The 127319-nt window shown below is 46.5% G+C and overlaps 6 protein-coding genes across 21 annotated transcripts in view; 2 read left to right on the forward strand and 4 right to left on the reverse strand.

Moving 5' to 3' along the window:
• Window positions 1–3430, reverse strand: part of LOC139367943 (uncharacterized) — an 8437-nt gene extending 5007 nt beyond the window's left edge. The window contains exons 1-3 of the mRNA XM_071106346.1: window positions 3370–3430; window positions 1675–1737; window positions 539–1236 (exon numbers count right to left, since the gene is read on the reverse strand). Of these exons, the coding sequence (XP_070962447.1) occupies window positions 539–1236; window positions 1675–1737; window positions 3370–3382 (774 nt within the window). The 5' untranslated portion in view covers window positions 3383–3430. The remainder of the gene's footprint in view (window positions 1–538; window positions 1237–1674; window positions 1738–3369) is intronic.
• A 3129-nt stretch (window positions 3431–6559) lies between these two features.
• LOC139367446 (uncharacterized) lies at window positions 6560–11273 on the reverse strand. Of its 3 annotated transcripts, none has more exons than XM_071105655.1 (6): window positions 10261–11273; window positions 9828–9925; window positions 8541–9072; window positions 8069–8269; window positions 7767–7896; window positions 6560–7667 (listed from the first exon to the last, which is right to left on the reverse strand). In XM_071105655.1, the coding sequence occupies exons 3-6, from the start codon at window positions 8920–8922 to the stop codon at window positions 7175–7177; spliced, it is 1206 nt and encodes a 401-aa protein (XP_070961756.1). In that variant the 5' UTR covers window positions 8923–9072; window positions 9828–9925; window positions 10261–11273; the 3' UTR covers window positions 6560–7174. The 3 variants fall into 3 exon arrangements, with proteins under 3 accessions (XP_070961756.1, XP_070961755.1, XP_070961757.1); XM_071105654.1 differs by having other exon boundaries at window positions 9824–9925; window positions 10261–10386; XM_071105656.1 differs by lacking the exon at window positions 9828–9925 and having other exon boundaries at window positions 10261–10375.
• Window positions 11274–19502: 8229 nt separating this feature from the next.
• Window positions 19503–54481, forward strand: LOC139367945 (neurotrypsin-like). Its single transcript, XM_071106348.1, has 14 exons — window positions 19503–19687; window positions 22071–22113; window positions 44914–45156; window positions 45380–45518; window positions 45725–45903; window positions 45992–46139; window positions 46308–46486; window positions 46573–46714; window positions 50314–50537; window positions 50613–50754; window positions 50913–51194; window positions 51322–51444; window positions 51601–51872; window positions 51985–54481. The coding sequence occupies exons 1-14, from the start codon at window positions 19616–19618 to the stop codon at window positions 52320–52322; spliced, it is 2526 nt and encodes an 841-aa protein (XP_070962449.1). The 5' UTR covers window positions 19503–19615; the 3' UTR covers window positions 52323–54481.
• LOC139367946 (E3 ubiquitin-protein ligase TRIM21-like) lies at window positions 25087–29294 on the reverse strand. The gene is made up of 2 exons (XM_071106349.1): window positions 29152–29294; window positions 25087–28975 (listed from the first exon to the last, which is right to left on the reverse strand). The coding sequence occupies exon 2, from the start codon at window positions 28971–28973 to the stop codon at window positions 27297–27299; it is 1677 nt and encodes a 558-aa protein (XP_070962450.1). The 5' UTR covers window positions 28974–28975; window positions 29152–29294; the 3' UTR covers window positions 25087–27296.
• Window positions 54482–56347: 1866 nt separating the features above from the next.
• LOC139367948 (calcium/calmodulin-dependent protein kinase type II subunit gamma-like) lies at window positions 56348–98415 on the reverse strand. Of its 14 annotated transcripts, none has more exons than XM_071106351.1 (23): window positions 97890–98149; window positions 95520–95614; window positions 80592–80651; window positions 79843–79897; window positions 79628–79693; window positions 77840–77912; window positions 74124–74226; window positions 70847–70930; window positions 70473–70567; window positions 70015–70137; window positions 67160–67243; window positions 65564–65606; window positions 64653–64712; window positions 62320–62360; window positions 62047–62130; window positions 61469–61507; window positions 61327–61372; window positions 61085–61165; window positions 59800–59949; window positions 59537–59612; window positions 59356–59450; window positions 59036–59272; window positions 56348–58568 (listed from the first exon to the last, which is right to left on the reverse strand). In XM_071106351.1, the coding sequence occupies exons 1-22, from the start codon at window positions 97955–97957 to the stop codon at window positions 59040–59042; spliced, it is 1854 nt and encodes a 617-aa protein (XP_070962452.1). In that variant the 5' UTR covers window positions 97958–98149; the 3' UTR covers window positions 56348–58568; window positions 59036–59039. The 14 variants fall into 14 exon arrangements, with proteins under 14 accessions (XP_070962452.1, XP_070962451.1, XP_070962458.1 ...); XM_071106350.1 differs by having other exon boundaries at window positions 61085–61168; window positions 97890–98148; XM_071106357.1 differs by lacking the exon at window positions 59800–59949 and having other exon boundaries at window positions 61085–61168; window positions 97890–98303.
• Window positions 98416–114988: 16573 nt separating this feature from the next.
• Window positions 114989–120871, forward strand: LOC139367447 (endothelial PAS domain-containing protein 1-like). The gene is made up of 9 exons (XM_071105657.1): window positions 114989–115191; window positions 115666–115832; window positions 116049–116347; window positions 116472–116556; window positions 118605–118705; window positions 119026–119189; window positions 119396–119502; window positions 119601–119772; window positions 120625–120871. The coding sequence occupies exons 1-9, from the start codon at window positions 115166–115168 to the stop codon at window positions 120671–120673; spliced, it is 1170 nt and encodes a 389-aa protein (XP_070961758.1). The 5' UTR covers window positions 114989–115165; the 3' UTR covers window positions 120674–120871.
• Window positions 120872–127319: the final 6448 nt, after the last annotated feature.

A 127319-nucleotide genomic window follows, 5' to 3' on the forward strand; every position in this document is an offset into this window, starting at 1 on the left:
AATTTATTTCAATGGACTGATTTCCTTACATGAACTGTAAATTTATAAAAACTTTTTTTGCCCTTTTTCTCCCCAATTTCGTAATATCCAATTGGTAGTTGCAGTCTTGTCCCATCGCTGCAACTCTCATATGGACTTGGAAGAGGTCGAAGGTCCAGAGTCATGTTACCTCTGAAACACGACCCTGCCAAGCCACACTGCTTCTTGACACAATACTCGCTTAACCCGGAAGCCAGGGAACACCGTACAACTGCCGACTGTGTCAGCGTGCATGCGCCTGGTCCGCCACAGGAGTCGCTAGAGCGCAGGCCAGACCCTCCCCTAACCCGGACAACGCTGGGCCAATTGTGTGCCAACTTATGGGTCCCCCGGTGGCGGCCGGCTGCAACACAGCCCGGGATCGAACCCGGTCTGTAGTGACGCCTCAAGCACGGCGCTGCAGTACCTTAGACCACTGCACCATTTGGGAGGCCTAAGTCGTTGAAATTGTTGCATGTTGCGTTTATATTTTTGTTCAGTACATGATATTTACTATTACCTCTTCTTTGTGAACCAGGTATGGCTGCGGTGCAGGTCTCACATCTCCGTGTTGCAGCATAGAGACCACCTCTGCCACGACAGTAGGGGTCTGAGTCTGGGCATCAGCCTTGGTTGGGGCTGCATCCCTGGCTGTCAGAGGCTTGGGTTGGAAGTGAACCATCTTCCTAGTCTGCCTTGGAGCATTAGGAGGGTCTATTCTCCCTACTGCAGGCTGGACTTGGGCTTTGACACTGGCTACAATCTGGGATTGAACTGTGGCCCCAGTTGGAGTCTTGATCTGGGACTGTCCTGGCACTTTAAGTGGGCCTATTTTCCCAGCTATAGTTTGGGGTGGAATTGTGATCCTGGCTGTAGTTTGGGGTTGAGTTGTGATCCTGGCTGTAGTTTGGGGTTGGGTCCTGACCCCAGCAGCATTTTTGGGCTGAGCTAGTACATAGATGTGTTTCCTAGTGCCTGGTACCTGGGTTTGCGTCGAGCCCCCGGCAGAGAAAGGTTGGGATACAATAAAGATGCGTTTTGTGGATGGGACTGGGGTCCGGGTTTGGGTTGCATCTGCAGTGGGAGTCCGAATCTGGATTTGTGGCTCTTTAGGAGCCCGCCGGGGCATGGGTACTACGTAGATGCGCTTCTTGGGGACACCGACTGATGTTTGAGATTGGGTCACGACCACAACTGGAGTCGAGGCCTGGGAAGTCCCTGGCAGTTTGGAGGGAAGTAAAAGCATTTAAATCCACAGTAACTGTGTTGTTTTCTGACATGTACTTTGCAATTTGTTTCAAATTGCAGTATTCATACGTTTGTTAACCAGCACCTCCAAGTTCATGCTAAATGATCTGCCTTTTCTCTAGTCACAAAAATACAAGCCGAGAGAACCATATACCTACCGGCTCTCTAAAAAAGTTGGGTTAACAATTATTCCCTGTGGACATTTGTATCATATTTCGAGTGGTTGAAGGACTAACCGCTCAGACAACTGGTAGAGTAAGTTCAAATGTAATTGTATTCAACATTTTGGCTTCTAAGGAAAACTTTGACAATTTTGCAGGGATAAGTTTCAGACTTTACATCAAGCATTGGTATAAAAGTCTGATTAATATGGCAACCTTAAATTCATGCTTCAGACAATGTACATACCTGCATATTTCTCTGCCTTCTTGGCCAGATGGATCATATCCTTCCCCTCAGGGGTTCTGTTCCCTGCAATTCAATTAGAGAAATCCTTAGTCACCAGCAAAGCAGGGTTTCTTATCAATCCTGGTCTTGGAGATGTGTACACATTTCATTATTGTCCAGTACTAAACACATTAAATCAGCCAATCAAGGACTGGATAATTAGTTGATACTAGTTTGTCAGGTCAGGTGTGTTATTGGCAGTGCACAGCTAAAATGTAAATGTGCAACCCTTGTGGGTTCCTAGAACGATGGAAGCGTTGCAAGTCAATGCACACACCTAATCACCCACCTTCCCTCCCACACACTCCCCTGCCGCATTCAAAACAACTGGGAACTCTGAAATCCCAGACTTACGAGCGTTCAAAACAACTGGGAACTGGGGGGGGGGGGGGATGAGCTCTGACTGGTGAAATTGTTTTTGAAGTCTCCCAAGTCAGAAACTCTGGCATCTTTCTAGAACTGACTTTCCGACCTGAAGATGACTGATGTCATGGTTTGGCCTCATTTTTTCCCAAATTCACGTGCAGCGTTCAAAACAACTCCATGTCAAACTATGAAGTCTGATCTTCAGGTCAGAAAGTCAGCTCTCCAGAAAAAGACCAGAGCTCCCGAGTTTGAATTCTGAGTAGGATGACCGTTCAAATCAATTTTTCCCAGTCAAAGCCCGTTTTTTTTTTGTTCCCAGTTGTTTTGAAAGCACTGAAGTCTGAGATTTCCCAGTTCCCAGTTGTTTTGAACGCGGCAACAGTTGTCTTGAAAGCGCCATCCTTTTATTTCTCCTCCTGCTGTCTGTGACAGTCCAGACATATCAAAGATTTTTATAACTAACCCAATATAGACCACAGCCTGTCGTTTCCAATGAGAGCAAATTAATCATAGTAGGTAGAAGAAGCAAGGGGGTGGGCAGACCCAAGCACTAGCCAGTGAGATCTTATTGGCGCATTCTATAATTATTTGCATATTTTCGTTATGGAACGCCTACCCTGTGACGTGCGCAATAACTCAATTCGCCCTTGCACTCCTAAACAACGCACTTTTTTTTTTAGAAACTTTGGTAAAGTCGACAAAACTTTGTCAACTCTGTTCGTAACAGATTTTAGTTTTGGGAACAGAAAACTGTAATAATATCTAATGTTTAATTGATGAGAAAATTATCTGAATGTCAGCCAAAATCCATCTCACTCCATCTCCTCCCACTGCCGGCCACTGGGCTTCCTTTCATCACCATGTGGAAACGCCAACCGGATGCTTAAGATTTCTACATCCGGTGAAACATCTGGATCATTGTTCAAGCTGTGATATCATCATCATCATCATACCCAACCAGCTAGCTAATTAGCTACAACATCATACTGATAGGCAATAACTAGCGTACAGCTAACACATAAATGCATGCATTTGAAATGCAAACAGTCACAAACTCGTTAATTTTCAGACTGGGTAGAGAAAGCAAACATCACAAACTAGCTATCGCTTGTTAGCTAGCTAGTTAGCTACTTTGCTAGTACAACAGTTAGCTAACATTACAGTCTGTGTTTACTAGTTAACAAACACCTTGTGAAATGTAAACAGTTACGTTAATATCTACTAAATAATATCCATGCACTCCCAATCACTAGTATGTTTATGCGAGGGTGAAATAATTTAGCAAGCTACCTGAGGGCTCCATGTTGATGATGCGCTATAAGATAACGTTGATGTGCGGCCAAAAATATCTGCCGTCTGATTGGTTTGACGCTGAAAATAATAGTGCACAGTGATTGGCTTGAATCTACAACGACCCAATCATATCTCTTCAAAGTGAATATAAATGTCGCGTTCAAAACAACTTCCAACTCCGAAACTCGGAAATCTCTGACTTTGAAAAAACTTCGGAAATGTACATATTACCTCGACTAACCGGTGCCCCCCGCACATTGACTCTGTACCGGTAACCTCTGTAGATAGCCTCGCTGTAGTTATTTTACCGCTGCTCTTATATTATTTGTTACTTTTATTTATATATTTTTTTTACGTTTATTTTTTTAAAACTGTATTGTTGGCTTGTATAAGCATTTCAGTGTAAGGGTTGTTTGTATTCAGCGCATGTGACAAATAAAATTGGATATTTGGGCATTTTTGTGCTTTCAAGACAACTGTGATATACACGTCAGAAAGAAGCCCGAGTACCCAGAGTTGTTTTAAGCGCTGCTTCTTAAAAATGTTTTATTTTTTAAAGATGTCACCTTTATTTAACCAGGTAGGCTAGTTGAGAACACCTTTATTTAACCAGGTAGGCTAGTTGAGAACACCTTTATTTAACCAGGTAGGCTAGTTGAGAACACCTTTATTTAACCAGGTAGGCTAGTTGAGAACACCTTTATTTAACCAGGTAGGCTAGTTGAGAACACCTTTATTTAACCAGGTAGGCTAGTTGAGAACACCTTTATTTAACCAGGTAGGCTAGTTGAGAACACCTTTATTTAACCAGGTAGGCTAGTTGAGAACACCTTTATTTAACCAGGTAGGCTAGTTGAGAACACCTTTATTTAACCAGGTAGGCTAGTTGAGAACACCTTTATTTAACCAGGTAGGCTAGTTGAGAACACCTTTATTTAACCAGGTAGGCTAGTTGAGAACACCTTTATTTAACCAGGTAGGCCAGTTGAGAACACCTTTATTTAACCAGGTAGGCTAGTTGAGAACACCTTTATTTAACCAGGTAGGCTAGTTGAGAACACCTTTATTTAACCAGGTAGGCTAGTTGAGAACACCTTTATTTAACCAGGTAGGCTAGTTGAGAACACCTTTATTTAACCAGGTAGGCCAGTTGAGAACACCTTTATTTAACCAGGTAGGCTAGTTGAGAACACCTTTATTTAACCAGGTAGGCTAGTTGAGAACACCTTTATTTAACCAGGTAGGCTAGTTGAGAACACCTTTATTTAACCAGGTAGGCTAGTTGAGAACACCTTTATTTAACCAGGTAGGCTAGTTGAGAACACCTTTATTTAACCAGGTAGGCTAGTTGAGAACACCTTTATTTAACCAGGTAGGCTAGTTGAGAACACCTTTATTTAACCAGGTAGGCTAGTTGAGAACACCTTTATTTAACCAGGTAGGCTAGTTGAGAACACCTTTATTTAACCAGGTAGGCTAGTTGAGAACACCTTTATTTAACCAGGTAGGCTAGTTGAGAACACCTTTATTTAACCAGGTAGGCTAGTTGAGAACACCTTTATTTAACCAGGTAGGCTAGTTGAGAACACCTTTATTTAACCAGGTAGGCTAGTTGAGAACACCTTTATTTAACCAGGTAGGCTAGTTGAGAACACCTTTATTTAACCAGGTAGGCTAGTTGAGAACACCTTTATTTAACCAGGTAGGCTAGTTGAGAACACCTTTATTTAACCAGGTAGGCTAGTTGAGAACACCTTTATTTAACCAGGTAGGCTAGTTGAGAACACCTTTATTTAACCAGGTAGGCTAGTTGAGAACACCTTTATTTAACCAGGTAGGCTAGTTGAGAACACCTTTATTTAACCAGGTAGGCTAGTTGAGAACACCTTTATTTAACCAGGTAGGCCAGTTGAGAACACCTTTATTTAACCAGGTAGGCTAGTTGAGAACACCTTTATTTAACCAGGTAGGCTAGTTGAGAACACCTTTATTTAACCAGGTAGGCTAGTTGAGAACACCTTTATTTAACCAGGTAGGCTAGTTGAGAACACCTTTATTTAACCAGGTAGGCTAGTTGAGAACACCTTTATTTAACCAGGTAGGCTAGTTGAGAACACCTTTATTTAACCAGGTAGGCTAGTTGAGAACACCTTTATTTAACCAGGTAGGCTAGTTGAGAACAATTTCTCATTTGCAACTGCGACCTGACCAAGATAAAGCATAGCAGTTCGACACATACAACACAATTACACATGGAATAAACAAACAAAACATTTCTAACAAACTTTCTAGAGCTCCGACTTTGTGACCTTAAGATCACTGACGTCATGATTTGACCTTATCCCAGTTGTCTTCAAGAGATCTCTACTGTCTTTGCTGTAACATTATCCAGTGTCCCTGTTTTATTGTTTCAGTGCTACATTTTGAGGACATTTGACTAAATAGGTGTTCATATAAGTTGAGAAACACTGGTCGGGTGTTCGGAGTCTCCACCGGCTGAAAAGTGATTGCATTTGTTTTGAAACTGATGGCTTGTGGTTTGTTGACAACTGTAGCATTTTAGCTAAACCTAATCCAGTTATGGTTGGAATGGCATGATAAACATATGGAAACCACATGTTTGACTCCATTCCATTTATTCAATTCCAGCCATTAATGAGCCCGTCCTTCTATAGCTCCTCCCACCAGGCTCCACTGACTTACATTGCAGGTTAGGAGAATGAGATTAAGGTTAGGAAAAAGGTTAGAGTTAGCTAAAATGCTACAGTTGTTAATAACTGTTATCCCAGACAACTAGATGGAGCAGTACTAGTAGCCACAACCGTACAATCCACCAGTATCATAACACCGGCTGGCCCGTATGTCAAGCACGTGCAGTTATGACTTAAGGTTCCAAGGTATCACGTGAAAAACATTTTTGTTCTCGTGATAAAACACATGATGTACTTTATCTGCCTTCTCAAAGAAAATGAATTTGAAAAGATGCACCATGTTTCTGAATGGTGCTGCCTTGTTGACAATATGACCGGGCGGCACAGATTACTATTCAATTTGAGAAGGGCGCTCCTTCCTTATCGCTTTTTCCCAGTCACGGCACAGGCCACCCCGGTTCAGCTTAGTCAAACTCCCTCAGTGAAATAGATCAGATGCTGTGCCATTGATTCTGTCAGAAATAAAGAACATCATGGAGGTTCATTCATAAAATGAAAGCTTTAATACAAGTATTTCAGCAATCCAGGTTTCAATATAAACATACAATCATTGACAAAGTACTGGCATGATGTGTTCCCTATGTTACAATCATGGAGATTGAGAGAGGGCTATAACTAGTCCACTCATGATATAAATAAATGGGGCTATCAAATACCAGATGAGTAGGTGGAATGAATGGATTGCCTTAACCCAAAGACCAGAATTAAGACTCATTTCTACATTGTAGGTTTTTCAATATAATCAGTTATCTTTGGATTGACTTGAATTCCACTTGAACAAAGCTGCGTTCTTCACCTCTGTGCTAACTGACAAAAAAATAAAAAATTCAATTGATTGAATTTATCAGTAGGCAAGAGCTGCAACATTCAAAAACAAAACTCTAAACCAGAATGCTGTGAGGTCACTGAATGCCTCCCTCTCAGTGTTTGGGGTTCTGTGGGCCAGAGCAGAGTTGCGTCTAAACATCACAACGTTCCACAATGTTCCACAACGTTACTAAGACAGTTCCGCTCCCAGCTTCCCCATGGGAAAATGTTAAGCAAAGTCCGATTCCCGTGTTAAGCATTGTTTGTTCAACCGTTAAACATCTTCAGATCTGTCCTGTGGCATTGAGGCCGCTGGAGATGGTCTCGTAACCAACAGAGACGAGTGTGAGAACACTGCTCTCCACATCCTCCGGCTGACAATGCTCTTGATCCTGCTGCTGGGTTGTATCCATGGCAACACCAACCGGAGCTCCAGACTCTTGCAGCCGCATCTTCTTCCTGCCTCTGCCCCTCCCTTTGCCCTTCCCTGGCCCTTTCTCTTGACCTTTAACCCCGCCCAGCGACCCGTGCAATTTGTCGTTGCCGTTGTCTCGGGGCTTGCGGTGGCGGCGGCGGATGCGTCTCATTGGAGGGCCGGTGTCGACGGGATCGGTTGCCGCAGCGCCAGACAGGATGCGAATTTGTTTGTCGATCACCATGGTAATCATGTCAAGGGCGGCGTCGAGCATCCCGAGGCCCAAGCCGTGAGTCACGTTGTCGAACGACGCACTGTTGACCGGGTCACGAAAACACTTCCTCATCGCCTCCAGGTGGCTCCTATCGCAGAATAAAAGTGTGTTAGGGTCGGTCTCACTGTACAGAAAACATATAGATCATAGTTAACTCGTGATTACACCGTGCTGTAACCACACTAACCTGGTTTCTATGACCTTGGACCAGTGTTGGACAGTGTTGGTCTCTGGAATAAGCTGCTTGGCCATGTTGCCAAAGTCTATGTAGTCATGGGCAAAGTCCTTCATGTCGTTACACAGGGCTTTGGTGTCACCTGGAAAACACAACAATCTATAAAGCACAAGAGATGCTCACACACACACACACACACACACACACACACACACACACACACACACACACACACACACACACACACACACACACACACACACACACACACACACACACACACACACACACACACACACACACACATCGCTTACCCTCTGTGAGCTTGGAAAAGGAAGAAGACACAGAAGTAGTAGTACCAGGAGTAAGACCCAGTATATTTAGAGACTCCTGCAGGGTTTTCTTGCTGGCCGGGCCACGGCTGACCCTGGTGTAGGCTGCTAGTGAACGCAGAGACATCTTCTCTGGAGCCTCCAGACGACGCTTGATCTCGTCATAGGGTATCAGGTACTTGCCTAGGACCAGAGGAACAGACAAATTGTGTTGAGTTTTCTACTTATTCCATACTACAGCAGGTGAGGCCAACCTTCCACCTGGAGAGCTACTGGGTGTGCAGGGTTTTGCACCAGCACGGGTCTAACAACTGATTCAGTTAATTATGGTCCTGAGAATGCCTTAGACCGCTGTGCCACTCGGGAGCCCAAGAACATCCTGCAGAAAGAGAGGTCTCCAGTAGGAGGGGCCACACCTGGTCTGATTCCCTCCGTCTCTAGCTGTGGTACTTACGGGCCTTGGAACTCTTCATGTTGGGGTCCAAGAGAGACGACACCTCTGCAAACGGAACATGGGGTACGTGGTTGTGGTTCGGAGCGGCAACCTGGGTCTGGGACATGTCCTCTGCTGGGATCTGAATCTGGGCTTGCATCTGGTTCACGTCCCCCATTCGCTGCTGGCCCTGACCCTGTCCATCCCCCAGCACCATGGAGGGGAGATTGGATAACCCTTGTAACCCCGTCAGCCCCCCAACCATCATCTGCTGCGACCCCCCCTGTCCGACAGAGTTGGTCTGTTCTGAGGAGACTTGGAAGATGCCCATGACAGGTTTAACCACTCTGAACACCATGTTGCCCTGGGAGTCCACCCCCGCCAGGCTCTGATTTGATTCCATCTGCTCTGATGTCACTTCCTCTTCAATTCCTGGGTGACTGTTTTGGAGTGCGGAAGAGTTTCTCCTGAACCTTTCTATATTTGTTTGAAACGTCCGGGGTAGGATGAGAATGAGCTTACACACTGCTCTAAGGTCAGTTATGGGTAAAGTCTGTAGGACAGAAAAAAAAGACATCAAACTTTAGTCTACAGAGTAATAGTCATCATTAATAAGCCATTACAATAATAAAAATGTCCTAATTAGATTCCCCAAGTACCTCACATCCAGACTAGGGTTGTTGTTTTTATGAATCTCTTATCTCATTGAGTCGCTATGCAGTCGATGCTTCAAAAATGTGAATTCTTAAACCCTTACGTTAGCCCGCCATTTTTTGTTTGCTGAAATCCGTACATTTTAATAAAACGTTAATAAAATACAACGACCGACTGTTTCCTTGTTGATTTTCAATTGGCGAGTTGCCCTCTTAGAGGAACAGCAATGAGAAAACAGTCGGTGGTTGTTTTTGAATAACGTTTTATTAAAAAGTATGGACTTCAGCAAACAAAGGCACGCAGATGAGAAACATAGGTACATAACAAGGGTTTGAGAATGTTCACTTTCGAAGTATCGACTGCATCGCGAGTCGGAGGTTCGTTTCTAAAACTCTAGTCTGTGCCCAACTCGTGAATCATCATGGAGTTGAGGTACTCGACTACCAATTAAATAAATAATTCCCACCAGTCGCAGATATTTATCCTCTTTCCCACCCTCTCCAATTCAGCAATGTATATTACTTATATTTAAGATTCTATTCTGGTAAATAATGAATGTCTATAACATGTGTATGACATATTGTGGGCTCGTAATAAGAACGCTTTGTCGTCATGCAAAAAACAACATTAGGAGTTTTGACGTCACATACTAACTCGCCCTCTGTTGGTCACCCACGCGCACACCGGAGGCGCTCCGGGCCGGACGTCGCTAGCAAGCTAGGTATCTTCTATTTGGCAAGGACACCTGCTTCCTATGTAAATCCAACACAGTGCATTCATTAAAAGCATGTAGCTAGCTACTCAGATGATAGATTGGGACCAATAAAGTGTGTTATAAGTACACAGTAACTGCTACCGTTGCAAGTTACCCGAACCACAGTCGCAATTCTGTTTAGTGAAAAGTAAACCGTTAATATTCGCTATTTTCGTCTAAACCTAAACATGGCTGGCTAGGCCTCAAAGGGGAAAGGTAGCGCCTTTGATAAGGCCCAATCGAAATTATGATACAACACATTCAGAACAGGTTGCACAACATTTTCGCGCTAACCTTCACTGCAGTGCAACTAGTGAGGGTTTTCCGACTCACCACTTTGCTGTTTGCGTTTTCCTAACGGCCAGCTGATCCTAGAACGGTGCGTGTGGAGACAGGAGACATTTTCCTTCTTCTCCAGATCTGCTTCGGCGGGTTGCAAATCAGCTCTAGATCTTATTCTTCTTCTTTGATGAAGTTTAACGGAGGTTGGCATCCAATAAATGTTGCATTACCGCCACCTACTAGACTGGAGAATAACTCGTACGTTGCTTGAAAAATACATGAATATGCAAATACCCTACCATCCAACAAACACTCACAAAATATATATATATATATACAGTACCAGTCAAAAGTTTGGACACACCTACTCATTCAAGGGATTTTCTTTATTTTTACTATGTTCTACATTGCAGAATAATAGTGAAGACATCAAAACTAAGAAATAACACATATGGCTCCATTACTGTCATCAAGGCAAAGGGTGGCTACTTTGACGAATCTCAAATATAAAATCTATTTTTATTTGATTAACAACGTTTTGGTTACTACATGATTCCACATGTGTTATTTCATTGTGTTGATGTCTTCACTATTATTCAACAATGTAGAAAATATTAAAAATAAAGAAAAACCCTTGAATGAGATGTGTGTCCAAACTTTTGACTGGTACTGTATATTTTTGGGATTTTCATTTTCAACTTTAATCCATAGTCCTTCGAAAGAAGTATTGTTCACATATTTTTTTTAAACGTTTGTATCTAAAAGCATAATAGATATAATTCATATTTTGGCATATATATGACATTTTGGCAATACCCAGGCCTCCACAGTATTTCATCTGTAGGTGCTAAAAAGCAGATATTGGTCTAATAAATATATCTGTAATATGAGTAGCATTTTTATTTCAATAACAATTTTCTTACATTAATTAATGATATATGTCAACAACCCTTCCTCCAAATTACCATTCTATGAATTAGATTTCCTGAAAATCCCCCAAATCATGGTATTTTTGTTGTTGTTGTCCTGGTTTCGTGTGGACTCACCCCATTTCCTGTTGTGACGACCTGGGCTCATAGTACAGGGGTAGTGTGTTGCCCCATAATGGTACAGAACTTCCGGTTCAGTCAGAGGTTATGTATGACATTGACCTTAAAATGGGTGTGGCCACACTTTAATCTCCACTCACTCAAGCTTACACACACACACACACACACACACACACACACACACACTTCTTCTCATCACTGACTCCATATGGAGGGGGCGGAGATGCCGGTGGAAGAGAGAGTTCCTGTAAACATCTCCTGACAGACACACGCACACACTCTGCGGTGGATGATATCGCTGAACACCATCCGTGCTGGCGGCAGGAGATGATAAACGATCTGTCGCTACACAGTGCTGCTGAAGACAAACACGCTCTCTGTTTTCCTGTCTGTCTGTCTGTCTGTCTGTCTGTCTGTCTGTCTGTGTCTGTCTGTCTGTCCCTGTACCGCATAACTCTCTGTTCATCTCTGTACCTGTCTGTTTTCCTGTCTGACTCTCTATCTGTCTGTCTATCTGTCCCTGTACCCCCTCGCTCTCTTTCTCCCTCTCTCTAGCAGTACAGCATATTCACACATCCTTACAACCCACACAGGGAGGGTTAGTACTGTGTCTGTCTGGTTGCCTCAGAGGGAAGGATGTTGAAAAGGAGAGACTCTGAGTTTTACTGATCCGTTACCATACCAACTGTCTTAGCTGTGGGAGCTGGCTCTTTTTAATGGGACGGTTTGGGGATGAGGAGCGGGGGGAGGGGGGGGGGGTAATGGGATTGGAACCTAAGCCTCTGGGTAGGATTGTGGAACACACACACTCTACAACGACATCATGAAACCTCATGAAAGCTTCAGATGTGCGTGTGCTGTCATCACTCAGCCTGTGTTAAGTGAAGTTAAATCTTCAAAGCTCCACCTATTATGACCCAGTGAAGATATCCATCAGAATAGGACAGAAGCCTACTCATGGCCTGATTCCACATGTCTAACTCTAATGCTGCAGTCTAATTCCTAATTCTAATTCTAATGTATTCTATACGTGATTATCCCTGGTCACATCCTCCCCTGTCGAACAGTATGAGTGCTATTGTAGCTTCTCAAATTAGCAATAGGAACTGGAGAGAGCTCTGTCAACCACTCAGACATGTAGTAACCCTTGTGTTGCCATGACAACTGCAGTTTGTAAAATCAGCACTGTACCATGTGACTCTTGTGTAGTAGGCGAGGTACAATATGGGTATGGAACAACAGCAACAAAGAAACAGGGACAGGTTGTGTGTGTGAGTGTGCCCTGTTTTGCTGAGTAGCAACAAGGTTAAAGGTAGGTGTGATTCAGCTCGATTCCAATCCCCTCACTAGCCTCCATCATAAGGAGAGTCAACAAGAGCCAAAGGAAGGGTGCAAATTATCTGATTTGAACCATGCTTCTTCTTTGGCTGGAGGAGGTGAAGGAAATGAGACAAAGAGAGTTGGATGAGAGAGAGAGATAAGATAATCATCTTCACATTGACAGGCTGGAGGAGGTGACGGAAAGGAGCCTAGGAGAGTAGGATGAGAGAGAGAGATAATATAATCATCTTCACATTGACAGGCTGGAGGAGGTGAGGGAAATGAGACAAGGAGAGTTGGATGAGAGATAAGATAATCATCTACACATTGCATTGGCTTCCAGCTCAGCACAGAGCTAACCAGAGAATCAGCAGTCGCCTGCTCAATACACACACACACTCACACAGGCAGAGCAGAGATTTGGGTTAGAGATAACAAACCTTTACCAATGAACACCAAACTTCAAAGACTTGTGAAGACAAAAACACATTTAGCTTTTAACTTCATGAGGGATCTTATGCCCTGAAGTCGGTAGATAAAACAAAGTCTGTAAAAAAAGACGAGTAGTTTTTCTAATTTCTCTACAATTCAAGAAAAATACGTTCCATAAAGAATCGAAAAGGGTTCTATCGCTTGCTTCATACACCTTAAAGTTCTAGAACCCTTTTGTAGCGTTCTTTCATCAGAACCCTAGGGATTCTTCTTCACGGAACCAAAGGTAGCCCCATTTATAACCCTGTATGGTGCAATTTATTAATTAAGGCTACTACTAATGAATAGTGATATTTATAGCAAAGAATATATTAAAATTGGGACTGTCAAATGATTCAAATGTATTTGAGTTAATCACAGGATTTGCTACGATTAATCGCAAATTCTGAAATTAAGATTTTGTTTATATAAAAACGTTACACTAATATTGACATATTGATTTGGTCTAAAGTGACGGTTAGCAAAATCAGGTCAATTGAAAAAGCACACTTTCTTTAACCTCAATGTCAATTTGTTTTTACATGGTGTTGTTTTCAGTGCGTTTTCAGTGTGTTTTCAGTGTGTTTTGAACACTTTCAGACAATGTGATTAATCACCATTAAACAAAAATAGTGCACTAAAATTGCAAACATACAATAAATAATTAAAGAATGGACAAAAGACTACCCACATAGTTTTTAGATTGTATTGTCATCACAGTCACATTCAAACACAGATCAGGTGATGCTAACGCAATTTGGAAATATGCACTGGTGGCCAGGGAGGCATCTCTTTGTTTGAATGATGGCCCATGCCAGTCTTGGTACAAACGCTGGCTGACTTCTTTATGGAACAGTAGGCCTGCAGTATGGGTTGTTGCCTGGCCTGAGAAGAAAAACGGAGCAAAAACACGAGTTAATCTACAGAAATAAACATGAGTTAATCGGCCAAAATTAAGACAAAATGCCATGCAGATACAGTTGAAGTCGGAAGTTTACATACACCATAGCCAAATACATTTAAACTAAATTTTTCACAATTCCTGACATTTAATCCTATTAAAAATTCTATGTCTTGGGTCAGTTAGAATCACCACTTTATATCAAGAATGTGAAATGTCAGAATAATAGTAGAAAAAATGATTTATTTCAGCTTAAATTTTTTACAAGTTTACATACACTCAATTAGTATTTGGTAGCATTGTCTTTAAATTGTTTAACTTAGGTCAAACATTTCAGGTAGCCCACAAGCTTCCCACAATAAGTTAGCCCATTCCTCCGGACAGAGCTGGTGTAACTGAGTCAGGTTTTTAGGCCTCCTTGCTTGCACAGACTTTTTCAGTTCTGCCCACACATTTTCTATAGGATTGAGGTCAGGGCTTTGTGGCCACTCCAATACCTTGACTTTGTTGTCCTTAAGCCATTTTGCCACAACTTTGGAAGTATGCTTGGGGTCATTGTCCATTTGGAAGACCCATTTGCGACCAAGCTTTAACTTCCTGACTGATGTCTTGAGATGTTGCTTCAATATATCCACATAATTTTCCTCCTCATGATGCCATCTATTTTGTGAAGTGCACCAGTCCCCCCTGCAGCAAAGCACCCCCACAACATGATGCTGCCACCCCTGTGCTTCACGGTTGGGATGGTGTTCTTCGGCTTGCAAGCCTCCCCCTTTTTCTTAAAAAAATAACTATGGTCATTATGGCCAAACAGTTCTATTTTTGTCAATGTAAATTGTCTAGTGGCGATTGTTATGAATTGTTCAGCAGTCTAATGGCTTGAGGGTAGAAGCTGTTGATCCTAGACTTGGTGCTCCAGTTCCGATTGCCGTGTGGTAGCAAACAAAACAGTCTATAGGTGGGTGACTGGAGTCTCTGACAATTTTATGGGCTTTCCTCTGACACCACCTATTGTATAGGTCCTGGATGGCAGGAAGCTTGGCCCCAGTATAGTACTGGGCCGTTCGCACTACCCTCTGTAGCGCCTTACGGTCAGATGCCGAGCAGTTGCCACACCAGGCGGTGATGCAACCGGCCAGGATGCTCTCGATGGTGCAGCTGTAGAACCTTTTGAGGATCTTGGGGCCCATGCCAAATATTTTCAGTCTCTCCCAAGCCCGTTGGGAGTTGCAGCAATAAGACAAGATCGTAAATACCAATTGATATCACCAAATTGGGGGTAAAATTTCATTTTTTTTAAATAGCTAAAATATGAATGCATCATTAAAGTTACACTATCAGTATTACATTTTTCTTTAAGAAAATATTAAAGTTTAGATTGAATAAACTTCCCCGTTCTTGAAAGGAAATTTGCCTTGAAAATATTAGAACCATAAATAAATTATCAAGTTGAGATGAATAGGAACAGACAAAACATTATGTTAAAAGCAAAAGCAATAAAATGTTCTGTAAAACAGTTGAAAAACAACATTGAATGTAGTGACATCTGCCTAATTAAAATGTAGGTTCATATCGAATTAGAATTTGGCAAACATATGTGTGCAGGTTTCTGACTTTGGTTTCGAAATGATTTCCGTGTTCTCAACAGACAGGTCATAAACGTTTCTAATAGTATGTAGTCAAGTGGGGCAGGGGTCTAAGGCGCTGCATCTCAGTTCTAGAGGTATCACTACAGTACTTGGTTTGAATCCAGGCTGCATCACATCTGGCTGTGATTGGGAGTCCCATAGGGTGGTGCACAATTGGCCCAGCATCGTCCAGGTTTGGCTGGTGTAGGCCTTCATTGTAAATAAGAATTTGTTCTTCACTGACTTGCCTGGTTAAATATAACATTCTAAACCAGCAAGGGTCATGCAACTGAAATGTGTTCAAATCTAGTAACAGGAAATAGAGACATTGCTGTTCAAATCTAGTAACAGGAAATAGAGACATTGCTGTTCAAATCTAGTAACAGGAAATAGAGACATTGCTGTTCAAATCTAGTAACAGGAAATAGAGACATTGCTGTTCAAATCTAGTAACAGGAAATAAAGACGTTGCTGTTCAAATCTAGTAACAGGAAATAGAGACATTGCTGTTCAAATCTAGTAACAGGAAATAGAGTTGAGTGAGTTTGTGTAACCAGGTCACTGTTGTGTTTCTGAAAACAGAGCTGTGGAATGCAACAAACATGACAAAATCACATTCAAAGATATGCAATAAAATTTGGCAGTGAGATCCAAACCTCACTGACTGCTTTTGTAAATCAGATATCAATATGAATTCAATAACTTGTAAGTCCAATGTGCCAGGCTCAAGGTAAAAGCAATTCATGACAGATATTCATATTTGCATTTTAGCAGACACTCTTATCAAGTACAAATTTAGGGGTGAAGCAATTAGGGTTAAGTGTCTTGCTCAAGGGCACATAGACATAATTGTTTTTGTCTGTTTGGGATTTGAACCAGCGACCTTTCAGTTACTGGCCCAATGCTCTTAACCACTAGGCTACCTAAAGAAGTTAGAAAGTGACATCACAGGTGGGCGTGGTCAACAGGCCGATTTAACCATTTGCACCGTTGCAACACAAAGCGATCCTTTGCACATTCACATATTTGTCCAGCATTGTGTGTGACATCAAAGGGAGAAGACTATGATTTCATGTGGACACCGCGCATGGATTTGATGTTGTTGTTGGCATAACCTAAAGCAAAACTTGTTAGCTTCTTGTTGAGAAAACGTCAGGGTTGTTCTACAAGACAGGACACATTAATCAAGTAAGACATAAGACAACAAGAAACATATAACATGGACAAACATAGGCCTATATGGGACATAGAGGAGGAGTTGTCTGGTCAAGGTCTTCTGTAAAAGTCACTTCAAAATGGGGGAGAATCATAACCTCCCATTCACAATACTAAAATCCACTGGTTTCATTTCAGAGCCGAGTATGCTATAGAAAACCAGCCAGGCTGACATGTTCCCCTACTAATGTGCACATAAACAGGAGCATCGAGCTGATGCCAAGAAATCCATCCAAAGATTCAGCTTTCTGTAGAGCCAGTGATGAGGCATAATGTCAGAAAGAAAACCGACAGTAGAAGGTTGTCACAGAGTTGAAATCGGAAATCATCAGAACAGTTCATCTTCGCTGTGTAAAGGAGTCAATCGTCATTAGAACAACAAGCATGCAAATGTTAATTTCGCCAATGACATTAGACTATCCTGTGTAGGCTATCAATAAACAGCCACCCAGGCAGCTACTGGCTATCATAGGGGGTGAGATAGAGACATGCAGCATTGTCATAAGAGAGCAAGCTACAAACCAGAGATCATGTAGCCTATAAAACAATGGCAAGTATGGGCGTTCTAAAGCTAAGATGACGATAATAGGAGTTTATCATCAGAATCCTAAGGGCTGTACAGTGCCGAGATCAGAACTGGGGTCAATTCCAATGGTTCCAATTCTAACTCTGCAGCAGTTTAAAGGACAGTTCTCAACCGAAAGTGGCGCTCGTCTCCTCAAGGTGCAGTGGGGCTGTTTTATTTGATTAGGATCTCTTTCCGTCCTGTTTTGGACTAATCTTCCAAGAGTCCTTGTGTTTCTGTTCAGTGGAATGGATGTGAGAGAGGTTTAGGTTTAACCCAGAGGCCCTGGCTCCAATCCCAGTACCACCCCCCACACTCCCGATTCCCAAACCGTCTCATCGAAACGAGCCAATCCCCACGCTAAAACCGTTGGTATGGAAACGGACCAGTAAAGCTCCAAATCTCTCCTTTTTAACATCCCTTACTGGCCCACAGGCGCGCACACACACAAAAGAACCAAACAATTCTATATACAACACTATATATACAAAGGTATGTGGACACCCCGCCTCTTTCTGTTTACCTGTCACTGTTCTGTATATCTTATTTTGTATTATAATTTTTTTAAAACCTATAACTCTTTCTGTCTGTCTGCTCTTTTATGTTTATATAAGAATTGTATGCTTGTCTTTTCTACACCTTTCTTGTGAGTGTTCAATTAAACATATTTGATCAAGGCTACTGATCACATACTGTATGTTTGGTTCAGCTCTGTGAAGTCTTCAGCATCAAGCGTTCTCGTGGACCTGTAGCTAGGTCCAAGCTGGTAGGCCCGAATCCACTAATTTAAAGGGGTGTCAACATAATTTTGACCTTGCTCCCAAGTGACGCAGCGGTCTAAGACACTGCATCTCAGTGCAAGAGGTATCACTGCAGTTCTTGGTTCGAATCCAGGCTGCATCACATCTGGCTGTGTTTGGGAGTCCCACAGGGCAGTCCACAATAGGCCCACCGTCGTCCGGGTTTGGCCGGAGTAGGCCGTCATAGTAAAGAATAATTTGTTCTTAACTGACTTGCCTAGTTAAATAAATAAAAACATGTGTATGACCTCTGATGTAACATGAAAGACCAAATAAAATGTATTTATTTTAGTTCAGTGATTTAAATAAACAAGAATATCAAAGTTATTTGTGACAGGACACTAGCGATATTCATAAAAACATTGAAATAATAAAAAAATCCACTTTAAAAATAAAATAATGTGCAGATCCCCTGCAGAACCTCTGTAGACACCTAGGTGCCCGCGGACATTGGTTTTCTTAAAGGATTATTTACACAATTAACAAATGGTCAAAATATGCTTTTGTAATTGGACATCCTATTAATTAATTGATTAATTCTACGAATATATATGCTCTATGGCATATCTATTGATATTCATTTCCGGAGGGGGCTCTGTGGCTTCATCATAGGCAACTTTAGCCGAAACTCCCACCAAAAAAACATTTTTTTTTACGCCAGAATTGCAAAAGTGATGTGCACCGCAGTGTTCATCTGGTCAATACTCGGGTCAAAAGGCTGTCCTGATGGTAGTCTAGTCTTCCTTTGAACTGACAGCAGTACCAGTAGTAATGGACCTCACAGCAGTAGGGGTGAGATGTGTTGAGACACTCGAACGCTTTTTCATATTGTCCGCTGACGTTATGCAGTAACCAAGCCACGTATGGTGTCCGTAGCCCAGGTACGTCTCGTGGTCCTCGGTCGAGTGTTGTCCTGCCGGGAAGCGGTGGGAATCGCTTCTTGTGCTTCACCTTCTTGCCTCCGGTGGCGGGGCAGAGAACGCCCAGGGGGTCCAGGTATATGAGAAGCAGCAATAGGCGCCGTATCCCCATGGTGTGGTTAACTTGTCAGTTTGAGAGTTGCCACATGTGGTGTGGCAATTAGATCAGGATCAGCTCACGGAACAATTAGATCTCAACCGAAAGTGGTGCTAGTCGCCTCCTCCACTCAAGGCGTGGAGGTGGTGTGGGTGTGTGTTTCTGTTCACTCGAAGGGGTGTGTGTTTTATTCCGACACCTCACATCATCAGAGAGAGAGAAGACAAAAGGAGAGGTTTTTGGTTGAAACGGGAGATGTTTCTGTCGTATCATTCATAAAACCAGTTTACCAGGCCTACACCTTCGCGCGCTCTATTGGCATCCTCTTTCGAGTCCGTGCGCGGTGGTGAATAGCGATCCACCTCGCGGTCAGTTTGTGACAGAGATGGGAGAGGTGTGCCATTTCTTTACCAGGCTGTGACACTGACACAGCGGCCAGGATGGATCCAAACACCCGGAAAATGATGCTTCTGATCGGCCTCAACTGCCTCTGGCTCCAAGTGCTTTCAGAGGTAAGCTACTACGATCAGTAGCCAATTTAGTGGCCCCTATGTGCTATAATTGCGTTCCTTTTCAAGGTGAGACCTTTTGTTCTCACACTTTCATATCCCGTACGTAGACTATGTTTACTCTTGCGAATATCTTGGAAAAAGTCTATCTTGCAAAACAGATTTGATCTAAATTAAATTAACCTTGAGAAATACGGTCAAATAAAACAACAGTGTCCCTTTCCTTTTTGAAGGTGCGCCCCACATTTTGTCCACCGACATAACGGTCATTAGGCTAGGTGCTATAGGCTACGTTTTTATAATGGTTGGAGTCACATACTTCATTATAATGGAACATTATTTACGTTTTGTTGCGTTTTTCATTATCATTTCATTCAACAATACTTGGTTTTAGCCTATAGGTACCACAAGGAGACAGAGAGAGACTAATTGTTCTGGACGAAGCCGTTTGAATGTAGGTGCACGCATTAGATCACCTTTATTATCAGTCAGGCATTAATAATATACATTATTGTTCCGCGTCAGTGTTTGCACACAAGAGTCTGTTTTATGTCTTTGTCTAATTGAGCGGATAAAGCGAGGTTGCGCGCGCGCACACACACACGCACGCACGCACGCACGCACACACACACACACACACACACACACACACACACACACACACTCAGGCACGGTTCCCTCATGGCGGGGTGTCATAGGAACCAGCCCGTGCCTGTTTTCCCCTGGTGGCGCGTAGATGTACAGTTGCACCACGCGCTGTTTCCCGTTGTCGCAGCAATTCAATCACCCAGCCCTCCAGCAGAACATCAGCACCATCTGTAACTGCAATATGCATTATGTTGTATTGAGACACAATGTAGCCCTATTGCCTATAGGTTTACGAGTGAATCATTTCTCAATAGGCCCACAACTGTTGCTCCGTATTCGAAGTTATCCTTTCAAGCAGATAATCCCGAGTTGGTACTATATTACTGTCTCATGGATCCCTCAACAAGCATCTTTTAGTTAAGGAGATTGGAGGGGCGAGGTGAGGTGGGCTGTGGCTAGCTGGTTTACAGCTATGGATTGAAGTGACTTTTCATAGTAGGTTAGTAGAGTATTTTAGCTAAACCTAATCATTTTCCTAACCTTGACCTAATTCTCCTAGCCTGCTGCTTAAGTTCTCCTAACCTGCTACAAATAGTAACTTCTGTCTGTTGAGGTGTGTGTAGGCTAAGACTGGTTGTGGGAGGGTCAGGGGTCAGGGGGGGAAGCCAGTGTGGTGTTAATGACACAGAACTGGTTTGGTGAATAATGTGAAGAGAAACCTTGCCTGAGTCCTGAAGACTTGTGTTAGCTCCCAGAGCTATTGCTTAGGCTTTAGCTTAGCGGGCTCTGCTGACTGTCTTGTGGTGGATATCTGTGTGTGTCTGTACCTGTTCTGTAACCCTGTCCCTGTGTGCGGCTATGCAGACACCTGTGGTGTACAGATTTGAGGCTATCGGTTCCAATACCAACACAATTTTACCATTTAGAATGCAGGCCCAGTACACTGATTCATTCTAAGTGGTATGTTAGTGTGAATATTGGAACAGATCGAGCCTCTCTCTGTCCAGATGTGTTGGTTTGGTCTCAGCTGTGGTAACATCTGATACGCTGCTGTAACAGTATGATAACTGTGAGATTGATATGAGTGGAGATATCATCAGCATGTTAGGTTTTCATCAGAAACCCCTGTTCACTGTGTAATATGATTAGCCAGGGCAATATCACAGGGAGGTGACGCTCGTGTGTGTGTGTGTGTGTGTGTGTGTGTGTGTGTGTGTGCGTCCCTGTGTGTGTGTGTGTGTGTGTGCCTGCCTGTGCTTGCATTCTAACTCCCTTGAGTGGAAATGAACTGTCGAAGTCAAGGTGAAGAGGATGAAATGTTCATAGATGTTATCTGAGTCCTCTTTTCTCCAGTTTCCTCTCCTCTTCTTGTCTCTCCTCTCTCTCTGACCTGGTTTGTGTGACTATGAGAGGCTGTACTACACAGCATTCTGTCAGATACTGTCTGAAACGGTCTCATACTTGCTTCTTCATGACCCAGGTCTCTGTATTCTGCATGCCTGTGTGTCTGAAGTGTTTGTACTTGTGACAGGAAGGGATTTAACCTGCATCGTCTGCACATCACAAGACAAGCCCACTGAGCTAAAGCCTCTTAGACAAGGTCATTCATCATGCGAGCGGGGTTCAACAAACTTTTTTGACGTTTGTCTTTTATTGGTGGTAAACCCAATTTTCCCTCTTGAGGGTCAATATAGTATTTATTTGTTCTGTAACAGATATGATGTGAAATGTTGACAGTAGGTTGTGTTATCTGACGTTGTGTGATTCTGAAACTATGTCTGTGTTCCTCTCCTCTCAGGTGATAGCTGATGACAGTTATTTAAACGAGGTGCAAAACGCAGGTAGGCTAACAATCCCTTCTTTTCTCTTCTTCCTATTCTCCCCTTTTCCTCTCCCTTCCACATTTCCCTCTCCTATTCCCCTCCCCCTTTCCCCCTCCTATTCCCCCCCTCCTATTCCCCTCCCCCTTTCCCCCTCCTATTCCCCCCTCCTATTCCCCTCCCCCTTTCCCTCTCCTATTCCCCTCCCCCTTTCCCCCTCCTATTCCCCCCTCCTATTCCCCTCCCCCTTTCCCTCTCCTATTCCCCTCCCCCTTTCCTCTCCTATTCCCCTTTCCCTCTTCTATTCCCCTCCCCCTCCCCTCTCCTATTCCCCTCTCCCTTTCCCTCTCTTAATTCCCCCCTTTCCCTCTCTTATTTCCCCCCTTTCCCTCTCTTATTTCCCCCCTTTCCCTCTCCTATTCCCTCCCCCTTTCCTCGCCTATTCCCCTCTCCCTTTCCCTCTCTTATTTCCCCCCTTTCCCTCTCTTATTTCCCCCTTTCCCTCTCTTATTTCGCCCTTTCCCTCTCTTATTTCCCCCCTTTCCCTCTCTTATTTCCCCCCTTTCCCTCTCCTATTCCCCTCCCCCTCCCCTCTCCTATTCCCCTCTCCCTTTCCCTCTCTTAATTCCCCCCTTTCCCTCTCTTATTTCCCCCCTTTCCCTCTCTTATTTCCCCCCTTTCCCTCTCCTATTCCCTCCCCCTTTCCTCTCCTATTCCCCTCTCCCTTTCCCTCTCTTATTTCCCCCCTTTCCCTCTCTTATTTCCCCCTTTCCCTCTCTTATTTCGCCCTTTCCCTCTCTTATTTCCCCCCTTTCCCTCTCTTATTTCCCCCCTTTCCCTCTCCTATTCCCTCCCCCTTTCCTCTCCTATTCCCCACTCCCTTTCCCTCTCTTATTTCCCCCCTTTCCCTCTCTTATTTCCCCCCTTTCCCTCTCTTATTTCCCCCCTTTCCCTCTCCTATTCCCTCCCCCTTTCCATCTCCCCATTTCTTTGTGCTCCATAAAATGTCCCACCCCTTCTTCCCCTACTCATATAGTCTCCCTTCCTACTCACTCATGTCCTTCTAGACTCTTTTTCCCCTCCTCTCATTTCCTCCATCCATCTCTATTCCTTCTTTCTCTCTGTGGCTAGTGGTTGTGATAGGGGTGGGGTTCTCTCGCTTACTGCAAAGGCCAGCTGATTCATAATTTCTGGTCTCACTCCAAGTGTCAAAATCCACAAAGCACACATACTGTATGCACACACACAAGCATCCAAATCCCTGCAGTGCTAATGATTCATTGAGACCTTTTGATGTTACCGCGTCAAGGAAAATAAACCCCTCCCACTGTCGTCTGGCCAATCAAACAGAAGAGTCTTTAATTTTTTTAATGTATTTACAACACACAACAAATCACACTCAACCAACATCAAAACACACCTCATGTAGACACACGACAACATTTTCCTCCCTCATCCTGGTCTAAATCATAAAGGCATATTTCTCTATATATATAAAGACAGCAGAGTCTCTAACTGGCCAAGGGATGGTTCTGATTGGGTGAAATATGCGTGAGGATTTGTCTGGGATATGATGATGCAAAAGGCCCTCCTTAGTTTGATTAGCGTACAGTGCATCAGTATGCTTTACTATGGTGTGTGTAGCTGATGGTGTAAACATGAGTATCTCATGTGTGTGTGTGTGTGTGCACCGCATGCATGTATGTTAGAGCACAGATACACACCAACCCCCCCCCCCCCCCATATGGTCTCAACTCTCTGTGTGTTAGAGCACAGACAACCCCCCCCCCCCCCCCATATGGTCTCAACTCTCTGTGTGTTAGAGCACAGACAACCCCCCCCCCCCCCCCCCCCATATGGTCTCAACTCTCTGTGTGTTAGAGCACAGACAACCCCCCCCCCCCCCCCCCCCCCCATATGGTCTCAACTCTCTGTGTGGTAGAGCACGGACAACCCCCCCCCCCCCCCCATATGGTCTCAACTCTCTGTGTGTTAGAGCACAGACAACCCCCCCCCCCCCCCATATGGTCTCAACATATGGTCTCAACTCTCTGTGTGTTAGAGCACAGACAACCCCCCCCCCCCCCCCCCCATACGGTCTCAACTCTTTGTGTGTTAGTGCACAGACAACCCCCCCCCCCCCCCCCCATATAGTCTCAACTCTCTGTGTGTTAGAGCACAGATACACACCAACCCCCCATATGGTCTCAACTCTTTGTGTGTTAGAGCACAGACAACCCCCCCCCCCCCCCCCCCCCCCCCCATACGGTCTCAACTCTTTGTGTGTTAGTGCACAGACTACCCCCCCCCCCCCCCCCCCCATATAGTCTCAACTCTCTGTGTGTTAGAGCACAGATACACACCAACCCCCCATATGGTCTCAACTCTCTGTGTGTTAGAGCACAGACAACCCCCCCCCCCCCCCATATGGTCTCAACTCTTTGTGTGGTAGAGCACAGACAACCCCCCCCCCCCCCCCCCCCCATATGGTCTCAACTCTCTGTGTGTTAGAGCACAGACAACCCCCCCCTCCCCATATGGTCTCAACTCTTTGTGTGTTAGAGCACAGACAACCCCCCCCATATGGTCTCAACTCTTTGTGTGTTAGTGCACAGACAACCCCCCCCCCATATAGTCTTAACTCTCTGTGTGTTAGAGCACAGATACACACCAACCCCCCATATGGTCTCAGCTCTCTGTTTGTTAGAGCACAGATACACACCAACCCCCCATATGGTCTCAACTCTCTGTGTGTGTATGTGAACCGTGTCAAATGCTCATTGAGAATGTGAAATGGATTATGGGAGCTGAGAGAATGATGATGGTTCCCATAGCGATGGAGGAGAGTGTGGTTGTCGTAGCAACGCAGTATTGTCGTCCTAGTGATCGGTGTTGGTATGTGTGTCTGCATGCGGTGATTGGCGCTTGGCGTTTACAAACGGATTCATGATGCAATGATCAGTTATTATTCCAATTAAATTCAAATAGGCATTATGGAATCTTGACAAAATCTAAACATTTATTAGGCCTACAGAATATAATGCAATTCTCTTATCAGTGCTGCAGGGAGAGAAGGAGATGGAGGGATACAGGAAAGAAGAGGAGTCAGTTCCAAGCAGAGGGACTGGGGGATAAGAGATGGTGTGTATAGCAGGCTAGAGAGTCAAAGTTTTTAGTCATTTAGCAGACGCTCTTATCCAGAGCAACTAAGGTTAATAAGTGCCTTGCTCAAGGGCACGTCGATGATTTTTCATCTAGTCGGATCAACGTTTTGAACCACAGATCCTTCCAATGGTGCTATCATTGTACCGTCGTAATTATCACAGGGATTGAAGTACGGATAAGGTCTCTCAGTGAAGGTGTAGCCAGTAAAATAATAGATATAAGACCTGGCCTCCACATTTATAGTTATATAGTAATATTTCAACCCAGTACATACACATTTACCTATAGACTATATACAGTTGAAGTCGGAAGTTTACATACACTTAGGTTGGAGTCATTAAAACTTGTTTTTCAGCCACTCCATACATTTCTTGTTAACAAACTATAGTTTTGGTGAGTCGGTTAGGACATCTGCTGTGTACATGACACAAGTAATTTTTCCAACAATTGTTTACAGACAGATTATTTAACTTTATAATTCACTGTATCACAATTCCAGTGGGTCAGAAGTTTACATACACCAAGTGTACTGTGCCTTTAAACTGCTTGGAAAATTACAGAAAATTATGTCATGGCTTTAGAAGCTTCTGATAGGCTAATTTACATAATTTGAGTCAATTGGAGGTGTACCTGTGGATGTATTTCAAGGCCTACCTTCAAACTTTGTGCCTCTTTGCTTGACATCATGGGAAAATCAAAAGAAATCAGCCAAGACCTCAGAAGAAAATTGTAGACCTCCACAAGTCTGGTTCATCCTTGGGAGCAATTTCCAAACGCCTGAAGGTACCACATTCATCTGTACAAACAATAGTACGCAAGTATAAACACCATGGGACCACGCAGCCGTCATACCGCTCAGGGAGGAGACGTGTTCTGTCTCCTAGAGATTAACGTACTTTGGTGTGAAAAGTGCAAATCAATCCCAGAACAACAGCAAAGGACCTTGTGAAGATGCTGGAGGAAACAGGTACAAAAGTGTCTATATCCACAGTAAAACGAGACATATATCGACATAACCTGAAAGGCCGCTCAGCAAGGAAGAAGCCACTGCTCCCAAACCGCCATGAAAAAGCCAGACTACGGTTTGCAACTGCATATGGGGACAAAGATTGTACTTTTTGGAGAAATGTCCTCTGGTCTGATGAAACAAAAATAGAACTGTTTGGCCATAATGACCATCGTTATGTTTGGAGGAAAAAGGGGGAGGCTTGCAAGCCGAAGAACACCATCCCAACCGTGAAGAATGGGGGTGGCAGTATCATGTTGTGGGGGTGCTTTGCTGCAGGAGGGACGGGTGGCACTTCACAATAGATGGCTTCATTAGGAAGGAAAATGATGTGGAGATATTGAAGCTACATCTCAAGACATCAGTCAGGAAGTTAAAGCTTGGTCACAAATGGGTCTTCCAAATTGACAATGACCCCAAGCATACTTCCAAAGTTGTGGCAAAATGGCTTAAGGACAACAAAGTCAAGGTATTGGAGTGGCCTTCACAAAGCCCTGACCTCAATCCTATAGAACATTTGTGGGCAGAACTGAAAAAGCGTGTGCGAGCAAGGAGGCCTACAAACCTGACTCAGTTACACCAGCTCTGTCCGGATGAATGGGCCAAAGTTCACCAAACGTATTGTGGAAAGTTTGTGGAAGGCTACCCGAAACGTTTGACCCAAGTTCAACAATTTAAAGGCTACTAAATACTAATTGAGTGTATGTAAACTTCTGACCCACTGGGAATGTAATGAAATAAATAAAAGCTGAAATAAATCATTCTCTCTACTATTAATCTGACATTTCACATTGTTAAAATAAAGTGGTGATCCTACCTGACCTAAGACAGGGAATTTTTACTAGGATTATATGTCAGGAATTGTGAAAAACTGAGTTTAAATGTATTTGGCTAAGGTGTATGTAAACTTCCGACTTCAACTGTACATAACACCATATTACTTCAGATATTATTTATTCTCGTCATTGCGGCATAGGATTACATGTCCATACTAATTTCAGATAATATCATGTGCTAAAGTACAACATTGCATTCAGTCTGTGTGATTGACAGGACAGATGACGAATGGGGCTAAGTTTGGACCAAGTTCATTATCACAGGTGTTGAAGTATGGATAGAGTTTCTCAGTGAAGGTGCAGCCAATGAAAGAGTAGATATGAGCCCTGGCCTTCACATTGTAGAAGGAGACCAAACCCCCCTCATAGTCCACAAACACCCCTACTTTCTGGGGCTTCTCTCTCAGGGAGAGAGGGACAGGGGGAGAGGTGTAGGCCTCATAGATATCCTCACCCCTCATATACACAGTCCAGAGGCCATCGAAAGGGCTCATATTTATGTCATGCTTCCTGTTGATGGACTCCCTGGCCACTCCTAACAGCCACTCAGCTTTTCCCTTCACCTGCACCTCATAGTAGAATCTCCCCGAGGAGAAACTCTCTTTTCCCAGGACAGAGAGGTGATTCAAAAACCTCTCTGGATTATATAATTTCTTTGCGTTGTCAGGGAGTTTCTGCCTTGTGCCTCCATATCTCACTTGTTTCCGGTCCCTAGACAAGATGAGGAATGGATGTGCTGTATCAGGGTCCAGGGTCACATGCGCTGACCACTGCTGAATTGTCTTCAGCTCAACATCACACAACCTCTTCACCGCTCTCTCTAGTTCTTCCTGAAGTGTCTGCTCCAGCTCAGACACAGCTCTCCTCAGTCCCCCCAAACACATATCACTGTGAACACTGACCTCAGACCAGTCCTTTGTGTGTTTCGGGGTACACAGGGATGGGAAGGTCTGGAGGAGGAGGAGGTGGTCCTCAGTGTGTGAGTGCTGCTCCAGCTCAGTGCTTCTCCTCTGTAGCTCAGTCATTTCCTGCTCCAGCTGTTTAATGAGCCCATCAGCACGATTCTCTGCTGCTTTCTGCTTCTCCTCAACCACCTCAATGAACTCAGCCTGGCTTTTCTGAATGGAATCCATCAGATCACTGAAGACCTGCAGGCTGTCTGCTATTTCTCTCTCTGCGTCTCTCTTGTTGAGCTCTACTGAGTGTTTGACCTCCTGAACCTTCTCTAGTCGCTCCTGGATCATCTGCCGTATCTGTCGCTCCATCTTCTCCAGCTGAACCTTCCTCTCTCCACACTCTTCCTCTAGTGGGACGGCGTGGTGAGTCTTGTGGTCTGTCTCAATGCAGAACTGACACACACACGTCTGGTCGGTCCTACAGAACAGCTCCAGCAGTCTGTCATGCTTCTTACACATCCTGTCTTCCAGGTTCTCAACGGGGTCTATTAGCTTGTGCCTTTTCAGGCCGGTGACTCTCTGATGAGGCTGCAGGTGAGTCTCACAGAAAGAGGTCAGACACTCCAGGCAGGACTTCAGGGCCTTGAGCCTTGTCCCAGTGCAGACGTCACAGGACACTTCTCCAGCCTCGGCAGGGGACTCGTCTGTGTCTCTGATTTCGTCTGTGTCTCTGATTCTGATCATCTTAAAATGATCTACAACATCTCTGAATGCTGTGTTGGTTTTTAGCTCTGGTCTTGTGTAGAATGTCCTCTTACACATTGGACACTGGCACAGGTCAGTTGTATCCCAGTATCCGCTGATACAGACCTTGCAGAAGTTGTGTCCACATGGAGTGGAGACAGGCTCAGTGAACACATCCAGACAGATAGAGCACTGGAACTGCTCTTCAGACAGGAGACGGCTAGAGGACGCCATTTCTGGAACACAATAAAACAACTATTAAAATACTTCCTGGAATGAGTCAGCATTTAGACCGTAAACTGGTGGGTTTTTTTTCTCTCACTCTCACAGTGACCTCGGTATCCTGAATGGTAGTTGTGATCCTGCTGTCAAGGTTTTTCCATCTCCCTCTGTCTCTATTTCTCTTACTCACCTAAAAATCTTGTGTTTTCCTTTCATTTCTCGACAAACGTAGATTCTTAAGCTGCAATGTTATCTTTCTGAGGAACAGGATAATGGTTGTTTCTGTGTGCAGCTTCCTCGTCTATATTTAACTTTCACTTCTGCAAAGTGACATCACTCAACTCCTTATCTGCTCTTTGCATAGCTTTGCTCTTAAAGGGACAGCGTTGATATTTTATATGCCTGTCTGAAGTCTCTGCTGAGGGTTCAGGTTCTAGCATTCTGGGGGCCCTGCGTGACATTTGGTTGGGGGCGGGGCAAACTCCTGGCAAATTTTACAGTGGAAAGAAACATTTCCAGTTTAAGTTGATTTCCTGCAATTCTACACATTTTTCCATGGGGCGAAGAGAAAACTGCAATTGCAACACAATATAACACATTTCATAAAATTCTAGTCATTTTGCCATAGTAAGTTGAGAACCCGACTGAGTCTTCTAGACAGTCTACTCAAACGGAGCTGACGGGGGTCCGTTGGCATCGCGTTCCAAAAATTCAGCCGCACAAACCTACATAGAACTACGTAGAGAGTGATGCAAACGGATCTCCGCCGGCTCCGTTTGTATAGATTGTCTAGACCCCTTAAGCAACCGCTTATGTCGCTTATGCCTGCAACCGGCTCTGTCAGATTCTCAGTAACCAAGGTTAACCTGTCAATTACTTTAATAAGCCATTGACGTTTTGTGGAATACAGTCCGAAAAATAAAACAGAATCTGTTACTGACAAGATTATGGTTTAGCTTCTAACATATAATAGGCCGTTTTCCTGGATACAGATTAAGCCTAGTCTTGGACTAAGAATCACTTTCAATGGAGAGTCCACGTCTGTCTATTCCAGGGCTGTTTATTCCAGGGCTGTTTATTCCAGGGCTGTTTATTCAATGGCTTTTTATTCCATTTTTTTTTATTCCAGGACTCTTTAGTCCGGGGCTCTTTAGTCCAGGACTCTTTAGTCCGGGGCTCTTTATTACGGGACTCTTTAGTCCGGGGCTCTTTAGTCCGGGGCTCTTTAGTCCGGGACTCTTTAGTCCGGGACTCTTTAGTCCGGGGCTCTTTATTCCGGGATTCTTTAGTCCAGGGCTCTTTATTCCGGGACTCTTTAGTCCGGGGCTCTTTAGTCCAGGACTCTTTAGTCCGGGGCTCTTTAGTCCAGGACTCTTTAGTCCGGGACTCTTTAGTCCGGGGCTCTTTATTCCGGGACTCTTTAGTCCGGGGCTCTTTATTCCAGGACTCTTTATTCCGGGGCTCTTTATTCCAGGACTCTTTAGTCCGGGGCTCTTTATTCCAGGACTCTTTAGTCCGGAGCTCTTTAGTCCGGGGCTCTTTAGTCCGGGGCTCTTTAGTCCAGGACTCTTTAGTCCGGGACTCTTTAGTCCGGGGCTCTTTATTCCGGGACTCTTTAGTCCAGGGCTCTTTATTCCGGGACTCTTTAGTCCGGGGCTCTTTATTCCAGGACTCTTGATTCCGGGGCTCTTTATTCCAGGACTCTTTAGTCCGGGGCTCTTTATTCCAGGACTCTTTAGTCCGGAGCTCTTTAGTCCGGGGCTCTTTAGTCCGGGGCTCTTTAGTCCGGAGCTCTTTAGTCCGGGGCTCTTTATTCCAGGACTCTTTAGTCCGGGGCTCTTTAGTCCGGGGCTCTTTAGTCCGGGGCTCTTTAGTCCGGAGCTCTTTAGTCCGGGGCTCTTTATTCCAGGACTCTTTAGTCCGGGGCTCTTTAGTCCGGGGCTCTTTAGTCCGGGGCTCTTTATTCCAGGACTCTTTAGTCCGGGGCTCTTTAGTCCGGGGCTCTTTAGTCCAGGACTCTTTAGTCCGGAGCTCTTTAGTCCGGGGCTCTTTAGTCCGGGGCTCTTTAGTCCGGAGCTCTTTAGTCCGGGGCTCTTTAGTCCGGAGCTCTTTAGTCCGGGGCTCTTTAGTCCGGGGCTCTTTAGTCCGGAGCTCTTTAGTCCGGGGCTCTTTATTCCAGGACTCTTTAGTCCGGAGCTCTTTAGTCCGAGGCTCTTTAGTCCGGGGCTCTTTATTACGGGACTCTTTAGTCCGGGGCTCTTTAGTCCGGGGCTCTTTAGTCCGGGACTCTTTAGTCCGGGGCTCTTTAGTCCGGGGCTCTTTATTCCAGGACTCTTTAGTCCGGGGCTCTTTAGTCCGGGGCTCTTTAGTCCAGGGCTCTTTATTCCGGGACTCTTTAGTCCGGGGCTCTTTATTCCAGGACTCTTTATTCCGGGGCTCTTTATTCCAGGACTCTTTAGTCCGGGGCTCTTTATTCCAGGACTCTTTAGTCCGGAGCTCTTTAGTCCGGGGCTCTTTAGTCCGGGGCTCTTTAGTCCGGAGCTCTTTAGTCCGGGGCTCTTTATTCCAGGACTCTTTAGTCCAGGACTCTTTAGGGGCTCTTTCGTCCGGGGCTCTTTAGTCCGGAGCTCTTTAGTCCGGAGCTCTTTAGTCCGGGGCTCTTTAGTCCGGGGCTCTTTAGACCGGAGCTCTTTAGTCCGGGGCTCTTTATTCCAGGACTCTTTAGTCCGGGGCTCTTTAGTCCGGGGCTCTTTAGTCCGGGGCTCTTTAGTCCGGAGCTCTTTAGTCCGGAGCTCTTTAGTCCGGGGCTCTTTAGTCCGGGGCTCTTTAGTCCGGAGCTCTTTAGTCCGGGGCTCTTTATTCCAGGACTCTTTAGTCCGGGGCTCTTTAGTCCGGGGCTCTTTAGTCCGGGGCTCTTTAGTCCGGAGCTCTTTAGTCCGGGGCTCTTTATTCCAGGACTCTTTAGTCCGAGGCTCTTTATTCCAGGACTCTTTAGTCCGTGGCTCTTTAGTCCGGGGCTCTTTAGTCCGGGGCTCTTTAGTCCGGGCCTCTTTAGTCCGGAGCTCTTTAGTCCGGGGCTCTTTAGTCCGGAGCTCTTTAGTCCGGGGCTCTTTAGTCCGGGGCTCTTTAGTCCGGAGCTCTTTAGTCCGGGGCTCTTTATTCCAGGACTCTTTAGTCCGGGGCTCTTTAGTCCAGGACTCTTTAGTCCGGGGCTCTTTATTACGTGACTCTTTAGTCCGGGGCTCTTTAGTCCAGGACTCTTTAGTCCGGGGCTCTTTATTACGGGACTCTTTAGTCCGGGGCTCTTTAGTCCGGGGCTCTTTAGTCCGGGGCTCTTTAGTCCGGGACTCTTTAGTCCGGGGCTCTTTAGTCCGGGGCTCTTTAGTCCAGGACTCTTTAGTCCGGGGCTCTTTAGTCCAGGACTCTTTAGTCCGGGGCTCTTTAGTCCAGGACTCTTTAGTCCGGGACTCTTTAGTCCGGGGCTCTTTATTCCGGGACTCTTTAGTCCAGGGCTCTTTATTCCGGGACTCTTTAGTCCGGGGCTCTTTATTCCAGGACTCTTTATTCCGGGGCTCTTTATTCCAGGACTCTTTAGTCCGGGGCTCTTTATTCCAGGACTCTTTAGTCCGGAGCTCTTTAGTCCGGGGCTCTTTAGTCCAGGGCTCTTTAGTCCAAGGCTCTTTAGTCCAGGACTCTTTAGTCCGGGACTCTTTAGTCCGGGGCTCTTTATTCCGGGACTCTTTAGTCCAGGGCTCTTTATTCCGGGACTCTTTAGTCCGGGGCTCTTTATTCCAGGACTCTTGATTCCGGGGCTCTTTATTCCAGGACTCTTTAGTCCGGGGCTCTTTATTCCAGGACTCTTTAGTCCGGGGCTCTTTAGTCCGGGGCTATTTAGTCCGGGGCTCTTTAGTCCGGAGCTCTTTAGTCCGGGGCTCTTTATTCCAAGACTCTTTAGTCCGGGGCTCTTTAGTCCGGGGCTCTTTAGTCCGGAGCTCTTTAGTCCGGAGCTCTTTAGTCCAGGGCTCTTTAGTCCGGGGCTCTTTAGTCCGGAGCTCTTTAGTCCGGGGCTCTTTATTCCAGGACTCTTTAGTCCGGGGCTCTTTAGTCCGGGGCTCTTTAGTCCGGGGCTCTTTAGTCCGGAGCTCTTTAGTCCGGGGCTCTTTATTCCAGGACTCTTTAGTCCGGGGCTCTTTAGTCCGGGGCTCTTTAGTCCGGGGCTCTTTATTCCAGGACTCTTTAGTCCGGGGCTCTTTAGTCCGGGGCTCTTTAGTCCAGGACTCTTTAGTCCGGAGCTCTTTAGTCCGGGGCTCTTTAGTCCGGGGCTCTTTAGTCCGGAGCTCTTTAGTCCGGGCCTCTTTATTCCAGGACTCTTTTGTCCGGAGCTCTTTAGTCCGAGGCTCTTTAGTCCGGGGCTCTTTATTTCAGGACTCTTTAGTCCGGGGCTCTTTATTACGGGACTCTTTAGTCCGGGGCTCTTTAGTCCGGGGCTCTTTAGTCCGGGACTCTTTAGTCCGGGGCTCTTTAGTCCGGGGCTCTTTAGTCCGGGGCTCTTTATTCCAGGACTCTTTAGTCCGGGGCTCTTTAGTCCGGGGCTCTTTAGTCCAGGACTCTTTAGTCCAGGACTCTTTAGTCCGGAGCTCTTTAGTCCGGGGCTCTTTAGTCCGGGGCTCTTTAGTCCGGAGCTCTTTAGTCCGGGGCTCTTTATTCCAGGACTCTTTTGTCCGGAGCTCTTTAGTCCGAGGCTCTTTAGTCCGGGGCTCTTTATTCCGGGACTCTTTAGTCCAGGGCTCTTTATTCCGGGACTCTTTAGTCCGGGGCTCTTTATTCCAGGACTCTTTATTCCGGGGCTCTTTATTCCAGGACTCTTTAGTCCGGGGCTCTTTATTCCAGGACTCTTTAGTCCGGAGCTCTTTAGTCCGGGGCTCTTTAGTCCAGGGCTCTTTAGTCCAAGGCTCTTTAGTCCAGGACTCTTTAGTCCGGGACTCTTTAGTCCGGGGCTCTTTATTCCGGGACTCTTTAGTCCAGGGCTCTTTATTCCGGGACTCTTTAGTCCGGGGCTCTTTATTCCAGGACTCTTGATTCCGGGGCTCTTTATTCCAGGACTCTTTAGTCCGGGGCTCTTTATTCCAGGACTCTTTAGTCCGGGGCTCTTTAGTCCGGGGCTCTTTAGTCCGGGGCTCTTTAGTCCGGAGCTCTTTAGTCCGGGGCTCTTTATTCCAGGACTCTTTAGTCCGGGGCTCTTTAGTCCGGGGCTCTTTAGTCCGGAGCTCTTTAGTCCGGAGCTCTTTAGTCCAGGGCTCTTTAGTCCGGGGCTCTTTAGTCCGGAGCTCTTTAGTCCGGGGCTCTTTATTCCAGGACTCTTTAGTCCGGGGCTCTTTAGTCCGGGGCTCTTTAGTCCGGGGCTCTTTAGTCCGGAGCTCTTTAGTCCGGGGCTCTTTATTCCAGGACTCTTTAGTCCGGGGCTCTTTAGTCCGGGGCTCTTTAGTCCGGGGCTCTTTATTCCAGGACTCTTTAGTCCGGGGCTCTTTAGTCCGGGGCTCTTTAGTCCAGGACTCTTTAGTCCGGAGCTCTTTAGTCCGGGGCTCTTTAGTCCGGGGCTCTTTAGTCCGGAGCTCTTTAGTCCGGGGCTCTTTAGTCCGGGGCTCTTTAGTCCGGGGCTCTTTATTCCAGGACTCTTTATTCCGGGGCTCTTTATTCCAGGACTCTTTAGTCCGGGGCTCTTTAGTCCGGGGGGACTCTTTAGTCCGGAGCTCTTTAGTCCGGGGCTCTTTAGTCCGGGGCTCTTTAGTCCGGAGCTCTTTAGTCCGGGGCTCTTTATTCCAGGACTCTTTAGTCCGGGGCTCTTTTGTCCGGGGCTCTTTATTCCGGAGCTCTTTAGTCCGGAGCTCTTTAGTCCGGGGCTCTTTAGTCCGGGGCTCTTTAGACCGGAGCTCTTTAGTCCGGGGCTCTTTAGTCCGGGGCTCTTTATTCCAGGACTCTTTAGTCTGGGTCTCTTTATTCCAGGACTCTTTAGTCCGGAGCTCTTTAGTCCGGGGCTCTTTAGTCCGGGGCTCTTTATTCCAGGACTCTTTAGTCCGGGGCTCTTTATTCCAGGACTCTTTAGTCCGGGGCTCTTTAGTCCGGGGCTCTTTAGTCCGGGGCTCTTTAGTCCGGGGCTCTTTATTCCAGGACTCTTTAGTCCGGGGCTCTTTATTCCAGGACTCTTTAGTCCGGGGCTCTTTAGTCCGGGGCTCTTTAGTCCGGGGCTCTTTATTCCAGGACTCTTTAGTCCGGGGCTCTTTTAGCTCCGGGGCTCTTTAGTCCGGGGCTCTTTAGGACTCTTTAGTCCGGGGAGTCCGGGGCTCTTTAGTCCGGGGCTCTTTAGTCCGGGGCTCTTTAGTCCGGAGCTCTTTAGTCCGGAGGCTCTTTAGTCCGGGGCTCTTTAGTCCGGGGCTCTTTAGTCCAGGGCTCTTTAGTCCGGGGCTCTTTATTCCAGGACTCTTTAGTCCGGGGCTCTTTATTCCAGGACTCTTTAGTCCGGGGCTCTTTAGTCCGGAGCTCTTTAGTCCGGGAGCTCTTTAGTCCGGGGCTCTTTAGTCCGGGGCTCTTTAGTCCGGGGCTCTTTAGTCCGGGGCTCTTTATTCCCGGACTCTTTAGTCCGGGGCTCTTTAGTCCGGGGCTCTTTAGTCCGGAGCTCTTTAGTCCGGGGCTCTTTATTCCAGGACTCTTTAGTCCGAGGCTCTTTATTCCAGGACTCTTTAGTCCGTGGCTCTTTAGTCCGGGGCTCTTTAGTCCGGGGCTCTTTATTCCAGGACTCTTTAGTCCGGGGCTCTTTAGTCCGGGGCTCTTTATTCCAGGACTCTTTAGTCCGGGGCTCTTTAGTCCGGGGCTCTTTAGTCCGGAGCTCTTTAGTCCGGAGCTCTTTAGTCCGGGGCTCTTTAGTCCGGGGCTCTTTAGTCCAGAGCTCTTTAGTCCGGGGCTCTTTAGTCCGGAGCTCTTTAGTCCGGGGCTCTTTAGTCCGGGGCTCTTTATTCCAGGACTCTTTAGTCCGGAGCTCTTTAGTCCGGGGCTCTTTAGTCCGGGGCTCTTTATTCCAGGACTCTTTAGTCCGGAGCTCTTTAGTCCAGGGCTCTTTAGTCCGGGGCTCTTTATTCCGGGACTCTTTAGTCCGGGACTCTTTATTCCGGGACTCTTTAGTCCGGGGCTCTTTAGTCCGGGGCTCTTTAGTCCGGGGCTCTTTAGTCCGGGACTCTTTAGTCCGGGGCTCTTTAGTCCAGGACTCTTTAGTCCGGGGCTCTTTAGTCCAGGACTCTTTAGTCCGGGACTCTTTAGTCCGGGGCTCTTTATTCCGGGACTCTTTACTCCAGGGCTCTTTATTCCGGGACTCTTTAGTCCGGGGCTCTTTAGTCCAGAGCTCTTTAGTCCGGGGCTCTTTATTCCAGGACTCTTTAGTCCGGGTCTCTTTAGTCCGGGGCTCTTTAGTCCGGAGCTCTTTAGTCCGGAGCTCTTTAGTCCGGGGCTCTTTAGTCCGGGGCTCTTTAGTCCGGAGCTCTTTAGTCCGGGGCTCTTTATTCCAGGACTCTTTAGTCCGGGGTTCTTTAGTCCGGGGCTCTTTAGTCCGGGGCTCTTTATTCCGGGACTCTTTATTCCAAGACTCTTTAGTCCGGGGCTCTTTATTCCAGGACTCTTTAGTCCGGGGCTCTTTATTCCAGGACTCTTTAGTCCGGGGCTCTTTAGTCCGGACTCTTTAGTCCGGGGCTCTTTAGTCCGGGGCTCTTTATTCCAGGACTCTTTAGTCCGGGGCTCTTTTTCCAGGACTCTTTAGTCCGGGGCTCTTTAGTCCGGGGCTCTTTAGTCCGGGGCTCTTTATTCCAGGACTCTTTAGTCCGGGGCTCTTTAGTCCGGGGCTCTTTAGTCCGGGGCTCTTTAGTCCGGGGCTCTTTAGTCTCTTTAGGGGCTCTCTTTAGTCCGGGGCTCTTTTCCAGGAGCTCTTTAGTCCGGAGCTCTTTAGTCCGGGACTCTTTAGTCCGGGGTCCGGGGCTCTTTAGTCCGGGGCTCTTTAGTCCGGGGCTCTTTAGTCCGGGGCTCTTTAGTCCGGGGCTCGGGGCTCTTTATTCTCTTTAGTCCGGGACTCTTTTTCCGGGGCTCTTTAGTTCGGGGCTCTTTAGTCCGGGGCTCTTTAGTCCGGGGCTCGGACTCTTTAGTCCGGGGGTCCAGGCTCTTTAGTCCGGGGCTCTTTAGTCCAGGACTCTTTAGTCCGGGGCTCTTTAGTCCGGAGCTCTTTAGTCCGGGGCTCTTTAGTCCGGGGCTCTTTAGTCCAGGGCTCTTTAGTCCGGGGCTCTTTATTCCAGGACTCTTTAGTCCGGGGCTCTTTAGTCCGGGGCTCTTTAGTCCGGGGCTCTTTAGTCCGGGGCTCTTTAGTCCGGGGCTCTTTAGTCCGGAGGCTCTTTAGTCCGGAGCTCTTTAGTCCGGGGCTCTTTAGTCCGGGACTCTTTAGTCCGGGGCTCTTTAGTCCGGGGCTCTTTAGTCCGGGGCTCTTTATTCCGGGACTCTTTAGTCCGGGGCTCTTTATTCCAGGACTCTTTAGTCCGGGGCTCTTTAGTCCGGGGCTCTTTAGTCCGGGGCTCTTTAGTCCAGGGCTCTTTAGTCCGGAGGCTCTTTAGTCCGGGGCTCTTTAGTCCGGGGCTCTTTAGTCCGGAGCTCTTTAGTCCGGGGCTCTTTATTCCAGGACTCTTTAGTCCGGGGCTCTTTAGTCCGGGGCTCTTTCCGGGGCTCTTTAGTCCGGAGCTCTTTAGTCCGGGGCTCTTTAGTCCGGGGCTCTTTAGTCCGGAGCTCTTTAGTCCGGGGCTCTTTATTCCAGGACTCTTTAGTCCGGGGCTCTTTAGTCCGGGGCTCTTTAGTCCGGGGCTCTTTAGTCCGGAGCTCTTTAGTCCGGAGCTCTTTAGTCCGGGGCTCTTTAGTCCGGGGCTCTTTAGTCCGGCTCTTTAGTCCGGCTCTTTAGTCCGGGGCTCTTTATTCCAGGACTCTTTAGTCCGGGGCTCTTTAGTCCGGGGCTCTTTAGTCCGGAGCTCTTTAGTCCGGGGCTCTTTATTCCAGGACTCTTTAGTCCGGGGCTCTTTATTCCAGGACTCTTTAGTCTCGTCCGGGGCTCTTTAGTCCGGGGCTCTTTAGTCCGGGGCTCTTTATTCCAGGACTCTTTAGTCCGGGGCTCTTTAGTCCGGGGCTCTTTATTCCAGGACTCTTTAGTCCGGGGCTCTTTAGTCCGGGGCTCTTTAGTCCGGAGCTCTTTAGTCCGGGGCTCTTTAGTCCAGGACTCTTTAGTCCGGAGCTCTTTAGTCCGGGGCTCTTTTTAGTCCGGGGCTCTTTAGTCCGGAGCTCTTTAGTCCGGGGCTCTTTAGTCCGGGGCTCTTTAGTCCAGGGCTCTTTAGTCCGGGGCTCTTTATTCCAGGACTCTTTAGTCCGGGGCTCTTTAGTCCGGGGCTCTTTAGTCCGGGGCTCTTTAGTCCGGAGCTCTTTAGTCCGGAGCTCTTTAGTCCGGGGCTCTTTAGTCCGGGGCTCTTTAGTCCGGAGCTCTTTAGTCCGGGGCTCTTTATTCCAGGGGCTCTTTAGTCCGGGGCTCTTTAGTCCGGGGCTCTTTAGTCTCTTTAGTCCGGGGCTCTTTATTCCAGGACTCTTTAGTCCGGGGCTCTTTATTCCAGGACTCTTTAGTCCGGGGCTCTTTAGTCCGGGGCTCTTTAGTCCGGGGCTCTTTATTCCAGGACTCTTTACTCTTTAGTCCGGGGCTCTTTATTCCAGGACTCTTTAGTCCGGAGCTCTTTAGTCCGGGGCTCTTTAGTCCGGGGCTCTTTAGTCCGGAGCTCTTTAGTCCGGGGCTCTTTATTCCAGGACTCTTTAGTCCGGGGCTCTTTTGTCCGGGGCTCTTTATTCCGGAGCTCTTTAGTCCGGGGCTCTTTAGTCCGGGGCTCTTTAGACCGGAGCTCTTTAGTCCGGGGCTCTTTATTCCAGGACTCTTTAGTCCGGGGCTCTTTAGTCCGGGGCTCTTTAGTCCGGGGCTCTTTAGTCCGGAGCTCTTTAGTCCGGAGCTCTTTAGTCCGGGGCTCTTTAGTCCGGGGCTCTTTAGTCCGGAGCTCTTTAGTCCGGGGCTCTTTATTCCAGGACTCTTTAGTCCGGGGCTCTTTAGTCCGGGGCTCTTTAGTCCGGAGCTCTTTAGTCCGGGGCTCTTTATTCCAGGACTCTTTAGTCCGAGGCTCTTTATTCCAGGACTCTTTAGTCCGTGGCTCTTTAGTCCGGGGCTCTTTAGTCCGGGGCTCTTTATTCCAGGACTCTTTAGTCCGGGGCTCTTTAGTCCGGGGCTCTTTATTCCAGGACTCTTTAGTCCGGGGCTCTTTAGTCCGGGGCTCTTTAGTCCGGAGCTCTTTAGTCCGGAGCTCTTTAGTCCGGGGCTCTTTAGTCCGGGGCTCTTTAGTCCAGAGCTCTTTAGTCCGGGGCTCTTTAGTCCGGAGCTCTTTAGTCCGGGGCTCTTTAGTCCGGGGCTCTTTAGTCCGGAGCTCTTTAGTCCGGGGCTCTTTATTCCAGGACTCTTTAGTCCGGAGCTCTTTAGTCCGGGGCTCTTTAGTCCGGGGCTCTTTATTCCAGGACTCTTTAGTCCGGAGCTCTTTAGTCCGGGGCTCTTTAGTCCGGGGCTCTTTATTCCGGGACTCTTTAGTCCGGGACTCTTTATTACGGGACTCTTTAGTCCGGGGCTCTTTAGTCCGGGGCTCTTTAGTCCGGGGCTCTTTAGTCCGGGACTCTTTAGTCCGGGGCTCTTTAGTCCAGGACTCTTTAGTCCGGGGCTCTTTAGTCCAGGACTCTTTAGTCCGGGACTCTTTAGTCCGGGGCTCTTTATTCCGGGACTCTTTAGTCCAGGGCTCTTTATTCCGGGACTCTTTAGTCCGGGGCTCTTTAGTCCAGAGCTCTTTAGTCCGGGGATCTTTATTCCAGGACTCTTTAGTCCGGGTCTCTTTAGTCCGGGGCTCTTTAGTCCGGAGCTCTTTAGTCCGGAGCTCTTTAGTCCGGGGCTCTTTAGTCCGGGGCTCTTTAGTCCGGAGCTCTTTAGTCCGGGGCTCTTTATTCCAGGACTCTTTAGTCCGGGGTTCTTTAGTCCGGGGCTCTTTAGTCCAGGGCTCTTTATTCCGGGACTCTTTATTCCAAGACTCTTTAGTCCGGGTCTCTTTATTCCAGGACTCTTTAGTCCGGAGCTCTTTAGTCCGGGGCTCTTTAGTCCGGGGCTCTTTAGTCTAGGACTCTTTAGTCCGGGGCTCTTTATTCCAGGACTCTTTAGTCCGGGGCTCTTTAGTCCGGGGCTCTTTAGTCCGGGGCTCTTTATTCCAGGACTCTTTAGTCCGGGGCTCTTTATTCCAGGACTCTTTAGTCCGGGGCTCTTTAGTCCGGGGCTCTTTAGTCCGGGGCTCTTTATTCCAGGACTCTTTAGTCCGGGGCTCTTTAGTCCGGGGCTCTTTAGTCCAGGACTCTTTAGTCCGGAGCTCTTTAGTCCGGGGCTCTTTAGTCCGGGGCTCTTTAGTCCGGAGCTCTTTAGTCCGGGGCTCTTTAGTCCGGGGCTCTTTAGTCCAGGGCTCTTTAGTCCGGGGCTCTTTATTCCAGGACTCTTTAGTCCGAGGCTCTTTTGTCCGGAGCTCTTTAGTCCGGGGCTCTTTATTCCAGGACTCTTTAGTCCGGGGCTCTTTAGTCCGGGGCTCTTTAGTCCGGGGCTCTTCAGTCCGGAGCTCTTTAGTCCGGGGCTCTTTATTCCAGGATTCTTTAGTCCGGGGCTCTTTATTCCAGGACTCTTTAGTCCGGGGCTCTTTAGTCCGGGGCTCTTTAGTCCGGGGCTCTTTATTCCAGGACTCTTTAGTCCGGGGCTCTTTAGTCCGGGGCTCTTTAGTCCAGGACTCTTTAGTCCGGAGCTCTTTAGTCCGGGGCTCTTTAGTCCGGGGCTCTTTAGTCCGGAGCTCTTTAGTCCGGGGCTCTTTAGTCCGGAGCTCTTTAGTCCGGGGCTCTTTAGTCCGGAGCTCTTTAGTCCGGGGCTCTTTATTCCAGGACTCTTTAGTCCGGGGTTCTTTAGTCCGGGGCTCTTTAGTCCGGGGCTCTTTATTCCGGGACTCTTTATTCCAGGACTCTTTAGTCCGGGTCTCTTTATTCCAGGACTCTTTAGTCCGGAGCTCTTTAGTCCGGGGCTCTTTAGTCCGGGGCTCTTTAGTCCAGGACTCTTTAGTCCGGGGCTCTTTATTCCAGGACTCTTTAGTCCGGGGCTCTTTAGTCCGGGGCTCTTTAGTCCGGGGCTCTTTAGTCCGGGGCTCTTTATTCCAGGACTCTTTAGTCCGGGGCTCTTTAGTCCGGGGCTCTTTATTCCAGGACTCTTTAGTCCGGGGCTCTTTAGTCCGGGGCTAGGCTGCTTTTCCTTTGACTCCCCTCTCTCTTTCTCTCTTCCTCTTTCACTCTCTTCCTCTTTCCGCCTCTTTCTCTCACTTCCTCTCCCTCTTTTGCTCTCTTCATCTTCCTCTATCTTCCTCTTCCAGATTGGAATGAGGTATGAGAGGTACAGCCTCTGGGAAAGACTGTGTGTGTGTTTGGCATAGTTAGATGATGTTCAAGGAAAGCCAAGCTGTGTTTTTGTGAGAGATAACTATTGCAGCTCCTCTCTCTGTCCTGGCCATTAATCACAGGGTGTGTGTGTGCGTGTGCACGTGTAAGTGTGTCAGCCTGCATGTGTGTGTCTGGCAGAGTGTGTGCTGCATGAACTCTGTAGTCAGATTCAGCTTAGTGACAATAGAGTCTGATCCTGCTACTCTATGGAACGTGTGCTACATCTCTCTCTCTCTCTCTCTCTCTCTCTCTCTCTCTCTCTCTCTCTCTCGCTCTCTACCCCCTCTCTCTGCCTCTCTCTCTCTGCCTCTCTCTCTCTCTCGCTCCCTACCCCCCCTCTCTCTCTGCCTCTCTCTCTCATTCTCTACCCCCATCTCTCTCTGCCTCTCTCTCACTCTCTACCCCCCCGCTCTGCCTCTCTCTTCTTCTCTCTGCCTCTCTCTGCCTCGCTCTCTACTCCCCTCTCTCTCTGCCTCTCTCTCGCTCTCTACCCCCCTCTCTCTCTCTACCTCTCTCTGCCTCTCTCTCTCTCTCTCTCGCTCTCTACCCCCCCTCTCTCTCTCTCTAACTGCCTCTCTCTCTCTCGCTCTCTACCCCCCCTCTTTCTCTCTCTCTCAATTCAAGGGCGTTATTTACATGGGAAACATGTGTTAACGTTGCCAAAGCAAGTGAAATAGATCATAAACAATAGTGAAATAAACAGTAAAAATGAACAGTAAACATTACACTCACATAAGTTCCAAAAGAATAAAGACATGTCAAATGTCATATTGTGTCTATAAATAGTGTTGTAACGATGTACAAATGGTTAAAGTACAAAAGGGACAATAAATAAACATCAATATGGGTTGTATTTACAATGGTGTTTGTTCTTCACTGGTTGCCCTTTTCTTGTGGCAACAGGTCACACATTTTGCTGCTGTGATGGCATTTTGCTGCTGTGATACATTTGACAGGAGGTTAGGAAGTGCAGCTCAGTTTCCACCTCATTTTGTGGGCAGTGTGAACATAGCTGTCTTCTCTTGAGAGCCAGGTCTGCCTACGACGACCTTTCTCAATAGCAAGGCTATGCTCACTGAGTTTGTACATAGTCAAAGCTTTCCTTAAGTTTGGGTCAGTCACAGTGGTCAGGTATTCTGCCACTGTGTACTCTCTGTTTAGGGCCAAATATCATTCTAGTTTGCTCTGTTTTTTTGTTAATTCTTTCCAATATGTCAAGTAATTATCTTTGACTTTTCTCATGATTTGGTTGGGTTTAATTATGTTGCTGTCCTGGGGCTCTATGGGGTGTGTTTGTGTTTGTGAACAGAGCCCCAGGACCAGCTTGATTAGGGGACTCCTCTCCAGGTTCATCTCTCTGTAGGTGATGGCTTTGTTATGGAAGGTTTGGGAATCACTTCCTTTATTGAGGTGGTTGTAGAATTGAACACTTATTTTCTAGATTTTGTACATGGTGAATTCTGCATACAGAGTCTCAATTTGGTGTTTGTCCCATTTTATGAATTCTTGGTTGGTGAGCGGAACCCAGACCTCACAACCATAAAAGGCAATGGGCTCTATTACTGATTCAAGTATTTTTAGCCAGATCTTAATTGGTATGTCAAATGTTCCTTTTGATGGCATAGAATGCCCTTTTTGCCTTGTCTCTCAGATCGTTCACAGCTTTGTGGAAGTGACCTGTGGCGCTGATGTTTAGGTCGATGTATGTATAGTTTTCTGTGTGCTCTAGGGCAATGGTGTCTAGATGGAATTTGTATTTGGGGTCCTGGTGACTGTACATTTTTGGAACACCATTATTTTTGTCTTACTGAGATTTACCTCTGCCTCTCTCTCTCTCTCTCTCTCTGACTCTCTCTCTCTCTCCCTGCCTCTCTCTGACTCTCTCTCTCGGCCTCTCTCTCTCTCTCGGCCCCTCTCTCTCTCTCTCTCTGACTCTCTCTCTCGGCCTCTCTCTCTCTCTCGGCCCCTCTCTCTCTCTCTCGGCCTATCCTCTCTCTCTTTCGAGCCTCTCTCTCTCTCGGGCCTCCCTCTTGGGCCTCTCGCTCTCTCGGGCCACTCTCTTGGACCTCTCTCGGCCTCGCTCTCTCTCGGCCTCTGCCTCTATCTCGGTCTCTGTCTGACTCGCTCTCGCTCTCTGCCTTGCTCTCTCTCTCTCTCAGCCTCTCTCTCTCTCTCGGCCTCTGTCTGACTCGCTCTCGCTCTCTGCCTTGCTCTCCCTCTCTCTTTGCCCCTCTCTCTCTGCCCCTCTCTCTCTTTCTCTCTGCCTCTCTCTCTCTCTCTCTCTCTCTCCCTTTCTCTCTCTCAGCCTCTCTCTCTTGGGCCTCTATCTCTGTCTCTCTTTCTCCGCCTCTCTGTCTCTCTATATCTCAGCCTCTCTTCTCAGCCTCTCTTTCTCTCTCTGCTCTCTCTTGGCCCCCCTGTCTCTCTTTCTCTGCCTCTCTCTCTTTCTCTGCCCCTCTCTCTCTCTTTCTCGGGCCTCTCTCTTTCTCGGCCTCTCTCAGCCTATCCCTCACTCTCAATCACTCGCTTTCTCTCTTGGCCTCTCTCCCTCGCTCTGCCCCTCTCACAGGCCTCTTTCTCTCTCTCTCCGGCCTCCCTCTCTCTCTCTCGGCCTTGCTCTCGCACTCTCTCTCTGTCTCTCTCTCTCTCTTTGCTTCTCTCTCTCTCTGCCTCACTTTCTCTGCCTCTCTCTCTTTGCCTCTCTCTCTCGGCCTCTCTCTGCCTCGCTCTCTCTCTCTCTGCCCCCCTCTCTCTCTTTCTCTGCCTCGTTCTCTCTCAGGCCTCTCTCTGCCTCTCTCTAGCTCTCTCTCTCTCTCTGCCTCGCTCTCTCTCTGCCTCGCTCTCTCTCTCTTCCCCTCTTGCTGCCTTGCTGTGTGTGTGTGTGTGTGTGTGTGTGTGTGTGTGTGTGTGTGTGTGTGTGTGTGTGTGTCTGTGTGTGTGTGTGTGTGTTTGGTTCAGCATTATGTTTTTGTCAGCAGCAGTTTAATTTAGCCTTTGTTTGTTGTTTATGCCTCCTCCACTAATTCCACCTCTAAAGTACAGAGTGTACACTCCTAAAGGATTCTCAGACTACAGAGTGTACACTCCTAAGGGTTTCTCAGACTACAGAGTGTACACTCCTAAGGGTTTCTCAGACTACAGAGTGTACACCTTATCTCCTCTCCATATCTCTTCTCCTTATCTCCTCTCCTTATCTCCTCTCCATATCTCCTCTCCATATCTCCTCTCCATCTCCTCTCTTGCTATAAACATCCCATCCCAACTGTCTCTCTTGTTCAGAGGGAGTCATAATTATGACAGTATCCTCTCTCTCTCTTGTCCCATCTCTCTGTCTCTCTCTCTCTCTGGTCAGCCCCTCTCTCCTGTTCGGAGGGTTTTACAGAGCTGGGTTTCTATAATGGCTCTGTGTCTCAGACGGACTCTGGCGCCCCCTGCCTGCGGTGGGCAGAGTTTCCAGACTACGTGCTGCAGTACCCTGGCCGAGGCCTTGGGGAGCACAGCTACTGCCGTAACCCTGACAGAGAGTCCAACCCCTGGTGCTTCTTCAGACAGACCTCTGGGGCCATCGGCTGGGCCTACTGCGACTGCCACCAGGGTAAGTTTATAGCAAGCATACTTTATAGAGACAATATACTAAGAAAATCCAGTATTATATGCCGGGCCTACTGCGACTGCCAGGGTAGCCGTGTAGTGATTCCACTGAGCCCGTCCTCCTATAGCTCCTCCCATCAGCCTCCTTTGCTGTACAGAGTATCTACTCTGTATTTTTTCTAGACTATTGATTGGCTGATGTACCTGTCCTTCTCACCCTCTCTTAGGTGCAGCTCGGCTGGTGGGCGGGACATCGTCAAGAAGTGGACGTGTGGAGGTGTACCTGAATGGCCAGTGGGGGGCGGTGTGTGACTCTCATTGGACAGACAGAGATGCCAGTGTGATCTGCAGACAGCTGGGGTTGGGGTAAGAGAGTTATAGGAGTGTGTATGTTTGTGTTTGTGTGCCTCCTCATTGAGATCGGCATTGTAGCATCGCAGCATTTTCGTTTCAACTGTAAGACTGTGTATGTGTGTGTGTGTGTGTGTGTGTGTGTGTGTGTGTGTGTGTGTGTGTGTGTGTGTGTGTGTGTGTGTGTGTGTGTGTGTGTGTGTGTGTGTGTGTGTCCTCAGTGAGATCGGCACTGCTTTGCAGCAGTCCAGGTTCGGCTCGGGCTCCGGCCTCTTCCATTACGAGCGGCTGAGTTGCCGTGGAGATGAGAGCTCCGTCAGCCAATGCCAGAGCAGGACATTTGTTACCGGGGACTGTAGCCATGGAAACGAGGCGGGAGTTGTGTGTGCTCCACCAGAAGGTCAGTAGGAAGCTAGAGAGAAGGAAACACAGTGCGTACCTCGTGCCCCCACTCAGCATCCATATTGTGCTGTTGTGTCCTCCCCCAGGCAGTGGTCTTCCTCTACGATTGGTTGGAGGAGAAGAATACTTTGAGGGGCGTGTGGAGGTGTTCCACAGTGGTAGGTGGGGCTCTGTCTGCGATGACCAATGGGACGACAGAGATGCAGAGGTGGTCTGTCGACAGCTGGGCTTTGGGTGAGTGTGTGTGTGTGTGTGTGTGTGTGTGTGTGTGTGTGTGTGTGTGTGTGTGTGTGTGTGTGTGTGTGTGAGAGTGTGTGAGAGAGAGAGAGAGAGACTATAGGAGTAAATATATTGAAGCTAGAGGAAGAGTCATTATTGTTGTTTTGACCCATGTGTGTTTAGGGGTGTGGCGAAGGCCTGGTCGTGGGCTCACTTCGGACAGAGCTCAGGTCCCATCCTATTGGACGCCGTGAGGTGTACAGGAAATGAAGTCTTCCTGGACCAGTGTCTTCATGGAGACTGGGAACAACACAACTGTGACCATATGGAAGACGCTGGGGTATCCTGCAGCCCCTACACAGGTACACACACATAATTAATCCACGCACACATCCCAAAAACGGATATAACGTGCACACATATGCTATAACGTGTGTGTGTGTTCCAGACGGTGTGGTGCGGTTGGTAGGAGGAGACAGTCCATGGGAGGGTCGTGTTGAAGTCTTCCACTCTGGGGACTGGGGTACGGTGTGTGACGACCACTGGACTCAACAACACACACATGTGGTCTGTCGACAGCTCGGATACAGGTGTGTGTGTGTATACTTTCCACTGCAGGCATGATATGGGCTGTTGTGGTGACCATATTACCGCCGCACCGGCAATCATGTGTCATGACCCCAGTAAAATTTCAGGTGACAGTTATGCACTCTGGACATGTGTTGGTAGTACCCATCTCGCTAACGATCATAAGATCCTATTGGCCTGGTACTCAGGGCTCTATTGTCCCTCCATCAGATCCTATTGGCCTGGTACTCAGGGCTCTATTGTCCCTCCATCAGATCCTATTGGCCTGGTACTCAGGGCTCTATTGTCCCTCCATCAGATCCTATTGGCCTGGTACTCAGGGCTCTATTATCCCTCCATCAGGTCCTATTGGCCTGGTACTCAGGGCTCTATTATCCCTCCATCAGATCCTATTGGCCTGGTACTCAGGGCTCTATTGTCCCTCCATCAGGTCCTATTGGCCTGGTACTCAGGGCTCTATTGTCCCTCCATCAGGTCCTATTGGCCTGGTACTCAGGGCTCTATTGTCCCTCCATCATATCCTAATGACCTGGTACTCAGGGCTCTATTATCCCTCCATCAGGTCCTATTGGCCTGGTACTCAGGGCTCTATTATCCCTCCATCAGGTCCTATTGGCCTGGTACTCAGGGCTCTATTGTCCCTCCATCATGTCCTATTGGCCTGGTACTCAGGGCTCTATTGTCCCTCCATCAGGTCACTAATGGCCTGGTACTCAGGGCTCTATTGTCCCACCATCAGGTCACTAATAGCCTGGTACCCAGGGCTCTATTGTCCCTCCATCAGGTCACTAATAGCCTGGTACTCAGGGCTCTATTGTCCCTCCATCAGATCCTAATGACCTGGTACTCAGGGCTCTATTATCCCTCCATCAGGTCTTATTGGCCTGGTACTCAGGGCTCTATTGTCCCACCATCAGGTCACTAATAGCCTGGTACTCAGGGCTCTATTGTCCCTCCATCAGGTCCTATTGGCCTGGTACTCAGGGCTCTATTGTCCCTCCATCAGGTCACTAATGGCCTGGTACTCAGGGCTCTATTGTCCCACCATCAGGTCACTAATAGCCTGGTACCCAGGGCTCTATTGTCCCTCCATCAGGTCACTAATAGCCTGGTACTCAGGGCTCTATTGTCCCTCCATCAGGTCCTATTGGCCTGGTACTCAGGGCTCTATTGTCCCTCCATCAGGTCACTAATGGCCTGGTACTCAGGGCTCTATTGTCCCTCCATCAGGTCACTAATGGCCTGGTACTCAGGGCTCTATTGTCCCACCATCAGGTCACTAATAGCCTGGTACCCAGGGCTCTATTGTCCCTCCATCAGGTCACTAATAGCCTGGTACTCAGGGCTCTATTGTCCCTCCATCAGATCCTAATGACCTGGTACTCAGGGCTCTATTATCCCTCCATCAGGTCTTATTGGCCTGGTACTCAGGGCTCTATTGTCCCACCATCAGGTCACTAATAGCCTGGTACTCAGGGCTCTATTATCCCTCTAACCACTCTGACATCAATATAGATGCTTTCAAAAAATCAAATAAAACACTTATTCAAAACAGTATCATGCTTTTAAAACTCACCTTGATTTGATCAACCGGTTGAAACGGAGTGGAACATGGTTGTGTGGAGGTTCAAAACCTAACACAACGAAATGGACTGCGCTTTCTAAGGCGATGGTTCATGGATTAATAGACTAATGATAAATGGACTCCAGGAAGAATAGCTGCTGCTTTCGCAACAGCTAATGGGGATCCAAATAAAATACCAAATACGAAAAATTCTAAACACCCATAACATATTAGAGTTTATACCCATAGGCCTATATAGGAACCCAAGCCCGAAAACAACATCTGAATTCAAATAATTATTGTGTCGTTACACAATACACATCCTTCAGCATATTACACATGGCAGAAAACACGTTTTACAAAATGTATTTTGGTACAAAGTTGGTCTAGCCTAATCTCCAAAATTAATCCAATTCTAGTAATCGCCCTTCAGTGATGACTGTATTATTATGCATACTGGATGGACAGGTTACGTTATGCTGTGCTCCAAACGTTCGATCTATGAGTCTGGGAGAGAGCATATAGGCCTAGGCCATGCTGTTGGTTCATTGATTGTGCATGACGGCCAAGCCTACAATTATAGTTAATTTGTATTTGATTTTTGAGTAGCCTAGTAATAAGGCATTCTGTATATTTTCATATTGAATAGGCTGACACCTTTTTAGCTACAGAATATCTCACCACTGTCCGTTTCCATGTGCTCCTTCACCCCTTTCTACAGCACGCGGAGAGAGGGGTGTGTTTCGAAAACACGTTACGATCGTGTGTGTGTGGAAAGCGGTCTCCATTTGCTATTCCAGTGCATACGGATGACGTTATTTTCCCCCTGCCCCTGTTCCTGCCCATTTGATAATGGGCCATTCTAAATCAAATCTGACATATTAGTAAAGACAAGATTAAATTGAGAATAGTGAAAATATGATAATTTGATGACAGAAGAGCGTGTGTAGCCTGGGGCAAGGAACAGAGCCAATATAATTTTTTACATTTATTTTATCTTTATTTAACTAGGAAAGTCAGTTAAGAACAAATTCTTATTTACAATGACGGCCTACCAAAAGGCCTCCTGTGGGGATGGGATAAAAATAATAATATAAATAAATAAATACATTTAGGACAAAACACACATCACAACAAGAGAGACAACACTACATAAAGAGAGACCTAAAGTCAACAACATAGCAAGGCAGCAACACATGACAACACAGCATGGTAGCAACACAACATAACAACAACATGACAACAACACAACATGGTAGCAGCACAAAACATGGTACAAACATTATTGGGCACAGACAACAGCACAAAGGGCAGGATTAGACTATAGTCACATCATGCAGCCCATATATGTGTTGATTTCTAACACGCTCTAAAGTTTGTATCGTTCACAACTAAAGTGACCAAATAACTGTAAATCTAACATATCAAATGTTCACATTTACACTCAACGTAAACACTTCATATGCTCACTCTTAAGTTCAATTCAATTCTTCTTACTATAAAATCATATAATATAAAATAATGCCATGGGACTTCTAAGCACATCTTGTCAGATAAATGAACAAGCCCAGTGTCCCAGTGCCTATGGCATGGTGCATAGCCTGATAACACACAGTAGGTCAACTCCTATTCTGTTCCTCTGAAATAAATGTTCTTCATGTCATAATGTTTCTTTAGACCGGAATAAAATAAATAAAAGGATTTATTATGTATTAAATAGATTTATTCAACTTTTAAAAATGTAAATGTTCCAAAGATCTGCATCGAGGCGCTTAACTGTCTATGTTAATTAAAGGTCATTTACCGGGAGACCGGCAGTCTTGGGCATGACAATAACCGGTTGACTAAATTTCATGACCGCCACAGCCCTAGGGATTACACTGGGAAGAGTCTTGTTGGTGATTCCTGTAACCAGAAAACCCGCCCCACTGTTTAAATGTAGACTCAGTAATATGACATCATCGTAAACAGTTTAGACATCAACAACCACCACATCGTGCCTTTTTAAGTTGATGTCATTTCATCTTCTACCTCTAGAGGGCATGCTGAGGTGGTGACTGACAGAACGTTCGGCGGGGGTTCTGGTATCATCCTGTTGGACGATGTGCGTTGTGAGGGGACGGAGTCGTCCCTGCTGGACTGTCGCCATGGCACCTGGGGCCGTAGCGACTGTTCCCATGGAGAGGACGTGGGCGTGCGATGCAGGGCCGGAGCTAAAGAGGAAGAGACCAATGAGGTGCCGGCTGTTGCACCTGCCACAGGTGAGGCCTACTCTGACAGCAATATGGCCAAGCGACCATCAGGCCTTTTCATTAGCTTGTATGTTTGTGTTGCAGGTCCTCTGTTGCGTCTGTTTGGGGGTGGTAGCCATAACGAAGGTCGTGTGGAAGTCTATCTCCATGGAGACTGGGGGAGTATCTGTGACTCAGGCTGGAACGATCTGAACGCTGCCGTGGTCTGCAGACAGCTGGGCCACAGGTGAGTGTGTCTGTGTGTGTTCACAGATCTTTGTGTTGAAGATTAGCTTCATTCAATACAGCATTTGTAATATCTCTCTTTATCTCCGTCTTTCACTCTCCCACTCTTCCCCCTTTTCCTGTTCTCCTTTTCTCCCTCTCCTCCTCCTCCTCCCTCAGTGGTCATGCGGTAGCAGCAGGTGGGTTCGGTCGGGGGAAGGGACCTGTCCACCTGGACCAGGTGAGGTGTACCGGGAAGGAGGACTTCCTGGGGGAGTGTCCGTCTCTGGGCCGGGCCCGTGACGGCTGCAGATGGAGACAGGATGCAGGGGTGAGCTGTGACCACGCCCCCCGGGCAACAGAGGACCAGGCCAGGTCAAGTGAGCTCACCTGTGGAGTGAGGAAGATTGTGGAGGAAGGGAACGAGAGGAAGAGTGGAGGAGAAGGAGAGAATGTACCCAGGTAAGAGAAGCTTTACGTACAGCGTAGATACACAGAATATCACACGACTCATGAGAAGACACAAGTTAACGTGCACAAACACCACACACAGACACTCTACCCTCCTCTCCCTCCCCCTCTCCTCTAGGACATTGTGGCCATGGCAGGTGTCAGTGTGGTTGGGTTCTGAGGGGAAAGATGGCCATCCTATCTGTAGTGGTACTCTGATCTCTCCCTGCTGGGCCCTGGCCTCCGCTCACTGCTTCACCAGGTGAGACCTCTCCTTTTCCTTTCTCCTCTCCTTTTTTTAGTCATTCCTTATTTCTACTTTCAGCGCTCACATCCTCTTTTTCTGCCTTCATTTCTTTTATCCAATTTTATGTCCCCGTTTTCCAAACTTACACATTGCTATCTCTCCCTCTCCCAGGTTTGGTATTGGCCCGTCTCAGTATGTGGTGCGCTTTGGGGGTTCTGACAGAATTCTGATCCCGGAGCGAGTGGTGGTCCATAGAAAGTTTAGAGCAGATCAGGGCCCTGGGGGTCATGACCTGGCCCTGCTGAGGCTGCCCAGCCCCAAGGATCACTGTTTGACCTTTGACCCCCACACCAACGCCGCCTGCCTCCCCACACCGGATGCTGCGGGGGGGAAGACCCCCTTGTCCTGCATTGCCGCGGTTACCGCTGGCTGGGACGGCCCAGGTATGCCTCACTTTCCACTACCTCTTAACTACAACCTCTTAGGATATATGGTTTAGTGCTGAGACGTTAGTAACTTATTCCTCCCTACTGTACATACCCTCTTCCCCCTCAGACGCTGTGCTCCAGTCCTGGGTACCCCTTCTGACGTCATGGCAGTGTAAGAAGCGTTATGGCGATGGTTTCTCCTCCCACGGCACGCTGTGCGCCGGCAGCCCCCCTGACACACGCCGTCTCCACGGGAACAACGGTTGCCAGGGCAACTGGGGCGGTGGGCTGGTATGCCAGGGGGAGGGAGGGCGATGGGTGTTGACCGGGATTGTCTCCGGGGGTTACGGCTGCAGCGACCCCTCAACCCCGGCGCTCTACACACGGGTCAGCCGGTTCCGGGGCTGGATCGAGGAAGTCACACATACACACAGGAGCGGGACATACACACACACACAATCATGACCAGTTGAAACAAACACACTGACGGTCAATCCATACACACACACGACCAGCACAGCAATATACACACACACGAACACAATCACAATGAACACAAACACAATCAGCATACAGACACTCACAATAAACACACACACACTCTTGTCTGATCCAGGACACGCCATTGGCTCACCGGCTGTGTCATGTGACTGTCAGAGGAAGAGGAGGAAGGATAGATGATGATGGAGGAAGAGGAGGACATGTTGGAAAAGGAGGGAGAGCAAGAGGAAAGATACAACATAAGAAGAACGAGAAGAGATCCACCTCTGCCCCCCTGACCATGTAGACTTGTGTGTGTGTGCATGTGTATTACACTAGCTATGGGGTGTGTGCATTCATGTATGTGTGTCATTTGTGTGTGTATCATATGTGTGTCTGGGAGGGGAGGTGCTGTAGTGATAATGTGTAGCTAGACGACATGCTTTAGGTAGTCATTTTTCTGACAGTGGGGTTGAGTTTCTTGTGATGCCCTATTTGAATGTGAAGTCTGTCCAGAATGATCTGTTATTCCTTAGTGGTAAAAAATAATAATATATAAGCTGTTGTTCAAAAGCTGTTCTCGAATATCTAATATCACGTTTGTATTCCTGAAGATGCTATCTACCTTGGATGGGACTGTCGCTTCTTTCAAATGCCAACTGGAGAAGCTCTTCTCTCTCGTTTCAAATAAACGGGACTTTCTTGGGGGGGGCTCAAAACTGGACTCTTTATTTGGCGGCAGTTAGCCTTGAGGTTTAGGCCAGTAACCTGAGGGTTGTTGGTGTCAGTTCCCAGCTACCATCTGCCGTTGTGCCCTACAGTTAGACTCTACTGCTCCAGGGACTCTGCACTGTGTCATACACTGTGCCTCTCAACGGCATTGCGACATCACAGAAAACAAAATGATATTCTATGCTACTCTATTTTTCTCTCTCCTGTCAAAGCCATGGAAAGCCAGGGGGTGGATCGTATTCATCTTTTTCTACTGATCTCCCCGAATGGCTCTAGTTGTTAACGTTGTGTGTAAATACTTCTGATTGGTTATGTGTTGCATTCATTAATGTCTGATTTCGATGTCCAAACAGTTAGACTTCCTGTAGTTGAATATTCCTCTCGTTTTTCTATGACCTCAGTAGTAGACGGTGAGGCATCATTTATCATATGCTTGATGGAGAAGTTGCCCCTAACCCGAGATCTAGGATCAGATTAGCCAACTCCAGATGATATGGAAACCATGTGTTTGATGTATTAGATACCATTCCACTTATTCCGCTCCAGCCATTTGCACAAGCCCCCCCCCCCCCAATTAAGGTGCCACCAACATCCTGTGGGGAGGATGCAAAAAGATCTGACCCAGGACCAGTGGTTAGGTGAAACTTCTACCAGCTCATACAGTATGGCCCTGATGATCGTTTTTTTGTTTCTAACTGGCTCAATCAGGTGTGGAAGCATCTTGTATTCCATAACTGTTTCTCTCAAACAGGAAATGCTCCTATTCCCTTTTGTTTATCCTGGAAACTCCCGTCTATCCAGTAACATGTGGTTTGTCATGTATAATCATTACATTAACCTCCTCCTTGTGACTTCATGTTTGAGTAAAACGGTTCAGTCATACTAAGGCCTCTATTCAATCCGTATCGCAGAAGTTCAGCGTAACAGCGTGATTGACATTTAAAGGTCCATGTTCCCACGTTAGTGGAGACGGCGTTCACGGTAAACGCTGCATATGTCGTCTCAATGGGAAATGACCTTCACATTTCTACCGTAAGTCTTCAGCGATACAGATTGACTAGAGTCCTAAGTCAATGTAAATATTTCCATCGCTGGACACATTCCACCAAACCCACATTGCATACTGTACCCAGTGTGTGTTTGCTCAGAGGAAGCAGTAGTTTGCAAACACAGACACCGCATAAACAATGCTTCTGTGGGTTTGATTGAATTCGAGACAGAGTTCACCGTGTCTCTGTTTGAAGCTGTGAAGAGTCTTGACTCAGTAGAAATGTAAAACCGTCTTACAGACATCTGTGTGTTCCTCAGACTGGTCTGTCCTGAAACACGGTGAACTATTGAAGAGTATTGTGATGGTCTCTATTGTCTGGTCTTTATAACATCAAAATAAATGTCTTTTTTTGTCTGTTCTTTACGGAGGAGTATTACTGTAGAACAGCTGCTTGATGATGACAGTGAGCTTGGTTTCTAATGGCTGTATCTACATCATCACAACCACGGGGGGGGGGGGGGGGGGCTGCACAGCTGGATGGAGTCCCACATAACATACAGTCAAACCCCACAAAACTGAGGTGGATACAGAGACCTGAATGTGCTACTTTAGTTCAATGCATTCATTGTAAATCCGTTTGGATAAGAACCTTGATAAGTTTGCTAAATGACTAAAATGTTGTGTGGTGTTTTGGCCTACATGTTGATTAAAGGTGCAATATGTAGAAATCGCTCCGCCATTTCCTGGTTGCTAAAATTTAAATAATTCGCCTAATTTTAGATGACGTGACAAAACAGCCAAGTCGCAGTTGTAAATGAGAACTTGTTCTCAACTAGCCTACCTGGTTAAATAAAAGGTGAATATATATATTTTTTTAAGCACTCAGAGTAGAGAATCACTGTACCATCTAAACCACTGTGACATTTTTTTCAGCTGTTTGAAGCTGGTGTACCAAACTGAAAGTAAAAGAGAAAACAAAACTTAAGAACGGGAAGCATAGAAATACATCAACGATCACTAATCTGACAGAAAGAACAGGTTGTCTACTGAAGCTGATCTACAGCATGAAGCTGATCTACAGCATGAAGCTGATCTACAGCATGAAGCTGTAATGCCACCGTGTGGCCTCAAATAAAGCTATTCTCTAGTGACTCCTTCTGTGCTACATCTTAACCTAGGGCAGCAGTGTCCTCATTAATCACAGAGAAGACCGGGACCAAGAGACTTGTCCTACATCTGACACACACTCACGGGAGTACGCAGTCCACCTTAAATAAGGTTACACACAGGGAGTACTCAGTCCGCCTTAAATAAGGTTACACACGGGAGAACTCAGTCCGCCTTAAATAAGGTTACACACGGGAGTACGCAGTCCACCTTAAATAAGGTTACACACGGGAGTACACAGTCCGCCTTAAATAAGGTTACTCACGGGAGTACGCAGTCCGCCTTAAATAAGGTTACTCACGGGAGTACGCAGTCTGCCTTAAATAAGGTTACACACGGGAGTACACAGTCCGCCTTAAATAAGGTTACTCACGGGAGTACGCAGTCCGCCTTAAATAAGGTTACTCACGGGAGTACGCAGTCTGCCTTAAATAAGGTTACACACGGGAGTACGCAGTCCGCCTTAAATAAGGTTACTCACGGGAGTACGCAGTCTGCCTTAAATAAGGTTACACACGGGAGTACACAGTCCGCCTTAAATAAGGTTACTCACGGGAGTACGCAGTCCGCCTTAAATAAGGTTACTCACGGGAGTACGCAGTCCGCCTTAAATAAGGTAACAATACTGCCCTCAATTAGGTGCAGCCTATAGAACACTGCCGTGTCACCTTAAATGAGAACATGACTGGAAATCATAAGAGACTTCTGAGGTAGACACACTATCAATAGATTCAGGTGAACAGTCACAGTAGCAGAGCAGGGCCATGTTAATCAGACCACGCACTACAGTATCATCAGTATGAAGCAATCAGTGGAGGCTGGTGGGAGATACTATAGGAGGACAGGCTCATTTTTGACTCCATTCCATTAATTCCATTCCAGACATTATGAGCCCATCCTCCTATAGCTCCTCCCACCAGGCCTCCACTGGAAGTAGTGTCCGGGACACGCATTGTAAGCGCTAGCAGAACATTGGAACACTGGTTAAACTGTTTGTTTCGGACATGAAAAGAGACAGAGACAAAAAGGTGCTGAAATATTTTTATTAAATACTTTCAAGATCCAAGTTGAATAACAAAGCTATGATAAAGGACCTACTAACATTGAGACAAACACGTGATCGTCCTCAATTCATGATTTTATTTTACCGTACATAATGATCATGCAACAAAAACAAAAAAAAAACTCCAGCGTCCAACGACTGCTGGGGAAAGAAAGCGCAGGCCGACAGGTTAACATCACAACGCAGGGAGAGTACTGACAATGAGCTTCATAACAAGCCAAGGCTCCGCAATCCTTTTTATAATTAAATAGTTGTATTTTTTTAATCTCATGTCACCTATTCAATATTCTGGATGGAGGCAGGTTTTTCATTTTTATTTCAAAAGATGCAAATATGATATTGTTAGCATATACCCTGTCCTCTACCCTTAGTTCAGGTAGGTGCATGGTGGAGATGCTTTAACTGAAAACATGCATACATCTCTCTCTGGTTTAATTCCACAGATAATTATGTGATCTCTGAACTCTCTACCGCTCTTCTGTCACCTGAATGGCCAGTATAAGGACTGAAATACCACTGAGGGGGTGAAATTAAATGAATACATTTACTGTTCATTTTAATTGATTATGTTGTCTCCACGTTCACCCTCTATTCCCTTTTCCCTGTGTGTGTGTGTGTGTGTGTGTGTAACAGATTTCTAATCTCAACAACTGATCTTGATTAAGTCCCTTCCTTCCCTGTGATATTATAACCAGCTAGTCTGATCAGTTAAAAAGTTGGTGTAACTTTAGTGTGTGTGTGAGATATAGATATATATATATATAGTATAGAGTGCAGAACTTTGCAAACAGCAAACAGTAAACAAAAACATTGTCAACAAAACCCAAACCAGGAGACAGACAGACACACAGAGAGAGACATTCAAACAGAGAAACAGACACCACTCTACAAAATGGGGAGAATGAAGGACACTGTTACTGATGGAGGGACACCGCACGAAGAACGGATGAAAACACACTAGCAGGGTGTCACCATGGAGACAGTACAGCGGTGAAGATATGTTACAACGCCTGACACACCAGAGTGTGTAGGTGTGAGCAAGTGTGTTCACGATATGCATTTACACAGAACGTGTGAGACTGGAGGCTCAGGACGTGAGGATAGAGTAAGAATTTGGGCGGGAGACGTGCGCGTGTTGACGTGTGACCGCCTTTGTTGATCGTCACACGGTGTCAACCACATGTAGAGGTCATGTCAAAATGGGGTCAGGAACATGGCCATGGGACTACGGCTGGTGCGTGTGACCAGATGATGTTCACCCCTTTGTCGTGCCTCTGAATGAGTCTCAGACTTATATACACACACACACACACACACCATCTAAAACACAGACAGAGGGTGGGAGTGTGAAATGGAGAGGGGTGAGGAAAGGGAGAGAGCGAGAGAAAACATGCAAAATGCAGACGCCTTTTCCCCAAAAGTCCCTCTCTCCCACTGCAGACAGATAAGACAGGCCATACACACTGCAGCTTCACTTTTACAATAAAACCCCTTTTAAAACTCAGTCACTTACAATTCGTCTCAAACAGACCCAGACACAGTCCACAGAAACGCAACGTAAACACAAGGCTAAAAACACAACAGAAACAAAATCGCTGTCAAATGCACCCCCTTACCTTCCCTTCTCTCAAAAAAAACTAAACCAGCAGAAAACACAGAAAGGTGTAAAAAGCCTACAGTTGTACACTTTGGTGTTTCCTCACATCAAGTTATTACATCTTTTCTGATCGAACCGACTGTCCTTCCGTTCAGAATTCTGATAGGGAATTCTCCATTTACAAAACCCAACATGTCACCTCTTACAAATCACACACATTCTCCTCTCCTCTCATTCGACGTATATATAAATGCTTGGTAGGGTTGGGTGTTGTCTGATACTAGTCATATATTATCCTGTATACTTACAACTCATTGTCATATCTGGCATTACAAGTTCATTAACCCTCCATTCCTCCCCCCGCTCCTCTCATCATCTCAAAATGGCTGCCGTGGACGGGAGACAAAATGGCTGCCGGGTGGGAGGGGTCAGAGGTCAAAGGACAAGCCCTCCTATTGGGCGTCAGATGCATGCATCATTCCCACAGGGGCGGAGTCCACACTCGGCCGGCCCCCAGCGGATCAAAGGATAGACGGGATTGGTTGGTGTTGCAGAGAGGGTGCAGTCTTGCCCGGCCGGGCACCTGGCATGGGCCAATCCACAAAGAGGACACGCCGCCAAAACACACTAGCCGAAAACACGCCCCAAAAAACTCACACTCCGACTGGAGTGTTTGTACACCTGAGGGAGATCGAAACAGAGACAAAGAAAGAGACAAAAAGAGAAAGAGAGAGAAAGAAAGAGAGAGAAAGAGGAGAGAGAAAAATGGGAGCAAACCTTTAATCCCTTGAACGTTCTAAAAAGTGTGTGTGTGTATATATATATATATATATATATATATATATATATATATATATATATACGTGGACATGTTTCACTATACTTGTGAGTCCCCACAAGAATAAGAAACCAACAAAAATGTTACCAACAGGAGACATTGTTACTCCCCACAAGGAAAAAGGGTATTTCTAGGGGTTTAGGATTAAGGTTAAAATTAGTGTTAGGGATAGAATTAGGATTAGGGGTTAAAGGTGAGGCTTAGGTTTTGGGGTTAAGGTTCAGTAATGTATACGGATGGGAATCAATTGTGTATCTCCACAAGGTTAGTTATACACACACACACACAGTTTATTTGTGTGTGTACATACCAGATCACTGCAGGGGTGCGGCCGGAGCACCAGAGCAGTGGAAATGGACGTTGAGCCACTTGCTGTCGCGGCGATGCCACACCCTGGTCTCCTCCGATTGGCTGGAGCGGGGGCGGCCCTGGCCATCGACGAATTGTGTAAGGCGGATGTAGGCGATGCAGGCAGCCTCCTCTCCAATCAGATGAACGTGGGGGTTCAGCAGGGTGGTGTGGACAGGCTTACTGTTCTTACTCAGCACTGTAGCAACACAGAAAACATGTTTGGATCGCTGCTGATCTCCGTTGTATGTCCAGAAGTGTATGAAATAGCGAAAGACTCACAGTTTTCAAAGTAGAACTTGTGGAAGTCCATTCCCTCCACCAGATTCCCCAGAGCTTCAGGCTCAAAGGACGTCAGACCTGGATCACAGATCCTCCTGATGAGGGAGGAGAAGAGAGAGCGACAACATTAGGTTCATGTTAGTAACTAATCAGCCGTGGGAAACAACGTAGCTGTACTCACGTGTAGGCCTCAAAGTCTCCATTGTTTACAGCTTCAATCAGCTGTTCAGTTATCTTGATTATCTCCTGCTTACGAGCTTGAGAGCGGAGAGAGAGAGATGGAAGTTCAGCAATCTAGCTAAATAGGAACTACTTTACATCTTACCCACCACCATAGCTCTACTCTCTCTACCTCTTCTCTTTTTCTCTGACAGCTCCATACTAGTGCGTGTATATCTCTCTGTGTGTGTGTGTGTGTGTGTGTGTGTGTGTGTGTGTGCTTACTGTGCTGTGCTGTGGTATTGGCTGTTACAGGGACAGTGTAGCTCCCTAGTGGAGCGTTGGGCGGAGCAGACTGAGCGTGCTCCGACTCGGGGTTGGAGCCTTGATCAGAGCCGTTCCACGCCATGCGCTTTACGTCATGCAGAGGAACGGCTGGAACACACAACGCATGGTCACTCGCATACACACACACACACACACACACACACACACACATGCAGTTAGACACATGCATACCACTCGTACACACAACATGAAGGAACAGTAATGATGGATGTTGGTTCATGAAAAAGACATTGAAACAGACCGCTGGGGGGGGGGGGGGGGGTTGAGGGGCTCTGAGCAGCTCAGCTGACGGGGAAGGAATCTACTTCCTGTATCATGATTTTACACTACGTGTCCCTGCATTCCACATGAAGGGAAACACACTTCTCTCTATGAAAACTGACGATACACATTAAGGATGGCTCTCCAATCAGCAATTTGAGAAGCAGAACAGAGGCCTGCCATTGGATCACAGCATGTGAGAGCACTGGCCAACAGGAGAGCAGCGTTTTGAGAGAGAAGGGGAGCACCGTGGGGGAGGAAGAGAGAGGAGGAGTAAAAGTAGAAGACGCCTGTCCTTCACTATCCTGTTCCAGAGATGGACACAGTGAAGATGGAGAAAGAGAGGGAGGCTGAATCCTTAACCAGCCCCTCACCCCAACCAACACTGAGGGCCCTCTGTTGTCACGTGTTGCTGACTAAACTCAGAGGGTGACTTTCAGAGGAGAGAAAAATCTAACCCATCAACTTCGGGACACACACATTTAAATAATACAATTTACACCTTTTTTTATTCATTGTTTTACAATATCTAAACCTCAACATTTAAACTTTTAATTTGGGAGCTATTTCATAAGTTACATGTGTCAAGTCTGGAAATAAGACAAACAAAAACAGGTGAATATAATTAGGCCGATGTGACTATCAAAGGATCCCATTAGCCCCTACGTCATAGACAATCTGTACTCCCTCAGTACAGGGAGGGAGTACAAGGCACTTCTGCATTCGGTGGAGGCACGTGTGAATGCGCAAATTCAGGGAAGAGGGGCCAGAGGAAGGGACTGGTTTGGGACTCAGCAAGAACAAAGAGGATATGCTGGAGGCTTGGGGGGAAAAAGAGGGCTAGACATACAGGTCAAAGTTTGCGTAGTGGAAAAGCAGAACAAACAAAGGTCAGATGTCAGGAAGTGTGGGGGTCATTGGGACGACCACAAAAGGCTGTGGTTGCTGTGAAAACACTTACTGGCAGGCGAGTTGTCAGACGAGGTCAGAAGAGAGGGCATCTCGTCTGTAGCACTTCCCTGACTCATCATCACAACGCTGTCTGCTAGATTAGAACACACACGGACAGACACACAAAATAATGCGCATGTACACACACGGGTGAGTCACACACACACACAGCTAGCTATATAGCACAGGCAGGTCATCCTATCAGAAACAATATGTTAGACCACAAAGAGAGGAAGAGAGTCATTTTACTACCTTTCATATCCTCATCCTCATTTGTGTTGCTACTCTCTGTAGAACCCTGGAGAGAGAGAGATAGTGATGAGAGAGATTAACGACACATAGGTTAACAACATACGAGTCAGACTCACACTAACTGCACACCCAACACCCTCACCTTGACCCCATCAGCAGCAACCACTGTATTTTGAGATTCCTGGGAGAAGGGGAGCATGGAGTTAAGTCTGGTCACACACACACACACACACACACACACACACGAGCCTGGGGGTTAGGGTTGGAGATGATATTAAGATGGAGGAGGAAGGATTTAGAGGTCCATGAAGGGTCCAAACTTAAACACTCCAACACACACAAGACCACTAGGACCACTAGGAAGAGACGGGAGAACAGTATGGAGGGTAGGTTGCTAGGGAGGGATCATGGACTTTAAGTTGCTAGGAGGTTGGGGTGCCAGGAGAGGAGACCGTGATGAAGGGAACGGGGGAAGAGAGGAGGTTAGGGTCCTAGGAGAGGAGACGAGGCTGAGGGGAATGGAGATGGTTAGGGTGCTAGGAGAGGAGACCGTGATGAAGGGAACAGGGGAAGAGAGGAGGTTAGGGTGCTAAGAGAGGAGACGAGGCTGAGGGGAATGGAGGTGGTTAGGGTGCTAGGAGAGGAGACCGTGATGAAGGGAACGGGGGAGGAGAGGAGGTTAGGGTGCTAGGAGAGGAGGTAGTGGTTAAGGATCCGTACCATTTGTGCGGCGGCCATGCTGTTGTCCTTCATGGCATTGATGGCACTCACAATGCTGTTCTTACTGTTGTTGTTGGTCGTAGGCTGAGACACACAAATAACAAAACTCAAAGAGAGTCAAATCTTAATTTCCCTCTTTACATATACAGCCTGTAATTCTCCACTAAATCAAGTAATCTCCTCACCACCCCTGTGAGCCAGAAGGGGTGTGAGAGAGAGAGAGAGAGAGAGAGAGAGACAGCTAGCTATATGACATCAGATTTAACTCCTTACCTTAGCAGCATCCGCCTTCTTGTTAAGTAAACTTTTGCATGCTGTAAAAAGAGACAGAGATAAAGCAACAGAAGAGCTGAAACATCTCTCCAGTCACCTCACCCTCTCAACCTGGTCCCCACATGATGTCACATCAGTCAGCACCCTCCCCTTCATGGATTGAAAAGCATTGGATTGTTGTGAACATTGACTAAAGGGTATTTTCAACACTATTCATGACACCCAAGGCAGTCTATTCATTCTTCATCCACAAAAGGGGAGTGAACAAGTGTACACTTCAGGGAGAGCTATAGCAGAGCCAAGTGGATGTTAATGTAAACCACTGATTTCCTTTAGGAGGCTCCAGTCAGTCAGACATCCATCCATTCATCCATCCTGCTGCTGTTGACACTGTTTTTAATGTATTACTGAAACACACACTATTCTGGGCTGCATGCATCGTCTTGGTGATGCTTACCTTCCGTTAACAAGTGGGAGAGAGGAGGAAGAAAAGAGAGAGACAGACATGTTTTAGGCAGCGGGCATCCTTTCGTTGTTGGTGGTTTGTGCACTGCTGTGCGTGTGTTCTTACTGTGCTGTGGTACTGGCTGTTACAGGGACAGTGTGGCTCCCTAGTGGAGCGTTGGGCGGAGTAGACTGAGCGTGCTCCGACTCGGGGTTGGAGCCTCGATCAGAGCCGTTCCACACCATGCGCTTTACGTCATGCAGAGGAACGGCTGGAATAAATAAACGGACCAACCATGCAGCATCCACTACAGTTCCCAAGGTGCATACCTACCATTCAACACACAGCAGCGCTGGGCCCTGCCTGACTGGCTCACCATTCAGCCCTGCCACGTCTTCAACCCGGCTGCCCAGCGGGCGGGCTAGCACGGAACCCGTTCAAACACCCTCAACATGCACCAACTTCTTCCAAATGATCGCGGTCGGACGTTATCGGTCGAGTTCCAGGTCAACTAGATTACAGACTACGTTTCATTGCAGCAACCAATGGCTGCTAGCCACAACATGGCAGTGGGCGTCGGATTAACTGACATGGTAAACACCTGCGAGCAGGCAGGCAGGCCTCTGCAGTGTAGTTGTCCTGGAACGTGGCCACCACTAAGAACGTTCACCTTACAACAGTGGCTATTTTCAGGAAGACACGAAGGGAAGAGTAACTTTCAAATTGTCCAATCCCGTTTCTCCCTGTCCTTCCTCAAGTGTGCCCTCAAACCAGTCCAATCCTTTTACATCTAGGAGGGGAAGTGAGTGAGTGCACACTTCAGGGAGAAGGGTAAACGGAGTGTATAGGGCATACAAGTTCACATGCAGCAAGGTAACACAGCCACATTGTTCACACTTGACATCTTGTATGGACTGCAGCTCGTCACACTTTCCTGTGCTACAGTGTGACGATGTGATTGGGGAAGAGAGCGCATCATAAGCAGAGAGCAAAGTCCGCCTCAGCCATACACAGCAGAGGGGAGGGGGCAAGCAGTGACGTGGTGGCGGGGAGGCTTACTGGCAGGCGATTGGTCCACTCTCAGAGGAGAGCCCTGTGATTGAAGGGCTCTACCGTTCGCTTCTGTCAATCACCCTCATGCGGAACCCTAGAGCACCAATCGCACGCTCAGGGGAGACACTAACTCCTGCCCCTTGTTATCGCTTCAACACTCTACTATAACCCTACCTTCCAGAAACACCTATAGATATGAAAGGATTTGATAGGTGTAAATATTATGGTAGTAGCTCCACTATGATTGGCTGGATATCATTTTTTCCATATTGCTTACACCTATCCATCCAACCCTTTCAGAAACCGTATACCGTTTCCTAGTCCACATGGGATCGCCGACCTTAGTTCCCCCCCAGGTCAGACGATGGCAGCGTGCCTCTCCCGCTCCTGTCCATCCTCCAGTCAGTCAGTCGCCACAGATACACGCCCCCCCCCACCAATCCCTCCCCCCTCAACCCCCTCATGGCCGTGACCACAGGACGAAGGTGGGGAGGGGGGTTGATATACTGATGAATTTGATGCTTTCTGATGATATGAGGCTGAGTGGTATTGTTGACAGACTATGTGTAGTTGTACATGCATTTAGCCTGTGTGCATAGTATTAGCATCATCCTTAAAAACATCCATATCGTACTCTCGTTCGTGTGTGTGTGTGTGTGTGTGTGTGTGTGGCTAGCATGAGCTGCATGCAGTAGAAAAAGGGGCTAGATAACCTGCTGACCCCTTCAGAAGTTAAAGAAACCATGGTGCTTCCTTTTAGTATGATGTGGGAGGGGCTTAAACAGGAATCCGGAAGTGTGTGTAGGAAGTAAGAGGGCGTGTCTCTGTGACGTACCTTCCTGCGCCAGCGAGGCGGTGGAGGACACAGCAGCAGGGTTGGTATGCTGCCGGCCCACTATTGGACAGAAATACTCAAATTGGGAGGAGCTATGCAAATCTGGGCTGGCCTAACCCAATACAGTGACCAATCACAAATGACACCCTATTCTCCATATAGTAGCCAAAAGTAGTGCACTATACGAGGAGTAGGATGCCATCTAGGACGTAATACCCCCCCCTTCCTTTAGGGCCAGGTCTTAACCTCTAATCATCTTAGCTAGTAAAGGAGAGAAAGTAGAGCCTTAAATATGGCCCGTCCTCTGTCAAACCACACCTCCTAGTACTGACACACACTCCAGAGCCGACAAGGAGAGGGAGAAAAGTGTTAGAGACATAGATGTAAACACATAGTACTGCTGGAAATATTACATTCTAGAATGGCACCTCCTCCTAGCACCCCTTTGTACTGACACCTAATGGCACCTCCTCCTAGCACTGTTACCTCCTCCTAGCACCTCCTTGTACTGATACCTCCTAGTACTGACACCTTACGGCACCTCCTCCTAGCACCTCCTTGTACTGACACCTTATGGCACCTCCTCCTAGGACTGACACCTTATGGCACCTCCTCCTAGTACTGACACCCTATGGCAACTCCTCCTAGCACCACCTAGTACTGACAGCTTATGGCACCTCCTCCTAGCACCTAGTACTGACACCCTATGGCACCACCTTTCACCTCCTCTTCTCCTTCAGAACTTGTGTTCTGATAACACACACACACACACACGTCTCCTAGCACTCACAAACTCCTCCTCTCGGCCTAAAAACCTACATTAGGTAGACTCCAGGGAGGAGGGAGAGTAGAGCCCTCTGTCCTCCTCCCTCAGTCAGTAACTGGAGCGAGGGAGGAGGAGACACACCCACCTGAGAAGTTTCTGGACACCAGCATGGTGGTGAGGATCGCTCCCTAGGAGAGAGAGAGAGAAGGGATAATTAATGAAGAGATATGATCACATGAGGGGTGTGGTAGGGTAGGGGAAAGAGGATCCCTTTGTACATGTTATTCCAGACCCGTTGGTTTTATGTAGAAGGACTGAGAAGCTCAGTTCTGGTGACTTTTTAAAAAGGACATTCTACTCCAAAATATATGAAAATAAAATGATGCCGACACCATTTCTGGATTTCCACATCCAATGTGTCCAATAACATATTGGTAAAAATGTGGTCTAGAGGAGAGGAATATAGGGAGGAGGTGGTGGTCTAGGGGGAGGTATACAGGGAGGAGGTGGTGGTCTAGAGGAGAGGAATATAGGGAGGAGGAGGTGGTGGTCTAGAGGAGAGGAATATAGGGAGGAGGTGGTGGTCTAGGGGGAGGTATACAGGGAGGAGGTGGTGGTGGTCTAGAGGAGAGGAATATAGGGAGGAGGAGGTGGTCTAGAGGGGAGGAATATAGGGAGGAGGCGGCGGTCTAAAGGGGAGGTATACAGGGAGGAGGTGGTGGTCTAGAGGAGAGGAATATAGGGAGGAGGAGGTGGTCTAAAGGGGAGGTATATAGGGAGGAGGAGGTGGTCTAAAGGGGAGGTATACAGGGAGGAGGAGGTGGTCTAGAGGGGAGGTATACAGGGAGGAGGTGGTGGTGGTGGTCTAGAGGGGAGGTATACAGGGAGGAGGAGGTGGTGGTCTAGAGGGGAGGTATACAGGGAGGAGGTGGTGGTGGTCTAGAGGGGAGGTATATAGGGAGGAGGAGGTGGTGGTCTAGAAAGGAGGTATATAGGGAGGAGGTGGTCTAGAAGGGAGGAGGAGGTGGTCTAGGAGAGAGGAGGTGGTCTAGGAGAGAGGAGGAGGTGGTCTAGGAGGGAGGAGGAGGTGGTCTAGGAGGGAGGAGGAGGTGGTCTAGGAGGGAGGAGGAGGTGGTCTAGGAGGGAGGAGGAGGTGGTCTAGGAGGGAGGAGGAGGTGGTCTAGGAGGGAGGAGGAGGTGGTCTAGGAGGGAGGAGGAGGTGGTCTAGGAGGGAGGAAGAGGTGGTCTAGGAGGGAGGTATGTGGGAGGAAGAGGTGGTCTAGGAGGGAGGTATGTGGGAGGAGGAGGAGGTCTAGGAGGGAGTTATATAGGGAGGAGGTGGTGGTCTAGGAGGGAGGTATGTGGGAGGAGGAGGTGGTCTAGGAGGGAGTTATATAGGGAGGAGGAGGTGGTCTAGGAGGGAGGTATGTGGGAGGAGGAGGAGGTCTAGGAGGGAGTTATATAGGGAGGAGGAGGTGGTCTAGGAGGGAGGTATGTGGGAGGAGGAGGTGGTCTAGGAGGGAGTTATATAGGGAGGAGGAGGTGGTCTAGGAGGGAGGTATGTGGGAGGAGGAGGTGGTCTAGGAGGGAGGTATATCGGGAGGAGGAGGTGGTCTAGGAGAGAGGTATACCGGGAGGAGGAGGTGGTCTAGGAGAGAGGTATATCGGGAGGAGGAGGTGGTCTAGGAGGGAGGTATATAGGGAGGAGGTGGTGGTCTAGGAGGTAGCAGCAATAGTGTACCTTGAGTTTCCTCCGAGCGTTGAACTTGCGCAGACATTCCACTGTCTCCTGTCTGTGGATCATAGACGCCACGGTGGAACGTTGCTATAGGAGGGGACAGAGACGAGTATCAAACACTATACAAAACTCTATGTATGTATGTATGTATGTATGTATGTATGTATGTATGTATGTATGTATGTATGTCCATGTCCGAATACCTGTACTTCATTTTTAAAATAGTAGGCGTTTTTTTAGTATGCAAAAATAGGTTTTATATATTAGGTGAAATGTCTCAAATTCAGTCTGCACTAAATGCCAGAATGTCATACTTATTTCAGCTTTACATTAAGAAAATATAAACGCAACAACTTCAAAGATTTTACTGAGTTGCAGTTCATATAAGGAAATCTGGCCCTAATATATATGGATTTCACATGACTGGGCAGGAGTGCAGATATGGGTGGGCCTGGGTCCACTCACAGCCAGGCAGAGCCAATCAGAATTTGTTTTTTATTACATACAGAAATACTCCTCACTAGATTATACATTCTCAGTATGGGGGAGTCTAGTATTAGATTACACATTCTCAGTATGGGGGAGTCTAGTATTAGATTATACATTCTCAGTATGGGGGAGTCTAGTATTAGATTATACATTCTCAGTATGGGGGAGTCTAGTATTAGATTACACATTCTCAGTATGGGGGAGTCTAGTATTAGATTACACATTCTCAGTATGGGGGAGTCTAGTATTAGAATATATATTCTCAGTATGGGGGAGTCTAGTATTAGAATATATATTCTCAGTATGGGGGAGTCTAGTATTAGAATATATATTCTCAGTATGGGGGAGTCTAGTATTAGAATATATATTCTCAGTATGGGGGAGTCTAGTATTAGAATATATATTCTCAGTATGGGGGAGTCTAGTATTAGAATATATATTCTCAGTATGGGGGAGTCTAGTATTAGAATATATATTCTCAGTATGGGGGAGTCTAGTATTAGAATATATATTCTCAGTACGGGGGAGTCTAGTATTAGAATATATATTCTCAGTACGGGGGAGTCTAGTATTAGATTATACATTCTCAGTATGGGGGAGTCTAGTATTAGATTATACATTCTCAGTATGGGGGAGTCTAGTATTAGATTATACATTCTCAGTATGGGGGAGTCTAGTATTAGAATATATATTCTCAGTATGGGGGAGTCTAGTATTAGAATATACATTCTCAGTACGGGGGAGTCTAGTATTAGATTATACATTCTCAGTACGGGGGAGTCTAGTATTAGATTATACATTCTCAGTATGGGGGAGTCTAGTATTAGAATATATATTCTCAGTATGGGGGAGTCTAGTATTAGAATATACATTCTCAGTATGGGGGAGTCTAGTATTAGAATATACATTCTCAGTACGGGGGAGTCTAGTATTAGAATATATATTCTCAGTATGGGGGAGTCTAGTATTAGATTATACATTCTCAGTATGGGGGAGTCTAGTATTAGATTACACATTCTCAGTATGGGGGAGTCTAGTATTATAATATATATTCTCAGTATGGGGGAGTCTAGTATTAGATTACACATTCTCAGTATGGGGGAGTCTAGTATTAGATTATACATTCTCAGTATGGGGGAGTCTAGTATTAGATTATACATTCTCAGTATGGGGGAGTCTAGTATTAGATTATACATTCTCAGTATGGGGGAGTCTAGTATTAGATTATACATTCTCAGTATGGGGGAGTCTAGTATTAGATTATACATTCTCAGTATGGGGGAGTCTAGTATTAGATTACACATTCTCAGTATGGGGGAGTCTAGTATTAGATTACACATTCTCAGTATGGGGGAGTCTAGTATTAGATGATATATTCTCAGTATGGGGGAGTCTAGTATTAGATGATATATTCTCAGTATGGGGGAGTCTAGTATTAGATTATACATTCTCAGTATGGGGGAGTCTAGTATTAGATTATACATTCTCAGTATGGGGGAGTCTAGTATTAGATTACACATTCTCAGTATGGGGGAGTCTAGTATTAGATGATATATTCTCAGTATGGGGGAGTCTAGTATTAGATTATACATTCTCAGTATGGGGGAGTCTAGTATTAGATTATACATTCTCAGTATGGGGGAGTCTAGTATTAGATTATACATTCTCAGTATGGGGGAGTCTAGTATTAGATTATACATTCTCAGTATGGGGGAGTCTAGTATTAGATTATACATTCTCAGTACGGGGGAGTCTAGAATGTTGTACACCAGGGCCCCCTGGGTGGCGCAGTAGTCCAAGGCACTGCATCGCAGCACTAGCTGTGCCACCAGAGACTCTGGGTTCAGCCCAGCCGGGCCGCGACCAGGAGGTCCGTGGGGCAACGCACAATTGGCCTAGCGTCGTCCGGGTTAGGCCGGCAGGGATATCCTTGTCTCATCGCGCACTAGCGACTCCTGTGGCGGGCCGGGCGCAGTGCACGCTGACCAGGTCGCTAAGGTGCACAGTGTTTCCTCCGACACATTGGTGCGGCTGGCTTCCGGGTTGGATGCGTGCTGTGTTAAGAAGCAGTGTGGCTTGGTTGGGTTGTGTTTCGGAGGACGCATGGCTTTCGACCTTCGTCTCTCCCGAGCCCGTACGGGAGTTGTAGCGACGAGACAAGATAGTAGTTACTAACAATTGGATACCACGAAATTGGGGAGAAAAGGGGGTAAAAAATGTAAAATATATATATATAAAAAAATAATGTTGTACACAGTATGTCGTTTTAGTAAGTAGTAGGCAAGACAGGTTTTGGACGCAGTCACCACGTGTGTGTGTGTGTGTGTGTGTGTGTGTGTGTGTGTGTGTGTGTGTGTGCGCGCGCTTACGCAGATCCATGGATGTTTGAGAGCCTGATCAGCAGTGATTCTCTTGGAAGGATTAATAGTCAACATCTGATTAATAAGGTTCTTAGCCTCTGGAGTAACAGTGTCCCACTCTGGAGAGGGAAACTGGGGGGGGGACAGGAAGAGAAACAGGAAAAAAGACCATGATCTGCATTATGTCCATAACAAACGGATTTCTTCACGTTTCACATCATGTAAACAATCAGTCTTCCTACAATTCAGAATGTTAACGTGTGTTTGAATGTCTCAGTACCAGTCTTCATTAACTACATAACCTGAATACTAGAGAGGATACACACACACACACCTCTGCAATGCGTCAGGAGGCTGATAGGATCAATAGCTGGGGTGCAGCTCTCAATCTGACACTATTAAAAATTCACCAGTTGTCCAGCCAACCCCTGCACAGTACCCAAACACAGATACACACACAAACTCACATCATAGGCCCCAGCCTTGATCTGCTGGTAGAGTTTGTGTTGGTCTTCATCCCAGAATGGAGGATAGCCCACCAACAAGATATACAGAATAACACCTAGAGAGAAAGAGAGAGACCGAGAGAGGGACAAAGAGACCGAGAGAAAGGCAGAGAGAGAAAGAGAGAGAGAAAGAGAGAGACCGAGAGAGAGAGAGACCAAGAGAAAGGCAGAGAGAGTTGAGATTGGTTAAGTTTTCTGTAAACCCTGGTTTAAGATGTATGACCTCTGCACCATGGCCTCTCTTTAGCAATGGGATGGTGACACACATTACCCAGTAGTCACTAGATGATTATTTAGATTTGTTCTCCGCCTACAGTTAGAGGTTAAAGGTTTACCACAGGCCCATATGTCCACAGGCTTGCCGTAGGCGTCCTTCCTCAGGACCTCAGGGGACAGGTAACCAGGGGTGCCTGCGAAACCTGCCCGACAGATAAAACAAAATGGTTTCACACTTACATTGTCCTGGAAAGAACATTCACTTTGTCTGCAGCAAAGTGGTGAAATCTGTCTGGTACCACCAGACAGTAGAGTGGCCTGATACCACCAGACAGTAGAGTGGTCTGGTACCACCAGACAGTAGAGTGGTCTGGTACCACCAGACAGTAGAGTGGTCTGATACCACCAGACAGTAGAGTGGTCTGGTACCACCAGACAGTAGAGTGGTCTGGTACCACCAGACAGAAGAGTGGTCTGGTACCACCAGACAGTAGAGTGGTCTGATACCACCAGACAGTAGAGTGGTCTGGTACCACCAGACAGTAGAGTGGTCTGGTACCACCAGACAGTAGAGTGGTCTGATACCACCAGACAGTAGAGTGGTCTGGTACCACCAGACAGAAGAGTGGTCTGGTACCACCAGACAGAAGAGTGGTCTGGTACCACCAGACAGAAGAGTGGTCTGGTACCACCAGACAGTAGAGTGGTCTGATACCACCAGACAGTAGAGTGGTCTGGTACCACCAGACAGTAGAGTGGTCTGGTACCACCAGACAGTAGAGTGGTCTGGTACCACCAGACAGTAGAGTGGTCTGGTACCACCAGACAGTAGAGTGGTCTGATACCACCAGACAGTAGAGTGGTCTGGTACCACCAGACAGTAGAGTGGTCTGGTACCACCAGACAGTAGAGTGGTCTGGTACCACCAGACAGTAGAGTGGTCTGGTACCACCAGACAGTAGAGTGGTCTGGTACCACCAGACAGAAGAGTGGTCTGGTACCACCAGACAGAAGAGTGGTCTGGTACCACCAGACAGTAGAGTGGTCTGGTACCACCAGACAGTAGAGTGGTCTGGTATCACCACACAGATGGTTTGTGTTTTGGTTCACCAGGCTTGTTTCCTAACACTACAATCTTAAGTAACCCATATCTCATTTACTGCAATACTGTCTGAGCCAGTACATATGCTTGCTACCTACACAAATGACTCATCACACAAAATACATTTGCAAGACAAGCCACCCGTCTGTTTAAGAAACTCAATATAATCCAACGCATCTCCAAATCCCTCCCAGACAGCCTAAACCCTTTGATGGGTTCTTCCTGGTTAACTCCCAAATCCACCCATTCAACCAGACACGCCTTCACCCTCCCTGCTGCCGCAGTTCACATAGTCAATTCTCTGTTCGATACAGAGGTTCCATACTCTGGAACTCCTATCTTCACAATGTGTTTTGTCAATCATCCCTCAATGACTAGGGGTCAGTCTGATGACCCAAACTACCCACTCGTCCCCTCCATGTAGCCTGGCTCTCACACATAATCAAACATGGTTCATGTTTACTGTGTATATCATGTAAAAACAAAAGTGCGCTTGTTTAGCAGATTTAACCAACTTTTTTTTGTACTTACAGTGCCTTGCGAAAGTATTCGGTCCCCTTGAACTTTGCAACCTTTTGCCACATTTCAGGCTTCAAACATAAAGATATAAAACTGTATTTTTTTGTGAAGAATCAACAACAAGTGGGACACAATCATGAAGTGGAACGACATTTATTGGATATTTCAAACTTTTTTAACAAATCAAAAACTGAAAAATTGGACGTGCAAATTTATTCAGCCCCTTTACTTTCAGTGCAGCAAACTCTCTCCAGAAGTTCCGTGAGGATCTCTGAATGATCCAATGTTGACCTAAATGACTAATGATGATAAATACAATCCACCTGTGTGTAATCAAGTCTCCGTATAAATGCACCTGCACTGTGAAAGTCTCAGAGGTCCGTTAAAAGCGCAGAGAGCATTATGAAGAACAAGGAACACACCAGGCAGGTCCGAGATACTGTTGTGAAGAAGTTTAAAGCCGGATTTGGATACAAAACGATTTCCCAAGCTTTAAACATCCCAAGGAGCACTGTGCAAGCGATAATATTGAAATGGAAGGAGTATCAGACCACTGCAAATCTACCAAGACCTGGCCGTCCCTCTAAACTTTCAGCTCATACAAGGAGAAGACTGATCAGAGATGCAGCCAAGAGGCCCATGATCACTCTGGATGAACTGCAGAGATCTACAGCTGAGGTGGGAGACTCTGTCCATAGGACAACAATCAGTCGTATATTGCACAAATCTGGCCTTTATGGAAGAGTGGCAAGAAGAAAGCCATTTCTTAAAGATATCCATAAAAAATGTTGTTTAAAGTTTGCCACAAGCCACCTGGGAGACACACCAAACATGTGGAAGAAGGTGCTCTGGTCAGATGAAACCAAAATGGAACTTTTTGGCAACAATGCAAAACGTTATGTTTGGCGTAAAAGCAACACAGCTCATCACACTGAACACACCATCCCCACTGTCAAACATGGTGGTGGCAGCATCATGGTTTGGGCCTGCTTTTCTTCAGCAGGGACAGGGAAGATGGTTAAAATTGATGGGAAGATGGATGGAGCCAAATACAGGACCATTCTGGAAGAAAACCTGATGGAGTCTGCAAAAGACCTGAGACTGGGACGGAGATTTGTCTTCCAACAAGACAATGATCCAAAACATAAAGCAAAATCTACAATGGAATGGTTCAAAAATAAACATATCCAGGTGTTAGAATGGCCAAGTCAAAGTCCAGACCTGAATCCAATCGAGAATCTGTGGAAAGAACTGAAAACCGCTGTTCACAAATGCTCTCCATCCAACCAACCTCACTGAGCTCGAGCTGTTTTGCAAGGAGGAATGGGAAAAAATTTCAGTCTCTCGATGTGCAAAACTGATAGAGACATACCCCAAGCGACTTACAGCTGTAATCGCAGCAAAAGGTGGCGCTACAAAGTATTAACTTAAGGGGGCTGAATAATTTTGCATGCCCAATTTTTCAGTTTTTGATTTGTTAAAAAAGTTTGAAATATCCAATAAATGTCGTTCCACTTCATGATTGTGTCCCACTTGTTGTTGATTCTTCACAAAAAAATACAGTTTTATATCTTTATGTTTGAAGCCTGAAATGTGGCAAAAGGTCGCAAAGTTCAAGGGGGCCGAATACTTTCGCAAGGCACTGTATATACATTTTTGTGGATTTTTCGGGGCTTCCAACCTAACCTGCACACCGTTTTGGATTTCACTTCGTTTTCTTTGGTGCAAATAAATAAAACCTAAACCCGTTTGATGAAGGGTGTGTGTGGTCTTACCGAACCATGCCTGTTGGTCCCCCTGCACCTCGATGGCCAGGCCAAAGTCTGCCAACTTCACCGCTGCTCCCTTCATCTTACTGGCCAGGAGCAGGTTCTCAGGCTGGGGGGGTAGAAACAGAGAGATGGAGAAAGGTGTGTGTGTACAGGGGAAGTAGAAACACAGAGAGAGAGCGGGACAGGGGAAGTAGAAACACAGAGAGAGAGCGGGACAGGGGAAGTAGAAACACAGAGAGAGAGCGGGACAGGGGAAGTAGAAACACAGAGAGAGAGCGGGACAGGGGAAGTAGAAACACAGAGAGAGAGCGGGACAGGGGAAGTAGAAACACAGAGAGAGAGCGGGACAGGGGAAGTAGAAACACAGAGAGAGAGCGGGACAGGGGAAGTAGAAACACAGAGAGAGAGCGGGACAGGGGAAGTAGAAACAGAGAGAGCGGGACAGGGGAAGTAGAAACAGAGAGAGAGGGACAGGGGAAGTAGAAACAGAGAGAGAGAGCGTACAGGGGAAGTAGAAACAGAGAGAGAGCGTACAGGGGAAGTAGAAACAGAGAGAGAGCGTACAGGGGAAGTAGAAACAGAGAGAGAGCGTACAGGGGAAGTAGAAACAGAGAGAGAGCGTACAGGGGAAGTAGAAACACAGAGAGCGTACAGGGGAAGTAGAAACAGAGAGAGCGTACAGGGGAAGTAGAAACAGAGAGAGCGTACAGGGGAAGTAGAAACAGAGAGTGTACAGGGGAAGTAGAAACAGAGAGTGTACAGGGTAAATAAAAACACAGAGAGTGTACAGGGGAAGTAGAAACAGAGAGAGAGTGTACAGGGGAAGTAGAAACAGAGAGAGCGTACAGGGGAAGTAGAAACAGAGAGTGTACAGGGGAAGTAGAAACAGAGAGTGTACAGGGGAAGTAGAAACAGAGAGTGTACAGGGGAAGTAGAAACAGAGAGTGTACAGGGGAAGTAGAAACAGAGAGTGTACAGGGGAAGTAGAAACAGAGAGAGTGTACAGGGGAAGTAGAAACAGAGAGAGTGTACAGGGGAAGTAGAAACAGAGAGCGTACAGGGGAAGTAGAAACAGAGAGAGATGGAGACAGATGCATTTGTCAAATGTGTAATTCCTTTTGTTCCGTTCTGCCAAGGCAACATTTACACATGCAAATCACGTCAAAGATTATTATTACATTCAGTTGGGAGAGAAAAAAAAGGGGGGAGGGGGTAAGGAGACATGAAGGAGTAAGAGAAAGATGAGTAAAGATCTCTCATATAATTAAAATCATGCATTCTACTGTACTAGGTACTCAATTTGCATTTATAAACTGTGTGGTTCGAGCCCTTAATGATGATTGACCGCTACGATATATCAGACCGTATACCACGGCTTTGACAAAACATTTATCCAATTACGTTGGTAACCAGTTTATAATAGCAATAAGGCACCTCAGGGAGTTTGTGAAATAAGGCCAATATACCACGGCTACGGGCTGTATCCAGGCAGGCCTCGTGGTGTCGTGCATAAGAACAGCCCTTATATGGCTAATATACCACGGCTATCACACCTCCTCTGGCCTTATTGCTTAAGTACATATATGACTGGATGTATTTACTGACTGGATCATGTGACGTATGTAATTAACCTTCAAATACAAGCCTGGCGTGTGTCCTGGCCTTAACACTGATGATAGTTTGATACCAAAACGTTTGCAATTTAAATGTTCCCCTTTCATTTTATGCACTATGCACTTTTTGGGCATCATGATGACCCAATAAATCATCTGTATTTTTGCATTTAAGCATGTGTTTTGGATTTGTCCACATTCGACAGTGTGCGGGTCTCCATCTCTCCTACGATTTTCTCTGCGGCCATATATGGACATAGGGTTGTAGTCATGGAAACCACTTGGGAGTCATTTAAACAGCCCTGCAGACTGCATGCTAAGTGTACTGCGTGTATGCGCTCGTTTGTGTGTGTGTGTGTGTGTGTGTGTGTGTGTGTGTGTGTGTGTGTGTGTGTGTGTAAAGGACTGCAGTAAAAGCCTACTCAGGATAAAAGGCCAACAAATCAGACAGACAGCAAACAAGAGGTAATACAGCTATCCTCAGACACCAGGGATGTGTATGGTTATTAGAATATTCAAAATAAGCCTATTTTAAAACACTGAAAATGATTTTTCTAAATTCAATTATCCATGTAACATTGTTACATACCATGACATTTCAAATGATTCATTTAATAAAACAAACTTTAAATGTATTTTTTTAAATGACATATGCCCCACAAAAGCCTGGTAGCCATCAGGTAGCCTTCACGTGTGTAGCTTGTTGTTTATGTTGGCCAATCAAAGTGGCAAAGAGGCTCAATGTGGAGCAAGTGGACTGAGAGTTCACCAATGCAATGCAAGATGGAATTAAAAAGTTAGCGAAATTAAATGGAGTATTCTACAGTGAGCAACAAACAGGTAGGCTGTTTTATCTGAAAGGGTTGAGGACAAAGTGCAGCATGTGGTAGGGGAGTCGTAGTGGAGTCGGCGAGCTTTAGGGGAGTCGTAGTGGAGTCGGCGAGCTGTAGGGGAGTCGTAGTGGAGTCGGCGAGCTGTAGGGGAGTCGTAGTGGAGTCGGCGAGCTGTAGGGGAGTCGTAGTGGAGTCGGCGAGCTGTAGGGGAGTCGGCGAGCTCTAGGGGAGTCGGCGAGCTCTAGGGGAGTCGGCGAGCTCTAGGGCAGTCGGCGAGCTCTAGGGGAGTCGGCGAGCTCTAGGGGAGTCGTAGGGGAGTCGGCGAGCTGTAGGGGAGTCGGCGAGCTGTAGGGGAGTCGGCGAGCTGTAGGGGAGTCGGCGAGCTCTAGGGGAGTCGGCGAGCTCTAGGGGAGTCGGCGAGCTCTAGGGGAGTCGGCGAGCTCTAGGGGAGTCGGCGAGCTCTAGGGGAGTCGGCGAGCTCTAGGGGAGTCGGCAAGCTCTAGGGGAGTCGGCTACTGCGTCTCCCTCTCTCCCTCCGTCCGTCTCCTCGCGCCGCAGCTGCAGCAATAAAGCCCCAGCCTCACTCACGTGCACAGTAGTGCTCAGGTAAATGTTACCATGCATTTCGAATATCTTGATCTCCGGCAAGAAAGAAAGAAAACCATTTCATAGTGAAATTATTTCAAAGCCTACCAGATACATGCTCAGACTATGTCAAAGCGATTCACTTCTGTGTTCCATCTATTCCGGGTCACATGAACAAAGAGACATCCAGTGATGTGTCTTCATGGTGTTTCGTTGGAAGACCCATCTGATAAGAATCCATTATGTTTATCCCAACCAATCAGCCGCGAGGAGCCAGGCTGCAGTGATGTCACAGGGGTTGTCATGGTAACCACAGGGTTAATCTCTCCTTCCCTTGTCTTGGACACCTTCACTTTGAGTCAGGACTGTGTGTGGTCCGTGACTAGGAGTCCTTGTTTCCTTGTCATTAGGGAGAGTAGACCATAAGTGTGCCCTCTCCTTGCTTACGTGCAGATGACACTAACACACACCCCCCCCCCAGTCAAGGACAGACATGTGGTGTGTGTGTGTGAGTGAGTGAGAAAAAAAGATGAGGGCTAGAGGGGGAAACAGAGAGGGAGGGGACAAGTGAAACAAGGGATAGTGGGAGGGATGGAACTACAAGAGCAGTGCGTTGCCATGGCCACGAGCAAAGGTGTGTGTGGTAGTCATAGCAACAGGCGGCCAAACACACACGCTCACCACTCACCTTGAGGTCCCTGTGGACGATGTCATGCTGGTGGATATGTTGAACACTCTCCAAGATCTGGTTAATACACTGACTGGAGAGGAGAGGAGATCAGGTTAATACACTGACTGGAGAGGAGATCAGGTTAATACACTGACTGGAGAGGAGATCAGGTTAATACACTGACTGGAGAGGAGATCAGGTTAATACAGTGACTGGAGAGGAGATCAGGTTAATACAGTGACTGGAGAGGAGATCAGGTTAATACAGTGACTGGAGAGGAGATCAGGTTAATATACTGACTGGAGAGGATAGGAGAGGAGATGGGATCAGGTTAATACACTGACTGGAGAGGAGATCAGGTTAATACACTGAGAGGAGATCAGGTTAATACACTGAGAGGAGATCAGGTTAATACACTGACTGGAGAGGAGATCAGGTTAATACACTGACTGGAGAGGAGATGGGATCAGGTTAATATACTGACTGGAGAGGAGATGGGATCAGGTTAATACACTGACTGGAGAGGAGATCAGGTTAATACACTGACTGGAGAGGAGAGGAGATCAGGTTAATAAACTGACTGGAGAGGAGAGGAGATCAGGTTAATACACTGACTGGAGAGGAGATGGGATCAGGTTAATACACTGACTGGAGAGGAGATGGGATCAGGTTAATACACTGACTGGAGAGGAGATGGGATCAGGTTAATACACTGACTGGAGAGGAGATCAGGTTATATATACTGACTAGAGAGGAGATCAGGTTAATATACTGACTAGAGAGGAGATGGGATCAGGTTAATACACTGACTAGAGAGGAGATCAGGTTAATATACTGACTAGAGAGGAGATCAGGTTAATACACTGACTAGAAAGGAGATCAGGTTAATATACTGACTGGAGAAGAGATGGGATCAGGTTAATATACTGACTGGAGAGGAGATGGGATCAGGTTAATACACTGACTGGAGAGATCAGGTTAATACACTGACTAGAGAGGAGATCAGGTTAATACACTGACTAGAGAGGAGAGGAGCTCAGGTTAATACACTGACTAGAGAGGAGATCAGGTTAATATACTGACTGGAGAGGAGATCAGGTTAATACACTGACTGGAGAGGAGATGGGATCAGGTTAATACACTGACTGGAGAGGAGATGGGATCAGGTTAATACACTGACTGGAGAGGAGAGGGGATCAGGTTAATACACTGACTGGAGAGGAGGTGGGATCAGGTTAATACACTGACTGGAGAGGAGATGGGATCAGGTTAATACACTGACTGGAGAGGAGAGGGGATCAGGTTAATACACTGACTGGAGAGGAGAGGGGATCAGGTTAATACACCGACTGGAGAGGAGAGGGGATCAGGTTAATACACCGACTGGAGAGGAGAGGAGATCAGGTTAATACACTGACTGGAGAGGAGAGGAGATCAGGTTAATACACCGACTGGAGAGGAGAGGAGATCAGGTTAATACACCGACTGGAGAGGAGAAAAGAGGAGAAAATCAATGATCCAGTCATCACTAAACGTGTATGTTTGTACTGAAAGCTCAACAGGTTACTTACTACAATAGTGGTTCTCAGCCTTAGTTTTGTCACTGTTACATGCTTGGATTACCCCTGAATTACCCCCTAATGAGCATTTGACCAATAGGTCCATGTTTCTTTGAGACTTCCCAGGTACCCCATGTGGATAGGCCAGTTAGCAAAGATAAGAAATCATGCCACTCTCCCACGGTTTTGACCTGCGCTGTGCTACGCAGCTGCGTAACCATGGTAACAGTAAGTAGGGAGGGCCCACCTGGCGTCGGCCTCGCTGTAGTACTCCCTAGCAACGATGTCTTCAAACAATTCTCCTCCTGTCACCCTGAGAGACAGAGACCGAGCGACAGAGGAGAGACCGAGAGGGAGAAAGACAGAGGAAGGAGGACCAGATTGTTATCATACATAAAGAAACCTCTTTCATGGAGGCACATGCACAAGCCTGGAAGGTCGGTGTGTGTGTGTTATACTCACAGGTCAAAGACAAGGTAGTGAAAGCCTTCCTCTGAGATACTGTCATGTAGCCTCACTAGAGAGAAAGAGAGGGTGGAGAAGAGGGAGAGAAAGAGAATTATGAGATTTAACAGTGGAATACGTAATGGCTACTTAGTTTGACATTCTAGATCTGACTTAATGTATAGTTTTGTTTAAGGGTTTAGGGTTGGAGGTTAAAGGTTATGTAAAAAGGTACATTTGTGTGTAATAAGTAGCAGGTCCTCCCTGCAGCAAGTACAGTATGAGTGTTCATCTCTCCCCGTCCCTCTCCCCGTCCAAGGTTTATATGAAGCTCAGACAAATGAGAAGGAGAGAGAAAGAGAGACGGAATGAGAAGGAGCGAGAGAGGCAGAATGAGAAAGAGAGAAAGATAGACAGAATAGAGAAACTATAAAAAGGAGAGAAAGACAAGGAGGGAGGGGCAGAGCAATCTGGGACACTGAAGAGAGAGCCAGAAATAAGGGAGAGGGAAGGAGGGATAGATGATAGAGGGATGCAACTGAAAGAGACAGTACAAAGTTGTCATTGACTCATCAGTATGGCCTCATCTCTTCCTCCCCCCTCCCCCCTCCGTCCTCCTGGTCATTTATTTTTTTAAACAACAACTTTGATTTGAACAGAAAATAAGCATTATTGAAGTCCCATTCATTCAGGTTTTATTGTCCTCAATTAGATGACTTTTCATAAACCTGAAATTGAAAATAAGACAAGTAGAGAAACAGACCTACCGATGTTTGAGTGTTTGAGCAGGCGGCAGATACGCGCCTCTCGTTCCAGCTTCTGGTGATCTGAGGAGAGGAAAACTCCCTTAGAACCGGCCAATGAGAGCTTATTCAGTTAGAAAACAGGCTAATGAAAGGTTTAGAACAAGGTGAACACACACAGGGTGAGACAGCTCCACACACACACACACACACACACACACAGAGGGTGAGACAGCTCCACACACACACACAGGGTGAGACAGCTCCACACACACAGGGTGAGACAGCTCCACACACACAGGGTGAGACAGCTCCACACACACACACACAGGGTGAGACAGCTCCACACACACACACACAGGGTGAGACAGCTCCACACACACACACACACAGGGTGAGACAGCTCCACACACACACACACACAGGGTGAGACAGCTCCACACACACACACACACAGGGTGAGACAGCTCCACACACACACACACACACACACACACACACACACAGGGTGAGACAGCTCCACACGCACACACACACACAGGGTGAGACAGCTCCACACGCACACACACACACAGGGTGAGACAGCTCCACACACACACACACACACACAGGGTGAGACAGCTCCACACACACACAGGGTGAGACAGCTCCACACACACACACACAGGGTGAGACAGCTCCACACACACACACAGGGTGAGACAGCTCCACACACACACACAGGGTGAGACAGCTCCACACACACACACACACACAGGGTGAGACAGCTCCACACACACACACACACACACACAGGGTGAGACAGCTCCACACACACACACACACACACACAGGGTGAGACAGCTCCACACACACACACACACAGGGTGAGACAGCTCCACACACACACACACACAGGGTGAGACAGCTCCACACACACACACACACACACACAGGGTGAGACAGCTTCACACACACACACAGGGTGAGACAGCTTCACACACACACACAGGGTGAGACAGCTCCACACACACACACAGGGTGAGAGAGCTCCACACACACACAAACAGGGTGAGAGAGCTCCACACACACACACAGGGTGAGACAGCTCCACACACACACACAGGGTGAGACAGCTCCACACACACACAGGGTGAGACAGCTCCACACACACACAGGGTGTAAGTAAGGTGTGTATACTGTGTGTGTGGATGTTGCTCGCAGCCCCAGCTGTGGAACATTGCTGTGCCAGCACTTTTGCCTAGCAGGGGACACATGATGAAATTGGAACACACACACACCTGACTACCACCTCAAACAATCTTACATAATTCTGATACACAACCCCCCCCCCCCACACACACACACTCCTCCCCCTGCCGTCATCACCGTTAACAACAGATGTGAGAGGTCAGAGGTAATCCGGGGTGACCCTGGCGGAGAGTCAGACTGTTTGTGTGACTGTGTTGACACGTATTATTCTAATGAAATATCAAGTGCTGCAGGGCTCCAAAACAGAGACCACACACATTTATTCACATTCATGTAATCAGAGTATCGCAGTTTGATTTCACAGACCCTTGCCGAATGTTTTTCACTAAAAACACTCATTTCAAAACACATTGCAGCACATCCCATTTAATATCGCAACACTGAATATCTTAAACTCAATAACAACAACAACAACAACAACTGGCAATTTCATTATCAGACACCCTGGCTAACAAACAAGTATTAGACCCACGCGCAGACACAGACTGTAACACACACAACTGGCTTTCTCATCACCTTATCATTTCAGTCCAATAAATACACTACTCCTACACTGCTGCTAAACAGCCTCACCTCCTAACACAACCATTCTCCTCAACAAATAATCCTTTCTAGCCCTCCCTCTCCCCCTTCATCCATCCCTCCTCTGATCCACTTCTCCTCCCATCACTTCGGTCTCCTTCCATTCCTCCCTCCTTCATCCATCCCTCCTTCCATCCCCTTCTCCCTCCTCCCCCCATCACTTCTGTCTCCTTCCATTCCCCCCCCCTTAATCATCCCCTTCTCCCTCTGATCCCCTTCTCCCCCTCTGATCCCCTCCCCCCCCCCCCATCACTTCAGTCTCCTTCCATCACTCTCCCCCTTCATCCATCCATCCCTTCTCTCCCCCATCACTTCTCTGCCTCCCATTTCCCACCACCTCGCTCTCCCTCCCTCTTCCATCTTTCCTACTACCCCTCTCCCGCCCCCCTTTCTTCTCCCCATGTAGGCTCTCGATTCTCTCGCTCTTTCTCTCTCCTGCAGGGACAAACTACAGCAACCCTAGTCTCATTTCACTACTGACGCAGCAGAGAGAGAAAGGGAGAGAGAAACCGAGAGGATTACATGAAAATGTCCATATGCAGAAAGAGGATCACAACTCCCCATTGCGCACGCGTGTGTGTGTGTGTGTGTGTGTGTGTGTGCACGCGTGCGTGAAGGTAGCATGGCTTACTGCAACTATTGCTGATTCATTCAATTATTTGTTGAAGTGTGCCTGTGTGGGGGCGTGCACGGGTGTACAATGCATGTGGTGTGTGTGTGTGAAAACAACATGAACTTTGTGTGATTTACTGCGAAGTTAACGTGACAACACGTCCTCGTGAAATGAATGTGAATTCATGAAAATGCACTATTTGGATATATGTGATAGTACACGGGACAACATTCGAGCTCACGGGACAACATTTGAGCTCACGCGAAAGCCCAGGTGTCAAATATCACTTAGAATATTTAACTTTGAAAGGTATAATTGACATTAATTCAATTTCAACAGTCATGGTCCCCTGGAGGTTTTTGTCTAGTTGCCATGAAAATACAGTAAATATACAACTAGTTACTGTATTTTTACAACTAAATGAAGGCGTTAATGTTAAAGGACAGTATGCTGACTCAACCTCATTTGAACTCACAACCTCTTGGTTGCTAGCTACCTGACGGTCCAGCTGCTCCACCAGGCCTGTTGGCATAATAGAGATTGGCAAGAATAAATTCTTGCACTTTGCCTAAAGTTCAGATTTAAATTACTGTAAAATCTTGTACTGTGACCACAATTGGGACTCAGCCTTAAAAAGGGATTTGAACTAATAACCCTTTGCTCGTTAGACTGCAGCTACACCACCAGATCTATGAGCGGGAAAGAGAAATGGCCACAGACTTGTGGAAATGTCACAGGTGAAATCATGTGTTTTTTCTCATAAGGGTAGTAGATGGTGCAGAGATTGCTGCTGGGTAATTAATTACTGGCACTTCCTACTGTCCTGTAATTGGCCATCTGCTCCACAGCCATGTTGCACCAGGGGGAGAAGGAGAGGTACGCGACACTCACACACAAACTCTAGCCCCCCTCAGATTATGACGGTGTTTAGCGCCGCTTTCAGATACTTATTACCCATGGGGCAGTGCACTAGCTCACACAGGCCCAATGGTGCTAATAACAACACTCAAATCCTACTAGGCACACTGCCACCACACACACACACAGTGTGTACTGTATGAGTACTCCTCTAATGCTCCTCCTCTCTCTAAATCGCCTCGCTCTTCATCCTCCTCCTCTCCCTCTCTCGACACAGATCACTGCAAGGCTGTCGGAGCCCCTCCCATCTTGGCCCACACACACACACACACACTTTAATGCTGTACTGTGCAACTCTTAATAATTGACTGTTACCACAAAAAGCTTCTAGATATTGCTGAAACTTCCTTCTTCAGAATACCAAATACCAGCCCAGTGATACCTATTATCAAAACACACACACCACAAAGGGGCTAACAGGGGGGGGTGTGAGATCCTGTGGGGTCTTGGCCCCTGCTGAGATACATTTAGTCTAACTGGATTAGCCTCAATACTGACCAATCTCCTAGCTACTGACGGTGGGAGGGAGAGAGGGAACAGGCATAGAGCCAGGACTGCTCGAAGAAGAACAGAAGAGAAAAAAAGAGGGAGGGAGAGCGAGCGAGAGAATGCGTGTTGACTGCAGAGGAGGGCAGCTCTGAGCTGAGATGCAGCACACAGTCCCCAGACACACCGTGTGGCAGAGGCCTGCATGCTGAGAACAGTCACGCCCTGTAGACCTAAAACAGCCCACAGTGGAGCTTGGCTTTCTGCGTAAACAGTTACCACATCACCAACTACCACCCCCTCCACACACACTCACAGAACACAGAAGTAAATCTGGAGTATGCATCAAATCATTATTATTCTAAATAACTTCCAGAAGAAAAAAAAGACATGGTGTTACTGGTCTACAGCACCAGAATATTTAACAAAATGACATGGTGTTACTGGTCTACAGCACCAGAATATTTAACAAAATGACATGGTGTTACTGGTCTACAGCACCAGAATATTTAACAAAATGACATGGTGTTACTGGTCTACAGCACCAGAATATTTAACAAAATGTTCAAATACAAGATAATTTGTCGTCACACTACTTATGGTCAACTCAAGACATCCCATCAGCTGCACCCCTGGATAGCCCTGCACGGGCGTGACGTTCAAGCCCTGCCCTACCCAGGCCAGTGACGTTCAAGCCCTGCCCTACCCAGGCCAGTGACGTTCAAGCCCTGCCCTACCCAGGCCAATGACGTTCAAGCCCTGCCCTATCCAGGCCAGTGACGTTCAAGCCCTGCCCTACCCAGGCCAGGCCAGTGACGTTCAAGCCCTGCCCCACCCAGGCCAGTGACATTCAAGCCCTGCCCTACCCAGGCCAGTGACGTTCAAGCCCTGCCCTACCCAGGCCAGTGACGTTCAAGCCCTGCCCTACCCAGGCCAGGCCAGTGACGTTCAAGCCCTGCCCTAGCCAGGCCAGGCCAGTGACGTTCAAGCCCTGCCCCACCCAGGCCAGTGACGTTCAAGCCCTGCCCTACCCAGGCCAGTGACGTTCAAGCCCTTCCCTACCCAGGCCAGGGACGTTCAAGCCCTGCCCCACCCAGGCCAGGCCAGTGACGTTCAAGCCCTGCCCCACCCAGGCCAGTGACGTTCAAGCCCTGCCCCACCCAGGCCAGGCCAGTGACGTTCAAGCCCTGCCCCACCCAGGCCAGGCCAGGGACGTTCAAGCCCTGCCCCACCCAGGCCAGGCCAGTGACGTTCAAGCCCTGCCCCTCCCAGGCCAGTGACGTTCAAGCCCTGCCCCACCCAGGCCAGGCCAGTGACGTTCAAGCCCTGCCCCACCCAGGCCAGGCCAATGACGTTCAAGCCCTGCCCCACCCAGGCCAGGCCAGTGACGTTCAAGCCCTGCCCCACCCAGGCCAGGCCAATGACGTTCAAGCCCTGCCCTATTAAATACTACCAACATAGATTTCACATTGCAACAAATAACATGTTAAATCTATCGTTTACGCGTAGTTTCTGAATAAAGACACGAGGCGCTGTCTATTCAGTACCACTGCACAGTGGGAGCTTGGTCTTATCGTTAGGCTACATCGGATGAGCAGAGGCACTGGTCATTCCCCGAGACCTCCAGCCGGCTGCTTCAGTTTGAAGTCGGCCTTGTTAGGACTGCACAGCAATGCAGAACATGTTTTACTTGTACAGTATTCCAGGTTGAAAAAGGCTTCTGAAGTTAGTCATTTCCACTTCGACATTTCAACCCCTGCAAAAATGGCCATTATATAATCCACATTTATTTTCCTGATGTAGCAAACTGGCTCAATTTAAGATCATGTATACAGTTGAAGTCGGGAAGTTTACATACACTTAAGATGGAGTCATTAAAACTTTTTTTTTTTTACCAATCCACAAATTTCTTGTTAACAAACTTTTGGCAAGTCGTTTAGGACATCTACTTTGTGCAAGATAAGTAATTATTTCAACAAATTGTTTACAGACAGATTATCTCACTGTATCACAATTCCAGTGGGTCAGAAGTTTACACACATTCAATTTACTGTGCCTTTAAACAGCTTGGAAAATTCCAGAAAAATTATATCATGGCTTTAGAAGCTTCTGATATGCTGATTGACATAATTTGAGTCAATTGGAGGTGTACCTGTGGATGTATTTCAAGGCCTACCTTGTGCCTCTTTGCTTGACATCATGGGAAAAATCAAAAGAAATCAGCCAAGACCTCAGAAAAACAATTGTAGACCGCCACACGTCTGGTTCATCCTTGGGAGCAATTTCCAAACGCCTGAAGGTACCACGTTCATCTGTACAAACAATAGTACGCAAGTATAAACACCATGGGACCACGCAGTCGTCATACCGTTCAGGAAGGAGACGCGTTCTCCAAGAGATGAACGTACCTTGTTGCGAAATGCCCTCTGGTCTGATGAAAAAAAAAATAGAACTGTTTGGCTATAATGACCATCGTTATGCTTGGAGGAAAAAGAGGGACGCTTGCAAGCCGACGAACACCATCCCAACCGTGAAGCACGGGGGTAGCAGCATCATGTTGTGGGGGTGCTTTGCTGCAGGAGGGACTGGTGCATTTCACAAAATAGATGGCATCATGAGGATAGAAAATTATGTGGCTATATTGAAGCAACATCTCAAGACATCAGTCAGGAAGTTAAATCTCGGTTGCAAATAGGTCTTCCAAATGGACAATGACCCCAAGCATACTTCCAAAATTGTGGTAAAATGGCTTAAGTACAACAAAGTCAAGGTATTGGAGTGGTCATCACAAAGCCCTGACCTCAATACTATAGAAAATGTGTGGGCAGAGCTGAAAAAGCATGTGCGAGCAAGGAGGCCTAAAAACCTGACTCCATTACACCAGCTCTGTCAGGAGGAATGGGCCAAACTTCACCCAACTTATTGTGGGAAGCTTGTGGAAGGCTACCCAAAACGTTTGACCCAAGTCAACAATTTAAAGGCAATGCTACCAGATACTAATTGAGTGTATGTAAACTTCTGACCTACTGGGAATATGATGAAAGGAATAAAAACTGAAATTAAGAGATTTCACATTCTTAAAATAAAGTGGTGATCCTAACTGACCTAAAACTGAATTTTTACTATGATTAAATGTCAGGAATTGTGAAAAACTGAGTTTAAATGCATTTGGCCAAGGTGTATGTAAACTTCCAACTTCAAATGTATGTTATATATCCACCTCTGTCTGACCCACTGGAATTGTGATACAGTGAATTATAAAGTTAAATAATCTGTCTGTAAACAATTGTTGGAAAAATTACTTGTGTCATGCACAAAGTAGATGTCCTAACAGACTTGCCAAAACTATAGTTTGTTAACAAATAATTTGTGGAGTGGTTGAAAAACGAGTTTTAATGACTCCAACCTAAGTGTATTTAAACTTCCGACTTCAACTGTATGTATGTATGTATGTATGTATGTATGTTATATATATATATATTTTTGTCAATCAGTATATGATTTGTGAACAATATTCCTTTCATGCATTACTCATCAAAAGAGAATTCGGTTGTGCTGATTGGCTTATTCCCATATATATTTTTTCCTGCATTTGGACAATTTGTTAGTTAATATGAACAATTCGTTACAACCTCTGACAATATTACATATACATCTTTGTTTATTATCATAATGTATTAATTTACTGATTCAATATTAATTGTTAATTCCTTTGAATAAATTGAGACAATTTTCTTTAATCACTGCTCTTTATTACGGGTGACAATTCTAGTACTCATCACTGCATTCTCTACCGGGAAGTTGGTTGGCCCTCTGTGATGTCATCACTGCATTCTCTACCGGAATGTTGGTTGGCTCTCTGTGATGTCATCACTGCATTCTCTACCGGAATGTTGGTTGGCTCTCTGTGATGTCATCTCTGCATTCTCTACCGGGAAAGTTGGTTGGCCCTCTGCGATGTCATCACTGCATTCTCTACCGGAATGTTGGTTGGCCCTCTGCGATGTCATCACTGCATTCTCTACGGGAAAGTTGGTTGGCTCTCTGTGATGTCATCACTGCATTCTCTACCGGAATGTTGGTTGGCTCTCTGTGATGTCATCACTGCATTCTCTACCGGAATGTTGGTTGGCTCTCTGTGATGTCATCACTGCATTCTCTACCGGAATGTTGGTTGGCTCTCTGTGATGTCATCACTGCATTCTCTACCGGAATGTTGGTTGGCTCTCTGTGATGTCATCACTGCATTCTCTACCGGAATGTTGGTTGGCTCTCTGTGATGTCATCACTGCATTCTCTACCGGGAAAGTTGGTTGGCCCTCTGCGATGTCATCACTGCATTCTCTACCGGAATGTTGGTTGGCTCTCTGCGATGTCATCACTGCATTCTCTACCGGAATGTTGGTTGGCTCTCTGTGATGTCATCACTGCATTCTCTACCGGAATGTTGGTTGGCTCTCTGTGATGTCATCACTGCATTCTCTACCGGAATGTTGGTTGGCTCTCTGTGATGTCATCACTGCATTCTCTACCGGAATGTTGGTTGGCTCTCTGTGATGTCATCACTGCATTCTCTACCGGAATGTTGGTTGGCTCTCTGTGATGTCATCACTGCATTCTCTACCGGGAAAGTTGGTTGGCCCTCTGCGATGTCATCACTGCATTCTCTACCGGAATGTTGGTTGGCTCTCTGTGATGTCATCACTGCATTCTCTACCGGGAAGTTGGTTGGCCCTCTGCGATGTCATCACTGCATTCTCTACCGGAATGTTGGTTGGCTCTCTGTGATGTCATCACTGCATTCTCTACCGGAATGTTGGTTGGCTCTTTGTGATGTCATCACTGCATTCTCTACCGGGAAGTTGGTTGGCCCTCTGTGATGTCATCACTGCATTCTCTACCGGAATGTTGGTTGGCTCTCTGTGATGTCATCACTGCATTCTCTACCGGAATGTTGGTTGGCTCTCTGTGATGTCATCACTGCATTCTCTACCGGAATGTTGGTTGGCTCTCTGTGATGTCATCACTGCATTCTCTACCGGGAAAGTTGGTTGGCCCTCTGCGATGTCATCACTGCATTCTCTACCGGAATGTTGGTTGGCTCTCTGTGATGTCATCACTGCATTCTCTACCGGGAAGTTGGTTGGCCCTCTGCGATGTCATCACTGCATTCTCTACGGGAAAGTTGGTTGGCTCTCTGTGATGTCATCACTGCATTCTCTACCGGAATGTTGGTTGGCTCTCTGTGATGTCATCACTGCATTCTCTACCGGAATGTTGGTTGGCTCTCTGTGATGTCATCACTGCATTCTCTACCGGAATGTTGGTTGGCTCTCTGTGATGTCATCACTGCATTCTCTACCGGAATGTTGGTTGGCTCTCTGTGATGTCATCACTGCATTCTCTACCGGAATGTTGGTTGGCTCTCTGTGATGTCATCACTGCATTCTCTACCGGAATGTTGGTTGGCTCTCTGTGATGTCATCACTGCATTCTCTACCGGGAAAGTTGGTTGGCCCTCTGCGATGTCATCACTGCATTCTCTACGGGAAAGTTGGTTGGCCCTCTGCGATGTCATCACTGCATTCTCTACCGGAAAGTTGGTTGGCCCTCTGCGATGTCATCACTGCATTCTCTACCGGGAAGTTGGTTGGCCCTCTGCGATGTCATCACTGCATTCTCTACTGGAAAGTTGGTTGGCCCTCTGCGATGTCATCACTGCATTCTCTACCGGAAAGTTGGTTGGCCCTCTGCGATGTCATCACTGCATTCTCTACCGGAAAGTTGGTTGGCCCTCTGCGATGTCATCACTGCATTCTCTACCAGAAAGTTGGTTGGCCCTCTGTGACAGCAATGTATCAACCTACGTGACATGTTAAATTTATAAAGCCCTTTTACAAAACGTCCCACGGTACCAAACATCATCACTAAACTTTAGACATACGAGGTACCACACCCGGTCTCAAGGATGGTTCACTCTGGAAATTCCTTTGGTCTCAGTTAGGGAAATCAGCTTTTAGTTCTTGCACCATGTTTGTAGAACTATCTTCAAAATGTTCTTAAAAATGTGATGTTGTTGCCTCTTGTGAAATTCAGAAAGCTGATCGAGGACCTGATGAAATAGATACCTAGTCCGTAATACAGCTGAACGCATTCAACTTAAATGTGTCTTCTGCATTTAAGTTATATCGACAAAAAAACATGTTTAAACCCTTTTTAAAGAACCATTGCTGATATGGTTCAAACGTAACAAATAAAATACACACGAAGTGCGCATGTGCAAATGGTATTCAAACATGTTGCCAGTAATGTTAGACTAATGTCTACAGCGCCAATTTTTATTTTATTATCAGCACTGTTCAGAACCAGCACACTGAGCACAGGTTAAATATCCACACATATTACTAACTAGTTGGGACTCACGGCCCCAAACACATGTTCAGTAGGCTGTTCAGAACCAGCACACTGAGCACAGGTTAAATATCCACACATATTACTAACTAGTTGGGACTCACGGCCCCAAACACATGTTCAGTAGGCTGTTCAGAACCAGCACACTGAGCACAGGTTAAATATCCACACATATTACTAACTAGTTGGGACTCACGGCCCCGAACACATGTTCAGTAGGCTGTTCAGAACCAGCACACTGAGCACAGGTTAAATATCCACACATATTACTAACTAGTTGGGACTCACGGCCCCAAACACATGTTCAGTAGGCTGTTCAGAACCAGCACACTGAGCACAGGTTAAATATCCACACATATTACTAACTAGTTGGGACTCACGGCCCCAAACACATGTTCAGTAGGCTGTTCAGAACCAGCACACTGAGCACAGGTTAAATATCCACACATATTACTAACTAGTTGGGACTCACGGCCCCAAACACATGTTCAGTAGGCTGTTCAGAACCAGCACACTGAGCACAGGTTAAATATCCACACATATTACTAACTAGTTGGGACTCACGGCCCCAAACACATGTTCAGTAGGCTGTTCAGAACCAGCACACTGAGCACAGGTTAAATATCCACACATATTACTAACTAGTTGGGACTCACGGCCCCAAACACATGTTCAGTAGGCTGTTCAGAACCAGCACACTGAGCACAGGTTAAATATCCACACATATTACTAACTAGTTGGGACTCACGGCCCCAAACACATGTTCAGTAGGCTGTTCAGAACCAGCACACTGAGCACAGGTTAAATATCCACACATATTACTAACTAGTTGGGACTCACGGCCCCAAACACATGTTCAGTAGGCTATTCAGAACCAGCACACTGAGCACAGGTTAAATATCCACACATATTACTAACTAGTTGGGACTCACGGCCCCAAACACATGTTCAGTAGGCTATTCAGAACCAGCACACTGAGCACAGGTTAAATATCCACACATATTACTAACTAGTTGGGACTCACGGCCCCAAACACATGTTCAGTAGGCTGTTCAGAACCAGCACACTGAGCACAGGTTAAATATCCACACATATTACTAACTAGTTGGGACTCACGGCCCCAAACACATGTTCAGTAGGCTATTCAGAACCAGCACACTGAGCACAGGTTAAATATCCACACATATTACTAACTAGTTGGGACTCACGGCCCCAAACACATGTTCAGTAGGCTGTTCAGAACCAGCACACTGAGCACAGGTTAAATATCCACACATATTACTAACTAGTTGGGACTCACGGCCCCAAACACATGTTCAGTAGGCTATTCAGAACCAGCACACTGAGCACAGGTTAAATATCCACACATATTACTAACTAGTTGGGACTCACGGCCCCAAACACATGTTCAGTAGGCTGTTCAGAACCAGCACACTGAGCACAGGTTAAATATCCACACATATTACTAACTAGTTGGGACTCACGGCCCCAAACACATGTTCAGTAGGCTATTCAGAACCAGCACACTGAGCACAGGTTAAATATCCACACATATTACTAACTAGTTGGGACTCACGGCCCCAAACACATGTTCAGTAGGCTATTCAGAACAAGCACACTGAGCACAGGTTAAATATCCACACATATTACTAACTAGTTGGGACTCACGGCCCCAAACACATGTTCAGTAGGCTATTCAGAACAAGCACACTGAGCACAGGTTAAATATCCACACATATTACTAACTAGTTGGGACTCACGGCCCCAAACACATGTTCAGTAGGCTATTCAGAACAAGCACAATTAGATCAAATGTAGGCTATTGACTATTTGGAGAGGCCTCAACCTAAGCAGTAGGCTCAAATCCAGTTACCTTTTGAAGTAACTCCTCTACCTGCCACTCCAGTCCACAGTTCACCCACAGAACTTAGGCAACAATAACAGGACTCCTCAAGTTAAGACAAGTTTAACTATATGGTCATAACCTAACACTCCAAATGAATAGGAGTTGTGAAGCACTCGGAAGCAAAGCAGTTTAACCACCGCCTTCGCCCAATCCTGGTTTGTCCATATAATCAGTGTCAAAAAATAAATAAAAAGACTGCAACTACTGCAGCTTGTTATCTCACGCATCCCATTCAGTCCCGGCAGATTCTTCAGTCTTCACGCAGAATCTGCCCACGGGAGATAACCTGGTGGGGGGGGTCCGTGCCTACAGGGTGGCAGCCTGTCTCATCACAGGAAGACCAGCCCCCCCCCCCCCCCCCCCCCCCCCAGCGCCTCGTAAGGGGCAGAGAAAGTCCAATGAGAAACCAGTACATTGGGGCTCTCAATCTTTTCACAGAGTTCAGTGTATACTCCCTTGGAGTACAGGGTGAGGTACACAGTGCTGAATCTTGTTTTCACCCATGTCTCAGTCTTTGGCCATGTCTAGACTTGACAGTTCATGCAGATGTATTATTCTGATCATAGAGGTCAGATCATGGAATTCCGAACATGCGTATACACCTAAGTAAATTTAAAATGTCTTTACCGTGCCCACAGTGTGTCTGGATTCCTGGTGGAATAGGCTAAATATGATAACACAATTGATGGTAGTAGCTAACTACTGTAGCTAACTATCCAGCTAACCTCTGTAGCTAGCTAGCTAACAAGCAACGATGAAGAGATTGCAAACATGTTAGCATAACTCTAGCCAAACAAACAAAACCAGTTTTCTAAATATTAGCTAGCATTTATAAGGCCAGCAAACACGTTCCTCACACGCTAGGAACGTATTTCCTCCAACGTTATAATGAAACGGTGCCTCTCGGTCCCAAAACACACATTTTCCAGAGAATTGTGGGAGGAGTGCTGATGACGTCGCCCACTGTATGCGCTTTCGGTATCCTGATTGCGTCCAGACTGAGGAGAAATCCGCACACAATGCATCCCTTACCACTTTCTGAAGTGGTCAGACAGATCTGAACACAATCACACCAAAGAGACACTTTACTGTGTTTAGACCTGTCTTTACAATGCGATCTTCGTATTCTGACAGCAGAAGTCACATGTATGTGTCAAGTGTAGACACAACCTTTGACAACTGGGCTGCAAGGTCGATTGCTTTACAAATCTTACCAATGACCTGGCTGCAAGCAAAGCTTCTGCCACCCCTGGAACCGCATCATCCAGCTCAGCAGTGTCAAGTGCGTATTTTAGCACGGTGTTGTACAAGTGATCCTGGAAGCCAAGCCGTCGGTAGGGTGCAGCGATCATATTCGATCCCTGGTCCTTTACCCAGACAACTTTTCAGCACAGCTGGATCGAAACAAAGCACAGCTGTCTTGGCATCTTCTGGGCGGAACGTTGCTGTAGCTAGCACTCGGCTTTTCAGCTAAAACTCGAGGGTAATGTCGGGCAGGTTATTGCCATATTGTTTACCTTGTGGTAATCGTCAGTCCACATATCTGTGATCATCCCCAAGTCATTTATATCAGCTATTGCATTGTTGATATCGCTGACCACTTCAATCCTCTTTATGAGTGCCATTTTGTGGCATCTCCGTGATATGGTTGTGGGGTCTGGGAGCACAGTGTCAGAGATGCGGCCATGACTAGCCACACATTTATTAGCTCTTTAGATATATCAACAAACACCGTGCCTTGAACTGTGTGGAAGGACATAATATCTTTGCAACAGAAAGCAACACATTTGTGATTTCTGATTTGACTTTGGGCGGTAAATGTTTTGGGGCGAGGGAGAAACGATGTCATGCTCGGTTGCGGACTGGTACCTGCTCCTGTTGTGAGGCGGCCGCTGCATCCTCGTGTCAATGTGGCGCTGGAAAGAGGTGCCGGTTCGCTTGCTGCCGTAAATCGCAAGGCAGGCTCGACACTTCACATGTCCAGTGGGCATCTTAGTTTCAACGGTCACAACTAGATTTCCACATGCCAGCCTTTTCCACTTCATTTGTGGATTTTTACAAGCTCTACTCTGGAGTTTTGTGTTTCTCTTCCTCCGTATCCATTGCGAGTGCAACTAGCTAGCTAGCATCATCAACCAACACCACCTCATTTATTTATTTTTTGTCATTTTTGAAAATGATACCCGAGCCCAGCCCATACCCTCGTTATTAATGAAAGAAAAGGCCCTACCCGATGTATAATGTTGAGGACCGCCGTGCAGAGCTCTACACATCTGACGTAGGGGCTGGGCGATGTATCGCTAATACTGGTATAGATTTTTTACCATCTATAACATTATTTTGATACAAATCAAATGTTATTTGTCACATGCTTCTTAAACAGATGTAGACTAACAGTGAAATACTTACAGGCTCTTCCCAACAATGCTAAATCAAATGAAAAGTGCTTCAAAAGGGACTACTTTAGTGTCAGTTTTGTCCTAGTTTAGGCGAGTATAACACCATCACAACGGATCACAAAATTAATTTGTTGTCATTCAAGGATTATGCACAAAACAGATTGACAACTTTCATTATTCAGAAACACAAAATACAGTCAAATAATGATCAGATATTTTGGCCATATCACCAAAGCCCTAATTTGACATGTGACACACAGGTCTGTACAACAGATCATAGCAGTGCTTCCGCTATATGCATTTAGCAGTGACGCACCGCTTTCCCTCTGTGTGTGTGTGTGTGTGTGTGTGTGTGTGTGTGTGTGTGTGTGTGTGTGTGTGTGTACCTCTGGCGGAGAGTTTCTTGGTGTTGATGATTTTGGCGGCGAACTCCTGACCTGACGACTTCTTCACACATCTTCGCACCACTGAAAACGCTCCCCTGGAAACAAGGAAAGCAACGGTCAGTTCTGGGTTGTGGGATTTTTTTTTGCAACAAACACGCAGGGCAACACACACTGGCGCACACACACGCCTTGGCCATACCGTCAACACTGATGCATAGCATGGAGTCATACACCTGAAACGATGACAGTCTGACGTAATTAAGGACACCCAGATTACAGAGCTCCTCTTCTCAAATACAAGTCCACAGCACCGCTGGTTATCTTCCTTCCCCTCGTAAATCAATGAACCACTAAGCAGACCTTGTAGAGAAAACCAGTCGTACCGGAGACCAGGATTAGATCTGCTGTAGTATAGCCTTTAGGCTAGCTACCACTGTATGTACAATACAGCTGGGATGACCAACCCTCTCCTACGGCTATTGGCGGAGCATGCTTTTGGACCAGCCCTGCTCGATCACACAGCGAATCAAAGCCTTAGATTTAACAGGTGTGTTAGAGCAGAGCTGAAACTAGGCTAAACCCTGCAGGCGTGAGCCAGTAGCCCTCCAGGAGGGGTGGCCACACCTAAACTAGAGGACAGAGAGTTAAACTCCTCTCCTAGCTCACTGGCACTAGCCCACTGCTACAGTAACTGCGTAGATCTGTTGGTATAGCATGATGATTGCAACACCAGGAATGTGAGTTTGATTCCTGCTGGGGCCACCCATGAGAAAATGTTTAAAAACAACACTGTAAGTGTCTCCTAAATGGCATGTTATATAAACAGTCTACAAAACATTAGGAACACCTTTCATAATATTGACTTGCACCCAAAACAGCCTCAATTGTTCGGGCCATGGACTCTACAAAGTGTCAAAAGCATTCCACAGGGATGTTGGCCCATGTTGACTCCAATGCTCCCCACAGTTGTCAAGTTGGCTGGATTTCCTTTGGGTAGTGGGCCATTCTTGATACACACAGGAAACTGTTGAGCGTGAAAAACCCAGCAGCGTTGCTGTTCTTGACACTCAAACCAGTGTGTCTGGCAACTACCACCATACCCCGTTCAAAGGCACTTAAATATTTTGTCTTGCCAATTCACCCTCAACGGCACACATACACAATCCATGTCTCAATTGTCTCAAGGCTTAAAAATCCTTCTTTAACATGTCTCCTCCCCTTCATCTACACTGATTGAAGTGGATTTAACAGGGGTCATCAATAAGGGATCATAGCTTTCACCTGGTCAGCCTGTCATGAGAGCAGGTGTTCCTAATGTTTTGTGAACTCAGTGTATATTAGTATTTGCCTTTCCCTGTAACTGCTGAGTTACTAGTTCAAGAAACACTGATTGTTCCCCCTATATCACTACACCCTTGTTGTTGATAATGACAAGAGTAGACTACATGTCAGAGAAACATCTATGTTGTACATAAATTACTACCTGAAATGTCCACAACGTTGTGCCCTAAAGAACGCACCCCAGGTGTGTGCACTTTGATCAACCAATCAGTGGATCAATAAAATGCCATTGCGATAAGAGAAGCCCTAGACACATCTACTATACCCAGGGTCTGGGGCTAACGGAATAATAACACAAGACATCCATCTACAGAGTCCAGAGAGGATCGTGCCCCCGACAGATGCCCGGTTCTCTCAGGGGAAAAAAAAACAAACCATCGAGATTCCGAGAAACAGCATCACCTCTGCACTTTTAAGCCACAGCGGCATAGTCTGTGCCGAGAGGCTTATAACGCTACATATGGCATTTATGAACGGCTGCTGCGTGAAAGCGGGTGGCGTTTTACATAATGTGCAAACATAATTCTGCTTTGGGAAGGAGGCGGTGTGGGCTATAACTATCGTCTACGTCCGACACAACTGCAGTAGAGACAAATCGCCTAATATTGTACAAGCAGACAGTTAAACTAGCTAGCATGCATGCTAACATTCAGCGCTGTCAAGCAGGCTGCCAACGTGCCATGCCAGCAAATGTCAGAGTGCTTTCGCTCAAACGCTTCCTGCCTGACTAATTCAGCAGACGGAAAGACAAGGCGTTGACACACTAGTAGACATTGCTAGCTGTGCTATCGCATTTTACAGACAGGGTGCAGGAAATAAATACGCTGTAAGCTCTGTCCCTATAACCTACGACACGCAATATAGCTGCATTTAGTCAACAACCAGATAAAGACAATATGATCAGGCTATCCCAGTTAGCTGGCTGGCTAAAGAAGGAGCGAGTCGCGTGCGGGGTGGGGGAGAAGAAGGAAAGACAGACGGAAAGGCAGAGCAGTAGCAAAAGGCTAGCTAATGACGACAGTCGCTTACTTCCCGAGCTCCTCGTAGAGTTGGTATTCGTCTGTAAAGCGGGTGGAGGTAACGATAGTAGTAGCCATGGCTGAGAGTGGGCTCCAAGCCTCGGTCAGGTTCACGGCTGGCTGGGTCGCTCTCTGGGTCTAGGGGAGGATTGTTAACCTCCGATACTAGCTACGGCACTGACAGGCTGGGACAGAGAGACTGGAGGGGTTGGCGGAGGCGGAGAGAGACCGGGGAAGAGCAGAGAGAACCACGCGAGACTTGAGCAGGATTTTTGAGCAGTCATGTCATCAGCGCGGGGTAGCAGTATTATTCGGTGTGAATCAGCGGAAAACCATTTTTGTACTGATTCTGTTTGAAGACTTTTAAAAACCCTTGCTCACTTGTCGTGAATTCGTCATTGGTCTGACTGAGATAAGTTGATATGTGACAGCAACGTGGCCTAAAGGAACACTGCCCATTGACCACCGTCAAAACGTCGAAGTTCATGGATGTTGAAATTTGGTCCGTCCACTCTGGCCTTGATTTCAACATCCACAGATGTACTTTGTTTTGTCCAGACCAAATCTGAACCATTCATAGATGTCTATGTTTCACAAGTTAAGACAGTACAGTATAGCAGAGTTCAGCACAGTAATGTAGAGTATTAGTGTATTAGTGTATTGCAGTATAATATACTGTACTGTACTATACTCTGCTGAACTAAACTGTAATCTACTGTAAAACGCGGTCCAAATTTATGAGATTGATGTCGAGACAGACCAAATTTGGTCTTGTTTGAGGGTGGAGCTAATTATAATAATACCCAGCATGCGTTGCAAATGTTCCAAATGTTCCCATTTACATTTGGGGTTTATAGCAATTTACAGTCAGTATATGAAACCAAGGTAGATAAACAACCACATATCACAATCATAGCAATAACAACTTTCCTGTAACCGTTACTGTGAATTCTATTGTAGTTGGAAGTTTTCTGTTGCTTTTTCTGTAGGTCTGGAAACTTTAATTATGGTCACTGTCTGTTACAAAGGGTTTGAAAAAGCTAACATGCAATGTATTACGAAGGTATTCATACACTTTCACCTTTTCCACATTTTGTTACATTACAGCCTCATTCTAAAATGCATACAATTATTTTTTTCCCCTCATTAATCTACACATTATACCCCATAATGACAAAGCGAAAAAAGGTTTTTAGAAGCTTTTGCAAATGTATAAAAAATGTATAACATAATTATTTAGACCCTTTGCTATGAGCCTTGAAATTGAACTCAGGTGCATTCTGTTTCCATTGATCATCCTTGAAATGTTTCTACAACTTAATTGGAGTCCACCTGTGGTAAATTCAATTGATTGGACATAATTTGGAAAGGCACACACCTGTCTATAAGGTCCCACAGTTGACAGTGCAAAAACCAAGCCATGAGGAATAAGGAATTGTCCGTAGAGCTCAGAGACCGGATTGTGTGGAGGCACAGATCTGGGAAGGGTACCAAAAATGTCTGCAGCATTGAAGGTCCCCAAGAACAATGGCCTTCATCATTCTTAAATGGAAGACGTTTAGAACCACAGACTCTTCATAGAGGTGGTCTCCCGGCATAAACTGAGCAATCGGGGGAGAAGGGCCTTGGTAAGGGAGGTGACCAAGAACCAAATGGTCACTCTGACAGAGATCCAAAGTTCCTCTGTGGAGATGAGAGAACCTTCCAGAAGGACAACCATCTCTGCAGCACTCCACCAATGGTAGAGTGGCCAGACGGAAGCCTCTCCTCAGTAAAAGGCATACGACAGCCCGCTTGGAGTTTTCTAAATGACTCAGACCAGGAGAAACAAGGTTCTCTGGTCTGATGAAACCAAGATTGAAGTCTTTGGCCTGAATGCCAAGAGTCATGTCTGGAGGAAACCAGTCACCACTCATCATCTGGCCAATACCATTCCTACGGTGAAGCATGGTGGTGGCAGCATCATGCTGTGGGGATGTTGTTCAGGGACTGGGAGACTAGTCAGGATCGATGGAAAGATGAAGGGTGCAAAGTACAGCGAGATCCTTGATGAAAACCTGCTCCAGAGCGCTCAGGACGTCAGACTGGGGCGAAGGTTCACCTTCCAACAGGACAACGACCCTAAGCACACAGCCAAGACAACGCAGGAGTGGCTTCGGGGCCAAGTCTCTGAATGTCCTTGAGTGGCTCAGCCAGAGCCTGGACTTCAACCCGACCTGAAAATAGCTGTGCTGTGATGCTCCCCATCCAACCTGACAGAGCTTGAGGAGATCTGCAGAGAATAATGGGAGAAACTCCCCCAAATACAGGTGTGCCAAGCTTGTAGTGTCATACTCAAGGCTGTAATCTCTGACCAAGGTAGATCAACAAAGTACTGAGTAAAAGGCCCGAATAGTTATGTAAATGTGATATCAGTTTATTATTTTTAATACATTTGCAAAAATGTCAACTGTTTTTGCTTTGTCATTATCGGGTATTGTGTGTAGATTGAAGAGGGGGAAAAAAGAATTACATCTATTTTAGAATAAGGCTGTAACAAAATGTGGAAAAGGTTCATGGGTCTGAACTCTTTCCGAAGGCACCGTAAGTGAATGTGACGTGAGGAATAATACATATCCCGTACTGCAATCTTCATTTTTCTTTATTTTCCTATTTCAATAAAAAAATGGTTTATTTGATCATGCTTTCTTCATTGACATGAAGATATAAGTGAATGCGTATACGGATTGAAATTTGGCTGTAGAAATAAGGTTGTCTTTATAACGTCCGTGAAATACGTATTTTCAACTTCTGTAAATGACGTCTTTTCAATATCCAGAAAATACATATTTTCGACTTTCATTCAAAACCCAAAATTAACCTAATTTCAACATAATTTTGTTCACTGGGTGGCCATTATCTACAACCCTCAAACTCAACTCTGGACCTGGAAGCCGGTTCCACTGAGTTTTTCCATTGTTCCCATCTAATCAGGGATTGATTTAGACCTGGGATACCAGGTGTGTGCAATTAAATATGAAGTAGAACAGAAAACCAGCAGGCTCCGGACCTCATAAGGTAAGAACTGAACACTCCTGGCCTGTAGTCTTCACCTGTCCAATCCACCCCCCCCCCCCCCCCCACAAAAAAAGATTACATTATTCTCATCTATTCTGTTGATCATCCATGCAAGGGATGAAGCAAAGCCTTTATTGCACACTGACTCACCATCATGTAGGGTTGGTCCAGCAGTAGGCTTGGCCTGAAAGCAAAACAGCGGAGGCATCAAGTTATGTGATTTTGGAAAATTTGATTCCGGTCCTACAGATCGGGATAAGGATTTGGTCATCTAATCTGACCTTTAATCAGGATCAAATTTCATTTTTGTATTTTTCGAAAGTCAAAGGTAGTGATTATGAAGATGGTTTTTGTGATGAAAATGTGGATTATCTTTATCCCACTGGAAGGATGGATTCAGGGTGGATTTAGAAAAGTGAAACCAAGAAATGTCAATGCAACTAAAGTCAATCTGACAACCAAAGGTTTATTATGTTTCATTGATCCTAGCTATGTGGTCAGTTGTTACATTGCGACGTGTCAATTAAATGCTGTTACTTAATTATAAGTGATATGCAGGCTCTATTTTTTTTCTCTTACTTTAATTAAGGTATCGTTTCCTTATCTTTGTTCCCCTATGACAATGTAGAAGTAGTAACACAACCTATCCAGTAGATAGCTGTGTAGGCCAGTTCAAAGCATCTGGATCAGAATGATCCTATCTGCTTATTTTTCACAGAAAAACAGCTAAATAACAACCAGATCGATCGGATCCTGGATAGCAAAAAACAGGATTACAGAATCCAGATGATTCTGATCCAGATTCAAAGTTTTGTAAAAAAAAATGGGCCCAGGTTGATTTTACAAAAACATGTGGAGTTCCATGCCATAGTCATTTTACAGTGCAGGACAAAAATAAAGCTAACATGGCACAAACTTAAAGAAAATACAAAACTAGACTTCAACCTCGGTTTCTGTGCGGTCAAAATTTATTTGGATATTCCCATATAGATGATCTACAGACGGTCATACTATCAACAAAAGGTTAGGCCATGAGAACTATTCCAGCAGTACAGAATTCCCTAATTGGTTATCTCCCTCTACCCACCTCTATGGTCACGTGATGACAGATGGCGCCCATGGCAGGAGTACTCTATGGTCAGGTATTTATTAAACGGGCAGATTTCCAATCTGAGTCCTTACAACTAAGAAGAAGAAGCCAGCCAGCCAGCCACTACTGAAGCTCTGGCTGTTTGCAAGTCCATTTCTGGCGTGAACGGTGGAGCACTAGAACCGGACCTAAGTGTCTGAGTGGTTGGTGATGAGCTGAGACGCAGTAAGATGATGGACAAGGAAAAAGGAAGAAAGTGGAACATATTCTGAATAAATAGGGAGTGGGGGATTGCACAAGACTTCTGGATGATCTGGTGAAGGAGAAGATGATAATAAAGATAATATTAAGGGGAAAAGTGGGAAATGGTTTGAGTGACTGAACTTGAGACATCTGTGGCATTGTGTTGTGTGACAAAACTGCACATTTTAGTGTGGTCTTATATTGTCCCTAGCACAAGGTGCGCCTGTGGAATGAGTGTCTTGCCACACCTGTCAGGTGGAGGAATTATCTTGGCAAAGGATAATTGCTCACTAACAGGGATGTAAACAAATATGTGGACAAAATTTGAGAGAAATAAGCTTTTTGTGCATTATGGGACATTTCTGGGATTTTTTTTTCAGCTCATGAAGCATGGGACCAATGTTGCATTTATATATTTGTTCAGTATACTTCCCGCAGCTATAGCTTTGAGACAACATTTTTGGTGTGTTACCTTGCAAGTTTCCATTAGCTCAGGAAGTGTCATATTTCAGGGAAACTCACAAAGAACCCCCGTGGGAATCTGTTAAAACAGCGCTCTGTATCTTTGTATTTGTAAAATCATTTTGGGGTGATATGAAAGTAGTTTGTGAGGTTTCCAAACACATTTTGCATGCAACGATTATTGACAGTGTCAGGATTCGGGACAGTTGTAGGTGTACACATTGGCCTAGCTGTGGTCAATGGTTCTAATGAGATCCCGATGGCAGCACGGTCTTAGGATCTTGAGACCTACTCAATACGCAACAGGAATTCCTCTCCTCATTCACACAAACGCACACACACTAGCACTCGCACACGCATTTAACCTGCGATCAATATATATAGAAATCAATGTGTCTGCTCTGACAGGAGACCGCTCTAGCCCAGTGAATCAGAATGAGAGCGAGAGTGTGAGAGACGTTATCGTTATCAGAGACATTATCCATACTATTAATGCTGAAGCTGAGTGGTGCTAAGAGATGATGTCACAGGGACCCAGAGTGGTTTGCTAAATGTTTAATGTAGCATTCGCCGCAGACCATCAGGTGTGTGTGTATGTCAGAGTGCTTCCTGAGTAGCATTGCTCTCTCAGCAGTCTCAATGGAGAGACCATAAACGCCAAAGAGTCATTCAGAGTAGAGATGACACAGTCCAGTTTAATGGAGAGCTTCAATTGAGGAATACAGAGAAAGAAGGAAAGGGGTCAGAGAGAGAGAAGCTGACAGACCCAGTTTACCTCAGAAACTCATACAAGTTGTACACTTATCATGTAGTGATGCGGCCAACACAGAGGTAGGTGTGTAGCACTGAGATATGACAGTTTCCTCCCCCTCCTTCAACTACTTGCCGACCCTGCCCTCGCCTCCTCTTCCTCCTCCTACAATGTTTATGTAATAGTAACTCCTTTACCTCACCCTCCCTACACACTCTGCGAGAAGGACAAAAGGAAGAGAGAGAGAAAAGAGACGAGGAAAGAGATTTCAGTTGGGTTCAGCAGAGAGGGGGAGAATGTCATACTGGTGGAGTTTGTTTGGAATGGCCCCGGGTGGGTGGAGATTTCACTTAAGGGCCAATGGAATGGTCTAAAATGAGCAAACTCCACCCACCCGGGGCACCGGGCCATGCAAAAACTGTTTTACCGTTTGACTTAAAGGGCAAGCTGTAGTTGAAACAACAACAAAGCGGCCACATCGCCAACTGTTTTAGTACACAGCTATGGGGATGGAGAAATGTTACCACTCTCAAATTCATAGACAGAGCTATGGTTGCAAGGACTGACCATCCATGAGATCAAAATGATAGTTTAAACCCTACAGTGTTTGTTTACAATTGCATTGTTTACAAACACAGGAGTAAAAATATATATATTTCGGGGTGATGGGGTACGACAGTTGAACTAAGCTCATAAGGCATTTATAAGTTACATTGTTCAACAATCAATGTTAATGTATGTACAAAAATGTATGTAGAAACTGCAGGTTACCCCTTTAATGCCTCTGTCATGTTTTCATCACATCAATAATGCATCAGATGAGGTTATTAGACTGTGTGTGTGTGTGTGTGTGTGTCTCAATGTGTCATATTGAGTTGTCTTGCTTTAGGATAGGCTTTTGTCACTGTGGATCTTGTTCTCAATCACAGCAAATTAAAAGGGCTGGGGCTGGAGGATGCTGGACTGGGGCTGGAAGATGCTGGACTGTGGCTGGAGGATGCTGGGCTGGAGGATGCTGGGCTGGGGCTGGAGGATGCTGGACTGGGGCTGGAGGATGCTGGGCTGGGGCTGGAGGATGCTGGGCTAGGGCTGGAGGATGCTGGGCTGGGGCTGGAGGACGCTGGGCTGGGGCTGGAGGATGCTGGGCTGGGGCTGGAGGATCAAATCAAATCAAATCAAATCAAATTTTATTTGTCACATACACATGGTTAGCAGATGTTAATGCGAGTGTAGCGAAATGCTTGTGCTTCTAGTTCCGACAATGCAGTAATAACAAGTAATCTAACTAACAATTCCAAAACTACTGTCTTGTACACAGTGTGAGGGGATAAAGAATATGTACATAAGGATATATGAATGAGTGATGGTACAGAGCAGCATAGGCAAGATACAGTAGATGGTATCGGGTACAGTATGTACAAATGAGATGAGTATGTAAACAAAGTGGCATAGTATAGTATAAAGTGGCTAGTGATACATGTATTACATAAGGATACCGTCGATGATATAGAGTACAGTATATACGTATGCGTATGAGATGAATAATGTAGGGTAAGTAACATTTATATAAGGTAGCATTGTTTAAAGTGGCTAGTGATATATTTACATCATTTCCCATCAATTCCCATTATTAAAGTGGCTGGAGTTGAGTCAGTGTCAGTGTTGGCAGCAGCCACTCAGTGTTAGTGGTGGCTGTTTAACAGTCTGATGGCCTTGAGATAGAAGCTGTTTTTCAGTCTCTCGGTCCCAGCTTTGATGCACCTGTACTGACCTCGCCTTCTGGATGATAGCGGGGTGAACAGGCAGTGGCTCGGGTGGTTGATGTCCTTGATGATCTTTATGGCCTTCCTGTGACATCGGGTGGTGTAGGTGTCCTGGAGGGCAGGTAGTTTGCCCCCGGTGATGCGTTGTGCAGACCTCACTACCCTCTGGAGAGCCTTACGGTTGAGGGCGGTGCAGTTGCCATACCAGGCGGTGATACAGCCCGCCAGGATGCTCTCGATTGTGCATCTGTAGAAGTTTGTGAGTGCTTTTGGTGACAAGCCGAATTTCTTCAGCCTCCTGAGGTTGAAGAGGCGCTGCTGCGCCTTCTTCACGATGCTGTCTGTGTGAGTGGACCAATTCAGTTTGTCTGTGATGTGTATGCCGAGGAACTTAAAACTTGCTACCCTCTCCACTACTGTTCCATCGATGTGGATAGGGGGGTGTTCCCTCTGCTGTTTCCTGAAGTCCACAATCATCTCCTTAGTTTTGTTGACGTTGAGTGTGAGGTTGTTTTCCTGACACCACACTCCGAGGGCCCTCACCTCCTCCCTGTAGGCCGTCTCATCGTTGTTGGTAATCAAGCCTACCACTGTTGTGTCGTCCGCAAACTTGATGATTGAGTTGGAGGCGTGCGTGGCCACGCAGTCGTGGGTGAACAGGGAGTACAGGAGAGGGCTCAGAACGCAACCTTGTGGGGCCCCAGTGTTGAGGATCAGCGGGGAGGAGATGTTGTTGCCTACCCTCACCACCTGGGGGCGGCCCGTCAGGAAGTCCAGTACCCAGTTGCACAGGGCGGGGTCGAGACCCAGGGTCTCGAGCTTGATGACGAGCTTGGAGGGTACTATGGTGTTGAATGCCGAGCTGTAGTCGATGAACAGCATTCTCACATAGGTATTCCTCTTGTCCAGATGGGTTAGGGCAGTGTGCAGTGTGGTTGAGATTGCATCGTCTGTGGACCTATTTGGGCGGTAAGCAAATTGGAGTGGGTCTAGGGTGTCAGGTAGGGTGGAGGTGATATGGTCCTTGACTAGTCTCTCAAAGCACTTCATGATGACGGATGTGAGTGCTACGGGGCGGTAGTCATTTAGCTCAGTTACCTTAGCTTTCTTGGGAACAGGAACAATGGTGGCCCTCTTGAAGCATGTGGGAACAGCAGACTGGTATAGGGATTGATTGAATATGTCCGTAAACACACCGGCCAGCTGGTCTGCGCATGCTCTGAGGGCGCGGCTGGGGATGCCATCTGGGCCTGCAGCCTTGCGAGGGTTAACACGTTTAAATGTCTTACTCACCTCGGCTGCAGTGAAGGAGAGACCGCATGTTTTCGTTGCAGGCCGTGTCAGTGGCACTGTATTGTCCTCAAAGCGGGCAAAAAAGTTATTTAGTCTGCCTGGGAGCAAGACATCCTGGTCCGTGACTGGGCTGGGTTTCTTCCTGTAGTCCGTGATTGACTGTAGACCCTGCCACATGCCTCTTGTGTCTGAGCCGTTGAATTGAGATTCTACTTTGTCTCTGTACTGGCGCTTAGCTTGTTTGATAGCCTTGCGGAGGGAATAGCTGCACTGTTTGTATTCGGTCATGTTACCAGACACCTTGCCCTGATTAAAAGCAGTGGTTCGCGCTTTCAGTTTCACACGAATGCTGCCATCAATCCACGGTTTCTGGTTAGGGAATGTTTTAATCGTTGCTATGGGAACGACATCTTCAACGCACGTTCTAATGAACTCGCACACCGAATCAGCGTATTCGTCAATGTTGTTATCTGACGCAATACGAAACATCTCCCAGTCCACGTGATGGAAGCAGTCTTGGAGTGTGGAGTCAGCTTGGTCGGACCAGCGTTGGACAGACCTCAGCGTGGGAGCCTCTTGTTTTAGTTTCTGTCTGTAGGCAGGGATCAACAAAATGGAGTCGTGGTCAGCTTTTCCGAAAGGGGGGCGGGGCAGGGCCTTATATGCGTCGCGGAAGTTAGAGTAACAATGGTCCAAGGTCTTTCCTCCCCTAGTTGCGCAATCGATATGCTGATAAAATTTGGGGAGTCTTGTTTTCAGATTAGCCTTGTTAAAATCCCCAGCTACAATGAATGCAGCCTCCGGATAAATTGTTTCCAGTTTGCAGAGAGTTAAATAAAGTTCGTTCAGAGCCATCGATGTGTCTGCTTGGGGGGGGATATATACGGCTGTGATTATAATCGAAGAGAATTCTCTTGGTAGATAATGCGGTCTACATTTGATTGTGAGGAATTCTAAATCAGGTGAACAGAAGGATTTGAGTTCCTGTATGTTTCTTTCATCGCACCATGTCACGTTAGTCATAAGGCATACGCCCCCGCTGGACTGGATGCTGGACTGGGGCTGGAGGATGCTGGGCTGGAGGATGCTGGGCTGGTTCTTTCCTCTCTCTTTCTCCTCCTAGCTTACCCCACTCTCTCTCTCTCTCTCTCTCTCCCTCTATCCATAGCTTACCCCACTTTCCTCCTCTCTCTCCATAGTTTACTCCACTTTCCTCCTCTCTATCTCTTCCTCCCTAGTTTACCCCACTTTCACCCACCCCCTCTCTCTCCCTCCCCCTAGCTTACCCCACTTTCATCCTCTCGCTCTCTCTCTCTCACTAGCTTACCCCACTTTCATCCTCTCGTTCTCTCCCCTAGTTTACCCCACTTTCCTCCTCTCTCTCTCTCCATAGCTTACCCCACTTTCATCCTCTCTCTCTCTCTCTCCCTCCCCCTAGCTTACCCCACTTTCATCCCCTCTCTCTCTCTCCCTCCCCCTAGCTTACCCCACTTTCATCCTCTCTCTCTCTCTCCATAGCTTACCCCACTTTCCTCCTCTCCATTCTCTCTCCCTCCTCCTTCTTTTTTCCTAGGACATGGTGATCAATCAGCCTAGGGGCTCAGGGAGTGCAGTACCCCAACACAGGCGTGCACACACAACATAGAGGGGAATAGGACTGTGTGTGTGTGTGTGTGTGTGTGTGTGTGTGTGTGTGTGCGTGCGTGCGTGCGTGAAGTGACAGTTTATTACTGTGTGTCTAAGTCTATGCTACTATCTATAGTCCACACTCTGCTCTAAATACTGTGACCTACTACCTGCCCACATCCTGGTTGTGTGTGAGAGAGCATTCAAGAGTCTTTACCACCCTCTAGTGAGGAACGATGAGTAAAGGCATACAGTATGGAGAGCTAAGGAGGGAGGTTGGACTCTGTGTGGGATAGATGAAAGCAAGCTGCATGACTGCGTGTGCGATGTATATGTGTGTGGTGTATATGTGTGAGGTGTATATGTGTGTATATGTGTGTGGTGTATATGTGTGTGGTGTATATGTGTGAGGTGTATATGTGTGTGGTGTATATGTGTGAGGTGTATATGTGTGAGGTGTATATGTGTGAGGTGTATATGTGTGAGGTGTATATGTGTGTGGTGTATATATGTGTGGTGTATATGTGTGTGGTGTATATGTGTGAGGTGTATATATGGGTATATGTGTGAGGTGTATATATGGGTATATGTGTGAGGTGTATATGTGTGTGGTGTATATGTGTATATGTGTGTGGTGTATATATGTGTATATGTGTGTATATGTGTGTGGTGTATACAGTATGTGTGTGGTGTATACAGTATGTGTGTGGTGTATATGTGTGAGGTGTATATATGGGTATATGTGTGAGGTGTATATGTGTGTGGTGTATATGTGTATATGTGTGTGGTGTATATATGTGTATATGTGTGTATATGTGTGTGGTGTATACAGTATGTGTGTGGTGTATACAGTATGTGTGTGGTGTATATGTGTGTGGTGTATATGTGTGAGGTGTATATGTGTGTGGTGTATATGTGTGAGGTGTATATGTGTGTGGTGTATACAGTATGTGTGTGGTGTATACAGTATGTGTGTGGTGTATATGTGTGTGGTGTATATGTGTGAGGTGTATATGTGTGTGGTGTATATGTGTGAGGTGTATATGTGTGTGGTGTATACAGTATGTGTATATGTGTGTGGTGTATATGTGTGAGGTGTATATGTGTGTGGTGTATATGTGTGTGGTGTATATGTGTGAGGTGTATATGTGTGTGGTGTATATATGTGTATATGTGTGAGGTGTATATGTGTGAGGTGTATATGTGTGTGGTGTATATGTGTGAGGTGTATATGTGTGAGGTGTATATGTGTGTGGTGTATATGTGTGAGGTGTATATGTGTGAGGTGTATATGTGTGTGGTGTATATGTGTGAGGTGTATATGTGTGTGGTGTATATGTGTGTGGTGTATATGTGTGTATATGTGTGTGGGTATATGTGTGTGGTGTATATGTGTGTATATGTGTGAGGTGTATATGTGTATATGTGTGTATATGTGTGAGGTGTATATGTGTGTGGTGTATATGTGTGAGATGTATATGTGTAAGGTGTATATGTGTGAGGTGTATATGTGTGAGGTGTATATGTGTGAGGTGTATATGTGTGTGGTGTATATGTGTGAGGTGTATATGTGTGTGGTGTATATGTGTGTGGTGTATATGTGTGTATATGTGTGTGGGTATATGTGTGTGGTGTATATGTGTGTATATGTGTGAGGTGTATATGTGTATATGTGTGTATATGTGTGAGGTGTATATATGTGTATATGTGTGTGGTGTATATATGTGTATATGTGTGTGGTGTATATGTGTGAGGTGTATATGTGTGTGGTGTATATGTGTGTGGTGTATATGTGTGAGGCGTATATGTGTGTGGTGTATATGTGTGAGGTGTATATGTGTGAGGTGTATATGTGTGTGGTGTATATATGTGTATATGTGTGTGGTGTATATGTGTGTATATATGTGTATATGTGTGTATATGTGTGTGGTGTATATGTGTGAGGTGTATATGTGTGAGGTGTATATGTGTGTGGTGTATATATGTGTATATGTGTGTGGTGTATATGTGTGTATATATGTGTATATGTGTGTATATGTGTGTGGTGTATACAGTATGTGTGAGGTGTATATGTGTGTGGTGTATATGTGTGTGGTGTATATGTGTGAGGTGTATATGTGTGTGGTGTATATGTGTGTGGTGTATATGTGTGTGGTGTATATGTGTGAGGTGTATATGTGTGTGGTGTATATGTGTGAGGTGTATATGTGTGAGGTGTATATGTGTGTATATGTGTGAGGTGTATATGTGTGTGGTGTATATGTGTGTGGTGTACATGTGTGAGGTTTATATGTGTGTATATGTGTGAGGTGTATATGTGTGAGGTGTATATGTGTGTGGTGTATATGTGTGTGGTGTATATGTGTGAGGTGTATATGTGTGAGGTGTCCTTGAGGGCTTTACTCAGTCAAAACAGGTTCAGGTTTCTGGTATAAGTCAATAATATTCTCAAATCATTTGAATATGCTTCTCTTTTTGGTTTCGTTCTCTAAACATTGCTGTGTTTGGTGGAGCCTCAGCTTGTATCCTTCACATTCCTACAGAAGGGTCTGAGTGTGGCTGTCTCCATCTGAATAAAAGTGTATTAGTTATCCCCCAATATCGTCATCTCATCCTTAAAAATACAACATATCTACAAATCTTTGTGACGTGGCTCTAATCCTCTTATCTGTTAATTAGCAATGTGTTATCAGATATTGGGGCGATTCCATACAAGAATGGCCCAAAGATATTTAAGATGTTTTGGGACTGAAATGAATGAAGTTGGGAAATATGTGACATTTTGTCCTTCCTAGGCCTTCTTTAGGACTCTACAAGTCGTCTGTAGATGCCGCTACAAACAGTCGTGTTGTCATTTGAAACCTAGTGTTTAGATTAAGAATACAACATCTGTACATTCATTTATGGATAATTGAATATATAAAAGTGAATATCTTAAGTACCCTATGATTTGATTTGTTCTTGGACAACATACAATTAAACAATCTACTCTACAGTGTCTGAGTGCCTGTGGGTTTCCTCTCCTCCCTTGTACTTGATGAATGAATTAAGATCAGTAATTAGTAAGAAACTCGCCATACCTAGTTTTCTAGGGTTTCATTGAAAGGAAAAAACTCAAATCTGCAGACACTAGGCCCTCCACCCTGCTCTACAAGTACAGAACATTTCCAGAGTGTGCTCCCTGCTACTTTTGGAAATGTTGAAGAAGCCCATTGTTCGACATCCTGTCCGATTTTAGATGTGCAGGCGTTGCAGTGCATCATCCAATGGTTGTATGCAACGTCATCGACTGCAGGCGGGCATCAGATTGTTATATCATATAATAGTATTAGTTGATACTGTATGTTAAATACCTATCCAGGCGTTGTAAGATCTGACATGTGTCTGCGGTGTAGTCGGACAGGATCTCAACCATTGTCTCATTGCAGGAGCAACACGAGGCAGCCCTGAGGCCCTTACAGGAGAAACAAAGTATTTCGTTGAATGTACACAGGCAGCCCAATTTTGATATTTTGCCCAATTATTGTTAAAAGAGCTGATCTGATTGGTCAAAGGACCAAAGAGGGGAGAATCAGGAGTATTGAGGGGAAGAGGTTCAGGAGCAAAGAGGGGAGGTTCAGGAGTATGGGGGGGAGGTTCAGGAGTATTGAGGCCAGGAGGTTCAGGAGCAAAGAGGGGTTCAGGAGTATGGAGGGGAGGTTCAGGAGTATTGAGGGGAGGAGGTTCAGGAGTATTGAGGGGAAGTTCAGGAGTATGGGGGGAGGAGGTAAATGAGAAGTTTTGGAAACAGAAATGCAGAGGAGGAGAAGGGAATAGAGGAGGGGAGGGTGATACAGGAGGAGAGGGGAATAGAGGAGGGGAGGGTGATACAGGAGGAGAGGGTGATACAGGAGGAGAGGGGAATAGAGGAGGGGAGGGTGATACAGGAGGAGAGGGTGATACAGGAGGAGAGGGGATAGAGGAGGGGAGGGTGATACAGGAGGAGAGGGGATAGAGGAGGAGAGGGTGATACAGGAGGAGAGGGGAATAGAGGAGGGGAGGGTGATAGAGGAGGGGAGGGGATAGAGGAGGGGAGGGTGATACAGGAGGAGAGGGGAATAGAGGAGGAGAGGGTATTACAGGAGGAGAGGGGAATAGAGGAGGGGAGGGTGATACAGGAGGAGAGGGGGATAGAGGAGGAGAGGGTGATACAGGAGGAGAGGGGATAGAGGAGGAGAGGGGATAGAGGAGGAGAGGGTGATACAGGAGGAGAGGGGAATAGAGGAGGGGATGGTATTACAGGAGGAGAGGGGATAGAGGAAGGGAGGGTGATACAGGAGAAGAGGGGAATAGAGGAGGGGAGGGTGATACAGGAGGAGAGGGGATAGAGGAGGGGAGGGTGATACAGGAGGAGAGGGGAATAGAGGAGGAGAGGGTATTACAGGAGGAGAGGGGAATAGAGGAGGAGAGGGTGATACAGGAGGAGAGGGTGATACAGGAGGAGAGGGGAATAGAGGAGGGAAGGGTGATAGAGGAGGGGACGGTGATACAGGAGGTGAGGGTGATACAGGAGGAGAGGGGAATAGAGGAGGAGAGGGTGATACAGGAGGAGAGGGGATAGAGGAGGGGAGGGTGATACAGGAGGAGAGGGGAATAGAGGAGGGGAGGGGAATAGAGGAGGAGAGGGGAATAGAGGAGGGGAGGGTGATACAGGAGGAGAGGGGAATATAGGAGGGGAGGGTGATACAGGAGGAGAGGGGAATAGAGGAGGGGAGGGTGATACAGGAGGAGAGGGTGATACAGGAGGGGAGGGTGATACAGGAGGAGAGGGGAATAGAGGAGGAGAGGGTGATACAGGAGGAGAGGGGATAGAGGAGGGGAGGGTGATACAGGAGGAGAGGGGATAGAGGAGGGGAGGGTGATACAGGAGGAGAGGGGAATAGAGGAGGAGAGGGTGATACAGGAGGAGAGGGGGATAGAGGAGGGGAGGGTGATACAGGAGGAGAGGAGAATAGAGGAGGAGAGGGTGATACAGGAGGAGAGGGGATAGAGGAGGGGAGGGTGATACAGGAGGAGAGGGGATAGAGGAGGGGAGGGTGATACAGGAGGAGAGGGGAATAGAGGAGGAGAGGGTGATACAGGAGGAGAGGGGAATAGAGGAGGAGAGGGTGATACAGGAGGAAAGGGGATAGAGGAGGGGAGGGTGATACAGGAGGAGAGGGGAATAGAGGAGGAGAGGGTGAAACAGGAGGAGAGGGGATAGAGGAGGGGAGGGTGATACAGGAGGAGAGGGGGATAGAGGAGGGGAGGGTGATACAGGAGGAGAGGAGAATAGAGGAGGAGAGGGTGATACAGGAGGAGAGGGGATAGAGGAGGGGAGGGTGATACAGGAGGAGAGGGGATAGAGGAGGGGAGGGTGATACAGGAGGAGAGGGGAATAGAGGAGGAGAGGGTGATACAGGAGGAGAGGGGAATAGAGGAGGAGAGGGTGATACAGGAGGAAAGGGGATAGAGGAGGGGAGGGTGATACAGGAGGAGAGGGGAATAGAGGAGGAGAGGGTGAAACAGGAGGAGAGGGGATAGAGGAGGGGAGGGTGATACAGGAGGAGAGGGGATAGAGGAGGGGAGGGTGATACAGGAGGAGAGGGGAATAGAGGAGGAGAGGGTGATACAGGAGGAGAGGGGAATAGAGGAGGAGAGGGTGATACAGGAGGAGAGGGGATAGAGGAGGGGAGGGTGATACAGGAGGAGAGGGGAATAGAGGAGGAGAGGGTGATACAGGAGGAGAGGGGAATAGAGGAGGGGAGGGTGATACAGGAGGAGAGGGGAATAGAGGAGGAGAGGGGATAGAGGAGGAGAGGGTGATACAGGAGGAGAGGGGAATAGAGGAGGAGAGGGTGATACAGGAGGAGAGGGGAATAGAGGAGGAGAGGGTGATACAGGAGGAGAGGGGAATAGAGGAGGAGAGGGTGATACAGGAGGAGAGGGGATAGAGGAGGGGAGGGTGATACAGGAGGAGAGGGGAATAGAGGAGGAGAGGGTGATACAGGAGGAGAGGGGAATAGAGGAGGGGAGGGTGATACAGGAGGAGAGGGGAATAGAGGAGGAGAGGGTGATACAGGAGGAGAGGGGGAGAATATGAATTGTGCTTGAGTTTCTTCTTCTGTAAACCGAGGGAAGGTTTTAAAAGAGGACTCATTTTTGTATCTGTGCCATTATGGTGTCTGTGACAACATGGGCAGTGCCATTCAGGCTATCTCCATTTTAAAGTTTTTTATTTTGTGTTTGAAAAAAGCATTAAGTTACTATTGTGGATTCACCACCACCTACAATGGTGGAGTCCTGAAACAAATATTGTGTGTAATTAATTTTATTGTGGCCACTAGGTGGCGGTGATATAGTTTAAAGACATTTACAAACCAGAGAGCCCAATTTGAAGAAGAAGACGATGCTCTGCTCTTTGGCTGATCACTCCCAACCCAAAGGAATCCCCACCCAGTTGACCACTTTAAAATGGTGGAAGGCCCCGATGGCAATGTCCATGCTAAAACTGGTTCTATCCATCTAGAACTCTCTGTCTACCTCTGTGTTCCAGATTGAAGTCCAGATTCCTGACAACCACCCTGTTATGCTGCAGGTTCACATCAGTACTGACAGTAGAGGGCAGCATAACTGCATAACTCTAGGGTTATTTTGCTCTCTGTCTAGCTCTGTTTCTCTTTCTATCTCACACACACACACACACAGGGTGTTTCCACACGTGTGTGGATGAACCATGTTAAGGTGTGTTTTGGGGCAGGATCCTAGTAAATTGACCTATCACGCGTTGGGGTTGTAGGGGCCAGTCACAAGTGGATAGTGGAGGAAACGACAGCTGTCTACCATCAGATCAGCCGAACGGAGCGGACTAATACATTTAGTAGATTTTATTAAACTTTTATTTTCATTTATTGATTGGTGTGAGTGAAAACTGTGTTACGAAATCTGGAGCAGAAGAGCAGAGAGCACCATCTCTACACAGCATGACCCCGGAGAGAGAGAGGAGGAGGTAGGATTTTTAGCTTCACCTCAGATCGTAGTGCAGAAAAGACGTTTAATATCACAACTAAAAATAGAGAATCAGTTCACTAATGTGAATGTTTTGAAATGATACATTATCTTATTCATAGTGCTGGAGTAACTGCAATGTGTATTTGAGAATACACTCAGGTCCAAAATTGCTGGCACCCTTGATAAAGACGAGCAGAAAATACCGTAGAAAATGAATCCCACTGTGTTTCCTTATTATTCAATCTTCAAGGAAACCTTTGACTCAGTCTTTCATGCCACAAGACAACCAGTCGGTCGACATGTGCCTAGTCAACACTTTTTAGGCATTAATGGGAACTCCATAGAAAGCGGGTGTTGTGGTGTGCCTTAGAAGTAGGGTATGAAGAGTTTACCCACCATGCACCCCACCACACACACTGTCATTATCATTGTACTATTTCTCTCTATCTTTCTCTCTGTCTCTCTTCCTTAGGATAATGAGTTGTGAAGCAGCGAGGGCTAGGCGGAGAGCAGAGTCTCAGGTGTTGATTGACATGTCTCAACTCCTCCCCCTCCCTTCCTCCCTCCGCCCACAGCTAGACAAACCCTCCATCATACGACTAACCATCAGCTACCTACGCATACACACACTGCTCTCTGGTACACACACACACACACACACACACACACACACACACACACACACACACACACACACACACACACACACACACACACACACACACACACACACACACACACACACACACACACACACACACACACACACACACACACACACACACACTCTCTCACTCACTCACAAACAAACAAATACATACACCCAGTCATGTTGTTTATGTCTCTTTATCCTAGGCTTCGCTGACCGACAGACGTGGGAGAGGAGGGACGAGGAGGGAGAGAGGGAAACGAGGGAGGAGGGAGAGAGGGAAACGAGGGAGAGGAGGGAGGAGGGAGGGAGAGAGAGGTGGGCAGAGGGAAATAGGGAGGCGGGAGACAGGGAGCTCGGGGAGAGGAGGGAGGAGCGAAAGAAGGAGATGGGGGAGACAGATCTATACCTGAGGATTCTGGGTGGCTTTGTCGTCGTGGTAACGACAGAAGGAGACATGATCTACCTGTCAGATAACATCAGAGAATACATGGGTTTAACTCAGGTACTTACACACACACACACACACACACACACACACACACACACACACACACACACACACACACACACACACACACACACACACACACAAACTGAGTGATTTATATATGAATGTTTTTCTCCAGGTGGAGTTGATGGGGCATAGCATATATGATTTCACACACCCCTCTGACCATAAGGAAATCAGAGACAACCTTGACCTCACTGCAGGTGTGTAAACAGATGTAGGATCTTCATTTGATTACTCTTTTGTTGATTATAATTGTCCTGCAGTGTACTGGAGATGTAAAAACATTTATAAAGTTTGCAATTTCCATTTTAAAATGTCAGACTTAATTTGACCTAACGAAAAATGTATCAACCCCTACAAACAATGGCCATTAATTAGAATCCACATAATAATCCATATTTCCTGTTGATGAACAATTGTTATCCTTCTGTAGCAAACTGGCTCAAATTAAGATCATACATCTGTACATATACAGTACCAGTCAGAAGTTTGGACACACCTACTCATTCAAGGGCTTTTCTTAATTTTTACAATTTTCTGCATCATAGAATAATAGTGAAGACATCAAAACTATGAAATAACACATATGGAGTCATGAAGTAACCAAAAAAGTCTGAAACAAATCAAAATATATTTAATATTTGAGATTCTTCAAAGTAGCCACCCTTTCCCTTGATGACAACTTTGCACACTCTTGGCATTCTCTCAACCAGCTTTTTGAGGTAGTCACCTGGAATGCATTTTAATTAACAGGTGTGCCTTGTTACAAGTTCATTTGTGGAATTTATTTCCTTCTTAATTAAATAAAGGTTAAATAATTTTTTTTTTTTTTAAATGAATGGTTTTGAGCCAATCAGTTGTGTTTTGACAAGGTAGGGTTGGTATACAGAAGATAGTCATATTTGGAGAAGACCATATTGCAAGATCAGCTCAAATAAGCAAAGAGAAACGACAGACCATCATTACCTTAAGGCATGAAAGTCAGAACTTTGAAAGTTTCTTCAAGTGCAGTCGCAAAAAACCATCAAGTGCTATGATGAAACTGTCTCTCATGAGGACCGCCACAGGAAAGGATGACCCAGAGTTACCTCTGCTCCAGAGGATACGTTCATTAGAGTTACCAGCCTCAGAAATTGCAGCCCAAATAAATGCTTCACAGAGTTCAAGTAACAGACACATCTCAACATCAACTGAATGCTTTTATGGTCGAATTGCTGCAACAAAGAAACCACTACTAAAGGACACCAATAAGAAGAAGAGACTTGTTTGGGCCAAGAATCACAAACAATACACATTAGACCGGTGGAAATCTTTCCTTTGGTCTGAGATCAGTCCAAATTTGAGATTTTTGGTTTCAACCACTGTGTCTTTGTGAGACGCAGAGTAGGTGAACGGATGATCTCTGCATGTGTGGTTCCCACCGTGAAGCATGGAGGAGGAGGTGTGGGCGTGCTTTGCTGGTGACACTGTCAGTGATTTACAAGGCACACTTAACCAGCATGGCTACCACAGCATTCTGCAGTGATACGCCAGCCGTTTGTTTTGCGCTAAGTGGGACTATAATTTGTTTTTCAACAGGACAATGACCCAACACACCTCCAGGCTGTGTAAGGGCTATTTCACCAAGAAGGAGAATGATGGAGTGCTGCATCAGATGACCTGGTCTCCACAATCACCCAACCTCAACCCAATTGAGATGGTTTGGGATGAGTTGGACCGCAGAGTGAAGGAAATGCAGCCAACAAGTGCTCAGCATATATGGGAACTCCTTCAAGACTGTTGGAAAAGCATTCCAGGTGAAGCTGGTTGAGAGAATGCCAAGAGTGTGCAAAGCAGTCATCAAGGCAACGGGAGGCTACTTTGAAGAATCTAACATATCAAATATATTTTGGGTTACTACATATGTGTTATTTCATAGTTTTGGTTTCTTCACTATTATTCTACAATGTAGAAAATTGTCAAAATAAAATAAAACCCTTGAATGAGTAGATGAGTCCAAACTTTTGACTGGAACTGAATGTGTGTTAGGGGTGTGTTCTGCTTTTACTGACTAGGTATGGTATTTCCTTACAAAATAATTGATTCTGAAATGGTTCTGTGGTAGTTGTGAAATGGTTGTCTGATAGTTGTGAAATCGCTGTGTGATGTTTGTGAGACAGTTGCGTGATAGTTGTGAAATGGTTTTGTCATAGTTGTGAAATGGTTGTGTGATAGTTGTGTGATGGTTGTATTGTGTTTGTACTTCCAGGGCGGAGCGGGTGTGGAGGACTGAGAGACTTTCTGATGAGGATGAAGTGTACAGTGACTCACAGAGGAAGAACTGTCAACCTCAGATCAGCCGGCTGGAGGGTGAAGATTAACTTCAAATAAACCTTTAGTTACACCTTTCGTGCCAAATTGTCCCTGTGGCATGTCATCGGGATAGAGTTGACAAACAACATATTTTTGGTGACTAGAAAAAGGTGTATTTACCATTTGTAAATTCCAGTTAAATGTGTGTGTTTATGTGTGTGTATGTGTGTGTATGTGTGTGTGTGTGTGTGTGTGTGTGTGTGTGTGTGTGTGTGTGTGTGTGTGTGTGTGTGTGTGTGTGTGTGTGTGTGTGTGTGTGTGTGTGTGTGTGTGTGTGTGTGTTTATGTGTGTGTATGTGTTACTGTTGTTTTGTTAGGTGCTGCAGTGTCGCGGGTGTTTGAAGGTGTGTGTGTCAGGACCCTCTCTTACTTGTGTGCTCTTCACCTGCCAGCCCCTGTCCCTCACACACACACTCCTACACACACACACCTTCACCAGCCATCACAGCATGGACATGAGGTTCACTTACTGTGACCAAAGGTAACACACACACTCAGATTCGCACACAAACACACGCATGCACAAACATACAGATACATACGCACTCCCACAAACACACATAAAATATACACAAAACCATCATCTGTATGTGTGTGTGTGTGTGTGTGTGTGTGTGTGTGTGTGTGTGTGTGTGTGTGTGTGTGTGTGTGTGTGTGTGTGTGTGTGTGTGTGTGTGTGTGTTGTAGGGTGACTGGGTTGTTAAGTTATCGTCCAGAGGAGTTGCTGGGTGTCTCTATGTATGATCTGTGTCACACTCTGGACTTACACACTCTGACCAAAAGCCACCTGAACCGTGAGTACACACACACACACACACACACACACACACACACACACACCCGTATGTCCTGTATTAGAGGCACTAACAAGATGCTCCCCCCCCCCCTCCAGTGTGTTCTAAGGGTCAGTCAGTGAGTGGGGTGTACAGGGTGTTGGTTAGAGGGGGAGGGTACATGTGGGCAGAGACTCACAGTGCTGTCATCTCCAAACCCCGCCCAACGCAGCCACACCAATCTAGACCCTCACCGCCACTCTTCGTCGCTTGTGTCACATACATCCTCAGGTAGGAGGGGCCACAGAGTGTTCACGTTATGTATGCTGTAGCCATAGTCTTGTAAATAATATTTTAGAGATAGCATTGTAGAGATCATATTTAAGAGATAGTATTGTAGAGATAATATTTGAGATACCATTGTATAGATAATATTAAAGAGATAGCATTGCACAGATAATATTAAAGAGATAACATTGTAGAGATAATATTAGATATAGCATTGTAGAGATAATATTAAAGTGATAGTATTGTAGGGATAATATTAAAGAGATATCATTGTAGAGATAATATTAAAGGGACAGCATTGTAGAGATAATATTAAAGAGATAACCTTGTAGAGATAATATTAAAGAGATAACCTTGTAGAGATAATATTAAAGAGATAGCATTGTAGGGATAATATGAAAGAGATATCATTGTAGAGATAATATTAAAGGGACAGCATTGTAGAGATAATGTTAAAGAGATAGCATTGCAAAGATAATATTAAAGAGATAGCATTGTAGAGATAATGTTTAAAGAGATAGCATTGTAGAGATAATGTTAAATAGATAGCATTGTAGAGATAATGTTTAAAGAGATAGCATTGCAGAGATAATGTTAAAGAGATAACCTTGTAGAGATCATGTTTAAAGAGACAGCATTGTAGAGATAATGTTTAGAGAGATAACATTGAAGAGACAATGTTAAAGAGATAACCTTGTGGAGATAATATTAAAGAGATAGCATTGTAGAGATAATGTTTAAAGAGACAGCATTGTAGCTGTAGCATTGTTGCCACTATGTCACAACGTGTGATGTTGCTGTAAGCGTGTGTGTGTCTAAGGACAGCGTGTATGTGTGTGTGCGTGTGTGTTTTAGTGGTGTTGAAGAGCCAACTCAGCTTCTGTCTCTGGGCCAGATGAACTGAGGGGAGTAACCTCTAGCCCCTCCCTGGACCTCTTTCAGGAAGGACATTTTTCATTCTATATAACAATTCTGCATTTTCTACATAAAATCTTAGATTTATTTAGTATAGCTGTAGCTACATATTGTGAAACAGACACTGTGAAGATATTAATGTGATTAAGACTGTTTGCTAATAAATAATTATATCCACTTCTGCAAATGCAGTGTACAATGCTTTTGTTGCCTTTGGCCTGTGGTTTGTGATTGATAAACTGTTGAGCGAAGGTTATAATCAAAGACGCAGGAAGTCTTGGGTTTAGACTAACGTTATGCAACAGTTTTCCCCTTCTCATTTCATCACGACCTCTCCCTGCCCTTTCTGAATTCATGCTGTGTTCAGGTGCTCGTCAGAGCTTCCTGTTTCCTAGTTGTGTTGTCGGGAAATGCAACTTTGTTTCATTCATGTGTTTTTTGGTCGAAACAATTTTTCAACCAATACGATTTTTGCTAGCTTGATAAGCTACATTATCCATATTGTAGTTGTCAAAAACGGATTTGTCGTCATCTTTTGGTTGAAAAGGTCAAAGGTCAGTGGTGAAATTTCGCAACTCTGGAAACAACATTTTCGATTTAGAGGGTCGTTCAAGAGAAACTTCCCAGTCGGAACTTCTGATAACTCAGAACGCAGCATACAACTAGGCTATACATCCTGTGAGGTTTTCGTCACATGACATATGGGGCGACACCACCTGACTGCAGTGTCACACACACGCACACACACACACACACACACACACACACACACACACACACACACACACACACACACACACACACACACACACACACCTGAGGCCAAGTGGAGGTCCATCTGAGATGTGAACAAACAGACAGACAGACACGAAACGAAACCACAACTTCCTGCAAAGAGACATTCAACTGGGGCGTTCTCGTGGGAACCTTTTCAACTCTTCACCTCTCAACCGTCCTACACCCCCCCCCCCCCCCCCCCACACACACACACACACACACACACACACACACACACACACACACACACACACACACACTGATGCGTTACACACTCCCTCTACCTCCTATATTTCAGACCCATCCCTCTACAGAGACACCCCTGGTCTCAATCTACTATAGACACACCAAGTCTCAATAATCTACCATAGACACCCCTAGTCTCAATAATCTACTATAGACACCCCTAGTCTCAATAATCTACTGTAGCGACCCCTTGTCTCAATAATCTATTGTGGCGTCTCTCTACAGAGACACCCCTTGTCTCAATCTACTATAGACACCACTGGTCTCAATAATCTACTGTAGTTTCCCTCTACAAAGACACCTCTGGTCTCAATAATCTACCTTAGACAACCCTGGTCTCAAAAATCTACAGTAGACACCCCTAGTCTCAATCTATATAGACACCCCTGGTCTCAATAACCTACTGTAGACAGCCTTGGTCTCAATAATCTACTGTAGACAGCCTTGGTCTCAATAATCTACTGTAGACAGCCCTAGTCTCAATAATCTACTGTAGACAGCCCTAGTATCAATAATCTACTGTAGACAGCCCTAGTATCAATAATCTACTGTAGACACCCCTGGTCTCAATAATCTACTGTAGACAGCCCTAGTCTCAATAATCTACTGTAGACAGCCCTAGTCTCAATAATCTACTGTAGACAGCCTTGGTCTCAATAATCTACTGTAGACAGCCCTAGTCTCAATAATCTACTGTAGACACCCCTAGTATCAACAATCTACTGTAGACAGCCCTAGTCTCAATAATCTACTGTAGACAGCCCTAGTCTCAATAGTCTACTGTAGACAGTCCTGGTATCAATAATCTACTGTAGACAGCCCTAGTCTCAATAATCTACTGTAGACAGCCCTAGTCTCAATAGTCTACTGTAGACAGCCCTGGTATCAATAATCTACTGTAGACAGCCCTAGTCTCAATAGTCTACTGAGACACCCCTGGTATCAATAATCTACTGTAGACAGCCCTAGTCTCAATAGTCTACTGTAGACAGCCCTGGTATCAATAGTCTACTGTAGACAGCCCTAGTCTCAACAATCTACTGTATTTTACTTTCTTCATCTACTTCCCTCAACCTGCACTGATGTGAAAAACCTGGACTAGACAAATGAAACACTGTAGTCATGCTCCATACTACTTTCCTCAGTTCTGATGTGTTGTCAGATCAGATGAATGGGATATATGGGTTATATGAGGAGAAGAGGGGATGTACCTCTAACCTGCACCCCCGCACACTGACTCGCTCCCGGTACCCCTTGTATATAGCCTCCACACTAACTCGGTACCGGTACCCCTTGTATATAGCCTCCACACTGACTCGGTACCGGTACCCCCTGTATATAGCCTCCACACTGACTCGGTACCGGTACCCCCTGTATATAGCCTCCACACTGACTCGCTCCCGGTACCACTTGTATATAGCCTCCACACTAACTCGGTACCGGTACCCCTTGTATATAGCCTCCACACTGACTCGGTACCGGTACCCCTTGTATATAGCCTCCACACTGACTCGCTCCCGGTACCCCTTGTATATAGCCTCCACACTAACTCGGTACCGGTACCCCTTGTATATAGCCTCCACACTGACTCGGTCCCGGACCCCCTGTATATAGCCTCCACACTGACTCGGTACCGGTACCCCTTGTATATAGCCTCCACACTAACTCGCTCCCGGTACCCCTTGTATATAGCCTCCACACTAACTCGGTACCGGTACCCCTTGTATATAGCCTCCACACTGACTCGGTACCGGTACCCCTTGTATATAGCCTCCACACTAACTCGGTACCGGTACCCCTTGTATATAGCCTCCACACTAACTCGGTACCGGTACCCCTTGTATATAGCCTCCACACTGACTCGGTACCGGTACCCCTTGTATATAGCCTCCACACTGACTCGGTACCGGTACCCCTTGTATATAGCCTCCACACTGACTCGGTACCGGTACCCCTTGTATATAGCCTCCACACTGACTCGGTACCGGTACCCCTTGTATATAGCCTCCACACTGACTCGGTACCGGTACCCCTTGTATATAGCCTCCACACTGACTCGGTACCGGTACCCCTTGTATATAGCCTCCACACTGACTCGGTACCGGTACCCCTTGTATATAGCCTCCACACTGACTCGGTACCGGTACCCCTTGTATATAGCCTCCACACTGACTCGGTACCGGTACCCCTTGTATATAGCCTCCACACTGACTCGGTACCGGTACCCCTTGTATATAGCCTCTACACTGACTCGGTACCGGTACCCCTTGTATATAGCCTCCACACTGACTCGGTACCGGTACCCCTTGTATATAGCCTCCACACTGACTCGGTACCGGTACCCCTTGTATATAGCCTCCACACTGACTCGGTACCGGTACCCCTTGTATATAGCCTCCACATTGACTCTGTACCGGTACCCCCTGTATATAGCCTCCACACTGACTCGGTACCGGTACCCCTTGTATATAGCCTCCACACTGACTCGGTACCGGTACCCCTTGTATATAGCCTCCACACTGACTCGGTACCGGTACCCCCTGTATATAGCCTCCACACTGACTCGGTACCGGTACCCCCTGTATATAGCCTCCACACTAACTCGGTACCGGTACCCCTTGTATAGAGCCTCCACACTGACTCGGTACCGGTACCCCTTGTATATAGCCTCCACACTGACTCGGTACCGGTACCCCCTGTATATAGCCTCCACACTGACTCGGTACCGGTACCCCCTGTATATAGCCTCCACACTGACTCGGTACCGGTACCCCCTGTATATAGCCTCCACACTGACTCTGTACCGGTACCCCCTGTATATAGCCTCCACACTGACTCGGTACCGGTACCCCCTGTATATAGCCTCCACACTGACTCGGTACCGGTACCCCCTTTATATAGCCTCCACACTGACTCGGTACCGGTACCCCTTGTATATAGCCTCCACACTGACTCGGTACCGGTACCCCTTGTATATAGCCTCCACACTGACTCGGTACCGGTACCCCTTGTATATAGCCTCCACACTGACTCGGTACCGGTACCCCCTGTATATAGCCTCCACACTGACTCGGTACCGGTACCCCTTGTATATAGCCTCCACACTGACTCGGTACCGGTACCCCTTGTATATAGCCTCCACACTGACTCGGTACCGGTACCCCTTGTATAGAGCCTCCACACTGACTCGGTACCGGTACCCCTTGTATATAGCCTCCACACTGACTCGGTACCGGTACCCCTTGTATATAGCCTCCACACTAACTCGGTACCGGTACCCCTTGTATAGAGCCTCCACACTGACTCGGTACCGGTACCCCTTGTATATAGCCTCCACACTGACTCGGTACCGGTACCCCCTGTATATAGCCTCCACACTGACTCGGTACCGGTACCCCCTGTATATAGCCTCCACACTGACTCGGTACCGGTACCCCTTGTATATAGCCTCCACACTGACTCGGTACCGGTACCCCTTGTATATAGCCTCCACACTGACTCGGTACCGGTACCCCTTGTATATAGCCTCCACACTGACTCGGTACCGGTACCCCTTGTATATAGCCTCCACACTAACTCGGTACCGGTACCCCTTGTATAGAGCCTCCACACTGACTCGGTACCGGTACCCCTTGTATATAGCCTCCACACTGACTCGGTACCGGTACCCCCTGTATATAGCCTCCACACTGACTCGGTACCGGTACCCCCTGTATATAGCCTCCACACTGACTCGGTACCGGTACCCCTTGTATATAGCCTCCACACTGACTCGGTACCGGTACCCCTTGTATATAGCCTCCACACTGACTCGGTACCGGTACCCCTTGTATATAGCCTCCACACTGACTCGGTACCGGTACCCCTTGTATATAGCCTCCACACTGACTCGGTACCGGTACCCCTTGTATATAGCCTCCACACTGACTCGGTACCGGTACCCCCTGTATATAGCCTCCACACTGACTCGGTACCGGTACCCCCTGTATATAGCCTCCACACTGACTCGGTACCGGTACCCCTTATATACATCCTCCACACTAACTCGGTACCGGTACCCCTTGTATATAGACTCCACACTGACTCGGTACCGGTACCCCTTGTATATAGCCTCCACACTGACTCGGTACCGGTACCCCTTGTATAGAGCCTCCACACTGACTCGGTACCGGTACCCCTTGTATATAGCCTCCACATTGACTCTGTACCGGTACCCCCTGTATATAGCCTCCACACTGACTCGGTACCGGTACCCCTTGTATAGAGCCTCCACACTGACTCGGTACCGGTACCCCTTGTATATAGCCTCCACACTGACTCGGTACCGGTACCCCCTGTATGTAGCCTCCACACTGACTCGGTACCGGTACCCCTTGTATATAGCCTCCACACTGACTCGGTACCGGTACCCCTTGTATATAGCCTCCACACTGACTCGGTACCGGTACCCCTTGTATATAGCCTCCACACTGACTCGGTACCGGTACCCCCTGTATATAGCCTCCACACTGACTCGGTACCGGTACCCCTTGTATATAGCCTCCACACTGACTCGGTACCGGTACCCCTTGTATATAGCCTCCACACTGACTCGGTACCGGTACCCCTTGTATATAGCCTCCACACTGACTCGGTACCGGTACCCCCTGTATATAGCCTCCACACTGACTCGGTACCGGTACCCCCTGTATATAGCCTCCACACTGACTCGGTACCGGTACCCCCTGTATATAGCCTCCACACTGACTCGGTACCGGTACCCCCTGTATATAGCCTCCACACTGACTCGGTACCGGTACCCCCTGTATATAGCCTCCACACTGACTCGGTACCGGTACCCCCTGTATATAGCCTCCACACTGACTCGGTACCGGTACCCCCTGTATATAGCCTCCACACTGACTCGGTACCGGTACCCCCTGTATATAGCCTCGCTATTCTTATTTTATTGTGTTACTTTTTATTATTTACTTTATTTGGTAAATATTTTCTTAACTCTTCTTGAACTGCACTGTTGGTTAAGGGCTTGTAAGTAAGCGTTTCACAGTAAGATCTACACCTGTGAAAAATAAAGTTAGCTTTGATATGATTAGAGGAAGACACTGTAGACTGTTGAGTCGGGGCGACAGGTATCCCAGCGGGTAACTGAAAGGTTGCTGGTTCGAATCCCCTTGATGAAAAATGTGTCGATGTGCCCTTGAGCAAGGCACTCAACTGTAATTTCTCCTGTAAATCGCTCTGGATAAGCTTGTCTGCTAAATGACTGAAATCTAAATGTAAACTGCGCTGAGAGCATCAGCAGGTGCTGGAGGGTTGCTGGAGCCATCTAGTGGCTAATAGGTGTCAATGCTCCTCTTATCAGCTGTTACTATTGTGTTTTTACAGGGCAGTGTAATACACTATGGTGGCCAGATGGAGGCAGCATAGTAGTCTGAATGATCTGCTGGGGGCACCCTAACCCCCCCACCCCCCCTCTGTCCACATGCACATTAACCTTCTGCATATCACATTTCTCTCAACCCTGGAAAGGCAGCTGTGGCTGGGCTAGGCTGATCAGGCAAGAGCCAGGCTCCTGGAGCTCCACCAGGCCCCAGGTCCCTCACACTCCACTG

The sequence above is a fragment of the Oncorhynchus clarkii genome, chromosome 16, assembly GCF_045791955.1.
Source record: "Oncorhynchus clarkii lewisi isolate Uvic-CL-2024 chromosome 16, UVic_Ocla_1.0, whole genome shotgun sequence".
Lineage (NCBI taxonomy): Eukaryota > Metazoa > Chordata > Actinopteri > Salmoniformes > Salmonidae > Oncorhynchus > Oncorhynchus clarkii.

Coding starts and splice junctions, on each gene's coding strand:
- LOC139367945 (XM_071106348.1), top strand. CDS start 19,616: ATGGATCCAAACACCCGGAAAATGATGCTTCTGATCGGCCTCAACTGC. Junction 22,114..44,913: donor AAACGAGGTGCAAAACGCAG/GTAGGCTAACAA, acceptor CTCTCTGGTCAG/CCCCTCTCTCCTGTTCGGAG. Junction 46,140..46,307: donor TGTCGACAGCTGGGCTTTGG/GTGAGTGTGTGT, acceptor ATGTGTGTTTAG/GGGTGTGGCGAAGGCCTGGT.
- LOC139367946 (XM_071106349.1), bottom strand. CDS start 28,973: ATGGCGTCCTCTAGCCGTCTCCTGTCTGAAGAGCAGTTCCAGTGCTCT.
- LOC139367446 (XM_071105655.1), bottom strand. CDS start 8,922: ATGGAATCAAATCAGAGCCTGGCGGGGGTGGACTCCCAGGGCAACATG. Junction 8,270..8,540: donor CATGAAGAGTTCCAAGGCCC/GTAAGTACCACA, acceptor CTCTGGTCCTAG/GCAAGTACCTGATACCCTAT. Junction 7,897..8,068: donor CTTTTCCAAGCTCACAGAGG/GTAAGCGATGTG, acceptor TGTGTTTTCCAG/GTGACACCAAAGCCCTGTGT.
- LOC139367447 (XM_071105657.1), top strand. CDS start 115,166: ATGACCCCGGAGAGAGAGAGGAGGAG. Junction 116,348..116,471: donor AATACATGGGTTTAACTCAG/GTACTTACACAC, acceptor GTTTTTCTCCAG/GTGGAGTTGATGGGGCATAG. Junction 119,773..120,624: donor TGTGTCACATACATCCTCAG/GTAGGAGGGGCC, acceptor TGTGTGTTTTAG/TGGTGTTGAAGAGCCAACTC.
- LOC139367948 (XM_071106350.1), bottom strand. CDS start 97,957: ATGGCTACTACTATCGTTACCTCCACCCGCTTTACAGACGAATACCAA. Junction 62,131..62,319: donor AGAAGGCGGATGCTGCTAAG/GTAAGGAGTTAA, acceptor TGTGTGTCTCAG/CCTACGACCAACAACAACAG. Junction 59,451..59,536: donor GGAGACTTTGAGGCCTACAC/GTGAGTACAGCT, acceptor CTCCCTCATCAG/GAGGATCTGTGATCCAGGTC.